This window comes from Actinia tenebrosa, unplaced genomic scaffold (genome assembly GCF_029948245.1).
Source record: "Actinia tenebrosa isolate PJP-AT-01 unplaced genomic scaffold, QUT_ActTen_1.0 PGA_scaffold3__52_contigs__length_22856419, whole genome shotgun sequence".
In the NCBI taxonomy this organism is placed as follows: domain Eukaryota; kingdom Metazoa; phylum Cnidaria; class Anthozoa; order Actiniaria; family Actiniidae; genus Actinia; species Actinia tenebrosa.
The window spans coordinates 21,315,615-21,458,464 of record NW_028292580.1 but is presented as its reverse complement, the minus strand read 5'-3'; the positions used below and the strand labels follow the sequence as shown (position 1 = coordinate 21,458,464).

Here is a 142,850-nt window from a genome sequence, read left to right as displayed (position 1 = left end):
ATATAAACGTTGTTTTCAAAATATTCCCAAATTCTTTTGTGTTTTGTTCTCTTGCTCGAGTGAAATTCTGGTATATTCAGCCATTAAAAAACGTTGATGTCATACAGAACTATATACCTAGTGTTTGGCAAGCACGTAGGTAATCCCTTTGGTTCCTATAATAAACATATATATAATAGAAACATATGATAGAAAAATAGAGGATTTTGGACAGTTTAGTGCCGTTAAGCTTCGTACTTTTTATGGGTTTGTTTTGTGCAATTTATTTGGTTTAGATTTAGTTAATGTGCAATTCCGCCAAAGCAGAGAGGCGTGAAATTCTTTGCGTTTAAGACTGAACAGCATTTTTAGTTGTTATCGAGTTGAATCTTATACTATGTCATTTGAAAACAGCAAAAATATCAGCTAAGGCCAAGCAATTTAGTTTGATTAATCTTCATAGTTTGATTAATTTTGATAGATGAGGCGGTAAGCCTTAAGTTAAGTTTACTTTTTCGGATGGTTCGAAGGCTTCGTTTTTCTCATGATCTTTTTCTTTCTTCTTTTCCTTTCTTTTCCTTTCTTTTCTTTTCCTTTCTTTTCTTTTCTTTTCTTTTCTTTTCTTTTCTTTTCTTTTCTTTTCTTTTCTTTTCTTTTCTTTTCTTTTCTTTTCTTTTCTTTTCTTTTCTTTCTTTTTTTTTCTTTTTTTGTTCGTTCCCTTTGAGATGTTCTTTATAATGATTATATATAATTTTCATTTTTAACAATAAACGTATCAAACTTTTTATGTATTACATGAGATTTTAGTCGTATATTCAATCAATAATCGTTATTCTAGAATTATGTATATATGTACGAAAAAGATATTCCTACCTTTCTGAATTAGTTCGAACAGTCGTATGCTTTCCCCCAAATTACAACTGAAATTTTTCTTTTAGTTAGACGTTCTTGTTTTCCTTATTCGTCTTCAGTTTTAACGACGGCAATTTAGAACTAATTCGAAGTTAATTCGTGCGATTCTTGCAATAATTGTTCTATTCCGTTCTGGATCATATCCAATCCTTACTCGGTGCAATATATCTAAGCCCCACGTACATGTATGATCCCAAATAACGTCATACCTTTTTGTAATATATACAGTATGAGTGGACGTGTTGTATCCGATATACGAACTCGAGGCGTAGCCGGGAGTTTGTATATCGGATACAACACGGACACGAATACTGTAGATTACTTATCAAACGTCTAGGTTAGTTCCTTTGTGTTTCGCTAAAATTTTCAAGATAAAAGTGAATCTGTATAAAAATACATACAAATATCCAATAACTTGAAGAAGAACAAGAGCAAGAAGAATTAGAACTCTTAGTACAGTACACACAGAGATAACTCTGTCTAAATTTTAACCTCTTAAATAAAGAACAAGAAAACCAAGAATAACAACAAGATTACAGAAGACTTAAGGAAGAAAAAGGAGAAGAAGGAAGAAGAAGAAGAAGAAGAAGAAGAAGAAGAAGAAGAAGAAGAAGTTGAAAAAGGAGGAGGAGGAAAAAGGCGAGACTACGGGCCTCGTCTCATTTTAGCGTTTCGTATAGAAACAAAAAACTTTTTTATGAAACCTCATACCACAGTTTAGTAAACCCGATCGCGACGACTAGATTTATGTGGCTATGAAGCCGTTGAACTAACCAGTCGAGTTTACAAAACTTTTGAAATGGCCTTCTTTTTATCACTTCAAGGAAAGAACCTTCACAAGTCTAGAGAAAAAAACAGGAACCAAAAACAAAGGCTCGAGTGAGTTTTTGATTACATCGTAATAAAACATCGAGAAATACGTGCAGGTAATGAAAGAAAAAAGTTTTATGATAAAGATTCCGATATCCAGCAAGAAAAGTGAAATTTAAATTACTTTTGAAATTTTGTCATCAAGATTTATTTTTTTCTTTCCATCCAGTAATATAAACGTTGTTTTCAAAATATTCCCAAATTCTTTTGTGTTTTGTTCTCTTGCTCGAGTGAAATTCTGGTATATTCAGCCATTAAAAAACGTTGATGTCATACAGAACTATGTACCTAGTGTTTGGCAAGCACGTAGGTAATCCCTTTGGTTCCTATAATAAACATATATAAAATAGAAACATATGATTTTGGACAGTTTAGTGCCGTTAAGCTTCGTACTTTTTATGGGTTTGTTTTGTGCAATTTATTTGGTTTTAGTTAATGTGAAATTCCACCAAAGCAGAAAGGCGTGAAATTCTTTGCGTTTAAGACTGAACAGCATTTTTAGTTGTTATCGAGTTGAATCTTATACTATGTCATTTGAAAACAGCTAAAATATCAGCTAAGGCCAAGCAATTTAGTTTGATTAATCTTCATAGTTTGATTAATTTTGATAGATGAGGCGGTAAGCCTTAAGTTAAGCTTACTTTTTCGGATGGTTCGAAGGCTTCGTTTTTCTTATGATTTTTTTTTCCTTCTTCTTTTCTTTTCTTTTCTTTTCTTTTTTTTTCTTTTTTTTTCTTTTTTTTTTGTTGTTTTGTTTTGTTTTGTTTCTTTTTTTGTTCGTTCCCTTTGAGATATTCTTCATAATGATTATATATAATTTTCATTTTTAACAATAAACGTATCAAACTTTTTATGTATTACAAGAGATTTTAGTCGTATATTCAATCAATAATCGTTATTCTAGAATTATGTATATATGTACGAAAAAGATATTCCTACCTTTCTGAATTAGTTCGAACAGTCGTATGCTTTCCCCCGAATTACAACTGAATTTTTCTTTTAGTTAGACGTTCTTGTTTTGCTTGTTCGTGGGTTCGCACCCTCTTCAGTCTAACGACGGCAATTTAGAACTAATTCGAAGTTAATTCGTGCGATTCTTGCGATAATTGTTCTATTCCGTTCCTGGAACTTATCCAATCCCTTTTCGGTCCAATATATCTAAGCCTCACGTACATGTGTATAATCCCAAATAACGTCATATCTTTTTATCATTTTAAAGACTACTTCAATACTTTCAGACCAAGAAATGTTACCGAGCTGTCGACCAAGTGATGAGGCGGGAGGGATATGTGCATTTTTGTTTTATTTTGATATGGATTCTTTTACAGTGGTATTACACCTTATTTGTGCCAATAGTTGTATCAATAACGTGTAATGTACTTTCATCAACACCACAAGTAACCTCATTAGTGGGGATCAACTTTCAATAACGATAATTGAATATGCGTGTACATTCATTGTCATTAATGGACAATCAATAACGCGTTTGTACATTCATATGCGCGGAACGTATTTTCCTGTGCACGCAATTTAACTTCAGTAACACGAATTGACAAATAATTGCATTTATGGACCATCATTTACCTAAAAGTGAAAATTCATTAGTGCTATTAGCATAACCATTGACAATCTATAACGCGTTTGGACAATCATGAGCATCAATGTAGCATTCTTTAACGTGGTTCGACAAACATTTGCATAATTGCCGACCTTAATCCGAAAAAATTCCAAGAAGTTGACGAATACGATACGGAAATTTGTTCATTAACTGCATCTCAGTTCCTCGCCCAAGAAGTAGCAGAAACTTTTGATTTCTGCAGGCAATGCATTTATCAACCATATTCTGAAACTCAAAAGTTTTCAACACTCCTCAATTCACTGAACTCTGAGCCATATCGGAATAAAAGTATTCGTGAAATGCTTGAACATTTTATTGACAAAAGCCCGCAAACAAAAAAAGAACGGTAAATTATACGATCTGTAAAAATATATATATTCTTTTGAAATTTTACTCTAAACGTGTATCTTATTTGATTTATTTATATTTTCTGTTTTATTTTTCTTGCGAAAAATTATTACCAGGACCATACTTCCAGACATCGAATGCTGAACCGTCGTATGGACTTACGGCTACGCCGGAGATTTCGACCCCGACACCGCTATCCCGGGAGGAATTACAGACTGATCAGGAAGCTCGGCCGAAGCCTAAGGGAGAGGTTAGTCGGCCCCTAGACCATAAATGATTAACCCCTTGCTATGACCAGCATACCCAGTTTCTGACATGTGTCGCTGATGACAAAACTCCCAATATCACTCTTTTCGATGTGGGATGCTTTTGGAAAACCTAGCCATACCTTTATCCAGTTTGACGCTCTTAGAAAAAGTTGCGAACTAATATACCATTCTTATACTCGCGCGGCGTTAGAGTTTGGAGAAAATGTATAAGTTGCATATTGTTCATATTTTTTGTTTTTTAACTCGCGCATGTCGCAAACGCGTCGCCGCTGGCATGCATGTGAGGCAGTACGTTACAGAAGGATTATTGAAAATGCAACGCCATTCTATCTTGCTCGGAACATCAATGAGTTTTACTTGTGCATGTTAACGTTTGCCAATTCAAACCGAAAAAATCTAAAAAGTGCTCTAGAACTCAGCGTGAAAATTTCTTCAGTGGATCAGGCGTGCGTTGGACGGTAATTTCAGTCGGTGGCGAAATTCTGTTGCCTAACCTAACGACCGTTACATTATTTAGTAACAGGTATGAGTGATTTAATTCTTCTTATTTCTTTAGATCTCAGAACTTTCACACAATGGTAGAAGTAAGTTTGAAAGTAACACACACACTGAATCAGTTCACTTCAAGACTTTTACCGGTTCAAAGTAAACCGAGCCGCCATTTTGAAATGGCACCAGGCCTACACACGCTGAGTGGGCTGGTAAGGAATTTCAACTTTGGAATCTAATATGAAGCAAATAGTCGCGTGACATGGACTACGACCTGTTAAAGTGCTTATGAGCCTTTACACAATATTTTCAGATTGAGTCTTTAAATAGTTAATAGTTGATTGTGAAAATAATTCGTCATTTGAATGTCGGGTCTTTGAGATACGAAGGTTTATATTCCCAATATGTTAATGACTATGAAGTAATATAAGGGATTTGAGTTATTTTGTGGCAACTTTTAATATTGAACGCTGGACATTTTTTGAAAACAAATTTGTAAGAACCTTTACGTGAGTCACGAGTAAAAGGGTGATGCTTTTAAAATACTGTATTCCAGAACGATTGCAGAGTTGTATATTAAATGATCCCTTATGTTACGTCATAGTCATTAACATATTGGGAATATAAACCCTCGTATCTCAAAGACCCGACATGCAAATGACGAAATATTTTTACAATCAACTATCCACTATCCAAAGAATCCACTACTATCTAAAGAATAGATTCTGAAAATATTGTGCAAAGGCTTACAAGCACTTTAATATTATCACTGTGATGTTTGTATAATTTTGAATTATTATTAATTATTGATAAATTATAAATGAGGATGAACGAACGAACGATCGAACGAAAAAAGAAATAATTATTCAAATATCAATGAAGTAAACATTAAATTTAAAACTTGTGTGTACAGATATAAAAATGAAATATAATGATTCGCAAAAATACGTAAATAAAATCATTTATAAAATTTAAGTTTACGAAATAAAATACATCATATTATAATGCATTTTAATTGTGGCGGATTAATATTCATCTGATTTCAAACTTAATTTGCATCTTTCATGATCATTTCTTTATCGTTCCAACGAGCCAGTGACGTGCTGTCGACCCAATATGTTTCTGATGACAATGAGGATGACGATGTGCTTGTTAGGGTGCCGTTGTTATTCCACAATCATAGGTAGGTACATAAGACTTATTCAAGGGCGGATCCAGCCAAAATTTTAGGGGGGGGGGGGGGGGGCTTATTGAGTTTCTTCCGTCAACACAACCGAAAACAATATAAAAAAGCATCGTTTTTTTCTGCTGAAAGGGGGGGGGGGGGCTTCAGCCCCCCTTTGCCCCCCCCCCCCGGATTCGCCCTTGTTATTCCGATACTGTATATCAGGTCTTGATTTATTACATTGATTCTCACTTTTATATCACGCAAATACTAGTCTTCAAAAGCACGCGTGCCTATTAGACATTTCGAGGTTGAGGAAAGTACTGGGTCGAGCTGGCATTGCATATAAAAAATTATGAGATATGATCTCTGATATATTTTTCGATTTATAGATCGTCATAATTCTTCCACACATCCCACATTGCACTGCAATGCCAATTTGAACCAGTGTTATGTGAGTCTTTCTTTTCATTACTAATAGTTCCCCCGAATGTCAAGAATGACACGAGATCTCTCATTGGCTACACAAATGGATCGATCGAAATCGGCTGTGACGTAAACGCATCTGATTGGTTCACTTGGACAAAAGACAGTGACGTACTTGGACGAGGAGAAAGAATTATGATGTCACGTGACGGAAGATTGATATTTAATACTCTTTACAAGAATGACTCCGGTGTATATACTTGTATTGCTGGACTAAACATGACGAGAGGAAAAAATATTACCTTACTGGTTGTCGGTAAGTTAGTTATTGCTAATATATATATATATATATTTTCCAATTTGGAATTAACAAATATTGAGACCAGTAATGATAAAAGGGTAAATTATACACCGTGAAAAGATGAAAAAACTCAGTACTGACGTTTCGGACGCTAGTCCTTCGTAGGAGTAAAAGAGAAAGAGGTGGTAGAAAGGAGTGTTTATATGATAGAATAAGACAAAAGAAACCAATGAGAACAGGGTAAGCAAGGAAACAAAAACAAACAATCAAAAGACAAAAGAAAGGGTTAGTTGAAAGTAAAGCGTTCATTAATCCCGTTGGGACTAAGAGAGTGCCCAATAGGTGAATAAGCCGCATTTCTTTGGTCTTGCGACAATCATTGTTGCCGTTAATCAAATTTTTTGTATAAACTACCTTTTTATCATTACTGTTTCATTAGAAACACTTACGCAGCTCAACTATTTTTTAGCTAGTTATATCTAAATATTGACACCATTTTGCTGTTAAAGCCATTAAGAACTTTAAGTATAATTTTAGACCTGAATATAGAGTTTCGCGCGCTGTGATTGGTCGAGCGAGCAGGGATTATGAGACGATATTCACTGCTCGAGTGGTGATAATGAGGTTTCCCAAAATTTGCCAAGGAGGAAGTAATACTAAGACGTTTTCTTTAAATCCTGAATTTCGTCTTCTCTGATATTTAAGTCCAAAATTACATTAAAACAATTATTAGTCACCTCAGTAAATATGGCGAAAACTTACCTCAAGGCTTGGAATATGTAGAGGTTATTTTACTGCATGCTAGTTGTGCATTACAGCCGGATAATTTTACGAGTGAAAGCGGCCTTATTTTTCGAGCCCCCTAGGCGAATAATCATTAAAAAAAATTTTTTTTTAACTTACTCCAAAATATTTCCGAATCCTGGAACAAACCCGAACTAATTCTTGTCTTCATTTTTCATTGTTCTTCCATTCAGTCTTTCTCTTTCTCTAGCCTCCATGACTTTTTCAGAAAAGTCCACAGGGGATTGATTGGTTTCAAGGATTCTGAAGGCCTCTCCATTAAACCCCACACCCCTCTACTATTGAAGTATCTTGAATAACCTTCCTTTTCTCTTTTGTCTGGCAACTGGTCAATCCTTTTATGATATTTCTCTCAGATAAAACAAGGTTGCCAGTCGTAAAAGTCCTTGCTTCTTCAGTAAGTAAAAATAAAATTACCTGATAATATATACGATGATTATAATCATGGTGGTGGTGATAGTGATGGTGGTTGTGGTGGTGGATTGATGATGATGATGATGATGATGATGATGATGCATTGTGATATAAAGTGGTAATAATGATTATCATGGTAGTGGTGGTGTTTGTGGTGGTGGATTGTATATGTACGTGATGATGATGATGATGATGCATTGTGATATAAAGTGGTAATTATTATCATGGTAGTCCCATAAAGTGAGAATTGACTAATGATATACAATGAAGAACCAAACACCGATGTTGACCTCCACGTTGTGTTTAATCTTTACTGCAGTCTCAGCTTCCAGTTACCTCGTACACGCTGCCAGAATGGATGATTAGTGTTGCCTGTGTTGTAGTGATCGCTTTAGTTACAATCATCATTATCATCACCTATGTCAATATGTCCAGGCCAAAAAGGGGTAAGCTACTGTGTGAAATCAGTGAGAAAAAACATTACGCCATATAGAGCATGTGCATGTTATGTTATAGCCGCCATGTTTTGATGATAAAAAGCTTTCCTCATTAGCTTCTCTTGTTAGATCAACCAACATGGCGGTTGTTTCATTATTATATATTCATATCAAGGGAGTTTAAATCACATGCTTACAGTACACACTGTTTTGAGTTAAGGGTCAGTATTTTAATGAGGTTTTTGTTATTCTGGAAGATATTAGCAGCCACGCAAATGTCGAAATGTCAGATGTTACTGAAGAAACCATCGAAGTGGTTACTTTTAAGAAAAGTGCAGAGAAAAGCCACGATGAAGATTGCAAGATTTCAAATCATGGCAAAGTGCGGCAGAGGAAGTCCTCCTCCTCTCCCACTCAAGACTCATGCTCCATAGAAAACGAATGGCTACAAGAAAAAAGTGCGTCAAAAAAGAAAAGAGAAGAAAAGAAAAAAGAAAGTGAAGGGAAAGGATGGTTATGTACGGTGGAGTACGTTGAAGAAATCCCGGTGAAATTGCGGTTAAGCGAAGGCAATAAAACAGGTCAAAATGTGAAGATCAAATCTGAATACCGTCGAAGTGCTGAGAAAAGCTTTGCTGCATCAGATGTCCGTTCTTCACTAGAGAAGACGACGATGAAAGAAGATGTTAGGCGCGATGAGGAACAGTCAAATTGTGGACAGGAAAGACTATCTGGTTCGGGAAATGCACATGTAAAAAAGCAATTGAACAGCGCGTTTCTTCCGACAAAGTTCCCGCCAAAGAAACCCGAGGTGGCAGAGCCGATGAAGAAGATAGATTCCAAACCGGGACAAGCGCTTAGAAAGATCATCTCTGATCCATGCCTTATGAGCAGGCCTCCTTTCCTTGCCGCTCACACCAGAATCAATAACATAGGACAAGACAGCGCGACGACCGCTCAGGGTCAAGGCTTAAGGAGAATAACATCCGAACCAATACGCATGGATGATACCATCTATAGTGCACCAATCATAAAAGGAAGCCTAAAACTCGATAAGAAGTCGTTAAAAGAACTAAAGTCGAAGATACAAAAATCTAAATCTCCTGCTGAAATTCATAGACACAAACTTGAATCAAAGAGAGAAAAAAATAGAGATAAAAAGCTTAGTCCGGCAACAATATCTTTTACCAATGAAATTTACGGAAGCATTGAAGAGCTACGAGCTCCCGAAAATGAACAACCAAAAACTACGGTTTTTGAGGAAACAGAAACGGAGCCCATCTATGAAGTAATACAAGAAAGAATAGAAAAGGATGTCGGAGAGGGTAAAAAATGTAAAAACAAAAAAGCAGGGATAAAAGAAGTAAAAGATAGTCTTCAAAATACAAAGGGAAATAGCAGTAGAACGAAGAATACCAAGAAAGGCTGTTCAAAAATATCGAAACAGGAATACGAACCAAGGAAGCTTGATTTTGCTCAAGGTTTATCAGATGATGGCGCACGGTTACGCCAGTTTTCCGTTTCTACAAAAGACGAAGAAAGCCATGAAGAACACGAGAAATGTTTTGAAATTTTGAGCTTTTCAATTCTGGAAGATTTGGAGGAGTTTGATGAAGATTTTGATGAGGAGCCCAATAAAGTCGTTGATGGGATCTATCAGGATGTCGAAGACGAGGTAGGGTATATGTTATGTATGCCAAATGTGGAATGACTTGATCGTTTGCTCGTTAATATTACTCGTCTTCTGTGTCTTGTTTTGTTTTGCCGTCAAAAGTTAATTTACACTCAATTCTATTCTCAGTCGTCCAAACTTACAGAAACACTCAACCAAACCACAGAGAGCCTATATGAGGAAATTCATTTCAGCAGTACAGTTTCGTGTCAAGATGAATACGAAGAACTTAACGAATTGTCGTAAAAAGCCGAGCTATGTACTATACTACTAGTCGCTTTGTTTTTGTCTTTGCCATTTGTAATGAATCATGTAAACTTTCTAAAAAAATATTTATTTTTGTTTCATTAAATTTATGTCTCGATTGATAAAATCGATAAATCATTGAAAATAGAATATAATATAATGTATGAATATAAAGGAATGTTTTTCCTGATTAAATCTAGCTTTTCCTTGACGACTGTGCGCATGAACCGTGAGGAGGATTTCTTGACTGATGTCATAAGAAGCGGGGCCCATTACTAGGAGCATCCATCTCCCATACTGGGTCTGTGAGCCAGTATGTTCCAAGATCATACGTTTCAGAGACGAGGCTAAATTTTCTAAAATACTTCGCCGTCCCTGTTTTTGGAAAATATTCTGACGCACCGACCCACGACTGGGCATATATACAGTGCACTAAATCACGTAGAATAGTCACGTCCAATGAATGACCTTCTATTAATAAAGGTTATGTTATGTAAAGGTTATGTTATGTATGTACATATGTATATATTTAAGCAATAGAAAACTTTTTCCGTGTTTACATAGCCTGATAGCAACACGAGGGGAGGTTGGGAGAATTCGAGACGGTTATACAAACCCGAGACGTAGTCGAGGGTTTGCATAACTGTCGAGAATTCTCCCAACCCCCCGAGTGTTGCTATCAGGCTATGTAAACACAGAGAAAAAAGTTTTCTATTGCTTTTATAAAATAAATACTAACGGAAAACATTACCACTTGCAAGAAAATAAATCTTTATTTGAATTTGATTCTCATTTCAAAATACAAATTCTCCATACATCACGAACTTCGATCGTTAGCCAATCAAATTTTGTGTAATAAACGACGAGGAGGCAAATGTGAAGCGAGAAAGAATCGCTAGCTATTTTAAACATTTATCATTCTAAAACTTTAAAACAAATACAAAGAAATGTCCAAAGATTGAATAGAAATCTTAATAAAAGATTTCAGAATTGATTATCTTTACGAAAGTGATCAAAAGTGGATAACAAGTGTCACTGTGAATGGAATTCTCGGTTGAAAGAAACGTGGTTTTGCTCAATTTGACAGCGAGAAAACATGGCAGCGAAGTTGATTGTTTCGTCTTGCCTCGAGAAGATATTTTGTGGAGCTGAAGAGCTATCGCTGGAAAACGTTTGAAGCTGCTGACTGTTTCCTTGAAATACTTGTATTCTTTGTCGGGCGGTGCATTTAAATCATGAGAAAGCACGTCGCTGAACAACCGAAGCTGTCCTGACGGAGGACGTGTGTTGTAGCTCCTGAGGGAATTCTCTTTGCGGTGACCAACGAGAGATTGTCATGATATTACGATCAGAAAGACCTGCATGAGACCATAGGGTTATGCCTGTGGCCCTGACACAAGTCAAAATTTGGAACTTCGTCTTCAAAATACATTTTTGGGGGCGTTTTTTTCCTCGAAAGAAACTGTAAATTTTTAATTTTTGAACTTGTACCGGGAAAACACGAAAGTTGTGACGTCACAACTGTGTTTACATACCCTCATGCAAACATGGCTATCAACCAATCACAGCGTGCGTACTATTTAATTTATTTTATAAATATATATATATACATATGTATGTACATATGTATGTACATATGTATATATATATATATACATATGTATGTACATATGTATGTACATATATATACATAGATATGTACATACATATATATATATATATATACGAGGACGGGTAAGCCTATATATATATATACGAGGACGGGTAAGCCTAAGCACTAGTAACTCGATAAACTCTGAATCGTTCAGAAGATATATATTCTTCAAGTCAAAATTTTCAAAAAAATGACATTAGGAAGCCAAGAATCTCTCCAGGACGAGACTCCAGACACTGAGAATCTCATAATACACGAAGAGGTTTGTATTTAAGCTTTTAATATTCTGTTTTGAGTTGTATTTAAGCTTATTTTGATTTTTTTGAAGTCTGCTTTATTTGTATACGTGGGTATCTTGTGCTGTAGGATTTGCTTTCGTGCAAATATAAGCTATTTTTATCTAGGAATAAGGTTTTATTTGGTTCTTTTAACGTTGGAAATCTTTATAGTTTGTTGTTGGAGGTATTATTTTTGTGTTTTGCTTTAGTTTAGTGAATATTTAACTGGCTCTCTTGACCGAGAATATCATTGTGCTAGGTCTTACATATAATTTGAATCGCTCTGTCATCAGAATATCTAAAATAATCAAATTTTATTCGTTTGAATGTTCAGATACATATGTATTTCCCATTTTTACTACTTCTTAAAAATGTTTTATCCAAAATAAGCGGATTAAACAGACGAAGAATATTAGAGGCCATTTTGGAGAGGGGGGACTGGTGCGGCATATCGAATTCACGGAATCAACGGAATCTCTTTGAAACATATGGAAGTCAAACATCATTAAAATAAAGACAAATCAAATTAAAAGAAAAAGTTAAGAACTTCGTGCTCGGTCGTCCTCTAAGAAAAAAATTATATAAAACAACTCGATCGGAAACCCTATTATTAATATTATTATGATTTATCTACATAGAATGATTAACCAGGAAACAATGACATGTCAAAAACATAACTTTAGTCCAAATCATAGCTAACCTTGAAAGAATCTGTTCATGGATCCAGCAAAACATTGCACATTTTTCCATCGTTTTATGACAAGTTGGACGCCATGTTGTAAGCACAGGTAGCCCAATTTTCAAACACAGGAAGCCCAGTTTTTCTAAGGTTGACTTCGATTAGGCAGCTTTGTCTTTACCTTCGACCTCGTGGTGTGAACATGGAGACTTCTGTAATTTATTTCCAACATATTTCTTTATTTCTGCATTCCTATCTCTTCTTCTTTATGTCTATGGGCTTCCTGTGTTTGAAAATTGGGCTACCTGTGCTTACAAAATGGCGTCCAACTTGTCATAAAACGATGGAAAAATGTGCAATGTTTTGCTGGATCCATGAACAGATTCTTTCAAGGTTAGCTATGATTTGGACTAAAGTTATGTTTTTGACATGTCATTGTTTCCTGGTTAATCATTCTATGTAGATAAATCATAATAATATTAATAATAGGGTTTCCGATCGAGTTGTTTTATATAATTTTTTTCTTAGAGGACGACCGAGCACGAAGTTCTTAACTTTTTCTTTTAATTTGATTTGTCTTTATTTTAATGATGTTTGACTTCCATATGTTTCAAAGAGATTCCGTTGATTCCGTTGATTCCGTTGATTCCGTGAATTCGATGTGCCGGGACTGGTGTGTGTAAATTCTTCTTATCAAATTAACTCAAGGTAGTGCTTAAAAGTTTTGCAGACTTTTGTAGCAAATAGTTTCGGTATATATTCTTAGTTTAAATGACAGCCACATTTAAGTGTCTTATAAAAATTCACATTACCAAAATATAGTTTTTATTAATCAACTTAAAGAACTTTTTTTTTGTAACTTCAGAATACTGGCAATACGACAAACCAGAAGAAGAAATCTAAATGGAATCGGCTGAAAGGCATCCGAGTAATCATTGTATCATGTATAGTGTTTGCCATAGCAGTAACTGTAGCCCTTATAGTGGACATATACATTGGTGATCATCATACAGGGCATGCCGCAATAGCGACAGATGTCCAGAAATGCTCTGATATTGGTTTAGAACTTATGAAGAAGGGAGGTTCGGCAGTGGATGCGGCTGTAGGGGCACTGATATGTGTTAGCGTTATGAATCCTGAGAGCTCTGGAATTGGAGGGTATGTACATATTCTTCGTTTGCAAGTTACGTCATCGCTGCCATGTTGGTACCATTTAACAAAAGATTTCTCATTAGCATTCATTGTTTAGGTACCACAATGGCCGCCATATATTTGTCTTTTAGCTCTCTTGGGAATGCTTGCAAACCATGAATTGTAATATTGCTTCTAGATTTGTCACGATTTATGCTTGTGCTTCATTATTTTTGACCTTCAGCTATTTTCAACAAATCTGATATATAAAAAAAACCAAAATCAATGCTTTGTGTTGTTACATGATGGCAGCCATGATAGAGCGGTCATTAGAAAGTGGTCATAAAGTAAGGGGAAAGGGTGGAGGGACTGGTCATAAAGTCAATGGGAGCCCGGGGGGGGGGGGGGGGGGGGGGGAAGGGGTAAAAACAGGATGTGGGTCACACCATTTTGAAATTCTTAAAAGGAGTGGACTGTCTATAAAACTACACATAGGGCTGGATCATTTTTCATTTCCTGCATGGGAACTTAGAGAGGGCATCATTTATCATTCTCGTTATTATACTCGGCCAGCAAAAGAAAGACCTCCATCAAATGCAGTTTTATCCCCACCCCTCCCACCTTTACTTTTTGAGCAGATAAATTAAGATACTGTAGTTCTGTTAGAATGGAAACTTATAAAAAGGACTTACTCTTTTCCAGAGGTGGATTTATGTTGATTGCTGCACCACACCATTCAGGCGAGGTGATAGACTTCCGTGAAGTTGCACCACAGTCGGCAACAGTGGATATGTTCAACAAGAGTGCTAACATGGCTCAACAGGTAAGGCAGCATAATTTACTGCGAGCAGCTGTTACTGAAACATCCTTTCCAGGGCACGAATTTAGCAAAAATTTCAAAGTAACTAGCAATTGAGCGCGACAAATAACAAACATTATTTGATACAGGTTCCAAAGCCTTCCTTTGATTTCTGGAAGTGCTCGTACTCAAAACTTAGCTAGTTAAATTTTTGTTACTCGCTAAATACAAAATTTCACTCTCATATGTGAGTTTGTGAGCATTAATTTGTGTCCTTCAGTTTCTTTATTTTCTTTTCATGTAACTCATACTTTGAAAAAAGTTACCTAAGTTTACCATGGTAGTTAATGTATATTGGGTCACAACTGCTATATTAGATACCACTGCTTTATTAGATGTGAATATTGTCAATGTCAGGGCTTGAAATAACAGCCAGTCATTGGACAATGTCTGGCCAGAACTGGGTCAAATCTTTGCCTTGCTGGTCATTTTGACCAGTAACAGAGAGCCAGTAATGAGGTTTGACTAAGCTTTGGCTGGTGATCATGACTTGTGATTGACCGGCCATTTTTTTACAGCCCATTTTTCAAGTTTCTGCCACATAACTGACTTCAGACAGTTGGAACCATTTGGTGTTTTGACTACTGCAAAATCAAACTTACCACTGGCAGAGTGCATTCTGATCGCTAGTGATAAATATTCCTTCGACTCAACAGCCATTTTCCCCTGGGAAAATATTTATCATTCATTATTGGGAAGCACTTGGACAGTGGTAAATTTGATTTCCGTAAGCGAAAATGTCAAACGGCTCCAAAAGTCTCGAGGAGAGATTTACATCGCAGAAACATGAAACATGCTCTAAGCCCTGAATGTGTTCTTTCCCTTGCCTCAAAAGAATTTGTCTCTGGTACTGCTCATAATCATATAAGTAATACTTTTTCATTAGGGAGGTCTTTCTGTAGCTGTACCAGGTGAACTTAGAGGAATGGAGTTGGCACACAAAAAATATGGAAAGTAAGAAATATGTTGCATAGAAAATACTTTGATACGATGGCTATCATAAAAAATATTAAGGGCCAAAAAAATACAGTTCGCTATCTCATAAGAAGATGGTAGCTTATGAGAGTAGTCATTAAAAGATATTCGACTGTAGTGCTCTTTAATAGAATGGAACAGAATGAAGAATACTATTCCAAATAGATTTGATATTAGAAAATATTATGCTCAAAGTAAAAAGGATTTGTACCTAATTCATAACACTTAAAGACAGAGATTAAACTTAGAGGCAAAGCTTTTTGCATTGTTGAAGACAAAGGATAATCAAAAATACAGAATAAAAGATCTTGGAATGAACTTAGTTGGTACAGTATTTATTAATAAGCTTTTTATGGACTATTTTATAATTGTATGATGATTTCTTTTAAAGGCTGAAATGGTCAGAGTTGATAGAACCTTCAATCAAGCTTGCAAGAGATGGCTATACTCTCTCTAATCACACAGGTAAGAATTATAAACTATGGGGTGAAGGGCATAACGCAGCCTAAAAGTGTGTAACAAAGCTTAAGAGGGAGAGGGAGAGGGAGAGGGAGAGGGAGAGGGAGAGGGAGAGGGAGAGGGATGGCTAAATGCTGTGCAGGGAGCACAAAACGGGAAAATAGAATGTATGGTATAGTAGGTGTGGGTTGGTATAGAACGAGACTATACAGGCACATTATTACTATGCCTACGGGATGTTGGAGTGACAACTGTAGATTATGCTTGCTGTTTTTATTTTCACAGCCAAAGTTCTTGGCATACCTCATGTACAGCGTAAAATAAAGAAGAGTAAACAAATGATGGATATGTTGATGCCAAATGGAGAATATTTAAAGGTAGATATTTCATCACACTACAGAGTTTTTATGATATCATTTATTAATTCGTTTGGTTGTGTATTTGTTCTTTTATTTGTATATTTATTCATTCAATCATTTGTGCTCTCATTTCTTTATTCTGTCATTCACTAATGACTTTTAAGGCTGAATGACTTCACTAATGAATTCACTTATTACTTAATTCATTCTTTATTAATGTTTGTTTGTCCTCCCATTCATTCATTCATTTACTCATTTATTTTTTCACTTGTCACTTGCTATGCTGTTAGGGTATAAATCGTTTATTCATTCATTCCTTATTCTCTTTGATTGATTTGTCGTTTTTTTCTTTCACTCTAACATTCATTTATTCATCCATCCATCCATCCATTTATTTATTTGATCATCAATTCATTCAATTATTCATTCATCCATTCATTCATCCATTCATTCATCCATTAAACATTCATCCATTCATTCCTTCATTCAACTTTACATACTTTTAATATTCCAGGAAGGAGATATAATAAGAAACCCCAAGCTGGCAGACACTTTAGCCATCATTGCCAAAGAAGGAGCCAAAGCCTTGTATGAAGGGAAAATAGCAGAAAGCATTGTCAAAGCGGTTAGTATTGATTATATATTAAATACAATTCTGTTATTGGGAAGCATGGGTGGCGTAGGGTTGAGAGCGCTTGCCTCTAACCAATGCGACCCGGGTTCAATTCTTGACCTTGTCATACATTATGTAGTAGAGTTGGTTTGTTGGTTCTCTCCTGTGCTTCGCAAAAATCAACTCCTAAATTCTAATTCATTCTAGAAAGGGCCTAGATTTACTCTGTGTAATTCTAGTTACCCTACCAAATTTTGTAGTTTTTTATTTAATTTTTTATATATTTTTAAATTAATATATGCAAATTCATGTACGATGTACAGTAGGAAGCATCAGGAAAAAAAACACTCTGATATTTTTTACAAGACTATTTTTCTCTATTCTCCGGTTTACTCATCCTGGGATTTTGTGGGACATTCACTTGCTTATCCAATTCATTCCCATTTGAAAAGAGTGTAAAATAATGTGCATAACATGAGTACAATATGTCACATGCTCTAATTGGCTGAATAATGTACAGTGTACATGTATGCAAAAAGATGTTTCACTGACAAGACACTACTGATAAAAACTAATAAAAAGAAAAAAGAAATTTTCAAAGTAAAAAAAAAAACTAAGTAAAAAAACTTTTTTTCAATAGGATTAGCTTTTATAAAAAGAAAAGTTAAGCATATGTTATTCATGAAAACTTTGATTTTTTAGGTTAAAGAAAGAAATGGAATTCTTTCACTTGCCGATCTGAAGAAATACACAGCTATACTTAAACCAGGATTAAACTCAACATATCAAGGTACGAGCAGCAGCATCAGGCACCCCTGGGGTCTCAGGTTTGATACCTGGCATCGGCATCACATTTGGGGGATTGAAGAAGGTGTAGTGGTAGTGTGCTAAACTTTCACCGCTGAGGTACCGGGTTTCATTCCTGGACTCTGCATCATGTGAGGGGATTGAAGATGGTGTAGTGGTAGTGTGCTAAACTTTCACACCTGAGGTACCAGGTTTTATTCCTGGACTCTGCATCACATGAGAGGATTGAAGATGGCGTAGTGGTAGTGTGCTAAACTTTCACATCTGAGGTACCAGGTTTGATTCCTGGACTCTGCATCATGTGAGGGGATTGAAGATAGTGTAGTGCACACTTACTTTCACCTCTGGCAATCTTGGACAAAACCTGTAGAGAAAATCACTAGTAAAGAAAATCAACATTTTTTTGCTTTTGTCATGAAGAATAATGTACATCCATCTTTCCCCAAAGCAATGTTGTAGGGAAAGAGGCTAATGACTCCTTTGCTTGACCAACCAACATTGCTTCAGGGGGGGAAGGGGGGTTTATTGATCAAAATATACAAAAGCTGGGGACGGTGAAAGTTTTTTTCGTTATTCTCTACCCTTTTGTCTAAGATTGGGGGTTTAGGTCTTGATTCCTGGACTTGGCATCATGTCATTTAGGAGTAGAGTTTACAGGTTATTGACCATTATTAATTTGTTTTTTTTAGGCTATCAGATTTTGACAGTACCTCTTCCAGCTAGTGGACCTGTGCTCATCTCTGCACTAAACATTTTAGAAAGGTTTAATCTTACTAAGAAGGACCAAGGAAAGAACACTACTTATCAGTATTTGATAGAGGTGAGAGACTGTTGGCGAATCTCATATCTGTCCATCTATGGATCTTTATCACAAGGCAGCCATGTTTATTCTCATGATGAGAAAAAAAAACCTTTGTTTCACCCGCATAATTTCCCCCCCTAGCACTTGGATGTGAGGCCACTCCTAGTCAAATCTAATGTTCAAACATGGTTGCCACATGAAAGAGGTTGCTATATCCATTCATTCATCCATTCATCAATCCATCCATCTGTTTATTCCTATCTCTCTTTTTCTCTTGCTATATCAATTCATCAATCAATCTATCTTTCTATCTGTTTTTCCATATATCAATCCATTCGCTCACGACATATCTTTATCCAGTCATCTCAGTGGTGGATCTAGGGGTGGGTTTTGGGGGTTGCAACCATCATAAGACCTACTTCCATTTGGGAACCCTGTGCTACTTTCACGCCAAATAAGTACCTCAACCAATGCTACAACCCCCCCTTTGAAAAAATCCTGGATCCGCCCCTGCATCTATCCATCTGTCGATCATGTGATCAATCTCTCCCTCCTCCCTTCTCTCGCTTCATGGATCAATCCCATTTATCCATCCATCCATTCACACCATCTAAAGTCCAAATAATTCAGCCCCCAAGTGCACAGTGCCGGTAGATGAACGTTTCTTCCTTTCCTTCCCCAGGCCTTTAAGTTTGCCTATGCACAAAGAACCCATCTTGGAGATCCTTCAGATCCTCATAATGCTGATGTACTTAAATTTGTTGATAAAATGACGAGGTATGTAAAGGTACACTAATAGTACTGGTTCGTTTCTATTCATGAATTACTTTATTTAAGATACTCCAGTTGCAGTGTTGACCTGGAGAGACTGCATGAATATTATTTGAATGATTAACATAGGTGTATCTAGGTTATGTGTTATAAAATGTTTAAACCAACCAGGTAATTCCAACATAAAAGAGGTCTCCAGCAACCTTTTTAGAAATAGGTATATATCAGACATTGTTCAAGCTGTTCTTCACCTTCATTTCAGCAAAAAGAATGCAGAGACAATCTACAGGAAGATATTTGCAAACAAGACATTCCCTCCATCTTATTACTCACCTGCTTCTGATGAGGTGAAGGACAACGGAACAGTGCACGTGTCTGTTGTGGGCCCTGATGGAGAAATAGTCTCTGTTACAAGGTATAGTGCAATATTAGAATCTTTATTTTTTGATGATACAGTCGCTCTTTTCATCAATCCATCTGTCCATCCCATCCATATATCTATCCATCTATCCCATCCATATATCTATCCCATCCATATATCTATCCAATCCATCCCATCCATATATCTATCCCATCCATATATCTATCCATCTATCCCATCCATATATCTATCCCATCCATATATCTATCCAATCCATCCCATCCATATATCTATCCCATCCATCCCATCCATATATTTATCCCATCCATCCCATCCATAGTAATCATCCCATCCTCCCATCCATATATATATCCCATTCATCCTATCCATATATCTATCCCATCCATATATCTATACCATCCATCCTATCCATATATCTATCCCATCCATCCCATCCATATATCTATACCATCCATCTGTCCATCCCATCCATATATCTATCCCATTCATTCCATCCATATATCTATCCTATCCATCCCATCCATCTACCCATTTATCCCTTCCATCTATCTTTCCCATAAATCCATCTGTTCATCCCATCCATCCATCCTTCCATCTGTCCTTTCATCCTATCCATCTATCCATCCATCCATTCATTTTCCCTTCCCCATACACTTGAGATTCAGAGTCTTAGAAGGGTCTATTTATTAACAATGTATTAGTATCTTATGGCACCAATCAGAGCTCACTTTATATCTTTGAAATCAGGTATATTACTGGTATTTTAAACCAGTCAAAACATTTATATTTTCTGTTTTTCAGTTCTGTGAATGGGTACTTCGGTTCGTATGTCATGACTGATACAGGAATCATCCTCAACAATGATATGGATGACTTTTCTTCTCCTGGCATTGATAATCAGTTTGGAATCCCCCCATCAAAGGTGTGGTTTTATCCCTTAACTACCCTATGAATGCCTTCAAGAGCCTTGCTCGCTTCTACAAAAAAGAAGCACTGGAGCGAGAGAACTCTCTGGAGACGGAATTTTTTCTTGTGTTTCTCTTTTTTTGTGGGTAAAGGTGATCGATGTCATGTGCCGATCTTTTGTTTTATCCTCTTGTGGTGAGCTGTTAATATCAATAGACATCATTACAGTAACAGAGCTCTTTTGCCCACTTGATGTACCATAATGCCTTGCGATCCAAGATGGCCGCCTTAGTATTCAAAGTAGTACTTCGTCAAAGTAGTCCATTGCGAATGCATTTTTTGGCCCTATATTGCGTAAAAGTGCACGATACCTGCGTTAGTGGGATTCCTTGAGTTAACAATTCTTGGTGCTGTGGCTGATTTGATGAATGATATGACGGGCATTGGATGATCTAAAGTCCCTTGTGTTGTATGTTTTATTCGCAGGCAAATTTCATCAGGCCAGGCAAGAGGCCTCAGTCGTCAACTGTACCAGTCATAGTCAGACACAAGCAAGTAAGTAACAGTGAGTTATTCATTCATCCATTCATCCATCCATTCCACCTTCACTTCTCACTTTAATCTCAATTGGACTCTCTGTGATTTTTGTAGGTTCCTGCTCGAGTTAATAAAAATAATCTGAGAGTGGACCAAAAAAAATTAAAAAATTTACAACCACCACTCCCCATACGGGGCTCTTCCGTGAGGTTCCACACTCACTACCACTACATTCTATATTCACAACATACAACACTCAACTCACATGTTGAATTTTACGGAGGGATGAAACCGGAGAACCCGGAGAACCCGGAGAACCCGGAGAAAAACCCTCGTGGCAAGGGAGAGAACAACACATCAAACAAACTCAACTCACATAAGATCCATTCTGAGGCGGGACTCGAACCCGGACCACAGCGATGAGAGGCGAGCGGTAAACCACTATGCCACTCGTTGACAACAAAACTGATGTATGTTTTTTCCATTTTTATTCCAGGACCCTTGTGCTTTTCGACTGGCTGTGGGTGGGTCTGGTGGCTCTCATATCCCAAGCGCTGTCATACAAACGTTAATTAATATATTATCATTCGATGACACACTCAAGGATGCTGTGGAAAGACCACGAGTACATCATCAGCTTATACCCAATGAAGTTGAAGCAGAAGGTGAGATTTTGATAGAGAAATTGGATGGATTATTAAAGTGAACGGGAAAGTGGGAATGGAAGAAATAAAAAAAAAGGAAAAATAGAGAAAGAAAAGGAAAGGGGAATCGAAAAGATGCCAAAATCAAGCGAAAGAAAAGTAAAAACGAGAGAAAATGAGAGAATGAATGGAAAAGCAGAAAAACACTAAGAAAGAAAAGAACAATATCATTGAAGTTAGGACAATTGAATGGAAAGCAAGAAAAAAAGAAAGAAAGCAAGCGAAAGTATGAAAGGAAGGAAGGAGGGAAGGAAGAAAAAACAGAAGGAAAGTAGGAAGGTAAGAAGGGAAAGGGAAAGGGGGAAGGGGGGGGGGGGGGGAGAGAGAAAGAAAGAAAAGGAAAGAAAATAAAACGAGAAAGAAAAACGCTTTAAAATCTCCTTTAAGTTTGAATCATTTATTTTCTACTTTCAGGAGATAAATTTAAGTCTTGGAATCAAGAAGGTGTCCTTGAATATCTAAAACAAGTTGGTCATGTGGTCAACACGTTAGACAAATCTCGAAGTGATGTAAATGTAGCTCAAAATTACCACAACATACTACGAGCCCACAGTGACAGCCGAAGAGGAGGCAGCGGTAGTGCGATGTACTAATGAATTGCTGACTACAATTGGTATTATTGGGACCATCAGGCCCAAAACCTACTGCTTTAGTTATTAGCCAATCACATTCAGACTTGGAAAAGACCCCGCGAGTTTGTCATCACACTAACCAATCAGATTTCGCTATTCTCATTGTTGCACCAGAAAAATCAACTCGGAATCTTGGGCCTGCGTAGCGGCTCTTTGTTTGGGGATTTGGGGCGAACGAAGTAGGGATTGGGTCCCTTGCCTTAAACCCCCAAACAGGGTCGCTACACAGGCTATAGGATAGAATATGTAGATATTGGTATCAATTTTGGAATAGCTGAGAGTTTAAACATTTTTAAGTTTTAAAAACTTTCAAAGATAATGTTTTTCTTAACTTAGGCACTCTTAAACAAGCAAGTCATAATTAATCCTCTGCAATTTTTATAACCATGATATCTAACTAAATGTAATATATATTTATCCTAATTTAAAAGAATATTATAACACCAATGGTTATCCTGTGGCGCCTGTTGACGGGAGGGTCTGAGACGATGTAATTTATCTTTGCCACAAGGAACCCGCCATAATATTTCAATGTTATATACCGATCTTTATTTAAAAAGCGTTACACTTACGTAAGTAAATTCTATATTCAAATAACACAGCTGTTTTTATTTTCTGACAAACGCTAGAGGTACTGATTCTACACTTTTCTATAATGTTTTTTTTAATAGATATATGAGGGCGAGACATCCCTCATGTCCGATAGGTAATCCCTGGGGAGCGCGAATAGAGTACGCTAATTATTCGTTGGTTCGATTCCCGGACCAGCCATCACTTGTGAGTGGAGTTGCCTTTTCGTTCTCACATGTGCTCCAACATTTTCTCCGAGCTCTCCGGTTTTTTCCCTAAACAAAAACCAGCTTCAAATTTCAAAAATTTCATTGGACCATAGAGATAGACCTTATCAAAACCATTGGATAACTAGTGTGTTTTTAACATTCAAGGAAAGCTACTCCAGGGATCGGAGGATCGGCAGGGGAATGGAAAATAAGATTCCAGCACTTTGGATCGTGACGTATTTTCGGATCCGACAACTGTTGGCAAAAACCGCTAAAATCAAACAAAAATCTCCCAATAACCTCCACCCTCGCTCATTAAACAAAAGAACTTTAGAAAAAAACTCATTTTATCAAGAAAAAATAGAAAAAACTGTAGAACTGCCTTTCCTTTTTTTTTAATTGTGACGTAATCCCAACGAAAAACGACTTCCGGTTCCAAATAAAACTGATATATTAAATTTTGGATTTTAATTCAGTTGTTTGTGAATCAGAGCCGTTTTCTTTACGAGCTCAAACGACTGAAAGATTCCTTAATAAGTCCAGGTGAAGGAGGGAAATAGCCATCGTATCAATAAGATTCAATTTCAGAACGGTTGAAGTCAGTAAACAAGTGATAAAAGCCCTGACGACAACAAGGCTACGCAATTCTCTTGGTATTTTCGCTATTTCGGGTCACGTCCTATTCTTGCTGACAATTTTTTTTAGAGGATAGGTGCATTCCTAAAACTGGAAACGACTCTTTTTAGGGTCGCTGTTTTGTTAACAGACTGATCGGAGTACTTGTAACTAAAAGATAAATTTAATTTTCAGGCATGCAGTGACGTTACCCTGATCATGGTCTATATCTCAGGAGACGAGACCGGTTGAGGAGGATGTCCTGGAAGTAAAATCAGGATTTGAGGTCTGATCTGAAAGTATTAATATAGGTTGTGACCTATTTCCGGAACCAATCACACAAAAAATCGCTAAAATCTTTCCACAACTTATTCCCAGGATTTATTCACCTCCAACAATTAGATATGTAAACAGAATATCCTGCTATGAAGAAAAAACACAGAAAAATATCTGTAGAAGTAATTTTGGATTCTAAGAAAAGTTTTGCAGCCCTTTTCAACACAAAACCAACGACTGAGCCACATTGACACGTTAACGGCTAGTTTTTCAGTTTGAACTGTTGCCAAAACATGCCGCGTAGCTCGCGATAAAACACTCGACGAAAAAATGGATTTGTCATGTAGGCAAACATATAGACAAATATATGGGCAAATATCATATTTGACTAATAGTAGACAATATTTGCCCAATGACTGTATATGATATGTACCTACACATTTATCCCATGGGCACAGATGGCAAAGTCCGTATGGCCCAGTAAAATCCCAAACGGCAAATATATAGCAGATATCATATCATCCATACATTTACCCGGTAGTAAATGTGAATGCTCATTTGATATGTGCACGTATTTGCCCAGCCCGTATATGTGATTCATGCCTTACATATACCCTGTATTTTCCCAGGCCGTATATGTGATTAATGCCTTACATTTACCCTGTCTTTGCCCAGGCCGTATATGTGATTTATGCCTTACATATACCCTGTATTTTCCCAGGCCGTATATGTGATTTATGCCTTACATATACCCTGTCTTTGCCCAGGCCGTATATGTGATTTATGCCTTACATATACCCTGTGTTTTCCCAGGCCGTATATGTGATTTATGCCTTACATATACCCTGTATTTTCCAAGGTCGTATATGTGATTTATGCCTTACATATAACCTGTGTTTGCCCAGGCCGTATATGTGATTAATGCCTTACGTATACCCTGTCTTTGCCCAGGTCGTATATGTGATTAATGCCTTACATATACCCTGTATTTTTCCAGGCCGTATATGTGATTTATGCCTTATATATACCATGCGATATGCTCTGACCGTATATGTGATTAATGCCCCCTTAATGCCTTAGATGTACCAGCGCGTCTTAGCCATATTTGCTCAGTTGAATTATGCTCATCATATTTGCTAAATTTAACTATATTATCAGTCTTCAGCTATTGTCACTTATGGCAGGCCAAAAAAAATAGAAACGATATATGTCGTGACAACCACCTCATACTTTAAACATAGCTAACCTATACTAAGAAGCAGGAAAAAAGACATAAATCATACTGAAACATTTTTATTGTGAATTTCCTTTTCTTGACGACTGATTAACTATGAACAATTTGTTAACTACAACTAATTGAAAATGCTAGTTCTGTAAATTAATTATAGGTGTTTGTTTCATCTTGTGACAGAATTTGTGAAAGGAGATCATAATATATTTAGTTGTCAATCGATCTGTGGCTTATGTACGATTCTTTTTAGATATTCTGTAGTAGTACACTTCATTTATAACTGCAAAAACTTAATTAAGGACACCGAACGTGGTTGGGTTTCTACGAGTTTTATGAATTAAATCTTGTGTCACTGTTCCTCCGTTCCTTTGGCCTGATTTCTAGGGTTTTCCTTCTTCTTTCGATTATTTGAACATTATACTTGTTTACTTTAAGAAATCCAAAGGTCAATAGGCTTAGATAGCCGCTGCTATACCGTTTGACCTTTGGATTTCTTCAAGTAAACGAGTATAACGTTCAAGTAATCGAAAGAAGAACGAAAACCCTAGAAATCAGGCCAAAGGAACGGAGGAACAGTGACACAAGATTTAATTCATAAAACTCGTAGAAACCCCAACCACGTTCGGTGTCCCAGTGCCCTTGATTTGATAAAAACCTTTAGGCTCTCAATGCCCATTCGGGACCTCCAGATGGCCTTGGGCGTCTTGACGGCTCCCCGATTTTCCGCTTCAAAAGCATGGTGAGACTGCGCTCTGACAGCCTCCTTTTTGCCTTTCGGTCCATGCTTTCCATGAACTGATTAGCTAGGGGGCTTCTCCATGGCAGAGGGTGTTTTATTAAAACTTTACTCTGCTTAGTAGGGCCCCCTTCGTTATCAGAGCCACTGTCCGCTGTATCGTCATCAGCCTGGTCATCCGCCTCTGACATCGACTCCTCTGATGACATATACTCCAGTTTCATAATTGCCTTGACTTTCTCTTTGTCCCCTGGTGATAGCGAGGTTGACAAGTCCGCTGCCTTGGATCTGGATTTTAGGAGCTAAAAGAAAAAAGAAAAAAAAAAAAAACACCGTCAGTCAAAGTTTCTTATTAAACAAAGTCATAATCGTTGCAAATTCAGTTTACTTACATTTTGTTTTCTTTGTGTTTTCCGCTGCATCTTTTGATGCCTTCCAAGGGCCCCTGAACGCTCTCTTTTGTTTCTCTTTCTTCTCGTCAGAAAGTGACTTTTAAGGGCAGCTGAAATTATATCAAGTACCCATATATTAAAACTTGAGACAAAATTTGTTAGAAATTTTGGCATTTGGCCGACAATTACTCCTTTAGCATCCATTTGTTTTTGCTTTGTTTTGTTTTGTTTTTTTGTTTTTGTTTTTTTTTTCTTTTCCGTGTTATTTTATTTCAAACTGCTTCCCCTCCCTTCGGCATTTGAATATTTCTAAAAGGATTTCGTTACCCCCTCCCCCCCCCCCCCCGACCACCACCACCCTTTGTCCTCACCCCTCCCCCCCGGGTTAACTTTGATAGGTGCATAAGGCCTTTCGCACTTCGTAATATAAAATACATAAATACCTTCTAACTCGACGGCAGAGACATCCTTATGAACATTCAGAACTCTATCCCTTATTGCGTTATTAATCTGTTCGTTGACGTCATCTCTGAAACTAATTAGGAAATGCCATATTTGAGTGGTAAGTGGAAACTTAATATGGAAAGAAACTATGGATGATTCAGACAAGATCATTTTTATTAAATTTTTATACTTACGCTTTAGTAAAATCCCATATAAGAGGGTTTTCTTCCCTGTCCCGTAATTTCTTTGCTACCAAGCGTACTTCAGACTGTAATAACATAATATAATTCATTAAAATCATAAGATGTACCTTAAGTTATTCTTAGACATAGTAATAATGTTTTCATTATTTTTATGGCTGTGATTGTATAATATTGGGAAAAAAATCGAAATCAAATCAATTCCTTTACAAAAAAGGAAATTATCATTATCATTCAGTGTCTTGTTATTGGAAATCAATAGTAAAGTTTGGTAGCATTAACCACTGCCATGGCGGGTTTCCCGCCAATTTTAGCATTGCATAAATTATACCGCTGCATAATTATACCAACTACTCTTCGCGCCAAGAATTCCCAGTAAAATTATCAATAAAAATAGCTTGCTTTTTTAAATATTGCCACTTTACTTACTGCAACAGCCTTTGAGACAGTAATCTTGGTCTTGCTGTTGTCCTTGTTCTGCTGGCTTTCTTTTAAGGCGGCTAGTATTTGGCGGTTTTGTTCTTGCAGTTCTTTAAACTGTTTTACAATCGTTTCGAAATTTGAAGAAATTTCTTCTTTTTCGCTGTCGGGGTCAACGTTCTCATTCTCGCTTGTTGCTTGCAATAGGCGATTTCTGTGTTCTCTTAGCACATCCTCGTTACCACCAGGGACAGAGGGAATAAGTATATTAAGCCTTTGAGAATTGGCGCCATTTTCAGTATGTCTACTCGTACTGCTTGTACTGGTAGTTGCAGTAACAGAATGGATTGGCATTGGGCGTCCTGGTAAAGGTGTAGATGTTCTTCCCATTTTTTGATCGCGACGAATGAACGCAATTTATAAGCAAAGATATAGAATGTGCGAGAAACTAGATGACCGACAGAGTTTGTTACCTGTTTGTGACCAAAAGGCGAATGAACGAATAAGCACATCCACCGAACAAATCTACCCCCTATCTATCACGGCGTATCACGTGACTTGTGATGACATATACGTTCATATAATGAAGTCTAATAATAAAAAAAGGAATAACTGTCTTATAAAAATGCTGAAGTTGTATCCAGGATTCATGTTAAGTAATATATCTATTATCTTAAAGCTATTTGCTCCATTTTATAAAGTTATGAAATTTTTTCTAAAGCCTAGATTCACGAAATATCATTGCAATAAACTTGATTAGCTTCTAGCTCTAAAACCATCGTACCATTATCTGCCGCCAACAGTGACAGCTCTAAGGAAAAGGGCGCGGTAATAAAGATCCGGCGTGCTTTCGTCCAATGGCATGTGGTTGATGGACGTGGAACTTTATTACGCTGGAATATGGCTGTTAGCCATTCAAAATGCTTGGATTTTGAGTAATTATCCCAATGATACACAACGTCTTTTTAATTATATAGTTCTGGAAAACAAAATGTCTTCTGCGATGTCAAAGCGTTATCATTGCTTTCATTGTAACGAAGATTTACATTACAGAGTATTTTGCCGTCACAAAGAAGAATTTTATGATCCTTTAACAAATCAATGGCAATTACAGCGGAATGACGACGAAGACTCAAATGATAGTATTTTCACTCACGAGATTGACGGCCAGAACGACACTTCTTCTAATGACTACAGCGAGATAAACGTTTTGGACCAAACTGATCAAGACTCCTCTGATGTGCCAAATACAAACCAACCATCAAGTGACGAATTCTTACCAGCTACTTCACAAAAAGGTATTGATGTTATACGTTTATTTGATGATTAGATTATATAATCTTTAAATGATAAAGTCAAACTGCATAGATAAAAGACTGAATCTTTAACAAGCGGCTGATTTGCACATGATCTAGCTCCCCTATTGGATTTACTACCAAGCATTAGTGTTATTGAAGCGAGATTAAGTTAGAGGTACAAATGATTCTTTTCTATTTCTATCTTAGCCTCGTTTTCACCGTTACTTTTAAGAAGGGTGCATTATTAAGTAATCGGCTTATGGTTGCCATTAAAACCTCAGTGTTCATTCAGAAAGGTTCATTCAAAGAGTTTATAAAATCATAGCTAGAGATAACTCATTTAAAACGCCAAAAAGAATTTACTATGTTCAAATGGATATTGCTGTACATTTTCGTCTCCAAATCAATTCATGACTGTGGTCATCCTGAGATAGCATGGTATCCGGCAAAACATGTTTGTCAAGTTAGAGAAATACAATTATAAGTAATTTATTTAATATGTCTCTTGGGTTTTTTATTTTCGATTTATCATTTTTCTTTCACGAATTATAAATTGTTGTTTTGCTGACTTAGAAATTTATATTTTATTTTCAATGGAAATCATTTATTTTCAGAGCAAAATTTGGGTCAAAATTATACATTTAGGGACCGGTCATTATTTAAGTTGTCGGTAGGGGGGGGGTGGAGGAGAAATTGTCAGTGACGCAAAAAAATTTCAAGGCCCCCCCTTTGAAGGCATCCAAGTTTATCGAAAACCCCCCATGGATTGTAGTAAAAAATTTAAAAATTTTCCCTAAAAGTCATTTTTAAATTTCAAGACTTTCACTAGCAAAAATTTCAGGCCCCCCCCCCCCCCCCCAATTTTTTCTCCCCCCCCCCCCCCCCCAACTTAAATAATGACCGGTCCCTTAGCCCATGAGGTTTTTTTTACTGACATTTTTTTTTTCTAGTATTATAATGGTTTCAGACTTTATCTTATACTATGTTGCAGTTATACAATGCCGAATGAATAAAATACATCGTATTTGCTTATGTTTAAAGGAGACGGAATAAATAACTTTGAGGAAGAAGATCAAGTGTTTTTGGATGACAAGTTGGACAGTGAATCTGACCATGAAGAGATAAGAGGAAATGAAAGAAGGAGATTGGTTGAAACTTGGGATATTGATATCGAAGACGTAGAAAGAGATTTTGAACAATCTAGTGCAGAAATAAGCGTTGCCGTCGAAGCAAGTTCCCGAGTGACCCTTATTAACTGGATTGCCTTGTTTGTGTGCTTTTGGTCTGCATACTTTTCTGTACCAGACCGAGGCATTGATATTCTCCTCGCCTTTTTTAAAGCGATTTTTCAGGTTTTGTGTGAGCTTTCGCCAATCATTTTCCCAACCGCAGTATTGGTTTTCCCGAGCTCCTTCAAACTCTTGAAAAATTATCTTTCTTTTAAAGATAAGCATTCAAAGTATGTTGTTTGTCCGAAATGCGACACCCTATACCGTTTTCAAGACTGCATAACAACAAGATTCGGGCGTGTCATTGCTAAACCATGTTCTCACATTGCTTTTCCGAATCACCGTCAATTGTTTCGCCGCACACCTTGTGGAGCGGAATTGCTTAAGGAAATTCGTTTGAAAAATGGACAGACGAAATTGTACCCACATAAAGTTTATTGTTATAAAAGCATCAGAGACACTCTAACTCACTTTATTAAGCGACCAGACTTTGTACAAAAATGTGAGATTTGGAGAAATCGGAATGTACCGGACGATATTTTAGTTGATATTTACGATGGCCAAGTGTGGAAAGATTGGCAATATTTTAACGGCACTCCTTTCCTTGCCCAGCCTAATAATTATGCTTTTATGCTGAATGTTGACTGGTTTCAGCCTTTTAAGCACAGTGTCTATAGCGTTGGAGTCATATATATGGTCCTCCTAAATCTTCCGAGAAAAGAAAGGTACAAAGAGGAAAACGTAATAATAGTTGGGGTAATACCTGGTCCACACGAGTCCAAATTGAATATCAATACGTACTTACAACCACTTGTAGCCGAATTGAACTTATTGTGGCACGAAGGCATCCAAGTTCGGCCTCATGGGAGTAGAACAGCAAGATGTTTTCGAGCTGCCCTCCTTTGTATTGCTTGTGACATTCCTGCACTAAGAAAAGTTTGCGGTTTCTTAGGATGTACTGCTCACCGAGGGTGCTCAAAGTGCATAAGATTTTTTCCCGGAGATTTTAGTAGCATGGATTTTTCAGGTTTCGAAGATGACGATACACCAAGGACAAATGAAGAGCACCGAAGAGAGGCTCAGAAAATACTCAATGCAACAACCGCTGATGAACGAAACCAAATTGAAACTTCCACTGGAACAAGATATTCTGAACTCTTACAGTTGCCTTACTTCGATTGTACTCGTTACCATGTTGTTGATCCTATGCACAATTTGTTTTTAGGGACAGCAAAACATTTAATGAAAAATGTATGGCTAAATGCTGAAACGCCAATTATTTCTAAAGAAAATTTGAATAAAATCCAGGAAAAGGTAGATGACGTCAAAGCACCATCATTTATTGGGCGTCTCCCGAAAAAGATATCAACATCGTTTGGAGGATTTACTGCTGATCAGTGGAAAACATGGACTCTCTTGTATTCTGTATTCTGCATTTGGAATATCGTTCCAACAGATGATTTGGAGCTGTGGAGGTTATTCGTATTGTCCTGCTTTCACCTTTGCTCTCCACTTATTACAACTGAAGAGCTACAAGAAGGACATGATTACCTAGTGGAATTTTGTAAATCGTTTGAAAAACGATATGGAAAGGAACGTGTTACGCCAAACATGCATCTACACCTGCACCTCAAACAATGTATTTTAGATTACGGGCCTGTATATTCATTTTGGCTTTTCAGCTTCGAACGTTTCAATGGGATTTTAGGAGCGTTTCGAACTAACAATAGATCTGTTGAAATACAAATCATGAGAAAATTTCTCCAAAAGCATGAACTAAGAGATATCCCTTTACCAGAGAGATTTCGAGAAACTTTCCAACCAGTATTTCAACTTCTTCAGGAGGCACAACAAGTAGGAACACTTGGCGAAAGCATCCCATCAATACCATCAACACTTAATCTTTCAGTTGGTCAAGTACTACGTTGCTTAGAGTGGAGCAATATGAATGCATACTCATGTTTTTCACCTCGATCCATTGATGTTCTTGATGATGACTATACAGAATATCTCTTTAAAGCTTATGAAACAATTTTACCTCAACACTCGGTCATTGAATGTGTTACCGATACGTTTGAGAGAATTAGTACCATTGGATATTCGGGGACAAAGCTAGGGTCCTCTGACTCTAGACTGGAACGTTCTTCCTTCATTCTTGCAAGTTGGTGTGGCCAATATAGTGGCAGTATTGAGACCGATTCATTTGACTTGCGCCCCGGTGTTGTCGATTTCTTTCTTAAACAAACCATTATAATTGATGGCAAGCAGGAATCATTGTGTATGGCAAAGGTTTGATGGTATCAGCGACATCCAGAAAGACACAGGATTGGCAGACCACATGAAATTTGGTGCAGAAACTTGTTTGAAATGGAAGGGCCCTCTACATTCATTCCCATACAAAGGATACACAGCCAGTTTGTTGCTGCTTACGATGTTATTGACAAAGAAAGAGTATTAATTGTTTGTCCTTTACTACGTAAATTGTACGGATGATGGAGATGACAGTAAAGTATCATCCAGGAAAAATATTCAAAGCTATCAAAAATAAACTGTTTGAACTGTGCATCAGTAACTAGATAGTCAAAATGAAAATTGAATGAATTCTTTGATGAGTTTAAAATTAGATGAATTAAAATAATTATGAATGAAATTGCATATATTGCCAATAAAAAAGATGAATTCATATGTTTAGACTAAACAAAATTGATGCTTCAAATAATATTACAGATGTTAGCGGTTTGAAATGCAGCTGAGGTTAATGGGTTAATGAGTTTTCTTATTGTCACTGGAAAAAACGCATGTACGACTTACGCATATTAAAAATACATCGTCCGCGTTTTTTCCTGTGTGTATCAACGCATATAACCTCACTTTCATGACATCAAAGCAAAGCAATGATTGAATTAATGTGGTCGCAACATTGATGTCATGCGTTAGGAGAAAAAATTGACACATATGACTGAGATGGACCTGCATGCACTCCCCCCTCGTAAGTCGTAAAAACAAGCCAACATCCATCATAATTCAGTTGAAAAATTATTGATTTGTTTTGAAAAGTTTTGATTGCAATAAATTGAAACGGAAACCTCACATCGGATATACTCAGTTTGGGGTATTGTATTTGCTCCCCAGGTAAATATGGGGCAAAGCCTAGTGCAAAGTTGATTTCATATGTGCCCTTCATTTGACAATAGGGCAAATATAGGGCAAAAACGGTTATCATATATCCCCACTGGGTAAATGCGTCTAAACTAAGGGCAAATATATAACATATTTACCCATGTGTTCAGATGTATGGCAAAGCAATGGCAAATTTATTAGAAATTTACCCCGACCTTTGCCTGCATAGGCAAATGTATGGGCAAATATAGAGCACCATATTTGCCCAACATTTGCCAAGCGGACATATGATGACCAAATCCATTATTTCGTCGAGTGAAAGTTACAGGCGCATGATCGAGTTGAAAGTACTTTTACTTTTTCGTCAACTTTCGTCTCGCGTTTCACAAGGATTTAGCTTTGAAAATTTGAATTGCAAGGCCATTGCAAAGAAGTTAACTAACATTTTCACCGGATATAATATAAACTCAGTCGCTTCACTTGATTATAAATGTTGCTAGCGACGGGTTCTTTGTATTGTTCTATATATGAAACCTAGCGCTATATTTAGGTGACCTTCGTTGTTTGGGAACTACTTCATGTCTTCGTTTCATAAAGTCGCGTTGAAACCCCTGTTGAAACGGATGAACAAAGATCGAAATAATCTTACTTAGAAAAAAAGAGTCAAAAAAGGATTGATAACTGTTGTAGTATTTTTCTTCTTTTCAATAACACATAGGTTGCTGTTGAGATATCTAGTTTTGTTTTTAGTCAAAGCCAATTAATGACACAAACCTTGATTATTCCCGTTAAGATATATGCCCATAGTTCCTTTCGGTCGTGCAATCGCAAACCTGATCGCTTATATAAGGTGGGGAATAGGCAATTGGTCGCTAAAGGATTTCTTTTTTTTAGTAGAATCAGGAAGTGACTGTGACAGTCAGTCAAGGTAAGCCTGTTTTATGAAAATAATCATAACTTTTTAAAATCGGAATTTTGTGTTGGGATTGACATTTCAGCGAAGGTTTTCTTACAAAATTCTGAAGTTATTTCCTTGAAACCGTCACAGTTTCGCTGATTTCAGCCACGGTTAACATTTGTCTGTTTATTTTTTCTGTTTACTAATATTCAGAATAAAATATTTTAGGTATTAAAAGAGTACATAAAGTTGTATGTTGACGACTTGGGTCAGTGAACTAGTAAAAATCAACTTATATCATGAATGCAAAAATGTATCTCGTTTCTCAGCTCCCTTTTATAATTGCTAGTCAATCCTAAAGTTCACTAGTCTCCCCCACAGCCGCTTTCAGTGTCGTCACGCAAAGTTATTTCTAAATGTTTGTTTCATTACTATTTTTCTTGTTTGTCAGTTGAACATGTGCATGTAAACATGTCAATCCTCAGTAGTCAGAGCTCAAGGCGAAGCCAGACTAATAATTGACTTTAAATCATCTCTCTTTCACAATATCTATGGCAATGAATTTAACTTAGACTTGTTTGCTCCAGTTGGTCGTTATATATTAGTCTAGCATGTCGAGAAAACGAAGCCTTTTAGAAAGCTTACATGCAAGTTTATAAATTAATAAATTAAAAGATGTATCCTGACTGCAATCGGCATCTTTTCACTATATGCAAGGTCTTTTTTATTTTTGATATTTGATTTTTTTTTTTTTTTTTGGACAAATGATGTAAAAGCCTGTTCAACTTAAAAAGTCACTGGTATATTGGTTGTGTTTTAATTTTTTTCCTGTTATGTAGAAAACACTCAGGAAAGCAAACAGGGGGGAAAAAACACTCATTTTGCCTGTTTTTTAAGAGTTCAACTTGATGAAAATTTCTCCATATTGAGCGAGTTTGATTTTGCTCACACTATTTTCTATCATTTCTGGAAATGCAGAAAACTCTAGTTAAAGAAACAGGAAAAACGTTCTTTGGTATTACGTCATTTGGCCCGTCTGTTTTCACAGAGTATAAGGTAAGAATTAAATTATTTACTTTATTTCCTGCTGCTCTTTGCTGTTTCAGCGCGTTTTTCAATGCGACACGTTAAACCCTGCTAGTGAAAAAGTACATTCCGGTTAGGAGGGAATTTCCGCTCTTTACAATTTACTAAGCTCTAGCCTTTTAGAATGATAAACATCCTTGATTGAGAGTACTGTAATATTGGCACTTTTGATAAAAATTCGAAACGTTGGAAATATAATTAATTGCTGTGTTATCTATTGATTACATTTTCGAATCTAGAGGCAAATATTTTGAAGTTTGTAAGCAACGAAACATGTTACAGGCGAATGAATTTTTTCAAGAAACTTCTATAATAACTACATATAGAGACTCTAATATTTTTTCAATTATTGCTATCATATATTACCATAGTTTTTATCATCATTTAAGAAATGTAATAGCATTTGTTACTTCAAGAAATTTTGAACATTTTGAACAATTTTGAACATTTTGTAGATGCATGTTTATATAACTTAAAGTAGAGTTTAAGTTTCTGTGAAACCCAGGTACTCTGTCTGAATCGGCTTTGCGAGCACTAGCAGTAGCCACGGTTTGGGGCTCTGATGGGTCGGCTTGGACAGAGTGCGAGGGTTTCTATATATATATAATTATTTCTATATTTTAGGTTTGAAAATTCATTGTAAAGCGTTATAGAGTGTAATATATAACGCTATAGAAATTCATTGAATTATTATTTTTATTTATTATTATTAAAGCACAACATGTTTGTTATGATATAAGTAAAAAGTTTGGGGCAAAATTTGAAATTTCGGACGAAGTGCAAACGCACCACTTTTAGTTCCTGTCAACTGGCTTTCGTGCCTCATTAACCAATCAAAAAGCTCTAAGAATCAGCCATCCAATCACAGTACAACGGGAGGAAAAACACAGACATTTGATTTCTGTTATTTGCACTTGAAAACTTTTTTAAGCATCGTTTAAGTTAATGCGCTTGGGTGATTCAATATTATGACCAAATCGAGTCTACGAGTTTACCTATGCCTGACTGTGACAAGGAACTAATGTCTTATCAAATCCAATCAAAATGAATGATCACCATTCTGCAATGTTTAAACGAGAAATCTTTAAAAACAGGAAGAAAAGGAAAGAAAAACAACGGATGTCATTGAAACGTTTATGAAACAGGAAAATCAACAAAGCTGAACTGAGCAGAAGTCACAACACCACCGGAAATGACGTCAAGACATTTCTGTTCTTGTTCTTATATTCTCTCTTTTGCTAAGGTTTTCTGATTAAATACAAAAAATGCTTGCCAAACAGGAATACTATTTATGTACTATTTATATCAAACTTTTTATTCGTACATGCAAGACAAGAACTGATGGTGATCTAAATGATCGATGCAATCGTTAATCAGAAAAACCAAGATTCCCCTTGAATCCCGCGAGAGCACAATAACTTGTGCTTATATCTTGCGATCTTCATGTTAAAGGTCTCTATCGACTTTATAAGTGCCCGATGCGAGCTCAATTGCAAAGATTTTGCAAACTTGTCAGTCACTAGACCAGCCGGTTAGTCCAGATAAACGAATCCGAGCGTTCAATTTTGATTGGATGGCAAAGGCTGACGCATGATCCAAACTCTAGGCATAAGTCATTTTACCATAATCTGAATTTTCCCCTTTATTTGCGTTAAATGCTTCAGCAGAATTTATTCACTACATCACAAAATATCGAACGTTTTTGATATTCAGGTTTCCTAACAAAAACTACTAACTGCATCCACCTCCTTAGAATGATATCATTGATCCGATAAGACATGTTTTATTTTTCTCAGAAGATGGCATTTGACTTTGCACCCCGTTACGATGTCTTTAGGATGATTTCAATGTCTGTGTTGACTGTTCAATCATGCGCGTCTTCATGACCTCTTGACGTCATGTCCATTTTAGAATTGATTGCCCCACTCGGCGCATCAGTCTTCCTTGCTACACTGATCCTTAACATGATCGACGTTTTTACTCTTAACATTATATTCTTTGGGAAACTTCCTCCGATTTACCAACGGCCTTGAAATTCTGGTAAGTGCGGGGTTATAGACTTTAATCAGTCAAGGGCATTGAGAAGGTTTTAGATGCACTGGCCGCAAGGATACTGCCAACTATAGGTAGTTTATGCTAGAGATTTTATGTCTCACTCGAAAGGACTGAATGTTCGACAAAAGTTTTTCTAGAGTTCTCAACTTTAGTGGGTTTCGGTTTGAGTTTGATCCAAGAAAAGGTTTCACACTTTCTTTAGCTTAGGAATAGATTCAATATAAAGAAGAAAACAACCCGCGCTGAGCTGGAAGTCTTGGGACAAATTTTATATATGCATTACTAAATTGCGAGGTCAAACGACAAAAAGACAAAAAAGAAATCCTAAAAACGATAACCTTTGGATATAAAAGAGCTCAAAAACTACAGAAACGCTACAGAAGCCAAAGCAACAGTTTGTATCAAAAGATTTCTTATCATACCAAAAGAATATTTGTAGAAATAACAGCACGATCGCGACTGATCACATCAAAGTTTTTTCGGACTTCATGGAATGGCCACGTAGGACTTGGAATTTTAAGAGTGGATTTGATTTTTCAGACGATCTAGAGCTTGTTTTTGTGTGCACTTACGAATTACTGAAGAAAAGAATGGAAATCTGGCTCAAAAATAGACGAGCTAAACGAGAAAATCGATAACGTATTCCGCGTGATTATTCCTGTTGAATTCAATAACATACTTACAAAAACATGTCCATCAGAGTGGATCCGACTAGACCAGTTTTAATCGGTCTGCTGAGCTCAAAATTATCAGCTCTTTTTTTTTTTTTTTTTTTTTTTTTTTATTTTTCTTTCCCACCCCCCCCCCCCCCCCCCCCCTTTTTTACAGTGCGACAAATACAGAAACTCTCTTGACAACGAATTCAATTTTTGATTTTAATGTGTGTTTTTTTTTTAAACTGCCATAGAAAAATATTTACTTTATTTTATTTTAGCTTTTGATACTTTTTGTGTCATTTTTCTTTAAACATTGTTTTATTGCTTACATATATTTTAATATTGATATATTTTTCGTTTGTCGTTTCTTTTGTTAATTTATTTTCCAATATTTTCGTTTGGATCTTCATGCAGTCTTAACTAAGTCCGTCCGTCAGTTTGATCTCATTTTTCAAATCTTCGACCAAATTACGACATTTTGGACTTTAAAATATAGCTTCGTAATTACCCAAGGTTGACTGATCTGTTAGTCCCCTAATGATTACATCGGTAATCAAAACACTAGCGGCTCTCTCAAACACAATTTATCTTTAAATCAAAAGATTATTTCCCTACTGACGATCAATGTTTATCACCAAGCTTGCCGGTCTGTCTGTGGAAACATGCCTCCAGTTATTTACTAATATTCTTATTAGAGAGTTTTAGATTGACTTTTTTTCTCCCCGCAAACGGCGAACGTGACCACGTTTTCATCGTTTTCCTGTATTTTACTTTACCTTTTGCAAACCTTCTCACCAAAGACCAATATTCTTTTTTTTTTTTTTTTTTTACTACTTGTACTTTTTTGCGATTCTTTTTAAGCTATTTAAAATAATTTTTTAAATGGTCAACTGACGTTTCACGTTTGCCGTGAACGTAAATCTAAAACTCTCTATTAGTCTTGCATTTGCCGCGGTTCCTTTGACTCTGCGTCTCTTTCCGCTTTGTGGGATATTTTCAAAATAAAGCGCTCTTAGCCGGATTAGACGTACAAAATAGTGGGATCTTGGATGATTAATGGGTTTTTGTACACGTGTAGAGTCACCTGACATGGCTTGAGTATTGTGTGATGAGGCACACACTGCACTAGCTAATGGTACGCTACAAAGCTACACTACAGAAAAGAAAACACACAACCACAACCAGTTTCTGCCACAACACACTACACCACACCACACCACACCACACCACACCACACCACACCACGCCACACCACGCCACACCACACCACACCACACCACGCCACACCACACCACACCACACCACACCACACCACACCACACCACACCACACCACGCCACGCCACGCCACGCCACGCCACACCACGCCACACCACACCACGCCACACCACACCACGCCACGCCACACCACACCACACCACACCACACCACACCACACCACACCACACCATACCACACCAACACCACGCCACACCACACCACACCACTCCACCGATAACTTATCTTCTGTTTTTTTTAAATTTCATAGGGCGATGTCCATACTTCTTGTTTATCTGGTTATCTCAAGTTTTGCTTTAGTCGTGACCGAAGTTCCACCTCAAAAATGTGTCACGCAATACTGTCAATGTATAGATAATCCTGACGGATTCGTCACGGCTAAATGTAAAATACAGAAGCCTGAAGATTTGAAATTGTATATAAGAACTCCAAGAAATGTCTCAAGTCTGTAAGTATTTGTTTTAAATGCATTTGTTGTCATAATAATAATAATAATAATAATAATAATAATAATAATTTTATTGACAATAATAATTAACTAATAATTCATTATAATATGAGACGTGATAAGAATATTGCTATAATTATTAAAAAAAGGAGAGATTATGAATATAAAATAACAAATATATATAATATTTACTTATTTATCTATGAAAACATATTAATAGTAATAATAATAATAATAATAATAATATATTTCCACATTTTTCGTTGCTTCGCAAATACCAAAAACTCCGCATGCGCATTGAGGTTGCATTTCATTGGAAGCGCAAAAATACCTTGTTCATCGAAAAAAATTCCGACAACATTGTCCTTTATATTTCTAAACGAAAAACGTTTTCTCCCTAATTGTTTTGCCAAATGAGCGAAAACAATTTTCGGATCCGAGAATACGATGTACTGAATTAAAATGTAACAATAGACCTATCCCGAATTGGAATGGTTTCAAGTCGAGGTTGAACTTGATGAATAAAAGAATCAAGTTCAATCTCGACTTCAAACCATTGTTTCGTGGTCAGTCAAGCGAATTCGGGATAGGTCTATTGTGTCGTTCCGTGTTTTCGCAGAAGAGAGTCAGGTTGAATGACCACATGATTTGACAAAAAACTTCCGATTCATTCGCATGATCACATGATCATGAATGTAAATTACTCACCCATAGTTCCTTTGGGGGGGGGGTTAAGTCAAATCAAAAACACTTCATTCATCGATATGAATGCTGTATTCTGAAAACGATTTCTGTCAGTTTTTTAAACCTTCTTTCTTAGTTCGATAAACAGAACGCATTTTGGTATAGCTTGGGTAGCCAAAAAAGAACACCATATTAGGCATGATGAAAAAAAAGATGTTTGTACCCAAGCTAGACCACAATGCACTTTTATAGAAAGATCATTTACGAAGTAATAAAACTCCTAATCGATGTTTTTGTTTATGACATTAATTACAGTTTTGTCGTGTTTCTAGGGATTTATCGTCCAATCAAATCAGCCGAATACCAAACGGTGCCTTTGTTGGGTTTGATAGTCTGGTTAACTTGTAAGTATCAACATTAGATAACATGGTAGAGACATTATATAATGCATAATGACATCTTGTTGATGAGAATGGTGATGGTGATGGCGACGATGATGATTCATGATAATGATGACTACGGTGATGATAATGGTGATGATGATATAATGATGATAAAGCATGGTGGTGGTGATGATGATGATCCATGACGATGATGATATTGCATTATGTTGATGAAGATGTGATGATGATTGTAATGCATGATGGTGGTGATAATGATGATCCATGATGATGATGATATTGCATTATGTTGATGAAGATGTGATGGTGATGGTAATGCATGATGGTAGTGATGATGATGATCCATGACGATGATGATATTGCATTATGTTGATGAAGATGTGATGATGATTGTAATGCATGATGGTGGTGATGATGATGATCCATGACGATGATGATATTGCATTATGTTGATGAAGATGTGATGATGATTGTAATGCATGATGGTAGTGATGATGATGATCCATGACGATGATGATATTGCATGATGTTGGTGAAGATGTGATGATGATGAATAATGATGATGGTGCTACACGATGGTGATGATGATGATGATGATGGTGATGATGATGGTGATGGTGATGATGATGATGATGGAGATGATGATGTCACTTCCTAACCAATATCTTTTCGTAATCTTCCAGGTCCATTGCAAACAATGCAATCGAACAAATTAGCAATCAAAGTTTCGAGGGACTCACAAGTCTACTAAAACTGTAAGAAATATATATTAAACTGTTTGATACTTACCGCTAACGCGTAGATTGGGGTGGGGGGGTGGGGGGGGGGGGGTGGGACGTAGTCTTGTTTGTGAGAGGGGAATAGAAATTGCATTGACCTCTTCATCCCCTCCACTCCCTCCCCCCGCAAAATCGCTACCTTATTTTCCTTCCCTCCCCTCCCCTGTGAAATACTAGTAAATTAAAAATCTACGACGGCGACGTCAACAGGAAGGGGAAATAATTTATCTTTGGAGTTCTGTTCGTTGGAAATTTCGTTGGAGAAGACAGACTTTGAAGGCGCGAAACCCTAAAGTGAAGTTACTCACGCTTCCAGTTGACGTCACCGTCGTAGGTTTATTTAGTAGTAAGTGTGTCGTGTTCTTTTATGGTAGTAAGTGTTTCCTGTTTACAAATTAAGTTCCCAACATTTTCATCGACTAACGGAGCTCATCACTAAGGAGTGTCTTTTGTTATGCTTCAGAGACTTGAATTACAACAAGCTAAAAATATGGCATGGAGATTTCAAGAATCAATTGCCACTCCTTGAATCCGTTGACGTCACAGGAAACGTCACTTGGTTACCAAGCCACAATCTACTTGAGCTACCAAGCCTTCAAATAATCCGAGGCGTGGGCTGGAGTGAGGCTTGTAGCAATTGTGTGTTGGTGAGAAACAACAGCCAACAAGAAAAAGAAGTGATTGAAAACTTCAAAAAGGGAGAACTGCTCGAAGGACGTAAAGGAGACTGCCGCGCGATAAAACACAGGTTCTCCGATCATCTCAAACACTTTGCAACTTATGGGTTTTTTTCTTCATGTTTCGAGGTGAATACCAAGTGTTATAGCACGATGGTTGAGACGATACCAATCCACAGATGTTGGAATATGGATAATTACGTACTAAACTTGGAATTCATTATCGGGCCGATCGCTCTTGTTCTGAACTTGATAGTCGTCATCATCACACTGACCACGCCCAAGCTGTTCAAAAATGTCGCCATGTTGTTGGTTTGTAACATTGCCTTCAGTGATCTTTGCCTGGCACTTTACTCTATACTTATCACAAGTATTCGAAGAATTCCCTACGCCCAGTTCTACTCCATTATCGACTCCGTCTGTCCTTGTTTGGGTTTCCTGTGGACAATATCTCAGGCAAATACTGTCTTAACACTAGTCTTTCTCACTATCGAACGCTATCTCGCTATTATTTACTGCATGGCGCCTGACATACGCATGCGCAGAACAGTAGCATTGAGGTGTATCTTTGTCACGTGGGTGGTTGCCATGGTAACAGCGATACTTCCTGCAGTTGGTATAGGAGTATATACAGGGAATACGTACTGTGTACCTTTGAATCCGAGAAAAGATATTCCATATATGTACGAGTTCAGCATTGGTGCTACATCGGCTTGCATTATATTGTATCTCATTACGATCCCACTATATTTACATATATACCGATTTGTTAAGCGGAGTAGTTTAACGGGAGTTAAAAGAGAGACAAGCGTCGCCAGGAGAATCGCTATAATGGTGTTTTGTAACATTATGTTTTTCTGCTTACCAGTCCTTATCGGTCTTCTTTGGGTGTCGTGTAATTTCACCAAGGGAATGGACCCGATTATTAAGGAAATCATCACGGGTGTGGTGCCGACCATCTGTTTTACGTTGAACTCGATGATCAACCCACTTCTATATGCGTATAGGAATGAAACTTTCATGTACACTTTGAAAGGATGGTTAAAAGATGTGAGGGATATTGTACGAAGAAGAGCAAGAAGCTTGTCGCACTCAACCACCCTTCCCTCGCCGCAACAGACATCAGGTATAGAAGAGTAATCCACAGTACCGGTCAAACGCTGGATTTTCATTGCTCCCTAAGTACAGTACCGCTTTTGTGGGGTTAGGTTTAGTGCTATTGTTTAGATGACCAATCTATTGGTTTTTAATCCAATCATGTAACTCCTTCCGAGCGGTACAGGCTGGCTCGTATATATAGAAGAGCTAAATATAACTAAAAATGTCAAATAATCCATATCAAGTTTTGTTCCATACATTACTGTCAAAGTTGGAGTTGAGAAAGGTCACTCCACATATGGAATCATATAGTTCCATAATTGGATTGCGGGTCTTTACCCCGAGGTCAAAGAAGGCGGACAAGCGTGTTCGTCGGCTGGCGAAACGGCTGAGAGACATTTGCGAGCTTGGCGAAGACAAAAAAAAAGAAAAAACTACAAAAAATACGAAAAAAACTGGCAACAGCCTTCTCCCCAGTCCCTTTTTTTAAGACCGGGAAAGAGAGCTTTGACACTATGTCGAGACCAGATTGAGAGCTTTGATATAATAGTTTAATAATATATACATATGACTACACAACTACGGACATGACTCTTCAATTATCTGAGTGGTCAAACGCATGCGCATTGCAAATACGTATTCTAGTATCACGTTTCGCCCAGTGCCCTTATTTCTTACAGCGCATGCTCGAGGAGATAATTCTATTTTCGTCGAGCATGCGCAAAAAGAAAAAAGGGTCTGGGTACAAGATTGAGTCTAGCCCAGTTTACCTCCGTCTTAAGTGTGCGCTCGGGAACTGGACATGCAGAGAAAAATTAAAATATGAAATTCGAATTAGAAAGAGGTTTATCGTACACATAGACTGCGTCACATCCGGATAAATACTCGGTAAAGTGGGACGTGATGCAGGCTAATATATATTATACACAGCGAGTGAGCGTAATGTTATACCAAAACACATCAAGAGAGCATAATACTTATGCTCTCTTGAAAACATACAATAAGCCTGAAGCGAGATGACGTTTTACCTCCGACTCTATACCATAATAGTTTTTAAAATTCTTTCATATCAAAATTTTTTGATTCCTTATAGCAGCAGTAAGGGGGACTCGCGGTCACCATTCGGAATCGCCCGGGAATTACACGTGTTTACGCACTAGCGTCCCCCGCGGGAATTACCCGTGTTCTGTTATATGTTGCGCGAATGTTAGGAATATTTGTCTTATATATGCACGAATGTAAAGAGTTTGTTTATGACTTCTGTATAATTTGTCTAAGATCCAAAGTTAACATACCCAAGCCCAAGGGTTTCTGGTGTTGTGGTAAGAAAATGCAAATAGAAGACGACACGTCAGCACAGTGGTACGAGTGTGGTAAGAATATTCGTAATGCCGTACCAAATGCTACCAGAGAGCAATATTACGCCAATGGAGGTCGTAAGAAGACCCCATACAAAAGAATAAAATACTTTAGGGACTGGATGAGTCATATCCAGGGTTTACGACCGGTATATTTAGACAACGAAGTAAAGAAGAAAATCATAGACCACTTAGAAGAGACAACCCCGCAAAGTCTACGGAAAACGTTGAAAAAATTAAGACTAGGGAAATATTACAAAGCTATTCCCTATCTTTTGTCTGAAATTACCGGTAAGTCTATTCCCGAGGTTTCTGATATGACAAAAGCCGAGTGGATGTTTTGTCGGCTGAATAAGGATATTCCTTATTACCCTGACGTAATTTACGAAATATTTTACAAAATAGACCCCAACCACCCCCTGTTAGGATGGATTCCGAGAAGATAGTGGAATTAGTATAAATATTACGCGTAATTTCCAGACTGTCGTTCGATATGTAAACGAAATCCCGTCACGCTTTTTTCAAAGTAGATGTTTACTGAGCAAGCTTTCTTTGAAGCTCTTCTTTCGCTTCTTGGTAGATCTTTTTGCGAGATTCCTCGGAAAGATCTTTTACGACTGTTTTTTTATTCCTTATGTCCGACTTTAATTTCTCGTATTTGTCTTCTTCGGCCAGAATAAGCGAAAATTCAACGTCGTCTATTTTACGGTCACGCAAAGCCTTTGAGACAAGATCGGTAATTGTATTTACTTTAGCCCTTGACAGGGCTATTGTCGTGTCATGCTTGGATATTTTGCTTGACAACTGTTTCATAATGCCCGTAGCAACGGCTGAAATAATACCACAGGCTGCCCCAACGCCGGCCAAAGGAACTCCAACAATCATTCCCGGCCCAGTAAGCGAAGTAGCAACGCCGGAGCCCGTTAACACAACAGAAATGGATCCTGAAGTTATCGCAATCTTATGTAGCGTACTCCGGGCTCTGACGTACTTTTTTCGGACTTTTTCGTAGTGTTTTGTCTGCCCTTCCAAGTAAGCCAGGATTAAGTTCGCTTTATTAAGCCTGAAATTCTCCGCGTTTAGTTCGTTAGGTGTAGTATAGGGAACATCTGGGTACAACTTAGGTGCTGATGGTATAACATCCATTATATACTAATGTACGACGCTTTTGGGAATGATATTGAGGAGCAGCCACATCACGACAACCGGGATTATGCCAACTGGAGGGCCTTTAGGAAGATGTTTCCACATGCAGACCCTAGTATGTTCGAAAGAAGATCCGACGGGATTTACTTTAACGGCTCCAGAATGTACAGTAATGCGGACTTGGAACATTCAAAGCTGGAGCAAGTAGGTGATCAGGTGCAGCAATTGACGATTGTACACCTCCCAGCACCAAAGCCCGTTCGTAAAGAAAGGCCACCAAAACCCGAGCATAAAGAAGTACCACCCAATTTCCCAAGGGATTTATTAATGACCAAGGAGGATTACCCATTTTACGATGCTGAAGGTGGTGTAAACAACTTTGAAAAATTGGTAACGCATTTGAAGATTCCAGTGGGTAAGCAATCGTTTGAGGTAGTAGTAAGGGATATCTTTAAAGAGACGATGTTGAAGCATACGTCGGGTAAAGAGGCCAGGGAATGGTTAGCAGGGCCCAACATGCGGTATTGGCCGCAGCAGTTAAACTTTGCTATTTGGGCTGCCACTAAAGGTTGTGGTGTTGCCGCGGACATGTTTCATATTTCATTTATGCGGTTTCACGTCGCCTTTACGGTGAGGAGGTTGTTGAAGGAGCTTAACGTACCCCTACCAGGAGATGAGGTGTTTAATTCGATGAATAACCGCTACGACTCCGCTGCCCTAGAAAGGTTAATTAACGAGTTTAAGCCACAGCAAAGAGACTTTCGTTATAAGGAGGGTAAGACGCATGGGTTGGGCATTGTTTACGTTTGGGGTATTAATGCTGCGCGTCCGGCAGACATGGATCACCAAGAATACCCCGGGAAGGAATTAGAGTTTTACGATATGGGCGGTCGCAAGGATAATAACACGCTAATTGATAGGATTCAAATGATTTTTCCTAGCACTTGGGATCCGTTTGTGTTAATGAAAGGAAAAGGTTTAAGGAATTTCGCTAGGATTAACCGCAGCATAGAGGCATTCGTGTACTGTATCTTAGGAGCGCAGGTAAATACCCGCAGCCCCATTGTTGGATCCCAAGGCGCTTCACAGGAAACGCAACAGGAATTCCTAACCCTGTTTGAGTCCGCAATAATAGAAAATGACATATCTAAATCGGTGCAGAGATATCAGTTAGCGGTGCAGCAATCTAAAGCGCGGCTGGATTACGCTTTATCACCTGGTTGTTGGTTGATGCCAAGTAATTTGGTTATCAACACTAATTCCGTTGTGGGTTATAACAACAAACTTCAACGAGCTACTAAGGATATGAAGTTTGGGGTGAATGACGTGAACTCTGACATGACCAAGGGCATTCCTCACTTCGTAGAGAAACCAAAAAAGGAACACGCAGAAAAACCCGAACCAAAGAAGAAACCATCAAAGCATATTCCCGCAACCATACCTGAGGAATATGACCATAACCTACTAAAGGCCGGCGTAGCAGTTGCAAGCATTGGTCTGAGCTATTATATATGGCGATGAACAACCCCTACGTAGCTGGAGTAGATTGTGTTTATACGACTTACACAGGCGAGAAAAAATACACCCAGGCATCTTGGGTTGATGTCACGGGCATGTCCGTGAATTTGAACTACTCGGGAAAGAAGTTAATCCTTTGTAGTATTTGCATTGGCACGAGCAGCCATGCCAACGTCGGCTTTAGGTTCCTGGATGAGAATGGCGTACTGCAGCCTATGAGAAATAAGACAAACAACAGGGAGCCTGCGCATTTCTCCGTAGAGCCCAACCCAGCCAGCGCCGAAAATCTATCGGTTTGGACTTTCCACATGGTCGCCGATTGCCATGGGAAGGTAAAGCTGCAAATGCGCGTAGATGACACCGGGAGCGTTTGCATAAATAGTATAGAAAATCAGAGAGATACGGTTTATAATCACAAGACCATTAGCACTCTTACGGTGGTGAGCCTTTAGGAGGATCTTTGATTCTTGAAATATATGAACCCACACGTGAAGGAAGATTGGTTTCTACATTTTTTGGAGGAGAAGGACTACTTAGAACAGCATTGGCATGACACCGGGCTGTGGGTGAAGGTTGGGGGCCTGGGATTGATCATGTGTACCATTAGCATTTCGACGGGGTATTCGTGTAATGTCGGGTTTAGGATTGTCGATGAGGATAACCACCCATTACTACCCTACAGAAAAAAAGATAATAATAGGAACCCAGCTCATTTCTCGTCGGAGCCCCCACCGTTAAGCACAGAAGACTTAACGCCGGTAACTTTTCACATGATAGCCAATTGTCAATATGCGAAGCTTCAGGTTCTTCCCAACGACGTTGCCTACCTTCGGATAAATGCCGCCCCGTCAAAAGATCCTCCAACGAATGCTGTTTGGAATCATAAGCCCATTAGCACCATGAGCGTGCTGCCGCTAGTTCCGCATTATCAAGGCGGCGCGAATACTATCTTTACTTATCCCCAGTCGAGGATGCCTCGGATGCCTGACGACGATAAGCCCCCAGTAATACACAAGGATAAGATTAACCCTTCATCCTCTTCAGGAGTACCACTCCAATAGCGACGACCAAGATCCAAATGTTATTCCCCACAAACTTTAGCAGTTCTCCGCCGGCCCTAAGTGCCAAGGAAACAACCGAACCCAGCAGCCCAGGAAGACCGGCTGCCATCTTTTTCCCCAAGTCCGTTAGTCCACTGCCTAATTTCTTTACGCCTGCGCCTGTAGTCTTAAGTGTGGATAGGATAACCCCTACTACGCTCGAAATAGCGACCGCAAATGCCAGCGGAACGCCATACTTCAAAAGGGCTCTTTTTACCTTTTCCTTGGTGGTAAGCCCCAACTCCTTTTCCAGGTTTTCCTTTTGAGCCCGTAATTCCGCAAGGCGTATTTCGAGCGTATCTACTTCCTTTTGGGCTGCCTCCCTTTCCTCTTCGGGGCGAGCTTGGTCCGCAATTACTTCTTGCTGCCGCTCTATTTGCCCCTCCAGGTCTTCGATGGCTTGATCTCTTTGCCGGATTTGTTCTTCCTTAGTATTAATTTCAGCCATTAACCGTCGCCGTTCCACTAAAGAGCCGGCTATGGTAGTTTGTAGGTCCTTAGCGTCGTCTTTTGTTAAGTCCAACTCCTGCAGGGCAAGGTTAAGAGCCCTTTGTGCTTGGTTTCTTTCGCGCCGAATTTGGGTTACATACATACATACATTTATTGAGGCTCCTTTTTACAAGGCTTTTCAGCAACAATATAGATAAATATAATATAACACTAATATAAATGATACTATTATAAGAATATAAAATAAGAATATAAATATAAGTATATACAATTATAATCAATATGTAAATTAAACTACTTTATTGAAACTAAATAATTAAAAAGTCGTTTTCTAAAAATTTTAGAGTCATTTATACATTTTAAGTCTTTCTGGAGACCGTTCCAAATTTTAGCTCCGCGGAACGCGAAAGAACGTTGGCCCGTAGCTAGTCTACATTTGGGCAGATTCAGATCCCCATTGAATCTGGTCGATCTAGTGTGGATTTGAGATCTATATATAAACTTCTGAGTGAGGTAATTAGGTGTTTGATTGTGAAGGCATTTATGTACCATTACACAATCATTGAAAAATAACTTATCTTCTATATTAAGCCACTTAAGAGACTTAATCCCTTTGGATATGTGATCATATTTCCTGAGGCCAAGGACTATCCTTGCCGCGTAATTTTGCACCAGTTGCAGTTTGGCTTTATTTGCCCTAGTGGTATTGCTCCATATTGTAGAGCAATAGAATAACTTAGTAAATATAAATGAGTTCATGAGTAATAATATTGTCTTTCTGTCTAATAAGTGTTTAATTCTATTGATTCTATTTAGTTTAAAAAAACAGTTTGAAACAGTTTTTGTTGTATGTTCGTTGTAACTTAGGCAACTATCGATAATAACTCCCAAGTCTTTAGCGACAGGAACGGCTTCGATCTCTTTTCCTAACAGTGTTGCTTTGAGTGATGGTAAAGTTTTTGTGAGCTGCGGTACACCAATAGTTAGTATTTTTGTCTTATCTGGGTTGATGAGAAGCGAGTTCATGCAGCACCACTTTGCAATTTCTTTCAGATCTTCATTTAGAGCAGGGATAGCTTTGTCGATTTCTTTCGAGGGTAAGGCAAGAAAAAGCTTCGTATCGTCGACATAACTCATTACTTGACAATGCTTTGGGATAGATAGAAGCTCATTGACATATAGAGTAAACAGAACTGGTGAGAGAATTGTCCCTTGAGGTACGCCAAAGATAAGAGAGCGAGCGTCAGATAAAGTATTGTCTATCCTCACCACTTGTTTCCGATGGGACAAGTAGCTCTCAAACCATGCCATAGCAGTGTTAGAAGTTCCCATACTTTGAAGCTTTGACAGGAGAATGTCGTGTCGAATACTATCAAAGGCTTTTGACATGTCTAGTAGTGCAATGATTGACACCTTTTTATCATCCATGTTTTTTAAAATTTCATCTGTAAAGTAGAGGAGGGCAGTTTCAGTGGAATGGTGTTTTCTGTTGCCACTCTGAAGATGGGATATTATTTGGTTTTCTTCTAAGAACTCGGTGAGTTGTGAGTGTGCGGCTCTTTCACAGACTTTAGACATGATTGGTAGTAAAGATATTGGGCGCGTTTTGGATGGATCATCTGAGTCTTCAGATTTTGGACAAGGAATAACTTCGGCTAGTTTCCACGACTGTGGAAAAGTACTTGTATTGAACGAATTGTTGATTAAGGTGGTAATTACTGGAAGCATCGCTGGTAAGCTGTCTTTCAGGACTCTTGTGGATATTCTGTCTATTCCTGGAGCTTTATTTGAGGGCATAGCGGTGATGATATTCAAAACGTCTTCTTCTTTAACTGGTCTGAAGTCAAACTGTGAAGTAAGGTTGATACTGAAGTTTAAAGCAGGTATAGGCAGTGTATCGGGGACACCGAGATTATGTTCTTTTGAGAGAGCTTTCGCTTTGGCAGCTGTAGACTGGCCAACAGTGGTGTAGTACTCGTTGAACTTGTTAGCCTGGATGGCAGGGTCTTCAGTTGAAGCCAAAAGGGGTCTTTCTCTGGGAAGGCAGCGATTTATAACCTTCCAAATTGAGTTTGTATTTCCTTTACTCTTTTGAAGTTCGGAACGTACATGTTGTTTTTCGGCGATACGGATTTCCCGCTTGACTTCCTGTCTAAAGAAGCGGTATGCATTCCAGTGTAGTTTATCCTTTGTCTTGATTGCACTTTTGTGCCATTGATTGCGTGTTTTCATGAGCTGACGTATTTCAGGTGTAATGTAGGGGTTTGGTCTTGATTTTATTTTTGTCACCTTAATAGGTGCATGTTCATTGAGAACCCCAGAGAATAAGCAATTGAATGAATCAATTTGGTCATCAAAATCGTCGAAAATATTAACAACATGAAAAGGAACCTTAGCCAAGTCTTGGACGAATTTATGTGGATTGTAATTTTTGTAGCTTCTTGTCGTGATATATGAAGCCCGTGGTTTTGGTGCCTTCAATGTGAGAGTCAACAATATTAAGTTATGATCGCTAATTGTTGAGGTTTTGACTTCGCAAACATCAATAATGTTCTTGTTAGTTGTCAGGGCTACATCTATTAAAGTTTGTGATGTGTCAGTGATTCTTGTGGGTTCCTTTACAAGTTGAAGTAAATTGAAAGTAGAACAGAAGTTAGTTAAAGCACGGCCATCGGGGCAGTCTCCCAGCATGTTCGTATTTGTATCTCCAATTATTATTGTGTCAAGTCCCAGTAGTTGGGAGTCTATGAAAGTTGTGGTCAAGTCTTCGAGGAAGCTGATCGGTGTACTAGGAGGCCTGTAGACTGTGCATAGCACAAATGATTTAAGTTTCTTGCATTGTAATTTTAGCCAGAGTTGTTGGAAGTTCGTTTCGGATACTGTTGATATATGCTCTATGGTGGAAGCTTTGTAGTTATCTTTGACATAAACGACTAGTCCACCGCCGATTTTATGCGCTCCACGGTCCTGTCTAAACAGCAGATATCCAGGGATGTTGATGTCTGCATTGCACGTAGAGGGGTCCAGCCAGGATTCGGATATCGTAAATATGTCATATTTACTTTCTGTGATTGTTTGGGCGACCAAGTGAAAGTTTTCGCGCGACTTCAGGGAGCGTACATTCAAGTGGGCTATGGTGACATTAGTTTTCTTCCTCCGTCGTTTGGCACATGAAGACTGTGGACCTGGATTCACTTCTATGTCATGTATCAGTTTTAGTACCTGATGAAAGCTTGAAACGGAGTTACTGTAAAAGGGGGTTGATGATTTCGACCTTTTCACCTTCGATATAACACGTGTGTTGATCCGCCATATTGCTTGGCTAGCAGCGTGGAGCTGATTTTCCGGATCCAGAAAGCCAATCACTATTTCATTTTCTCCAATAATATTTGATCCTGGAAGAGTCCCGGTAGTATTATTTAATCTTTGGTTGCTTCTAGCGTTGTATAGAACAACGTAGGGGTAGAAAAAGCTTGAAATCCAGAGAGCAATTAGAAACGTGCCTTTGCCTTTCATGGTCCACATGCAGTTCCCCAAGTGCTTTATGACTGCTCTTTTATGACTGTTCTTTGGTCTACCAGCTCACTTATTTCTTGATTTTTAAATTCGACTTCCCTCCTATGTGCGTCGAGAAGCAGTCGGTTTTGCTTCATGTATTCCTCCTCCCTTTCTTCCAACGTTTCTCGCAGCGCCTCAATGGAGGCGCCTGAGCCTTTAGCCTCCTCCAAGTCCCTTTGTGCTTTATCCCTTTCGCGCAAAGCTTTATCCAACTGGTTCCTCATTTCTACCATTCTTTCGTTACCAAACTTTTTTTCAGCATTGACAATTAGTTGAGTTTGCTTTGCGTATTCTTTCTCCCTTTCTTTCAACGTTTTTTGCAGCTCCTCAGCGCGTTTTTCTAGCGCGACCCTTTCATTTAAGGTCTCCAGCCGCTCTAAAGCGCTTCGGGTGGCCTCTTGAAAGCCCCTTAGTCTTGCCACGTTGACCTTAACTGAGCCATTTTCGTCGAAAAGGAGCTGTGGTTTCGTCCAGCGGTCTTTGTCGGGATACCTCAGGTCTCTAACGCTTACGAGGACTTTGTTTCCGTGTTCTGTGAGTCTTATGCCGTCGGCATCGAGGTGGGAATAGCGCTGCGCTAGCTCTTGCTTTGCCCACTCTACGGTCTCCCGCGCGGTTGCCTCCTCCGGCTGGTCCACGTTTTGAAGTTCCAAGTACTCGGGGATGGGTTCATTAGGCTTCTTAGATATCCACTTATCTCTTAAGGCAGCTTTGAAGCGTTCCCATCTACTACCATACTTGTTTTCTAAGGCTGCGTCGTAAACTAGGGGATCGGTTTCCGCGCCTTTAGTCCATGCGTCGAATTCGTCGTCGTTAATGTCTACTTGACCTTCTTCAGTAAGGGGATCAAAGTCCATTCCTTCTACTTCCATTATATATGATAAGCTCAAAGTTAAATCCCAACGTATTACCTAAGCAGGTTGGCGGACTGAAAGCAGAACGCACCTTTCACCGGGTCACATTCACGCCATCCAGCGCAAAGCCAGGAGAAACCTTGTACGTAGGCGTACCCCGCCTAACGGATAACCTAGTCCTAGTACCCGGTACCTTGGCTTTAAGGTTCGACCTAGCGGTACAGTCAAGCCCCACAGATGAAAGGATTATCGTTAACAACGTGGGTCGCAACTTGGTCTCTAAGATGCGCGTAAAGTTCGCTGGGGAATCCTTGCTGGATTTAAATAGATATGATCTGTATACCACGTACAAAGACTTATGGTTGACAGCCTTTGACCGCGCGCAAAGGATAGAACAAGGAATTGGTAGTGTCATTCTACGTAAGGTCCGCACACCTACGAAAACACAACCTACTGACGGCAGCGGAGAAACTGCAGTGGCAGACGCAAAGCGAATAAAGACCGCCTATGGTAGCAAGTATGTCATACCACTGGACTTTGAAGTGATTACGAATCACGGTGTGTATTACCCAAGACAGTTATCCGAGCTACAGTTTGAAGTAACTTTAGCAGATGCTAATAACATTATTGGTGGGCTAAGCACTGCACTTACCACAACAACCCCATACTCTATTACCAACTTAGAGCTGCAGTACGAGAACGTGTACAGCGAAGAGCTGGCCCGTAGCGCCGGTATGGAATACAGCTCCGGGAAGGCATTCCTTTACGACCACGTAGTGATGTATAAGACATTTAGCTTCTTGGATAAGACGGATGAGGTTATCAACCAAAGCATTAACCTCCCCCGAAGAAGTCTCACGGGGCTGATGCTGGTGTTTGCCAAGCCCTATGAGGCCGGTAAGCGCGACTCCGAAGCCTTTCACAACCCCAACATTACTAACGTCGACGTGAATATCAACGGCGTTCCAAACAAGGTTTACTCCCAGGGAATAAAGCCCGCAGACATCTATAGGGAGGCAAAGCGTAAGTTTGGCGACCAAATTAGCCCTGAGGAATTCTTCAAGGATAAATATGCGCTGTGGATTGATATGCGCACCATTAACGACGAAGACCTACATGGCCAGGGTTTACGTCTAGTGAATACGCAGGATGGCATAACATTGGAAATCAAGCGCACCAAGGACGCCAGTGCGAGCGACGGCGACAAAATAAACTGCTACGTCTTCGTGGTGTCTGACGCGCAACTAAGCGTGGAAATGAATCAGCTAAAGAGCGTTGCTTATTAAAATATTTGTCTAATATACCATGTTGCGCGTATTTGAAAATAACGACACCAAACTGCAATGCATAGTGCAAGGCGACAAGCCTTACTTTAAAGCAAAGGAAGTGGCGGCTGCGTTGAATTACGAGAACACCAAGAAGGCTATTAGAGACCACGTTTCTGAGAAGTACCAGAAAAGATGGGCTGACGTGCAAGGGGTCCCAAACCGTTCCCCTTCTACTATTCACCCACATTCCGTGTTTATCTCCGAGCCTGGGTTGTACGAACTGATATTTAGCTCTAAGCTACCCAAAGCTGTGGAGTTTCGTGGTTGGGTCTTCGAGGAAGTCCTTCCTACGCTAAGGAAAACAGGTAAATATGCAATAGAAAAGCGGTTTGACGGTCCAAACAAGTTGGTATTCAAAATAGAAAATGAGTTTGACCTGCATAAAAAGGTGGTGGACTACATCCGCAGGTTTTACCCCCAAATGCTCGTGACCCCTGGTCTAGGCGAACTGCAGGATTCGGACGGCAAACGTATAAAGTGCTGGCAGAAGGGCTACCAACGCGGTCAACCCGACCTGCTCATCTTGAATGCACACGTGCGATACCGTGGATTCTGCGTAGAGCTGAAGGCCCCTAAAGGCAACGGGGTATTATCTGAGGACCAGCGACTACTCTTACAGAGGTATGAAGAAAACGGTTATAAGGTAATAATTGGCAACGACTACGATGTCATTTGCAGGGAGATCGCGGAGTATGCACAAGGAATTCGCCTGCCATGTAGGTGGTGCTGCAAGCGCTTTAAAAGCGCGCAAACTCTGGCAACGCATTTGAGAATATTCCATAGGTATAATGGACAAGGATAAATTCGCCGAGTTAAAGTTCATACAAACGCACTGGCGCGATTTGGTGGTGGGGGAGATTTACGAGATAAAGAATTACGTAGTCTTCGAAGACATTGACCGCCTGCGCTTGGTCTTAAAGGATAAAAAAAGAACATACACCCTTTGGGCGCCCGATAGGATAAGGTACGCCATCGAAGGGCAGGACGTTACCCATGTTATGAGTCATGGTAAAAAGGATGGCAGGTGGGTATTTGACGTAGTCAAGTATGAGCCTGAGAGTCCTCTGCATAGCTAAGCTTCGTTCCTCAGCTTACTAGCGCGTCTGCTAAAGTCCGCTGCGCCTTCGGGTCGGCAGGGCACCAATGACCAACGAAGGATCCTTCGGGGAATACCTTGCCGCAATGAAGGCAGGTGTATTTTTTACGCGGTTTGGGTATCGGCGGCTTACGAGGGATTATGCAGTCTGCAGGTAGTTCGCACGTAATACAGTCCATATATTGAAAGGGCGATTAGGGATCCCCCAAGAAATGCGGCTGCGTAGGCTAGCATATACCTTTAAAAGGGGTCCTTATTTTTATTGTTGTTTTGTTAAATGTTGATGATACTTAACAAACAACAAGAAAAATAAGATCAGGATTTGAGACTCTTTGCACAAACCCTGCTTTACTATTAAAGGCCCCAAGAAATGCTATTGCGTATCATATATTTCAAAAGTGTCTCAGAATGTTGACAATAAGGTTAAATCTTTGTTAAGACACCCCGGAAACTATTTCAAAAGTGTCTCAGAATGTTGACAATAAGGTTAAATCTTTGTTAAGACACCCCGGAAACTATTTCAAAGAGTGTCTCAGAATGTTGACGTTTAGGTTAAATCTTTGTTAAGACAGTTGAAGATATGTTCCTCTTCTCTAACACAACCACAACGATCGCACTCCTGCCTCCAATACTCCCTTTTAGTCCACGGAACGCCTTCGGCGCGTTCAAAAGAGGGGAAAGTACGGACTATCTTCTTATGGTAATCTATGCGATTCCTTAAGTAATCCTCTTTATGCGGGCAGCGACACATCAAATCCGCACATTGGTACCAATCCACGCCTTCCAAGTCGTAAGCGCGGGAGAGAAACCTATAATTCACTTCATGCGTTCTCCGGTGCGTCTTTAAACGTTGACGACTACTAAGTATCTTATTACAGAAACTACACTGTCTGGTTCGATTACAGACGCCCCTTTTCAGATGCTGCTGCATTTCGAAGGGGTTGTGGAATTCCTTATTACAGTCCTTACAAAGCCCACAAATGCGTTTATCCTGATGTTGTTGCATCTTTTGAACGGTGGTGAATTCCTTACCGCAATCCTTACAAGCGCGGCTAAGGGGTTTCTTTGTACAAACGCCGCGACGAACGTGGTATTGAAGTCTTTGTTTGGTGCTGAACACCTTCTTACACAACAAGCAGTCCATATATACTTAACAATATCTTAGCCTCCATTTAACATCCTTAACAAAGATTTAACCTAAACGTCAACATTCTGAGACACTCTTTGAAATAGTTTCCAGGCATCCTTAACAAAGATTTAACCTAAACGTCAACATTCTACAGGGGATACCGAATGAAGTCCTTAACGGACTCCTTAGCCCAGCCCGCCATAGTTATCAGCGCACCAAACCTCTCCGCGCGCTTCAGACCGCACATTTCATCGTACAACTCCTGCACGCGCTCTTTTAACCGGTCTATCTCCTCCCTTTGCATTTCTATGGTGTCTCTTTTATCTTTTGCGTCGGCGACAATTCTTTGCACTGCTTCCACTGGCTCCATATATATCAGGGAACAAGTTCCCTTCGAGAGAAGGGATATAAATGAACCCAGATCACATGCCTTGTAACGCTCTGATAGTAGGACCCACCGGCTGCGGAAAGACCCAGTTCGTGGTAGAGCAGCTATTAGGACCCTTTAGATACCGTTTCGACTACATCGTGCTGCTTTGCCCCACCTACGTGAATAACCGCACCTGGACGGGCATAGGAGTGAAAGACGACGACTTCTTCGTAGATATCTTAGACCCTAACGAGTTATCCAGCCATCTTAAGTTCTGGCACAAGCAATTCCCTAAAGATACACAGACACTCCTCACATTGGATGACATCGCCTGCGGGGACGACGTAAAAAAGCGCACCTCCGAATTAGTGAAGCTTGCCTTTAGCGGCAGACACGACAATATTAGCGTTTGGTTGCTTTCCCAGCAGCTTACCAGTGTCTCCAAGCCTTTTAGGGAAAACATAGGTTCACTTGTCGTATTTTATACTCCGAGCAAGTCTGATCTGGAAACCATCTTAAGCGACTATGGCGGCGAGATAAGCAAGGAACAGTTGCATGAATACATGCGGCATTTAAAAACGCACCAACATTCCAAAATGATCTTCTCTTTGAGGTTTCCGTATTCCATTAACATATATGGAGATTGAGCAGCTCTTAAATGAAGTCCCCACACAGTTAGATGAAAGTAACCTTAAGGAACAACTTAACATCCTGGTGTCTTCTGGGAAGTGCAAAGAAATGATAGGCAAGGAACTTACCCATGAGCAAGTTAATAAGTTGTCAGAAGAGGAGGTTAAGAAGTTCCATAAGAGGTACGAGGCTGCCCTTGCAAGTAAGACCACGGACGCCGTAGCAGACTCCGCTATCCGACTTGTGACTAAATTGCTTGGACTTGCGCTGCCCATAGACGACGTGGAGCAACTGCGGAAGGACATAAGCGAGGACTATGTCATCGCCCAAGAACTTAAGATAACCTGCGGGTGGTTGTCTTTGAAGTGCGGTAAGTTAATGGCAGTTGCCTCTGCGGCACTTCACGTAGCTCAGCATGTCGACTTGAAGGAACTTACGACGTCTTGGAAGGACTTCAAGAAGGACAGAGAAGTCGAAAAGGTCTTCCAGGCAGCACTTGCTGAGGTACCTGATCAAGTCGCCTCAAGTACTTAGTCAAGTCGTCCTCAGGAATTACCCAGGTCGCCTCAAGTACTTAGTCAAGTCCTATTAAGTTACTTATCAAGTCCTATTAAGTTACTTATCAAGTCCTTCAAGTCCTTAGATATAAATGAGTGAAGCTGAATCAAAGGTGGAGGAACCCGAGCAAAAGATTACCAAGGCTAAATCTCCAGGCAGAGTGGCGGCGGGGAAGAAGCTCGCGGAGATGAATAAGAAGAACAAAGCAAAGAAAGAGGAAAAGGTGGAGGAAAGAGAAGAGGAATCCTTTATCAATCCGGGATACGTCATTGGCGCGTTAGGAGTTGCTATAGCAGCAGGCAGCCTCTACTTACAATGGCGGGCTACGAAGCCAAAAGTAGAACCCGTGCATGTACCGCCAACATATCACGCACCCGTGCAGGAGCCCCCTAAGAGTAGGATCCCCGTAATGGAGTGATAACCTTCTCGCTTTGTAATATAATGTCAACCGCGTTATTGAAAACTGTCGAAGAAGCAGCTATCATTACTTCCATCGTTGCGGGTATTGGTTGGGTAGGTAAGAAAGTGCTCAAAGAAGACTTTACTGAAGACCCAAGCTAGAGCTTCGCTAATTTTGCTAAGATGACCGCTGCCGTGGGCGGGGCTATCATGGTAAAGGATTACCTACGGAAGGAAAAGTACCTGCCTAATGTATAAATGGCTAGCGTGGTCGTAGGCGGAGTCATTGCAGCTTTAGCATTCACTGGAGCTAATTATGGTGGTCAGTATTTGGATAGATTAGTTAGAGGCGACAAAAGCGGAGAATTAGCCGCTGAGAGGAAAAGGCATGATTTAGCGCTGGAGAAATATCAAAGGGACGTGGCGGCTTGGAATGAAAAAAGACAAGCTTACAGGGATTGGTTGGACAAGAACTACCAAGACAAAATGCAGGCGGATAAGAACTTCGAAAACACAGACTACGCCTTTAAGCTCTATGCACAGGCGCACCCCGCGGCATCGACGGGGTTAAAAAGGCCTCAGTTCAGGAATTACTACCAGCCTTCTAAGAAACAAAAAGACAATGAGCTGGTATTTGTAGGAGTCGCAGGGCTGGCGGGAGGCGTAGCTTTGGCGTATTTTGCTTGACGCGAAGCATGAGCGTCTAATATATAATGATCGTCTTTTTGGAAAGCGACAAAAATAACTTTACCACTTATTTGAATCCCCCCATCAAAGCACATAAGGTTCGGCTGGTTAGTTGCTCTTTGTACAATTCTTGGTATAATTTAGTCAATGGTATGGTCACCGTGCATAAGGGATCTAACAATTATCAAGGCGTAATGCTACCCGATGGACATTACACACCAATCACCCTTGCTAAGGAGCTCGCCAAGCGCGGTTATACTCTCACCACAGGGCTGCCGCACGAAATGACCTTCAAACGTAATCTTCCTAACGATTTCTCGGTAACCCTAGGAAAAGCTGATGCATTAGGATCTTTACTAGGTGTCTCAGGCAAGGAAATTACCAACACGGCCATACCCGTGAAATGGAAAGTCGCATCCTCTTACGAAGTCTATTGCGATTTGGTCCATAGTTACAACAATGGAGAAAAGTCTTCTCTTATGTCCAAGTTTCCGCCCAAAGGTAATCCATTTGACCTGGTAGAATACACCCCCTTTTCTTTAAGCTATGACTTGTCTAATTTGGTAGAAAGCATAAACATCACCATTAAAGTGGACGGAGAGACGGTGGATTTCAACGGACGCAAGATCAATCTTGTTTTGGAATTCATATAATGGGCCGCGTAGAGGACAAACTCAAAAGGATTTACTATGGGCCTGAAGGCTATTGGAGAGGAGCGTCAGCTATCAAGAAACTCGCGACCGCGGCCAGGGTATCAGAAGAAACGGCTAAGAACTGGCTAAGAAAACAAACCCTCTGGCAGGTCTATCTTCCCGTGCCTAAGTACATTCCCAGGCCCAGCTTTACCGTAAATGCCCCCAATGAAGTCCATCAGGCAGATTTGCTTTTCTTACCGCACGACAAGGCGAGAAGAAAGACCTATAGGTACGCTTTGACCGTAGTTGATATCGCAAGCAGATACAAGGACGCCGAACCCATAACCAGCAAGGATTCTGGGGAAGTCGCAGAAGCCCTAGGTAGGATTTATAAGCGCGTCTTGAAATGGCCTAAGCTGCTGCAGGTGGATGCGGGAACAGAGTTCATGGGCGTGGTTACCAAGACCCTGAAAGACCACGACACTAAGATTAGGAGAGCCGAAGCAGAGTACCACAAGGGTCAGAGCATCGTCGAAAGATTCAATAAGACCCTGGCTGAGCGTCTCTTTGGGTACCAGTATTGGAAAGAGCTGGAAGATCCCTCCAAACGCAACAGGGAATGGACTCAGAGGCTCCCCCAGGTCGTCGCGGCTTTAAACAACGAGGCGGCCAGGGCTACGGGAATGAAACCCAGGGATGCCATAAAAAAGAAACACGTGGAACACAAGTCCTACGTCAGAAGTTCGAGGGCGGTCGGACTGAAGGAAAAAAAGCTCCCCCGCGACATAGTGGTCAGATACCTCTATCAGCCGGGGGAACTCGAAGGCGGCAGTAAGAGAGCCACGGATCCTAACTGGTCCCTGGAAACGTATGAGATTTCGAAGTCCGTCACCAAGGAAGGGCAGCCCGTGTTGTATTACCTAGATGGCCCAAGTCGTGGATTTGTCAAGGAAGAGCTGCTCATAGTCCCCAAAGACTCAGAGTAGTGCTGCTCCACGCGCCCGATTACACTCTAGGCATGTCAGTCTTACGTTACCTCTGCAATGCCCGCGTTTGTTGTTGATACGATCCACGGAGAACTGTTGATCATCATTCGGATCAAACCTCCATAGTAGAGGTATGTTACATTTGGCACACCTTGCCCCTTTCTTATAGACGTCGTCCACGCATAGGTCGAACGTCATATTTTTTTCTTCGTCGTGCCGCTTGTAGCGAAGGAGTTTCTTAGCAATGTTCTCCTTTGCTATGTCTTCTGGCGTCTTATCGTAACGCAGTTGCGGCCCCCAGGCTCTTTTTAACTGTTTGGCATACTCCACGCGGCTTACGGCGGTGTAGATAAGGTTGCTCCAACACAGCCGCTGGTCTATGATCCATAAGGTTTCTTTTATGGTAAGCCCTTGCGCGCTGTGGACTGTCATGCAATAGCCTAAGCGCCAATCTGGATGGGAGGTAATTCTTTCCACCTTTTCTATGGGCACCCAGGCTTTGTCGTGCGTTACTGCGTTCTGCAGTTGGATGTCGGTACCAGGTACCCAGACGTCGCGGCGCTGCATGCGGGTGTCGTGGGGTTTGTAACAAACGGGCACGGGATGTGTAGGGAAGCGCTCTTGGTGTATTTTGAAGAGGTCTTTCTGTATGCGAGATTGTGCCGCGCGCTTACTACTTAGCACCAGATCTTTAGGATGCCAGGCGTATAGAAAGTCCTCGTAGGACTTCGCTCGTACGCGTTTGCGCAGTGTTTTGCATTGCTCGGCGTCACTGAGGCCCCTCAATTCCGCTTTCAGGTTTCTTATTTGATCCTTGCTGCGGTAGTCGGTGTTAATTTCCTCCGCATGGTCTACGAAATCTTTCAGCCATTCGTGGGGCATCTCTCCGGCTATTGGAGGAGGCTGGCAGGGATCTCCGGCAAATATTACTTGACATTTCCCACGGAGAAAGTCTACGAACTCCTGCAGGATTTCTAAAGGAACGGTGCAAATCTCATCCCAAAGTATTACCGGTGGTATGTCGTGGATAGCTTCCGGTACCCACTTTTGGCCATTCCAACGAAAGAAGCTGTGGTACGTTTGAGCGTCGTGGCCCATTTCGCAGAGTTCTCTTTCCAAACGGTGCGTTGGCGTTAGCACCTTTATCTTAGGAAAGAGTTCTAACACGCGCGTCGTCTTACCGCTGCCTCCCGTACCGTACAGATAGGAAAAGCGTTGGTAGGAAATAGGATCGGCAACTGAAGGTAGAGGCTCCTCGGTGGGCACAACGGCGCCCCTCGTATGCTCGCCGTGGTATTCCACGCGCGCCCTCCAGGCTTTTATTTCTTCATCTTTGACGCGCCATTGGCCACTTTCTGCGAGTTCATCGGCAGTGTAGAATTCCTTCATCTTTTCCAACACGTGCGGTTTCACGTATAGGGAATCCGTGGCTACGCGTGGAATGTCTTCTTTGTCAAACCGCAGGAGCATCGCGAGGAGGTTAATATGCGCGTAGGCTAACATGCTGGCACGCAGATGGTAATACTGCGGTCGATGGTCCTGGTAATAACACAGCGCATTCCATTCGTGCAGTTTATCGTCGACAAGGTAGTCCCATTTCTCTACAGACACCATCGTTCCTTTGTCATGCGCGCGCTTGATGAGGAAGCTTAACTCGCCGGCGTCCGTTATTAGGCGCCGCTGCATATGTTTTTCACCTTCCTTAGCGCCCTGCGTGAATTTACCTATGACCACACGCGCTGTGGGGTTATGCTCCGGTAGCCATTGCGTGAAGGCGCTGTGACAAAGTATGGCTTCATGCGCTGTGTATTTTAAAAGTTTGCGCTCTTCAAAGAACTTCAATAGGGGCACCGGTATCCATTCTTTCTCCTGCAGGTGCTTCCCATACCACGCATAGATTATGGGGTGCAGACCCGCTGCTAATTTCCAGGTGGTCAACCGTACAAACCCCGTTGCCGGGGCGTCGTAATGACCATCCAACGCAACACGAAAGAACTGCGAATCTGGATGTCCGTAACGGTCGTAATATTCCTTACAATCTCCCAGGCCTTTGAAGCTTGCGGGGTAACAATGTTTCATATCCAGCGACACGTATTCGTCTTCGTCGTACTCCATGTTCCACAGACCACCGTGGCCGTGTTCTACACAAGCTTTAGCTATATTTTTGAACTCCTCCGGTGTGGATTTCCACCCGTTTCTTTTCTTTGCGGCTAAGAAGTCCAAACTGCGACTGCTAAGCACTTCGTCAGAGAAGTCTTCTCCCAGACTCTCACAAGCGCTTTGAATGCGCAGCTGTTCCACTTCAGGACGATACAAAGTACCATCTTGGGTCATAAATTGACTTCCCTCCGCGTTCATTAACCAAATGGAATTCTCGTGCATTAGTTCTGCAAGCGGTGACTCTTTGTAAACGCGCGTTTCTTTCTTTTTGGGGAACCGCAGCTCTCGCCACGCATGCCCGTTGTGCTGGTAAATCACTATAGGCGCACCACGGCCCCCATACTTGTGCGTCCCGGAGTAGATGAAGCCGTCGGTGATGTCTTTCACGTGTATGCGCCTTTCTAAAGCAACCTCTAACTTCTTGATGTTTTCAATGGTGGCTCCTGCCCTACGAGTAGCATGCTCCCATTTCCTGATGGCTTCTCTTCTCTTCAACGTAAGCTTACCTCCCCTAGAGGAATCCTCAAAGAACTCTCTAACTAACTTACCCACGCAGTTACCCGGATGCCGCATTGGTTTGAGCTTCTTAACGTCCGGGTTCTTAATTTCATACGCACCGTAAATAACCACGGTGACCGGGTAAGCAACTTCGTAGAACAACATGTCGATGCCCACCAGCGCCCCAAGACGCGTGTCCTTGCTTAAAACGAACAGGTCCTTCCTGCCAGACGCCCGTATTGGATTACGCCCCTTTTCTATTATCCACTCGCCGTCTAAATACTTTATAAACGTCAACTCCAGGCGGTAATTACCTTTGGGCATCAAGCCAATTATCCTTTCTGCTCTTTCCTCGTCCATCGTCTCGTCTGTATCTCCCTCCATAAATGTCGTGAAGGCAAAGTCGGCGTCTAAGCGGTTCAGCACCTGAGTTCGCAGTCGGCGCACAGTCTTGTTACTAATGCTTTTGATGGTGTCCATCTATATCTAAGGAATATTTTATCCTCCGTTTGCGACCTTGCCCATCGTTTCGGCTACCTTTAATCCCCAACACAGCAGCAGTAAGGGAATCTTCGCGCAACATATAACAGAACACGGGTAATTCCCGCGGGGAACGCTAGTGCGTAAACACGGGTAATTCCCGGGCGATTCCGAATGGTGACCGCGAGTCCCCCTTACTGCTGCTCTTATAGAGTACAGGAACAATAGTCATAATTAAAGAACAAAAGCAGTGTGAAAAGGATTATGGTCTAGAGACAGGGGTAAAACGTCATCTCGCTTCAGGCTTATTCTTTATCCAAAAGTTCAAAATATAAAATTGTCACCGAAACACAAAAAATGTAAATACAGAAAATGGACATGCACATATAATAAATATTCATCAACATTTTTATTATTACCATTGGTTACTTTATTTCCTTCATTTTTTTAATCTTAGGTTTACATTTTCCACCCTTTGTATTTTTTACTTCGTTCCTCGAGCCTGCGTTACTAATGGTCAGCTCACTTTTTACTGACAACAAGGCACGCAGGCTCAGAACGAGATTTACAATGATGCGTACGATACCAATCCCCGGGTCCTGCCGGGACAATTAACATTTAGTATACATATGCTTTAACTACATCTCTTTATTTCCCCCCCTAGTTGGCTAGGCTATGATACAACATTATTTCCTAATATTTCCACTTTAATGACAAAATAAAATTTTCTGAAAACCTTTCGACGGGAAAAAACGTTTTTGTCCATTTAAAGGTATATTCTCATCATGCTTCAAATTAATTATTTATGTCCCTTTTTCCCCAAGAGTAGCCACTTTGAAAGGTAACCAATCCTGTGGCACGGCACAGAGTCATTGGGAACTAGTTTTATCCAAATTTTCATGTCGAACGTCTTGGGGTCATTCAAAATGACTATAGAACGACTCTTAACTTACACACTGCCACATCATTGAATGAATTGGTTCTACTAGTCTTGTTATACATTTTAACTTATTATATTTTCTTAGTATTGTAAAGCGCCTAGAGCAATTATTGATATAGATGCTATATAAATAAAGTTTATCATCATCATCATCATTATTATTATTATTATCATTATAATTATACAGCTTCTCATTAATCCCATATAGGTAACTGTCCAATTATTTTCTTAATTGGACGGGTATTGTTGATATGGGATTAAGTAGGCAGCTATATAACTAATAGGTAATGGGATTTCATGCTCCCCAATCAAGAAATAATTAGACTCGAAAAATTCCTCTGACTCCCAAATTGGACTCGGCCTATGGCCTCATCCAATTTTGTCAGTCCTCGGAATTTTCCTTGTCCAATTATTTCTTAATTAAACAGCATGGAGTCCTATTACATATACTTATTAAATTCCTATTAACTCGATTGGTATACGTACGTTAAACCATAAATACGACATCATATTATGTAACATATCTTTTGCATTATGAAAAATAAATTATCTAATTTTAGAATAATTCCTTAATTACCAGTCTTATACTTTGCTTACCATTTACTCTTAAATACTCTTATTTGTACCCCATTACCCTGGTTTAGCATTTGTATACATCTTAATTTTCTTTCTTTCTTAGGTTTAAATATGTTTTAAATATATCTTTATAGTTTTTCTTGTCACGTGACCGCAGCCATAATGGAGATGGCTGGCCCGCACTCACGATTGGAATACGATGGTATTCCTGCAATTCTTGGGCGTAAAAACCCAACAAAATTTTTCTAGCTATCCCTTAAACAAGTATTCTCATTTGTTTTATTTTTAATTAAAATCAAAAATCGTTCTCTTGGCCAAAGTTTGTAAATAATGGCGTTTTTCTTTGTTCGAGCACTAAGTCGGCACTTCTATCAGGCCTTTGAAAATTTATTTTTTTCCCAGAGATTTAAAATTAATGCTGTTTTTCCTTTATTCCAATTCTCCTGAAGTTTTCTATCAAAATAAGACTATTCATTAGTCATTAGCAGAATTGCTAAATCAGACGGATGCCCCAAGCTATGTTTAGTGGAAGGTTTTTTCTGTACGCACGAAAACCGAGTATCTTTAGTTTTTCGAACTCTAATATGAGGGTTTCGATGGGGATCGAGTCCAGATGTCAGTTAAAATTTCGCTTATTTGTCAGTTAAATTTAATGGCATTTGTCAGTTGTCAAGAAAATTCCGATCCAGACCTTCTAATTAGGAAAAACCTTTGTGCTGTTTGAGTCAGGACTCGTTCGAAGTCTGCTCAGTTTTATATCTCCTATGGTTTCTATCTTTTCCATAAAATATTTCGTGTTTTTACAGGAAAGGTGAAGACACATTGTCATGACAGCTGTCGACTAAAATAACAATGTCTTGGTTCTAATAGAGGTCCCCTAAAAGCGAAATCTTACATGGAATTAAAGAAAGAAATAATACTAATAACAAACGGAAATTTGTGCCTACCTCGGATACTATGTATTTTGAATTCGACACCAAGATTTTCGTTTTTGATCTGAGAAGCTTTGGAAATGAATTCCGAATAAGAAATCTTAGCACAATAAGCTTTTTTTTGCCATTAGATTTTTTTTGTTGTTGCTTATTTTCGATATATCATGCAAATTCCGTCCACGAAGTTCAGCTTTGGAGATCCACCTAAATTGGTTTAAAAAAATGAGCGACTTGAAAAGTATGTGCGATGAATGCTGAATCAATATCGCCAATTTTCTTTAAAAATACCTTATGTTATCGATATTCTGACCAAAACAGTGGCTTTTCCTCGCAAACAATGTTCCATATGTTGTACAAATATTATCTAATCATTTCACAAACAATTATAAAATAAATATGACAAAATAACGAAGAAAATATGAGTATAAAAAAAACCAATCACTTGGACTTGGACTGAAAACTTTCAGGCAACATTGAGATTCGCAAGAGTGCTGAGCCGATGAAATTATGAACTTAGTTTAACTTATTATTATTTTCTCTGAGAAATAAAACTCTTATTTAAAATCTCAAATAAAATTATATATAAAAATTATATGTAGAAGGAATGTTTTAATTTTAGACCATTAAAAATGAACAGTTATGAGTCTAAGGCTCTGGCTAAACGAGGAAACATGTTTCCAGAAACATGTTTACCGCGCGGCGCATGTTTCCTCGATGTTTCCCAGTCTAGCCAAATGCGAAACATTGCTGTGTGCAACAAATTTTGCTTCCAAGACTCAAAAAATGTTTTTGCTGTGCGGCAGAAACATTTTATGTTTCCAAGACGCATGGAAACATTGTTTCCCGATGTTTCCTGACAGTTTTGCCACCTTAGGGAACATTTAGGGAAACATGTTTCCTCGTTTAGCCAGGGCCTAACAGAATACTCCAATATCTAGTTCGCCTTTGCTCAGTCTTCTCCTCGATTGTCTACAAGTGTGGTCTTTTCTTTCATTATAAGGTCCATTGCAGAGAAAAAAAATGTATGAACTACGGAACAATACGAGTCGATTAAAATGTGACGGGTTTTGGTTGAATAGCTGAATATTATCACACACAACCGAGACTAAGGCTGAGCAAAGAGAACTCAAAACTGAAGTATTGATCTAGTAATACTTATGTGGCGCTTGTAGATTAGCAGTGTAAATTCGAGGTCCATCCTGTAGCGTTCCTTTGCCTTGTAAAACAGAACTCTTTCTGAGAAGCGAAGTGCAACACGCACTCTTTCCTCAAGTACGGTTCTACAGCTAAGCCCACGAGTCCTGCAATGAATCCACCAACAGCGTTACCAACCGTTAGAAGACCAAACCCGAACTCTAGTTCTTCGGGGGCTAGAACTGAGGCGACAGAATGAGGCGAGTGAAGGACGATGAGGCCAGACACAAGGCCAACAGTAGAGCACAAGACAATGGCCAGCCAAAGGCCAGGAAGGAAGTGGTACCATGACTCGAACAGGAACAACATGAGCTGCAAGAGGTTGATCAGAGCGAAGATCCAGGTATGTCTACATTTTAGGAGGGAGGACACATCGACCAGAAAAGAAAAGAGGAAGAGATAGGACCTTCCAACGAATTTGCCAATTCTGTAGGCCAGGCTGTAGTACTGGTAATGGTCTCTGGGTGCAATGCCGCTTTTGGGAAATGAAATGGTGGTCACCACAGACGAGTTAACAAGATATTCGGCGAAGAAGCTAAGGGCCAGAGGAACGATGAAGGGCACTAGTTTCCACGACACATTCATTTTCTCGTTGCATCCTAGAGACGTTGATTTCTTCTTGATGGCGCGATCTTTTGAGAAATGTTCGACCTCATCCTCATCGCTGTTCTCGCCGTCAGACTCTTTAATCTTCTCGTAGGATACACGAGTGTTTAGGTTCTGTAGGGATGCAGCAGCTTCATGGACAGGCTCCTTGTCCAGCATGGCATAAAAGATCAAGTACAATATAGACCATGGGGCTGTAATCAAGATGGCTGTTCTTGGCGAGACACAGTTCCAAGTCGTCACACCTGGGGATATTTTTTTCCTTATATTAATGTTTTTTATTAAGGGAGGCAAGGGTAGTATTCACTGTGTGGATAGCGGTTCGATTCTCTGGACCCGCCATTTTGCACTAGCCAATTGAAATTCCCCTACCAACAGGACAGGGCGGGGAATACGACGCCGGCGCATCTTAAAGCTTCAGTGTACGGTAAAGTGCTAAATTTGACACTACATGAATGCAAATTTCCCCGCCCTGTCCTGGGGAGAGGGGGGTTCGATACAGCATTACATGGAAAAAAGGTTGGTTGTTGATATTCTCTACCTCGCTCCATAAGTTTTTTCTGGGTGCCCCCGTCCATTTTCCAGCCATCCGCAAAAAAAACAGAAAACAAACAAAAAAAACAACAACAACAACAAACAAACAAACAAAACAAAAGAAAACAAAAGAAAAAAAAACAAAAACAAAAACACACACACACACACACACACAAACACAATTTTCGAATTTCAGATCTAGTATCTGGCTCGGGATATCTGAGTCATCACCCCTTGCTCTTTGATAAGATTCCTTAAGATTGTACAGCGTCAGCCACGGACAAATCATGGCGCGCCTCCGAGCGAGCATGCGCAAAATTTGAAATAGCAGCTTGTGAAATTTTGTGCCTACTGTCTCCTAATAGAGCCTATACTCACTACTGATGTCATCGTGTTGTGAATGTCCGTGCAAGGTCGTGCTAGTTCACGTAATTAAACTTTCGCAATTCATCAATACTATTTGTAATGTTAGTTTTATTTGGTCCTTCTAAACGGTGGAATGAAAGATTGTAAGATCTTTAAAAATCCTTTTCCCATCTGCAAAGTGTAGCATTATAACTATTGCTCACCCATTAATGGATTTTTTTCTTTCTTCGTTTCTGAAAATTTCTAGGTTGGTAATGAATCGATCATTCAACTTTTTATTTTATTTATTTTATTTTTAATTTTTTAATTTTTTTTGTTTTTGGTACTGCAAATCCTTTGAATGTTTTACCACTTCTCAAGACGGCTGTATGTTAGTTAGACATACTCCATATCCATTCCCTGTCGACCCAACCTGCAAGACCCATGCAGGCCACTGCTCTGATCGATCTATTTTAAAATTAATTTACTAAGGAAACATGGTTTTAGGATGTTTGCTTTTTGTTTTATTAAACAAGGACCATACTTCCAGACATCGAGTGCTGAACCGTCGTATGGCAGCGCGAAGTATTTACGGCTACGCCAGAGATTTCGACCCCGACAACCGCTATCCGAAGAATTACAGACTGATCAGGAAGCTCGGCCGGAAGCCTAAGGGAGAGGTTAGTCGGCCCCTAGACCGTAGATGATTAACCCCTTGCTATGACCAGCAAACTCAAAATTTTGATTTCGACGCTGATGGCTTTGAACGCATACTCACTCCTTTTCCATGTAGGATGCGTTTAATAAAACTAAACGGAATGTACATCATGGTAAATTCGATCTGATTGTTTTCATCTGTCTAGAATTTTTTGAAATGGAAAAAATGGCCTTCAGTATTTTTGACGCTAGCGTTGCTATGCTACCATTATTACGTAATACGTTCCTAAGAAAATTTTAAATCTTAGATTCATGGTCTTTGACGATGTGACTGGCGTATTGAATATTAGTGTATCAGTCATCAAATTTCATTTCGATTACCCATTGATTCATGGGCCTTTCAAAGCCTATACAACCACCTTAAGTTAAAGAACAAATCAGTATAAATTAAAGAGCGAGCGCGTGTGCAACACGACGCCCAATGGACGCCGGGCGAAGGGAAAAAAAATAAGTCCAAAAATGTAAAAATAAATCATTCCTTTCCTGTCATATAAAACGCAGACGTTTTCTTCACACTTGGTTAGTGAACTGAAAAAGTTCAAGAATACTTTTTATAGAGTTTTAAATATATTCCACATTTTTTGTCAAGTGAGTGGAATTCGAAAATTTGTCGAAGGAATTTGGACATTTCAAAATTATTGTATTCATTATATATAATTATTATAGTTATATTTGTGGTTTAAAAATTTTTGTTAGTAGTTTGAAATTTCATTGTCAATCGAATTTAAGAAATAAGCGATTGTATCGACAAAAGATATACAGGAAAATTGTACTGTATTTTGTCGAATCATTATAATTTTCAATCGTATCAAAAAACATTATTATTATATCAAATCCGCAAGAATAAGCATTGAAATTAAAACCTACTATAAAATTAATGTGAACAGGTTTTCATTTATATATTTTTGTAAACACAGGTGTAGTAATGTTTGCAGTATTGGTTTTACTTAACTGACTTGGTCGAAGACGACTAGATCAAGCACAGCCCGATACAAAAGAGCAGTGAGTTGACCAAAAACACTGGACAACAAGCTGAGCTGTGCTCACCAACCCGGCCCCAAAACAACATTCTTCGTTGCACAAAATACTCCGTTTATGAATAAAATACAAGTTTAAGCATACCTGTGTAGTATAAGGGCGCAACAAGAGAAGATATACCGGTACCAGCAACGTAGGAACTGATACAAATTTGTGGATAGAACGCTGTTAGTGACAGCAGTACTAGTTCACTTGCTCCGGTAGCCATCGCATTCAGCGCGATCCCAAACATCTTTAAACGGATATCATCCGCGTAGGCGATGATCAAGATCCCTGACATCATGAAAAGCATAATCACCAGGATTTTAAACCAATATGGAATTTTTTGGATGAACCAGGGAAAGAAAATCTTGACGGCCATCAGCGGAGTGACGAAAGTGACAAGAACCGCAGCCGTTGGAACCTTGTTACCGCTCAATATATCCTCAGCAGCGGTCAGTAACATTTCTTGGTTGAAAAAAGACAACGTCCCGAAAACCAGAAAGCAAACAATGTTAAGAGCAGAAGTTGTCTCTTTATCTGGCTTCTCGTCGTCGTATTTTCGTGGCACAAAATTACAAAGAGCTCGTTTGAGTTTTTGCCACATCGTGGGTTGATCTCGAAGACCCTTATATTTCAAACTCATGAACTATATCTCTGAAAACTAAGGTCAAAAACCTCGTCGTTACTCACGAATAGATCTTTAAGAAAAGGTTTTTATGGCCGCCATCCATGAAGCTCTCTCCTTCAGTGCTTTTATCAAAGATTAGGCGAAGAAATTTCCGCTTTGGTTCGCACTCTAATTAGAATTTTAAATTTACAGCTGGTTTAGTCGGCCGGTAAACAAAGAAATACGTACTGTGTAAATATATGCGTAATAGATGATTTATGAATGAATTTGTACAATAACGTATATTTTTTCACGAAAAGAGCGGTCATTTGAGTTATATCAAACACCTAAAATGAAAAGACTGATTCATATTTTAGTTTTGTATTTTATTCTTATAATTTTATTCATACTTCATATGTAGTTTTATATCCTAGAAACCGGCTTATGACTCTGAAAGACAAGTAGAATTAAGATTAACCATTCCATCAACAATAAATTATTTTTCTTTGATATTTTCTTCAGTCTAATTTTCTTCTTCTTCTTTTTTTTTCTTTTTTTCATCATGTTGTCGTCTGAACAGAGACAAAATAGTTTTTTCTGTATAAAAATATATTCGTAACTCGATCAGATCGTCACTTTGACATATCAAAACATCCCTTCACTTTCAAAATCTTATCACATATCTTTTCGACTCAGGAAATTGCGGCGTTGCCCTGACTACCCTGCTGGTACAGAGTCTCCTCGCGTGGTATTGTGGAAGTCAAATATTTTTCTAAAGCTAAAGTTTTCTAGAGAATATAGTTCCTACAAGTATCCCTTTTCAGTATATTTGTGTCTGTCGTTTATCTGGAATGCGAAGAACAAATAAATCATGGTTTGAGTGTAGGCGACGACCCACGCTCGTCACCATGGTGGCTGGTCTTTATGACCTGTAGAGCAATTAAAAAGATAGAAGACTTGTTTTTAAAGATTAAATTCAACATTTAAATAAACTATTAACAGGTTTGTCGAGAAGAAAGTCATAAGTACGGAAGACTTTTCCATGGTTCAGATTTAGTTTAAAAACGGACTTGAAAATTACTGTAAGTGAACTTACTACGAATGTTTTGCTTATTGAGGGGTTTTCCAGTCAAGAGTGACGTCATAACAACCAATAGAAGGCATTGACATTGGGTTTTACTACCCTGCGAGCAGAGTCTCCTTTTAGCTCCTCCACGGACAAGAGGAGCCAAACGAAGACTCTTCTCGCCGGGAAGGGTTTGACATTATGATATAAACGAAACTTTAATCGCTACGTACCACGATGCAGCATGTTCGCTATCTCACAAGAGGTCTGTACTGGTCATCCAAAAAAGGCTGTTTGTGCAACTTTCTTGAAACTCGCTCATTTTTAAAGTTATATTTTCGTCCGTTAGAAAAATTAGCTTTAAAGATTTGACGTAGAAATATTTGAGGGTCAAAACGTGTATAGTTATTCGATAAAAGGTTATTCAACGGTTTTGGTGCGCGTTCGCATCGTGGGCTCAAATCGAACGTTCAAAAGTAGGCAGTCACTTAGGACTTTCGCGGGAAAATGCGAGGTAAATGACAAATATTTCTGGGAAACTTTGCCAGTTGATAAGACAACATGCGCACTCTATTTCGTAAATGTTCAATTTTCTTTTACGATATGGCGGACCACGAAATGTCGGCGGTTGGTGTGTCGGTTGAGTCAACGACTATAGCTTTCCCAGTTGAATAATAGATGAAGTGGAGGCGGAGTATGTGGGTATCTTGGATGTAGTTTATAATTATTTTACTTCAAAAAAGACCACAATTCTTTCTATTTTACATATGCCCACTCGATCACGTACGTACGCGGCTCTATGTGAGTAGTTTTTGCCCGCAACATGGCCGAAACTAAAGAAATAAAAGGTTTTTGTAGAGGGTACTAATCGGTACCCATTTGTCAGTTAAATACTATTTCTTTGACCAAATTTCAGTGAATTACTAACCCCATTGGTACCCTCTGTAGGAATTTCTATTCGACTTTATGATAGCACGGAAATAAGGACGAAATATATGGCAAATCAATGTCTTTCTTTAATAAATGTAGCATTTTAGAATGATTCACTAGCTGGCAGTTCATGCGATTATATATATAGTCTGCACAGAACTCATTACTTAAGAGTTTTAATTTTTTTCTGATCACTTCCGTTGTAGGAATTTTGGCGTCAAAAACTCGAACATAGGCAGCCATTAAATTTCACTTTTAAGAGTCATCCATATGGCGATTGTGACGTCACACACAACCCACCAAAATACTTTACTAAATCAAAACACCACAAATAATATGTCAATTTTTTTATCTTCTTTTCGATAACGTTAAATTAATTAAATAAAGTCCAATTACGATGTCAAATTCTGGTTTTCTCCGTCAATTAAGGAGATATAAGGTAATATATTAGGAACTGATGACGCTCTGCTGACGTCATCTTCTGTAGCACAGTGCGCATGACGGGGTGTCACTACATTCTTCTATTCCTCGTGCGAATATCTTGATCAGCTGACAGTGAACTCTAGAAAAAGTAAATAGAATTGGTAAGTTAGAAGTGGCGAGGAATGTATATGTGGTTAATGAGTAATTTCTCTGCAATATTGTGCGATCAAGTCTCCGATTGAGCTAAATCTGTCGATACAAGCTGCAATTTTTTCTCGCGCTGACAATGCAATCTCAATTTTTGCATTGCCAGCGCGAGACACAATTTCAGCGCGTATCATGCCCCGTGACTTTGACGGCAACGATGTCACGCAACGCAAAAATAAAAAATAGATAGATAGCGAAGATAGCGAAAACTAAAATTGCAGCGTCTATCACCCATGTTTACTCGCAATGCAATAATCCTATTCAGACTAGCCAATCAGGATTTAATACTGATTTTTACTGATTTTTACCTTTTTGATATGGTAGACGTTGCAATTTTTCGCTGCAACAAAAATGTGAATTTGCGTTGCCAGCGCGAGAAAATATTGCAGCGTGTATCGACAGCTTAACATTCGGTTCTAGCAAAGGACGGACCACAAAACTGAGAAAGGTAAATGAAAAAAAAAAATTTTCGACACCATTACCATTCTTGGGTAATTTATTCACTGCCAGGTTAAGGAAAAAAACTGTGTCGAGTTGACATTGCAGTGCATTGGACCGTCGTAGGGGACATACTTCAAGCTCCTATTTTGCTCCCTAAAACAGTCCCACAATGCACGATAATGCGAACTCGACCCAGTTTTCTCCTCAACCTCGGAAAGGCCAACAGCTTGCCAATAGCAACTTTGATCTTCAACGCTCTGCTCAGTCTCCTCGCGACAAATTAGTACTTAATTTCTCAATTCACCTGACGTGAACACCAGGCTCCTCCACAGGTTCACCATCAACATTCCACGTGCTTTTTGAAGCATTTCCTCGTGATTTTTTGGCGGGACCTGCTAGGATTTCCTGGTCATTATCTCTTGCTGGAATGCCAGCTTCGTCCGTCTCATCATCGTTGGGTTCGGCGGATTGTGAAGGCTTGAAGTGAAACTCCTTGACGCGAAACACTTCCACGAAATTAAAATTAAACTGCAAAGTAAATAGGAAATCTTGTTTGACAAAATTAAAAACTTATTAGATGAAGTATGTTAATTCCTCTTTTACTCCGACGAAGGACTAGCGTCCGAAACGTCAGATTTTTCATCTTTTCACGGTGTAAAATTTACCCTTTTATCATTTATGTTAATTGCTTACATGATTTGATCTGTTAGCAAGACTCAACATGTGCCTCAAGTACTGCAGTCTAGATGTATGTTTGACCAGGATCAAATCCATATATCCATCGGCAAGGTGAGCACTAGGGGACAGGCCTTCGGGGCTTTTGGCGCATGCGCATGACATGTTGACTCCAATGACACTGATGAACCGGCCATCGATTGTTTTCCATTGAAGACCTAAAATAGAATAATTAATATGTAACGAGGAAAAATGAAAAATGACAGAACTGAAAAATGTATTACGGCCAAGCAGTCCAAGAGATAGTTCTGTCCTCGGGGCGATTTCTCCATCAGCTTTAACATCACCAACATAACAGCTTCTGTCCGTTGTGAATATGATAACAGCTTCTCTTTACCTTCATTTTATTTCATGGTTTAAAAGATGTACCATTATAGAACCTCCCCAAAGTCCCAAAGAGGGATTCTGCATTAATTTATACCTCTATTAGCCCCTCCGAGGTTGAGGAAAAACCTGGGTCGAGTTGCAATTGCAGTGCATTTTGGGGCTGTAGAGACATGTTTCCAAGATGGCGTCTTTTTCTTCAACGTTGGAATGGCATTTTCGAGTTCCAAATTACCGCTGTGTTTCTTGACTACAGACTCATACACTCAGGCTTAGCCTCGTATCAGTGCTTAAATATTCACAAATATCAACGCTAAAGTAAAGAATGCACAACTTCAACAATACGAAACACCTTGAAATTCCACGGACCTTCACTGGAACACATCGATATTAAAATAAAATCGAGGCTAACCCTGAGCAACAGAGAACTCGAAGCTTTTAGACCCTAGTTTAGCTTGGGCGTAATGTTTCCCGCCATTTCCGGCAGACCGCGTGTCATTCTCTTGAGAATAAGATTCTTCGTATCCAAATTTCTGTGTCTTCTCTTTGGCAGCCGTTAAACAAAGAAATGATACTCTAGTGAATGACACGTGGTCTGAAATGAGAAATCATTACGCCCAAGGTTAAGGTATCTATACGATGCAAAAGAGACCTAAAACGCTTAAAAGCGCAATAATTGTTATAAGATAGAGTTAAACATGGATGCCTTACTTGATGAGTCACTTTCTGTTTGTTTATCGGTTTCGTCAGGTGTTTCCTGAAGAAACGGATCCTTATTCACCGGGTTACATATATAACACCTAGAAAGAAAATAAAGAATACCTAAGTAAATCAGGCTTGCGGACGCTACTTGAGTGCAATTTCTAATTCACACCACTCGATTATTGTATTCCTTTTTTCAATCGAGCCCATCCCATAATGGCACGCGTAGGAAGAGAGGAGAGAAATTGTGAAGATTCTGTTTCGGTTGCCGTTTTAAAATCGAATAATTTTAACAAGAAAAGTCTAAATGCTTTAAAAAGTGTCTATACATAGTTAATATAATTAATTTTCTGTGTTATCCGTTCCTGTGGATTACACTAGCAATTTTGTCGCGCAACTTTTATATAACGATATTTGAATTCGAATGGCTGCGATTAGCCTCTTGTTCCTAGTTATTCTCTGTCATGGGATTTAGCACAGGGATCCCAACGGAGAACATAAAGGGTAGCCTGCTGAGGAGGCTAGGCTGCGATCTGCCGTCGCAAAATACGCGCTGGGCGTTTACATGTGCGACTTGGGGTTGCGAAAAAATCAGTCAACACTTAAATCATCACCGCTCGAGTCGCGCGACAAAGTTGCTAGTAAACAGGCCTTAAAACAAGGTCAAAATAAAATAAACCTACCCTGTCCTACAGCGGCTTTTGTCTAAGGGATGTGCCTCTAGACTGTCATCTTGAAGGAAACTAACGCTACCATCGTAGCCCCTTTGAAAGATACAAATATAAGAACTTTAATATCAAGAGATGAGATGGGTCAAAATACAGGTAAACGCAATGGCTCTATCAAACCTTCACATTTTATCGTAACCTAACTGACAACCTCTGGGCTGATCAAAGTCAGGGCACGGCTACTGACATATGAAATAGGAATTTAGCTTGCTAGGCTTAGTGGAGAGGGGAAAAACGGCGAAACTGGAGAAAAATCCTCGAATAAAAGGAGAGACCTAACAAACTTTACTCACATATGATGTTGTGTCAAGGAATCTAACCCGAGACTCCATGGTAAGTGCAGTAACTACTACATGTACTACTCTACCCTTGATTCCCTAAATAATAGACCCTTCCGCACGCTATTCTCAAGTAAGTTAGCAAAAATCGATCAACATCATTGGACAGAGAACCTCAAATTTAGCAAATTTGCTAAGTTCAGTAAAGGGTGATCTAGCTCCGTAAAGTTGTCCCTCCCCCCCCCCCCCCCCCAACATACAGGAATCGTCGTCAAAATTTTGTGATTTGCATGGCTTATCTTCGCCTGTTTCCAATATATCACTCTCAAGCCTGGTAAATTTACTTATTTTGAGGTGCTTTTTCCAGCATTAACGATGAATTTTTGCTAATTAGTCCAAGTAAAAAGTTGAAAAAAACATAGAAAGGTCTTTTTTTCCAAATAAATAAGTTTGTTTACTTGTTTATGAAGAACTTTTTGAACCCAGAGTAGTCATAACGCTTTGGTCCCATCCAGCGGAGCTTTTCACTGTCCTGCAGTACATCTCCAAAGAAACCATACGCTGCCATGGAAACAGAATACCTTTGAACTTCCGTCTTGTGTTTGACTGAGCAGACATCCAGAGGGTGAACATCGCCTGAAATGTTTAAAAGAAACATATATATGAAGGAACGAAAAAGAAATATGGAATGGAATGCATGGATTCTTGGATCGTTGATCTGAGAACATGGATTGGGTTAATGGAACCACAAAAACAGGGACTGCAGAGCGAGTTTTGGATTTGATAATTCAGAACTCTCTTCCGAATAATTAATGGTATACCAAATAGAAATTAATAAGGAAATACATAAAAAATGGGAGCAAAATTATTGGGGAAAGAGGAGCTTAATGCCACTCAGCCCCCTAGCTCTGCAGTCCCTGAAAGAGATTGGTTGAGATTGATTCAGGTTCAAAATAAATTATTTAGGAGTTATGATTTTAAGATTGTGAATTAAAGATTTGAAATTATAGACCTGGAATAATGGAATGGGGATTGCAGACAAGAATTTGTGGACCAAGAGTAAGGGGTGTTGGGATTGTTGGAGAGTTAAGGCCGGTTTAGATGGTATGATTTTCGCCTACAACCATTGTATACAACATGCTCGCGTCTGTCATAGGCGAGTTGTAGGCTTGATTTACACTCTACGACTCGAGTTGTAGGATGGCACAAGTGTGTCGTATACGATAGTTGTAGGCGAAAATCGTATTGTCTAAACCGGCCTTTAGGGAAACACACTCACCAATGATTATATGAAGTGCTGATGTTACTGGGTCATTAATACCATTGGTACAGTATGCTATTGCATCTGTGGAGCCTAGAGAGCAAAAAGACAATGTATTGAAGGTAAGATATGGAAGGTAAGATATGGTGTAAATAGGAAGAATGTAAAAATACATTTAATGTGCTGGTTTTAGGTGATAAAAATAAGTATGATTGATGATGGTGATGATGATGGTAGTGGTGATGATGATGGTGATGCTGGTGATGATGATGATGGTGATGATGATGGTGGTGGTGGTGATGATGATGATGGTGGTTGTGGTGGTGATGGTGCTAATGATGGTGATGATGATGGTGGTGATGATAATGATGATGATGATGGTGATGATGATGGTGGTTGTGGTGGTGGTGATGATGATGGTTGTGGTGGTGATGGTGTTAATGATGGTGATGATGATGATGATAATGATGGTTGTGGTGCTGATGGTGCTGCTGCTGATGATGATGATGATGATGGTTTTGGTGGTGGTAGTGACAGTCTTGGTGATGACTGATCAAGATGGTGAATAAAAGTGATGAAAATGATTAACCATAATAGTGAAGGATGATGGTGGTAGTGACAGTGATTATAATACTAATAAAGGTGATGATTGACCATGATGGTGTAATGTATGATGGTGGTAATGATGATAATGGCAACAATGGAAGTGACAGTGATGGTAACAATAATAATTCAAGATGATTGTGATGATTGACCATGATGGTGATGGATCATGATTATGATTATGATGATGATGATGACAATGTCAATGGTGGGAATAATAGTGATGGTAATGATGAGATGACCGTTATGATTGGATCATGATTTTGATGAATGAGATTGTGAGGGTAATGGTGAAGAACATTGGCAAGAGTCAAGCGATCTCAACTTACTTCACAGTAAGACTCCCTCACCTGCTGGTATAACACCAACTGTTAATGATGGTTGGACTGGTTCAAAATCTAGTTTGGTTGTGTCAACATTATTGTCTGTTTGGGTTCTTCTTATTAAGCCATTGAGTATCTCATGGAACATCCCATCTCCTCCTACAGTGATGATTCTGGAAACACACAAAACATCACCTTAATAAAACAGAAAGTATTTTTGAGATGCAACTAGAAATGGAATTTACAAACAAGAATGGATTAGGATAGATAAGATGGATAAAAAAGAATAACTAGATGAATTAATATACAAAAAGAAATGGAATCAAGGATGGATGGATGGAGGGAGGGAGGGAGGGAGGGAGGGAGGGACGGATGGACAGAGAGAGGGATGGATGGAGGGAAGGAGGGATGGATGGAGGGATGGATGGAGGGAGGGAGGGGGGACGGAGAAAGGGATGGAGGGATGGACTAATTGATGGATTTTAGTGTGGCAGCTCACAACTTACCCATCTAATTTATCAAGGGACTCCAACTCCAGGTAGTCTTTTGCATGATTAGCTCTCTCAGTAACTGAGGCATAAGCAAATAGTATATTAGTCCCATGCGGACAACAATTCTAGCAATTCAATTCTATTAATTTATTTATCATAAGATTTGCCAAAAGCAGGTAATTTCCAAAAAAAAAAAAAACCTGAGACCCCTAAGTGGTAAATCACAAAAATCCTAGCACCGAGGTTTGCGATAGCACTTTAATAGCTCCTAGACTTTACCACATCAGGGCCCAGTTGTAGGAAGCCTGGAAAGCACTATCCTGTGGATAAATCCTATTCCAGTGGATAAGTCAATGCTGTTATCCAATAAATTTATCCTCTGAATAAGATCTATCCATCGGATAGCGCTATTCACCCTTCCTACAACTGGGCCCAGCAACATACTTTTGTAATATTTATAATCATGTGTTAGACTTAATGCACTCATACCTATAATTTCAGTTTTAATATTTGCAAGATCAAACAGTGGTTGTACTTTTTCTTTGTAGATTTTCCCAGCAAGTTTTTTCCCACCAACTGGATTGATAAAAATTAGAAGCCTCCTTGGACGTTGCATACCTACAAGAAATAATAAAATAATATAAATACTTCAGAGACTTTTACCCTGTGGTTTATTATCAGTCGAGCTTTGAGTTGAACCTACAACAAGAACTGTACGAGAGGAGCTCAGAATTTGTTCTTACATTTGGGATCAATATGAATATTGAAATAGGTTCTTCCTTTTGTGCACCAGTTGTCCTCACAAACAACACTCACACAATTCCAAAGACAAACTATTTTTATTGTTACTCAATTTTTTAAAACCCCTGATATTTTGTTTTGTTTGTTTTATCTTTATGCAACAATTCCTCCACAAATGTAAACATTGTAGATTGACCCTGAGACAGAATGATATCAAAGTATATTCATATTTGACCATAAGTTAAATAAATATCTCACCATCCAGTAACTCTTGTATTCTTTGAATCCATTCATAGCATTCGGAGCTCGACTGACAATCAAAGAGCAGTCTTTTTGTCTTCCATTTATGATGTTTCATTCTCTTAATTGCATGAATGATAAATGACGTGCTCTTCAGCATAGACATCTCGATATCTCCATCCTTATTTTGAGAGGTGACTTGTTTGTTTGGTGAAACAGCAAATATTTCTGTCAGAGGGATTGAGTGTCTGGGTGGAACATTTCCTAGTGAGATAAATACATAAATTTTTGAGTATATGAATAAATTTAAAAAATATGAACCGATCGATAAATGAATAAACAAAATAGAGAATAAAGAAATGAATGTTATACTATAATGGGGAAAAAAAAGAATTGATAAATGAATGAATGAATAAAAGAGAGATTAAAGAAATTAATGAATATAACAATGAAAAAGAATAAGAATAAATGGATCAATAAACGAAAGAAAGTATAAAAGAGTGAATAAAGGAATGAATGAATGAATGACTAATTGAATGGACAAATGAATAAGGTGCATGAAAAATAAATAAAGACTAAAAATATCTTATCTTATATTATGTATGCATATGTGAATTAATTAGTCTAGCTTCCATTTTATATTGGAGAACAATAGTTGTTTCTGATTGGCTGATGCTTGAGTTTTTCCTTATAAAATGTTGATGAAAATTACCAGCTTGTGCATGCAACACATGTACAGTCATGCTCACAAATTATCACACGGTTGATATATCTAGAATTATACTTGTACTTTCCCTGAACCTCTTAAAATATATACCTTGGGCATGGCTTATCTGTTTTCCCATTTTAAAACTTTTTTTTTTTGAGAATAAGATTTTTTTTAGTTGTATCCATATTCATGTGTCTTCTCATGTGTAATACCCTGGTTCCAGAGGTGCTTAGCTCTTCTCCCCGCCACTAAACGCATCTGGAAGCAGGGTACATGTGCAACTGTTAAGCAAAGAAATGATATTCTAGGGAATGACAAGTGGTCTGAAATGGGAAAACAATATGCACAAGGAAAAGATCAAAGGCCTCTCTTCATTCTCAATTCCTCTTAAATTAAAAATTGGTTTTGCGAGTAAAATTTTTACAAGTCACTTCGATACTCGGAAGGAAGAACTAAAAGCTTTCAAATATTAAATAACACATTTAAACAAGTATTCTTGCTGAAATTTAAGTCGATTGTGAATTCAAATTGTAAATATTTTAGTTTGAAGTCTGGACTCTGAAAATGACTTCTCAGGTTGTCAAAATGTCAGTCCCATCAAACAGTCCTTCTCGGGACTACATCCACCCAGATGATCATAATACAAAGTATTGTTACTTCGATAAAACATTCATTCTCCTGGGTTCAGACCATTCTATACAATATTGAATAAACTATATTCCACACACACAATACATTGAAACATTTTGTTTTTGAACTCCTAATGAAAAAATACAATGTTGCACTTATGTCCTTTACTCTGCATTTGACATGCTATTTATCATCTATTAAAGTGAAACAATAGAAAAACTGCAAGGCATTATAAAACCCACTTATAGAAGCACCAAAAATATTAAACTTTAATTCAAACACTGCTGCACGAGCTCTTAAATTTTTATTTACCATTTTTTCTCATTCATTTTTCAATGTATAATTTTATTTGTAATTTGAATATGCTTTCAAGTTTATTTAGAATAATGAGCTTAAGTTTATATGAGTTTGATTCAAATTTAAGATTATAAAATATTTTTATTGCCTAAACTAAAATTCTGGAGTAAAAACTTTATTATGAATCTGGCTTACTTTTAGACACTTTTTTTATGAAGAAATTTTGAACAACCACACAGGCTGGAAATTAGAAAATCTTTATAAGCTTTATGACAAATATCCTGCAGGATGTTCGATCGTGTTAGCACTTTGTTTGTAAAAAGTTAAAACATTTTTATACGTTTTATAATAATCAGTAAGATCTCAAATACGGTTAATGTGTTAATTGATAATATCGATTCATAGGAAGCTATATCATCTGGTTTATATGATGAAAGCCGACAGTGTCGTATTAAGGGGAAATCTTAATACAGAAAGTGCGTTTTTTTAAATACAAAACTGAATGTGGAATTTGTTTAATATGTCGCTGTTTATATGTACTGACTATCTTATGTTGGATTTGTAAAAGATCTACCCAAAAACTTACCGTAAGGATGTTCTTCAGAACCTTCTGAACACCAATAGAAGGTCTTAGGTGTAATAAAAACATTAACAGACTTGCTATTATGATGCAAAACTGAATGAAAGAGGGAACTTCCTTCTCCTCCTGTCGCCATCTTTGCTTCGTTTGTTGACTACCAACATGTACACAGGGATCCCAAAAGTGGTCAATACTTTGAATCATTTACATAATTATATGAATACAAGCCATACAAGCTAACCTCGAGTTAAATAAATAATGCCTTAAATGTTTGCATTCTGTGTAGTACTGTATGATCATCTCCCGATTTTTCGCTGTAGGTCAAATTAGTTTGAACTCACGCCTTATGTAAGTATTTGCCCATCCATTTATTCGGCCTCTATCTCATTTTCATCAATTTTGCATAGCAATTTCATCGACAAAATCGATTAACACCAACCCAAGATTCAAATGAATTTTAACACGTTAAAAAATAAAAACCAAGCGGTTATTTATTACACCAAATGTGTCAGGAAGGCGAAAATTAAAATTCACTAGCTCCCTATGTTTTTGAATTCTCATTTGCCCAGGCCGGCCGAATATTGAACTCATAATAAGAAAAAAAAATCCTTTGTGGAATCTATTTTTAATAAAGGAAGTTTTGTACTTGAATTTCATTTAAAGTTATAATGTAATGTATGTAATGAGATGTTTCTTTGTCCAGACATGACTTAAAGTAGATATAAAGTATAGTGCGTTGATTGGACATGTTGGTGTTGTTTAGGTGACCATCTATCAATCAGACAGCCTTTGCACGGTCCTGTGGGTAACATTCAAAATGGCGTTCCTGTGCCGTCTTTGGAATAGCGTCCTCAGATGACCAGATAAACAATACAATATTCGACTCTATCCTGCAAAGAAAGGAAGAACGAGCCCTTAGGTACCTTGCTTGAGTATTTTTATTTTTGTTCGAGATTCTGCAATCGCCTGAAGGGGTTTAGAATTTGGTCCGTGAGTCTATTATCAGCGCTGTTGTGTTTTGAGTTCTCGTCTACCAACATTAACACAAGAACACAAGGAAATTCCAAACGCCAACGCTTTCCTCTCGAGAGAATGGTCGCATTTTTATGTCAGGTAATACTTGTATTAACTAACCTATTGTCAGAGGAATAAAGACATTTGATAATAAGAAAACTCAGACTGTATTAACAACAGACTCAACACCAGATCTGGACGTCAGGCAGCTTGTTCTTCATAATTTACTTCGAAAAGTCTAGAATTTTTTGCAGAAATCTTTGATAAATACATCAGGCTCTTGTATTGATCGTCTTGAATGTTGTTTCTATGTTTTCTTCTCTACAGAAACAAGACTAAAGTGTCCAGATATGATTTGAATAATTGCGAGAAAGATTTGAGTCTAGTGTGACAGTGATGAGGAGAATTAAGCGAGCCTTATCGCTTCGAGGCTTAAAAAGCGAAGATGTTCTCTCAGAATTAGAAGAACAAATTGCTACAGACGGTAATGGTCGAAATAATGGTAAGATATCCTTATTGTGTGGTTAAATTTGTCTTGGCTTGAATATATTATCTTCTCTAGAACCTAAAAATAATATTTGTCGTGCGAGCGCTGGACAATTGCAATCTGCCTGATGTACAGTGTTTTTTCAATAAATAGTTTTTATAATTTCGTGAAAGTTCTGTCACTTTGCCGAAAATCTCAATGGCGTCCAATAAAATATTTTATTTTTTAGCTCTGGATACTTATTATATTTAGTATAAAGGGGGAAAACCGGCTTTAAATCGATGCTTTGTGTTGGTGTTTGAGGAGTTTGACAGCTCTTCGCTACAAATAGTTGTTTATTCAACACAATCCTGACATTATTAAGCGGTTTTTGTACGATAATGGTTTTAGTTCTAGCCTCAGTGGTTTAAGTTTTCATGAACTGACAAAACAGCTCTGACAAAATTAAATAAAGTCGTAAAATCCTATGAGCATAAAAATCCTTCGAAAATTTAGCGCAGCGTTCCAGAAAAACTCAGAATCTTTAACGATCGACGGAGCTTTCTTTTCCCTACATTCCGTAAAGTCACATAAGTATTTCAAAGTTCTAGCTATTAAATTACCTATTTTGAAAATTTAGGGGATTATCGGGAAAAAAATCGGTGATATTGCTGTGATGCGTTTTTGAGGCCGTCTCTCGATAAGAGAATTGTTTACGATTTTAAAGGTTATGTATGTTCAAAACAAGAATATCGTAGTGCTGCCCCTAATGATTAGGATACTATTAACATAGACATATAGAGGTCGGGTCATGCAGAGAAGAGGGTTTAGAATACCATTCGGTTAGTTAAAGATACGTGGATTATGTGGTTTAAATATTTCAAGTTGATACACAACATATGGCAAACATTTTACCCTCAAGAATCCACTTCAAGAAATTTAAGAATTTCACCACTTCAAGTTAAACAAGATAAAAGTGTTTGTAGCACAAAATATTTCGTAAAGAAATGATTCTCAAATCTAAAAAAACGCTAATGGAAATAAATTATATTTGAAATTGTCTTCATTGCAATTTAATTGTCTTCTTGGTGTTATGGGTCACCAAAAGGTTCCGACATTTTCATTGAATTGTTTTCCAAATATACTGTTCATTAATTTGATTTATAATAGTAATTATTCAGCTTTCTTGAGGATGGTTTGAAACATCATTTTAAAGAGTGAAATAACAAGGAAAGCAAAGGAAGTCGATAAACTATGGGAAAGTTTTAGTACATTTGTATGGCAATTTAATGATGATTTTTGATTGTTTACGGGGCAAATTGAGGAATTGAGTGAATGTAAATGAATGCTCAAATGAGCAAAACGTTTTTATCTATTGTTTATGATTATTCACTTCAATGATTTCCTTTAAAAACATTTTTTTCTCGCAAAAGAAAAAAATCAATGCTATATGTTTTATGGTGCAGGGTAAATTTATATTCTATTCAATTTGTTTGTTTATTGTCTTTTTTCCTGTGTAGGATTTGATTCAAATGACAGTGCATTTACAGATGAAAAAGTATCCCAGGGTGACACCACCTACAGTAGGCCAGTTATGAGAATTAAACCACGATCCAAATCGGTAAGATGTCTATCAATATTAATTATATATGAGTAAACTGAAGGCTGTCTGAAGGCTGTCTGAAGGCTGTCTGAAGGCTCTAGAAATTTCCATGGGAACCGACTCAAAAATAAATCTATTGCCCAATTTCACTACAATGTCACATAATTTTTTTTTCAACAATGAGGATCATAGTTCTGGGCAGGAGACAAAGCAGTAATATCAAAAAGAAAACTAAGAAAATTTGTATTTATTAGAGCTTAGAAATGAAATTTGTTACTAAGCTTGTTTAGTTCTATAGCTATTCGAAGTAACCTTTACCAATTATGGTAATAATATTATAGTAATAAAATTGTTGTTACGATAATAATAGTCACCAAATACCATATATATCATAGGATTAAACACTATTTTATCAAATGTTTAAGACACAAGACATATTCAAGCTATAAATTCAGCTGCAGAATAAAATTATTTCAATTTTTTCTCTTTCTTCTCCATTCTGTCCCCCTTATAAAGTGTGGCCATAGTGAAATATAGCAATTAACTTTATGTGACCTGGCAGACCAATTACATGTGAGCAAACTTTGTCAGCTTGTCACAATAGGTTGCTATATTTTCTAGAAAAAAACTTTACTACTTATCTCACCGAACTGTAGCGACACGTCAAAAAATTGTCTCACTACCACACCCTAATGCGTCTACTGACACGCCTACTTTTGTCACTGTCTTGGATCTAGCACATTGCCAGTAAGGCATTCACTGTAAAACATGTAACAAAAGTAGGCATGTCAGTAGACGAATTAGGGTGTGGTAGCGAGACAAATTTTTGGTGTGTCGCCAGAGTTCGGTGAGATCCGTAGCATCATATTCCCATCCATGCCAAAAAATTTTGGTTGTTGATATTTCCTTTGTCTTTACAGAAACCATTTCAGATAATATTTACAAATGTTTCATTAACCAATTTGTATAATATATGTATTTTGTTTCAGACTCTCTCTTCTTCTGGAGGACCAAGCAAGCGGTTCTCTCTACCAGTCCTCCATTATGGTGCATCTTTGAATGATCTCTCATTGAGCAGAAGTCCCAAATCTGCACAGAAAAGTGCTAGTTTTGATCAATATCCCTCCATAGACAATCAAACTAACAACGTTAGTAGGACATCAAGACGTCTATCCTTGGTAAGACTTTTATTAATAATTTCAACTCAGATATAGAGGCTTTGCACAATCACGTGATGGCAGCCATGACAGGAGGCACATAAATAGAGTCTTTTCCCCTTGGGAAACTAAATTCTTTCTTATGTAAATCAGATTAGAGCAGATTCAATTGCTCCTGCCTCCTGTCATGGCTGCCATCATGTGATGGTGCAAAGCCTCTATTTGAAGTTAAGTTATTGTTCACCTCAATAGTCATATCATAATTTTGGCATATTTGTGAACAATCTTTGACTGTGGTGTAGCCTGAATGACTCCATCAAAAAGCAGGGATCAGTCATGGCTTTGGTCTCTCTAGTCAGAGGCTGGAGCAGTTACAGTAAGGATTTAGGAGTTTATCTTCATCCCAAAGGGAAAAAATGTAACTGACTATGCTACCCATGCTTATTTATGATTAATAATTTTGATTGCTGCGCAAATCTAGGAGTCATATATTCCTGGATCTCATGTATACAATCTTCCCTTTCTTTCTTTCTTTTTTACAGTCTGAATTAGGTTATGGAAAAATGGAAACTTACACCAAGCTAGACAAACTAGGAGAGGTATAGTAACAGATCACTAATATTAATAAGCTAACATGAATATTAATTTTATCCCACATTTTATGTTTGATCAATTGGCAAAAAGTAAAAACAAAATTATTTATAGATACAATTTTGATTTTTTGAAATCTTTTATCTATGATATTCAGGGTTTTCATTAAGGGTTGGAGAGCTCACAGAATGCTCCACTAAAAGAGCAAAATTCTCCATCTTAAACTACCATTAAGAGCTTAGTAATTCATATAATGTTTACCTATTCTCCAGGACGTTCCTGCAGTTCATGACCTTCTCCTAGTATTTCAAGACTTAATTAAAAACCCAGAATATTAATAGAATGCCTAATCCAATTTTCGCATTTCCTTTCCATATTCTTATGAATTTCATTAATTGACACCCTCAGTAAACAAAATTACTTTTCAATAACATATTTCTCTTTTCTTAGGGAACATATGCTACAGTATTTAAAGGCAAAAGCAAGTGAGTTGATATAGATTTTTCACTTTAATATACTTAGAATATTTGAAAATTCAATATTTATTTTTAAATGTTTAAAATAGAATCATTCATAAATTACAAACTTAAGAGTTCTCTTTACCTCAGCTGTTTTTCATTCTGAAGTTATTGTAATGATTGTTTTTCTTTATCTTTAATAGCAAAATATAAATGACCAGTGTCTATATTAAGCATAATAACCCTTAGGATTTGATAATCATTTTAAAATTATCATTGAATTTTTTTTTTCATAGAGCTTTATCAGAACAGGTGTATTTGTTTTAAGGGAGCTCAGCACCATATCACCATAGTTACCAAGACATTTTATAGTTGATATATTTCTAACAAAATCATAGATTTTAAATCTAAAAAAGCTTTTTCTTGTCATAATAAATGAAGGTTGAAACTTACTTAAATTCTTTTTCATAAGTTTGATTAAAGTTTAAGTTAAATTTGTAAGTCGCCATTCCTGATGACTGGCCAAATTAGTTTTAGCTTGGTCATACTTTGTTTCTGGCTAAACGTTACTGTTCAAAATGATTGGTAAGGCAAAGATTTGATTGAACAAGTTCAAAGATATGATGTTTGGCCATTATTTTAAGCCCTGATATCGAAATATGAAAAAGTTTTTCTGATTAGTTTTTAGCAAAGAAGAGGCAGTTTTTTTTGTTTTTTGTTTTTGTTTTGTTTTTGTTTTTGTTTTTTTTTTTGCTGTTTACCCCTCAAAACTACAAAATGTTGTAAGAAATATGTGAAAATTATTCAAATCAAAGTAGTTCATCTACCACTTACTTTATCAGTCAACATTGTTTTAAGCATTTTGATAATTAAACTGTGTTTGTCTTGAGGGTAAAAAAAAAGTTAATTGCTTTCCTCTTTTTGATGTAAGAATAATTTTAGATTATCAGTTTACACAGCATGAAATGTCGGCATTTGAAAATACTATTTTCTATAAACAATTTTTTTTCTTTCTTGAACCCTCCTGTGAATAATTTTCTTCAAAGCGAGTAATATTTAAACATGAATATTGACAAATTTTCACAGTACTTACATGTATGAATTCAAAGTGCACTTCTTGTGAAGTGCCTGAGGCTGCAAGCTTGAATGTTTATCATAACAATATGGTGTCTCTCGGCACGACATATGCATAACAGATGGTTAACCATACATTTTTTTTATTCCAGAATAACAGATAACTTAGTTGCACTCAAAGAGATTAGGCTGGAACATGAAGAGGGGGCTCCCTGTACTGCTATCAGAGAAGGTGAGTGTTACCCCCCTGAAATGATAGATGCATTTGTCAGGGGGGTAAAGACAATGATTGTGAGGTCCAGCATTTGCAAGTCCTGGAGGGAACTTACTGTAAATTGTCTTCTCTTTCTGCCTCTCGCATGTACAGCTATTTCAAAAAAAGATTGAAAGAGCAAACAGTGATAGATAAAAAGATTATTGTTGAGATGTTTAGTGTTGTTTGTAGTTGACTAAACCATTTGAAATACCTTGATTATCTGTGTTTAGATACATACAAACATACATGAACTTTATTTTTTCTCAAATTTTCAGAGTAGCTACAGATAACTAATATCTTTTAGGAAATCAGTAAATAAACAAATTATAAATAAAGAAAACTAAGATACCATTCAAAAAATATGATTTGCATTCACTTGGTTGAGGTCCAATTTGTTTATGGCGTTCTTGAATTGTGATGTATGCACACAGTTCACCATAAACAGAATATGTGCGCTATATAAATAAAGTTCCTTTCAGCTGGGCAGTTGCTAATCACCTATCGCTGTCCACTCCTTCAATCTATTTTGAAATAGTCATATTAAATATTCAATTTGTTTTGTTATTTAGTTTCACTACTGAAGGATCTCAAACATGCTAATATCGTAACACTCCATGACACAGTGCACACTCATAAAGCACTGACTTTGGTTTTTGAATATCTGGTAAGTGATCTCTAAATCAACGGTCAAATACACAGTATTCAATCAATGCTGATATACTTGATAATATCTTGATAATTGCAGGAGAAAGACCTGAAGCAGTACATGGATAATTGTGGATCAATAATGAGTATGAATAATGTTAGGGTAAGAAATATGTGACATACTACTTACTAGCAGGGTAGGGTATATCTAAGAATTACACCGTACTAAATCACTTTCTTTAAATAGTAGGATACAAATTCAGTATTTATATACTGGTTTCCAATAGACCTCTTCAGCTCTGACGTAACGTTTTCCCATTTCAGACCACATGTCATTCCCTAGAGTATTATTTCTTTGTTTAAGGTTTGCGCTCAGTTGTACAACTCAAACAAAGAATCTTATTCTCAAGGGAATGACATGTGTCTGAAATGGGAAAACATTACTCCCAAGCCGAAGAGGTCTATTAGACTCACTGTATATCACAGATACACACACACTACCACTAGATTAAAATTCAATATTCTATGCATACGTGATGGACGTCGCTCCCCACTCACCCCCAAAAACCCATGTACAAATTAGAATTAGACTCCCAATGGCAAAGGGGACTGCAGGGACTCTAGGACACCCCGGATATATTCCTGTTTGTTTTTTACTTGACTTCAGTCTAATGAACAATCTTGAAAAATCATTTCTTTTGTCATGGAGTTAAATGATTTTAAACACATTCAAGAAAAACTTGATGAAACACTCTGTTATCAAACGAAAATGTCTCAAATCTTGAACTGCAGTTCATTCCACTTTCTATCTTTTCCAGGTATTTTTATTTCAACTTTTAAGAGGACTTGACTACTGTCACAAAAGAAAGGTGTTACACAGGTAAGATGGTGACACCCAGTAGATTGTTGGGGTGATATTGGTGTACTATTAGATGACACCCAGTAGATTGTTGGGATGATATTGGTGTACTATTAGATGACACCCAGTAGATTGTTGGGGTGATATTGGTGTACTATTAGATGACACCCAGTAGATTGTTGGGATGATATTGGTGTACTATTAGATGACACCCAGTAGATTGTTGGGATGATATTGGTTCACTATTAGATGATTACCCAGGAGAAGAGAGATCCTAAATACTTGAGATCTGCATTGTATAGAATATAATAAGTCTCATTATCTTAGTTTTTACCATATGATGGGTTTATGTGAATGTTTGTGTGTGTTTTTCATTTTCTTTTCTTAAATGTGTGTGTTTTTGTGTGCATACATAGGATTTAGATTACGTAAATAGTAATACAGTACATATAAATATCAAGGGCGGATCCAGGGGGGAGGCAAAAGGGGGCTGAAGCCCCCCCCCTTCAGCAGAAAAAACAATGCTTTTTATATTTTTTTCCGTTGTGTTGACGGAAGAAACTCAATTAGCCCCCCCCCCCCCCTCCCAAACTCAATTCGCCCCCCCCCTAAAATTTTGGCTGGATCTGCCCTTAAATATGAATAAATAAACACAAATATATATAATCATGTATATATATAGATACTTATCGATATTGTACCCTTTATATTATAGTCTTCTTTTCCATGCCGTGACCATTACAGTGTCATGTCTGAGCATTTACATTAGCAGTTACCTCAGGCACAAGGATTAGTTGGAAGAAAGCCATCTATTTTGTTCTGTGACTGTGTCGTGTGATTTTTTCCCTCATCTATATGCTTTCTACAAATGTATTTATTTTTATATTATTTACAATTTTTTATTTTATATTGATATTCTATTACAGAGACCTCAAGCCCCAAAATTTGTTAATCAATGATAGAGGAGAGCTAAAACTGGCTGATTTTGGTAAGTGTATATATATAGAAAGCCTGCCTCAGCTTTATCCCTTCTTCTCTATTCCACTATTCTCTGTGAATGGTCATTGTTGACAGCTTCTTCTCTTGCTTTCCTTCAAGGCTTGGCAAGAGCAAAATCCGTCCCAACCAAAACTTATTCAAACGAAGTCGTAACTTTATGGTGAGTATATTAAACTGGAGGCAAACAAACAGAAACAGACCAGCAGAGAGGAAGAAAATAGAGTCAGAAGTATAAACGAAGTCTTCATTTTGTCATCCCTCCTATTCAGATACCGCGTCTTTTCATCTACACGCTTTCAGCTTGCAATTCTTGTCAGTAACTTTAAGTTACTAGTGTTACTAAATTCATTACGAATGAGCAATGACATTTAGCAATTTAATTTTAAAAGGCTTTACTATTAGGCTGCTTTCATAATGTATGGCAGAGGGGGGGGGGGGGCAGGTGAAATCTTTAAATGACAAAAATTTCTTAAGACCCCCCCTTGAAGTCCCCCAAAAAATAACTTTTCCCCCGGGCATTCTCTAGTACCTTCTTCTAAAAATTTTGCATCCCCCCCCGATTCTCTGATAAAATTTTTCAAACCCCCCATTTTACTGGAATTTTTCCGATCCCCTTAAATTTCACCTGCCCCCCCCCCCCCCCCTCCCTCTGCCATACATTATGAACGCAGCCCTAGAATAAAACCTAAAAAATAGTAATTAATGTTAATCATACATGTTTTGACTATCCATTAGGTATAGACCGCCAGATGTGCTACTTGGTTCGACAGCTTATTCAACACAAATAGACATGTGGTGAGATTGTAGTTACGGCGTTTTACTTTGTTAGTTCTTCCTGTTTACCGTTGCTATGTAACCATATGCGTCTAGTCTTTTCTATTAATCCATATGGACAGCCATATATTTAGATTTTAACTGGTTTAACAAATTGTCTCTTCAAGGGGCGTTGGATGTATATTTTATGAAATGGCTACTGGCCGACCTCTGTTTCCCGGTTCAACAGTTGAGGACGAACTTCATTTAATTTTCAAGGTAAGACATTCACGTAGACTTCAGCGTTTTAACGTTTACCGAAATGATTTTTTAAAATTCATAATCTTTCAGTTGCTCGGAACTCCCACGGAGGAATTCTGGCCAGGAATCTCAACTAATGAAATATTTTTAGCTGGTAAGACATTTAAGACATTTTTCTGAGATCGATAAAAGTGATGCATTCTGGTCTAGCTTGGGTAAAAACACCAACATATAAGGCATGATATAACGATGTTTACCCATGCTAGACCACAATGCACCAAGTCTTCAGATTGGCCTCGCTTACATGGAAATTGCTTAAGCGCAGCATTATTATTGGAAGTAAATGGAAAATATTAATATATATTACTATTTTCGTCAGGAACATTTCCTATCTATCCGAGAGAACATTTAATAAACCATGCTCCAAGGTAAGATAACTATGTGCTTTATGGAGATTTATTCTTTCAAGGGGTGGGGTGGTGGGGGGCATTGATACCTTCATGCAACCTCGTACCCAGAACCCACGTTCCTCTTGGTCAGCACTTGTTTCTTGTAGACTCTTCCACAGTCTCTCGCTCGTCCGTTCCGTCTCCACGCTTAGAGACTGTAACGGTACAATGACCGAAAGAACTTATGGGTCCCGAAAACTTGGACCCAGCGTGCTTTGGGGACCAAAATACTCGTCCACATTCTCTCTCGTTTCAATATTTTCAAGATGGCGGCGAAAACGAGAGAGACTGTGGACGAGTATTTTGGTTCCCAAATCACGCTGGGTCCAAGTTTTCGGGACCCATAAGTCCTTTCGGTCATTGTACCGTTACAGTCTCTAAGCGTGGAGACGGAACGGACGAGCGAGAGACTGTGGAAGAGTCTATTGTTTCTTGGTGCTGGCCAAGAGGAACGCGGGCTCTAGATACGAGATTGACCTTCATTGACCTACACAAAAATATTTCGAGGATATGATTCGAAAATAATCACAATGCAGTAAATTAACTGGCAGATAAAGGGGCTTTATAGTAACGCTGATAATAATTTATTTATCTATTTTTTTTAATGAACTAATTGTTTTACGCTTCGCTCCTTTACAGACTGGACAATTCTGGTCTAGAATTGCTGGAAATGTTTTTAGAGGTAATTGAATAATTTGCTAAATTTAAGGAAATGTTCCTTGCAAATGGTCATACAATTTTGTTAAAAAAACAAGTTGCAAAAGAAATATCCAATGTTAATATGCCAAAAATCTGTCTCGCAATTTCGTTTCAGCGTAACCGCACTATTTGTAAGTACAGACCTCCTTGGCTCGGGCGTAAATGTTTTCCCATTTCAGACAACGTGTCATTCCCTTGAGTATCATTTCTTTACTAAGGATGATATTTTCAAGATAATGACACGTGGTCTGAAATGGGAAAACATTTACGCAAAAGATAGAGGTTTATTAGGCTCTCATGTAAAACGTCGAATTTTACATGAGTCGAACCTAGTTGAAACGATGGATAACAATGCGGTCCTCTTTCATGTTATTAGGTTCGGCTCATGTGAATCTCGAAGTTTGACATGAGCCTTAGAAATCTAAAATACAAAGAATTGTTAGAATTAGAATCGAATTCTACGTTTTCGTAATTTACGCTTTCTATTTATAAAAATAAATAAATAAAAAATAAATGAGATTTAACAGTGGCATTTCTACAGAGTACCTATTCACCCACTGTAATTCCAATTGGAATTGAGGAGTTGATTTTTGCGGAGGGAGGAAAGCAGGGTAACCCGGAAACCTCGAAGCACAGGAGAGAACCAAACAAACAACTCTACTCACATACGACACCGAGCTCAGCGGGACTCGAACCCGGGTCGCATTTGGTGAGAGGCGAGCGCTCTCACCTCTACGCCACCCATGCTTCCATATTTTCTAACAAGAAATTTATGTCATGGTTTATATTTCTCGTACAACAGTATAGCGTCAAATCAAGAATATCAGCCCATGATGCCATGAGACACGAATACTTTTATAGTTTTGGTCCGAAAGTTCTCGAACTGGACGATCGTAAGTTGACTTTATTATTAATAGCAGTACTATTTAAGGGTTTGGACCTTGTAAATCATATTATTGCGTAGGCATGGGAACATAGCACTGAGCACTTTTAAGGTTGCTGTTCATCCGTTTTCTTGTTAGAAAAGCGACGAGGAGGGGGGTAGCATAGGGTTGCGTACATTGTCTTATAACTTCCTGGCCTCTGTTGCCTCATCACTCTCAAATACCTTTTTTCTTCTACAGTTCAGTCAATTTTTACGATAGAAGAAATTCGATTAACCAAAGATCCTGGATATAGAACCACCGCTAAAGGCACAGGGGGTAAGTACTGCTTCGCTTTCACCCTATTTCATGATGACGTCACATCAAAACAAACTATTGTTTTAACGCTAGGGATCATGGTCGCTGGAGGGGGATGGAATGACAACAAAACATCTTAAATCACAATGAAATTTGGTTTATGAGCTGGTGAAGACAAGATAACTAAATATTACGCTAAATATGTCGAAAGAAGAGAATTAAGCTTAAATTTCTGTCATTTTAGCCGATGTAAACAAAACGTGACGTCATTATGGAATTGGGCAATTTGTCATTATTGGTCCTGAGCGCTTGCATACTCCTAAATTCAAAATGGCGCACGGCCAGTTGAAAACGAGGCATCCAGGGCCAAATTTACAAATTTACAGTATTTTCTTATAATTGGATTGCGCAAAATTGTCGCGTTCCTGAATGTAAGAAGAAAAGGGAGACTGAACAAGTGTATACTTTGCATTGACAACATATTATTTCTTTGCATTTGGCCCTGGATGCCTCGTTCTCATGTAACACACTCGGTCGTGCGCCATTTTTGACTTCTCCATTGGGCTTAAGATTCTTTTAAGCCATTGTTGCGTAAAAAAAGTACTTAGAATAATTAGGCGTTAAATGGAAGAGCATTGGGAAGATGTGAGCTTTTTATATTCCGCCTCTGTTTTATAAACATTAGACGCTCTAAGAGCGTTTGCTACTTGTGACGCTGATGATCCTGCGACTATGATCCTGGCCAAAAAGCTATATGAGTGAAAATCATTTGAAAAAATTGAAGCAAGAGAATATGAAGTATCTTACTTCATATTCTCTTGATTGAAGCCATTTTACAACTGGTCAACAACAGGCGGCCCAGTAAAACCAAGCAATTTATTATTTTTTTAATTTGATCCGCCACAGGGATCCCAACTGACTATGTCTTTAATTGCTTGTTCCTATAGGTCCCACCAAAAGACGTCAAAGTATGCTGTTTTAGAAAATATACAATACTATATGGTTCACATTACGAATATCGGCAAAATATTTACACTATTCAGAATGGAAGGCATTTCCTGCTACCTAAATACAAGTATAGCTGTGGAGACCATCCTTGAATCCAGGCCAGCACGTTTTGAATCGTTGGTAAGAGGTACAAAGGCACTAGCAAAGAGTCATATTTGTCCGCAAATGATGCTGACAACGCGAAGTAATCAAAAAGGAATTTATAATATGATTTTGTTGATTTGGAGATCACACAATCTCAGGCTGGACCGTGACAAGCTGATGTCACGCAACATGCATTTACGGCATATTTTATAGTCACTCTTTATCGGGAATCAAGTATCGCGTTCCTATTTTTCCACGAAGAAATCGTTCTTAATTTTTTTAATTAGAGATTTTCGTTGTCGTTTTGAAATTCGAAAATATTTTAATTGGAATAATCGCTGTTTTTTAATATTAATTTATTTGCTCGAATTTCTTATTTGATAATCTAAATGTAGAAATGCCCAACGAAAATGAAACAAATTATGTAAAAATAATTGCTGAATATATTTGAATTTAAATTTTACAATTTTTTCGTCAAACTTAAGATAGTTGTTGATTTGATGGCCATTTTGGACTGCAATCAAGTCAGAAATTGATTGTTAGACTATAATTATCAACTTAGCAAGAGTGGTTTTCATTCAAATGAGAAACGTTAGGTACTAACCCTATTCTTCGTTTGCAATAGACGTCATAGCCGCCATGTTGGAAGAATTTGACAAAAGATTTTTAAATGAATTCTTTTGTTATATCTTCCAACATGGCGGACATCCCTTTTGTTATCGTGCTCTCTTGGGATTGATTGCAAACCAAGAATTACGTACAAGTCATGGAATGCCATTACAGTGAAATGGCTTCCCATTGTTTTCGTGTGAATCACCCAATCAAAATGGGCGTCATTGTTACAATTAGATATGACATGGCTACAGTGTAGTTACGCCTATCGTTTCCATCCCTTATGAAAACTGCTCCAAACTTACTGAAAAAATATTTTCATAGGGTTTCAAAACTATTGCTAATTATACGACAAAATGAAAAATCAATCAGGATTAAAAACCTGTCACGCTCTTAGAATAAAATTGCAATTTGGGGGATAGGGTACATTAGTTATAATACTTATCAAAAAATTAAATATCGTATATGATTTTTAATTTCATTTTCTGGGCCTTTCTGCATTAGGCGATATGGCCTAGCAGGTCACGTGATTTCTTCCGCCATGTTTGCAAATATGGAGTTCATATTCGCTGTAAACCCTTCCGATTTTCAGAGAAGGCTAGTGTAATAGATTAGGAATACATTAGAAATAGATTATGCATATTAAGTTGATGGACGCATTTTGCGTCCAACAAGACGGAAGGCAGTCACGTGACTAAATGGTATACATATGGCTTATAAGCTAAGGTAATAATAAGCAAATGGTTTGATCTTATCTCAAGGCATATTATCAAAATTTGAATTGTTAATACTTCATGTGGACGTACCACTAATAAGGCTGTAAAGTCACTGAAGGTCTTATTTCAAATATGTGAAATATCGTACTGAGAGAAAATATGGCCATAACGTAAGTGTCCCCACTAGTTCTAATTGTCAAGATGTTGAATTCGTTGATATTACCTCAATGTTATCGTAGTATAGGAATCAGAGGGGAAATCTGATCTGTACAAATCTTACACGTACTTCTTCTTTTTTGTAAACAAGATTTTGGCTTGGGGTACCTGTGCTCTGTTTTAGACAGGGATACCATGCAAAGAAAAAAGTTGGATGTATATTTCATTCCTCGATGACACAAAAAATTTGCTGGGCAGTAACGTTAAATACTGTTGCAGCACGAGAAACGCAAAAAAGAAAATGTTGACCACATTTATGAACAAAAAAGTAGTATGAGGGGTAGAGAATATATATTGATTACTAGAATGTAATGGGCCCATTCGGGATCATTCTCAGTCTTGTACCCAAAGTCCTCCAGCGCCTTCCTGCTGTTTAGTCAGTGCTTGGTAAGGCAGCCCGCTGACCAAATACCGAAAGACTCTGGGCTCGAGATTGGATCACTTTAGTACCCAGACCCTTCTCAGCAAAGATGAAGGGTCTGGGTACCAGAATTATTCGGGATCGAAGTATTATCAAGAAAACTAGTTGACAACAGACATGACAGCCATGTTGGAGGATAGAGGCATCAATAATCCATCCAACATGGCATTAAGAGCAACGCAAATAAGTCTCTTTTCTTGAGCAGAAAAACTTCCCGCAAGACTCGAGGTGCCTTTCATACGTGTTATTTTTCAAAAGCAAGTTGATCTTGTAAAATGAAATGCAAGAAAGCACGAAATGTTTGAAAGAGTCTTTCTAGTTTTTTAAAAGCTTTTTATCAATATCCTTTGAGACCATGTTAACTAAAAGGTTTTGACCAAGGTATTCGTTTGCTGATGTTGACATGACTACACGAAAAGAACGATTACGGTACGCAGATTGTGTGGCACATGTTGAACTATTAACAGCGAGCGAGCTTACCTACTGGTTTTACAGTTAAAATATTGGTACACGTAATTTGTTGATTTGAGCGGTTTTGAATGAGTGGGGAATTGACGGTACTAACGTACGCCACATAGTCTACACGGTACGAAATGCCGTAACATTAAACTGGCTTCTCGTAGTCTTGCTTTAATCCATCCAAGTACAACGCCTGGTAACAGGTACTGTAAGATACGGCTACGCATATGGGTCGTATCGTTTTCCACCCATTTGAAAACCGTACCGCTTTATAGAACGGTGCTCCTTCAGGCACACAAAAAAGATCCAAACTCTTTCATCTCCTACGCGCCATCTACGCATCATCGCGCAGTCTACGCGCCATCTTGTGTCTCCAAATTCTGCCGCACCCTATATTTCTCACTATTGTAATCAGCGAATTGCTTTAAAATCATAGTGCATATGTAAGACCTATTGTAAGACCTATTCCACATTACAAATAAAGTGAATGTTATAAAACATTATTCTGAAATCTTGTAGGATGTATCCAGGGTGTTTATTACTTGCCGCTAGGAAGAATATATTGGGGTTGGGTTTGTGATCATGTGCGGTACATTTTCTCGAGCCATGAAACTGCCAATTCTCGACTTTCACATCCCATAATCCTTTGCGTCTTTGGGGGGTAACCAGAGGGTAAAAACCCACTTATTTTGCTGAAGGCTGATCAGACAATGTTGAAAATACCTTGTTTGGTATCCAAAGATAAAATGAAGAAGTAAAAAACAGAAAAAGATAGAAGCTTGAAGACGTTTAAGGTAAATTTTTCGTAAGTCAATACATTTTCTGTAAGACCAAAACTCTTCATGATCTGATGTACACGCAAAAATAACTTGGAATAAACTGATAATCAGTATTGTACAGATAAAAGCAGGCATAGTATAAATTCAATTAAGAAACCTTTCAATTTGGGACAGTTTTTTGATTGGTTACCCCCCAAAAACGCAAGGCATTATGGGGATGTGAAAGTAGAGAATACGAATAAAATTAAATCGAACCGGAAGCTGCATACTTGATCAAATTATATTAACTAGTACTGTTCAGGAGGTCAGCTCGGTAATAACCCGCCATTCTTTTTTAGATGAGTTGGAATAACGGAGGCTTGGACGTAAAGCAATTTGAGCTTCTCTCAGGGTGCCCCGAGAAGTTTTCTTTTCTGATACCTCTGGTTTTTAATCGGCAAATAAACAAAACCAATTTTCTCCAGTTTTCCGTGGTATGTCCTCTTATTTACCACGATTTTCGTCATCTAGCCGTCAAAGTGTTGTGGACTCACGAGGCGTAGCCGATGGAGTGCACAACATTTTGACGGCCAGATGACGAAAATATCGGTAAACAAGAGGACATAACAAGGAAAACTGGAGGAAATTGGTTTTTTTTTGTTTGTTTGTTTTTTGTCTACTACAAAAAATTAGAAATTTCACTACGAAAACAAGGGTAAAATTTGGAATAAAAACGGTTTCAAGTTAAGCGCGCGCGTGATTTGCTGACGTAATTTATTGGTATGTCCTCCTATATACTCCGGCTCTAGACTAATCAGAAGGCGAGAAAATTCACGAATGTGGTAAAATGGCCCTTAGCCTCTTGCCCTATCCAAATTCACCTCTGGAAGCCCATGCATCTGACAATAAGACAGATATTTTGGGGATAATATAGTTTTGATTATGTTTTGATTAAAAATAACCAGGACCATACTTCCAGACATCGAATGCTGAACCGTCGTATGGACTTACGGCTACGCCGGAGATTTCGACCCCGACACCGCTATCCCGGGAGGAATTACAGACTGACCAGGAAGCTCGGCCGAAGCCTAAGGGAGAGGTTAGTCGGCCCCTAGACCATAAATGATTAACCTCTTGCTATGACCAGCAGACCCAATGTATCTTTTGTGTAGCTGATGAGTAAACCCCCAAATTTACTCTTTTCCATGTGGGACACTTCTTTAAAACTAGCCGTGACGTACTGATATATTTACACGCAAACTCGGGGTGAAAATCAACCAAATGCGCCGAATATAACGAACTCGTGGATATTACTAGGCATTTTTTTCGGTTACTGCTTTATGCGAGACCTCATGAAATGGCACTATTATATTAGGTTTTATTTGTGTTTTATATTCTTTTTGATATAATTATTTATGCTTGTCTTACTTCAGGTGCTTGACTTATACTTCACGTGCTTCACTTACTTCAGTTGCTTACTTACTTGAGGTGCTTGACTTACTTCAATTGCTTCACTTACCGGAGGTGCTTGACTTACTTTAGGTGCTTGACTTACTTGATTTGCTTGACTTACTTGAGGTGCTTCACTTACTGGAGGTGCTTGACTTACTTTAGGTGCTTGACTTGCCTGAGGTGCTTCACTTACTTCAAGTGCTTCATTTACTTGAGGTGCTTCATTTACTTGAGGTGCTTCACTTACTTGAGGTGCTTCACTTACTTGAGGTGCTTCACTTACTTCAGTTGCTTCACTTACCGGAGGTGCTTGACTTACTTTAGGTGCTTGACTTGCCTGAGGTGCTTCACTTACTCCAAGTGCTTCATTTACTTGAGGTGCTTCATTTACTTGAGGTGCTTCATTTACTTGAGGTGCTTCACTTACTTGAGGTGCTTCACTTACTTGAGGTGCTTCACTTACTTCAGTTGCTTCACTTACCGGAGGTGCTTCACTTACTTTAGGTGCTTGACTTACTTGATTTGCTTGACTTGCTTACGGTGCTTCACTTACTTGATTTGCTTGACTTACTTGTGGTGCTTGACTTGCCTGAGGTGCTTCACTTACTTCAAGTGCTTCTTTTACTTGAGGTGCTTCACTTACTTGTGGTGCTTGACTTGCCTGAGGTGCTTCACTTACCTCAAGTGCTTCATTAACTTGAGGTGCTTCACTTACTTGTGGTGCTTGACTTGCCTGAGGTGCTTCACTTACTTCAAGTGCTTCATTTACTTGAGGTGCTTGACTTACTTGTGGTGCTTGACTTGCCTGAGGTGCTTCACTTACTTCAAGTGCTTCATTAACTTGAGGTGCTTGACTTACTTGTGGTGCTTGACTTGCCTGAGGTGCTTCACTTACTTCAAGTGCTTCATTTACTTGAGGTGCTTTACTTACTTTAGATGCTTGACTTGCTTGAGGTGCTTCACTTACTTGAGGTGCTTGACTTAGTTTAGGTGCTTGACTTGCTTGAGGTACTTCACTTACTTCAAGTGCTTCATTTACTTGAGGTGCTTCACTTACTTGAGGTGCTTGGCTCACGACTTTTACAGCGTCATAGTTATTTTCTTTTCGTCTTGTTTTGGTTTTAAGTAAGTAAGTAAGTAAGTAAGTAAGTAAGTAAGTAAGTAAGTAAGTAAGTAAGTAAGTAAGTAAGTAAGTAAGTAAGTAAGTAATTTATTTATTCACGTAGACACACAGGAGCTTACAATAAAGTCTCGTTAGAACGTGCACGTGCTAAACTTAAATCTAAATAATGATTGGTTTTGGCGCCTATATTGACCAAAGACCTGCGCACGAGTGAAATTTCGAGGAATATGATTGGTTATGCGGTATATACTATCGAAAAATAGGTCACTCCCAAAAACACATCCGACACGCCTTCCTAATACCAGGCTAGATAGACACCCATGATTTCACCTATGGGAATTAATTGAAGCACCTCAAGTAAGTCAAGCACCTCAAGTAAGCCAAGCACCTCCGGTAAGTGAAGCAACTAAAGTAAGTGAAGCACCTCAAGTAAGTCAAGCACCTCAAGTAAGCCAAGCACCTCAAGTAAGTCAAGCACCTCAAGTAAGTCAAGCACCTCAAGTAAGTGAAGCACCTCAAAAGTCAAGCACCTCAAGTAAGTGAAGCAACCGAAGTAAGTGAAGCGTGCACAGCAATAGCCCACTTCCGAGATATGCTTCGCTTGTCACGCACAAAGGTTTCAATATTTTCAAGACCGAGGACACAGTTTTTCCCTATCCGGACCGACTATAGGACGGTAAATAACTTATTTATTTTTTTCCCGTTTTTTTTTTTTTTTTTTTTTTACTTGTTTTTGTAATCGTTTTGTGTTGTCTTTAGTGGCAAAGGATACCGGATCGCGCGCGCGGGCAGATACTACTGACAAAATACCGCCCGCTCAAACAGCCAATCAGAACGCACGATTTTTTAGGATACCGGACCGGAAAAAATATATATATAATAGTGCCACTTCACGAGGTCTTGCATGAAGTAGTAACCTTTTTTTTTGTGCCGAGGAATAACCGAGAGCGATTTTTCTTACATTTGGGCTTCCTGTGTACAATTTCCCATGATGCTCAGGGTTATGCTGACATCAAGAAAGTTCAAAGCAAATTCACAAAAGAAAATGGCTGCGAAAATAGCGATAAATTACTGAAAAATAACCCATAAAACCTAAGCTATGCGGGCGGAATAGGGCCCTTGGAGACTCCTGCATGAGTAAGGTAAAAGCAAACAATCACCATGGAGCAGAAATGGGAGAAAATTCTAGCTGTAGCGAGGAAACACAGGGAAAAACAAGTGAAAGCGAAGAGAACTCGATAAACAAACGAGAATGTGAAGATAACAGTTGCGAGAAAGAAGAAAAACCGCCGGCTACGATGGCAGAAGAAAGGTAATAACCCTTCTCTGTACCTCTAAAAGTTTTAATAATGGTATTTTGATAATTACTTGGATAGAGCATTTTTCATAAACTATTACCGGGTTACAGTTGCTTGCAAAAACGTATAAGCTCACCGTTCTCTGTACTGATCGCGTGATAATTTTCGATATTTAAATTTTATGTTTGCAATCTATTCACATTTAATACTATGAACCGTAATTATATTCTGGAAAAACGTAGTGGTAAATATACAAAGCGTAACTAGGTGCATTGTACATTTATTATATTTTGTTTTATTTTGAACAAATAAGCTTATGCTTAATTGTCTTTCCTTAATAATCCATGAATGTACAGTATTTGATTTATTTACCTTATTTTCGCAGGCAAGAGTGCAGCAAAGAGGAAAAAGAAGAGACAGGACAGGAGAATAAGAAAGAAGAAGTATGTAAAAATTATATTAAATCTTTCTAAAATTAGTTTGAACCGTGATGAAAGAAAGATTGAGGTTGAAACTGATAGAAAAAAGTCCAACCTCAACCTGATATTATTGTTTCTTGGTCTTTGGAGCAAATTTTGGCTTTAAAATTCTGTTCCGTTTATGAAATATTAATCATACTACTATCCAGAATCCTTAACACGATTTGTCCAACCTATTAACTATGTCCGATTCCTAGTCAAGATACTAATATTATTGGTATCAGGATGTCGTATGGGAATGTACATGTAAAAGTCAGCCGTTCTCAAAAGTCCTCTGGGCTTGGGTGTATGGGTGTATGGGTTAAGAATGAAGGCTCAGAGCCCTGAATAACAAGGCAAATATTATTACTGCCATTCTCAATCACACGCACTGCTCTAGCGATTGTTTCTGTCGTGACGAAGAAGCTTTTGGTGGACGTCAATCAAAGTGTTTCCATGACATTCTGTACACGTAGGCACATGCCCTTATAGCTTTGTGTTTCTGACAATGTTATGGAAACGCCTTGTGATTGACATCCGCCAAAGCCTTCTTCGTTGTGACAGAAACTATTGCTAGAGGGCGTATGTGATTGAGAATGGCTGTAACTACATGAAATTATCTAACGATTAGTTAACAGTAAGAATATGATAGACTTTGCAAGACAAGCAATACATGTGTCTCTGTCGTGAGACGTGTGTCTCTGTCGTGAGACGTGTGTCTCTGTCGTGAGACATGTGGGTGTCTATTATCGTGAGACATGTACAATCATGTAATCTCTATTGTGAGACATGTATGTTTCTATCACAGGGCTTAAAATAATGTTCAGACATAGGACAATGTCCACCCCAGGGCTCGAAATAGCGGCCTGCCAATGGCCAAATGACAGGCCAAATTTCAGGTTTGGCAGGCTAAAATAACGATGCACTGCCAAATGAATAATAAAATGGCATGCAAAATTCCTATTTCGAGCTCTGCACCCACAATTAGAATTTGTCTGGTCAAATCTCTGCCTTGCCAGTCATTTTAACCAGTAACGAGGTACATTAACCGAACTAAAACTAATTTGGCCAGTCATCATGATAGGCAACTTACTGGTCGTTATTTTAAGCCCTGTATCGTGAGATATACATGCATTGCTTGTCTTGATAGTCTTTGTTGAAAGATTTCCTAGGGGAAAATCCCTGTCTTCCACAGTACTTGGCTTAGATTTTATTCTGGCAAGTGTGAGTGTGAACATAAATAATATCTTTAGTAATAACAGGAATATAGAAGTGTTGGGCTTCCTGTGGTAAAAATTTTCACAGACATCCCAAACAAATGTTATGATTATTGAATTTTTATTACAGCTGTATCAACTACAGCTGGGCCCAGTTGTACGAAGGGTTGATACTGCAAACAGGAATATAGAAGTGTTGGGCTTCCTGTGGTAAAAATTTTCACAGATATCCCAAACAAATGTTATGAATATTTATTATCAACTGCAGCTGGGCCTGGTCGTACGAAGGGTGTTACTGCTATCGGATCCATAAATCTTTGTAAAGTGGATAAATCTATTAGATACATGTAATAGCATCACTTTATTCAATGGATAACAATAGCGCTAACCACCCTTCATACGACCAGACCCTGGGCATCTTCTATTTTTATTCAATTACCATTTCTTTAAACAGTTTTCATATGGATTTGTGTTAGTTGCATGATATACGAATTTCTAGTCTTTTTCATGAATATCACTCTTTAGGAAAATGAAAAAGAGAAAGAAGAAAGGGAGAGAAATGATGTGGTAAGATTTAACATTAGCATAATTATACAGCATTTGTTGAGCATTTACATACTAATTACCTTTTTCTTCTGCACGCATTGAGCCATAATGAAGGTTCCAGTACTGTAAATGACCACTCGTCATGAGTCTTTCTTGTAGTTCAGTGGTCTGAGCTACTGGCTGGTATCTGGAAGGGCATGGGTCCTATTCCTAAAGGGACTCAGATTTTTTTTTTTTGAGTTCATTTCAGCAAGTAACAAATGATCAATTCCAATTCTATATTTCTCCAGTTTAATGGAGAATGGCTAATACAAGTAATATAAAGATATTTATCTACTTGGTATAGAGGCTTTGCACTTTGGGAAGGAGGCACAACAATACAGCCTTTTACCCCTGCTAAGTTGATTTTTTTCTCATGTAAATCAGATTAGATCAGATTCAATTGTCCCTGCCTCCTATCATGATGGCCATCATGTGATGGTGCAAAGCCTTTATTAATGACAGATGTAAATATATACTCTATCTGAAAAAAATTTTTTTAATGTGAGGTTTCTTAATAAAATGTTTGCCATGGTATTTCAGTAATTTTTGAATGTGCACATGCATGCTAGTGGGGTGAAATCAAATGATCAGTTGTAAGCAATTACCATTAGATAAAATTGAATATTATTTAATTGTAGATGAAGATAGTGAATGAAGCTCAAGAGCAGATCAATACCAAGCTGCTTTTAAGAAGCAAGAATTTAGCAGCTGCAGGTTAGAAGTACATCATTCTTGAAATTATCTCACACATGAAAAAATACAACCAATCAGAATGCAGGAAAGCAGTTGTAAATTTGGCAGTGTGTCATGGCTCCTTTTTATCACTGAAAAAAAAATACAACCAATCAGAATGCAGGAAAGATGTAATATTAGTAGTATTCCCCTGTTCTTTTTCATCAGAGATGTTTAGGATTGTCACACCAGACCTTAAAATAATGGCCGATCAGTCGCCGTTCATGATCCACAGACCAAACTAGTTTTAGCTCAGTCATACCTCATTTCTGGCAAAACATTACTGGTCAAAATGACTGGCAAGGCAAAGATTTGACCAGACAAGTTCTAGTTCTGACCAGACAATGTCTGATGTTCACTTGGAGCCATTGAGTTGCATGTTGACCCTACAAACCTCTGTGTAGTAGGTTATGCTGAATGACTGAATGACCTACTTTCTAACACAAATAAAAAGATCAGACACAGATATTTTTCTTCCACAGGTTCTTCCTCAGACACTTCCTTGAAAGGACTAGATTCCTCTGTCAAGAAAAACTCTGCTTTCATAAAGAAGTTGGTAAGAGAAAATCAAACTACTGTAGTCTTTTATGAGTACAAAATAATATCATAACAGAACTTATGACTAGATTTATTGGCTTCTTTTATTAGCGCACTGTCACTGAACAACAGCGAGAATCTCTTACTAATGAGTTCAATGGATTGAATCTGTCTAGATACATCCAAGAAGCTGTGAGTATTAAAGTTTGTTTCTTCAGGTTTTCTTTTGATTTCTATAAACTCAGAGTAATTATTAATAATCTTATTTGATTATGCATCAACAGGTTACCTCAATCATTGAAGGGTTAGGGAAGCTGAAGGTAGGTCTATACATCATGTATATTTTGTGTGTCACACTTGGTACAAAGAAGCAGAACATTTACAATGGTATAGTCCTTTTTTGAGCTCCAAACTACTGCCGAGTTCCAGAGTCATTTACTCAAGCTTAGCCTCATATCAGTGTCTAAATATTCACAGATACCAACAGTAAAGTAAAGAATGCACAACTTCGACGATACAAACAATTTGAAATTCACAGACCTTTACTGGAACATGTGAATATTCAGAGAACAACTGAGAACTTGAAACTGGAGCATTTCATTTTGTAGGGATAGGGATTCATCCAATTCATTGTCATGCGTACCATATCTTACCTTCTACATGTTTTAAATGGATAAACTAATAAAGACAACGATAAGCCATTTACAGTACTGTGTTGAACCATGTCATACCCATTGGATCTAGGATTTTGAGAATTGAAGGCGAGGGGGATATTTTTGTTCAATAAGCATAAAAAATCGTTTACGCCTAGTAAATAATCACAAGGGCATACCACCTACAAACTTTGATACAATGAATGAAGAAATAGAAAACTGCATGTGCGTGCTGTGTGCAGTTATAAAGCACACAGGGGTTGGCAGAATGCAAGAGAAGTGTTCGGAGAAGCACAGTGCTTTATAACTCCACACAGCACAGCAAGCAAGTTTTTTATTTCTTTTATAAAATACAAATTGCAAAAACTGTTATTTTAGATAGGAAAGATGCAACTGAAAGTGCGCCACATACTGTGTGCTCTCATGAAGCACACGCTCTCAACCAATCAGAACGCAACATTTATAACAGTTTTTTTATAATGTGCTGTAGTCAGTAATAGACAATAAACGGCTTCAATTGTTTAATATACTTTTTAATGTTTGTATGTTTGGTACCAAAGCAAGCAGATGTCAACTGTGTGGCACATGTTTGCAGTATCATCCATCAACGATATTCAGAGTTCTCAGATCTCCTTCGAAAAGAACTTTTCAAAATGTTTGAAAAATGTGGTGGGAAAGATGAAGAGCGTGCAGCAAATGTGTCACGCTTTAGAGTAACACTACGGCTTCTTGGCGAACTTATACTCGATGGTGTATTCTCTCTGGAAGATAGCGTCAAGTCGATAAGAGATATCCTCAGCAATGTCATCAACTGTGACAAGGACAGCCATGTATATGTGCAGGTGGTTATTAGTTTTGCTCGGCACTGTGGAGAACATTTTGCTGGTGTGTTACCAAGACGACAGAGACAGTTTGTAGAGAAGCACAATGTTATCTGGCCAAGTACTGGAGTCATTCCTGCTGAGGCCCAGAGTGCTTTTTGCACACTTCTTCGAAATTATTACTCATCACTTGCTAAACACTTGTTGAAAGCACACAAGGATTTGCAGAATAGGGAGAGACAGAATCGGGAAATTCTTCATGTATGTATAATTTTTCTCTTCTCTTTTCTTCTCTTCTCTTCCCTTCCCTTCCCTTCCCTTCCCTTCTCCTCTCCTCTCCTCTCCTCTCCTCTCCTCTCCTCTCCTCTCCTCTCCTCTCCTCTCCTCTCCTCTCCTCTCCTCTCCTCTCCTCTCCTCTCCTCTCCTCTATTCTCCTCTCTTCTCTTCTCTTCTCTTCTCTTCTCTTCTTCTCTTCTCTTCTCTTCTCTTACCTTCTTGTTTAAAAATATTAACATTTAAAAATGAATGGTTACAAATTAATTAAAGGTCTGAGGTGTCTCTTGATTTCAGACAAAAGGAGAGCTTCATGTTGAAAGGAAAGAAGCCCTGGAAAGAGCTCAAAAAGCTTACGATAAATTGCTAAACAGCACTTCTACTTTAGCTGTAAGTTTTTTTTCTTTCAAACAATTCAATAATAGGTATATTACAAGTCTGCAATAATCTTATCATAATCACCATCCTTACCTTTGTCCTTATCGAAATTCAATTTTTTTATAACTCATTATCATCATTATCATCATGACATCTACCAGCATCATCAGCAAAATCATCACCATCAACATTATCTCAATCAACATCCTCACCACCATCATCTTCATAATCAATATCATTATTCTCACTACAATCATCATCATCATCACCTTCGTCACCATATCAATTAAATCATCATCCTCAAGTACATGTATTACCAGTAATCAATATCATCACCACCATAATCAGTCATTATCAACACCAATACCACCACCACCACCTCCACCATCATCAACATCGTTATCATCAACATCATTAATAATCATCATTAATAATTATCCCTATCAGCATTAATTCTCATTTATATCTCATTACTCTGTATTGATAAGTTTCATGTTTTAATACTGCAAATAACAAACCGATCCATCTGTCAAACAGTTAACTGTTACATATATAGTGCTTTAAATAACTGCTAATGGGCGTTATTTTATTGAACTCACAGGATGTTCTTGATGAGGAAATGCCTGAACTTCCTGCAGATGGTAAGGGCACAAATAGAGTCATGATTTTATAAAGGAAATGGAAGTTCCAAATTAAATTTTTTATTTATCTCTTTAGAGTATTCCCAACAAGGTGAAAGTGGAAGCACCATTGATATCTTTAATCCTTTTAAGAATATGGAGGTTAGTACATGTAGATCCCGGGGGGGGGGGGGGGGGGGGGTGGGGGTACTCCGCCAGGATTTGGGTGGGGGTGTTCTGCTGGGATTCTGAAAGGGGTACCCTGTTTATGACAAAAAAAACCTCTAATTTGTAGACCCTGTTTATGACAAAAGATATAATTAATTGCACTGAGTTCCTGTTTCAATTATCATGTCATCTCGTGTATCGCTTTTTGAAGACCATAATAACCAGTTTTGGTTAATATGAAAGTAGAAACCCTGAATATGACAGGAAACTCAGGAAAAAAATTGGAACTTGCGTGAAATTGCATACCCTGTTTATGACAAGAAGCTTGAAAAACCATACCCTGTTCAGCGGATCATCCCCGTATAGTCCATGTATGGGAGTACCCCCCCCCCCCCCCCCGGGATGTAAATTGGGGCAGTTGTAGTTGTAAAAATATTTTTGCAGCCAAACCAAACCAGATTTTGTCAAACAATGAAACAACCTTTCAAAGCCAGGGCACAGTTATCTTACAGGTTGAACCCTGAAACAACCTCTGGGCTGATCTAAGTCAGGGCATGGCTAACTCACAGATCAAACCCTGAAACAACCTCTGGGCTGATCTATGATTTATTATTCATTCTAATGATTGTGTATTTGTTTTTACGTCACAGTATGATGGTGAAAGTGGTATATGGGAGGATGAAGATACTAGAGTGTTTTATGAAAACCTTAAAGATTTGAAGGCATCTCTGCCTGGGGTGAGTACTCTTCTCCTCTCCTTTTCTTACTGTGTTTTGCCCTGCCCTGCCCTGCCCTGCCCTGCCCTGCTTTGTTTGATTTGATTTTGATATTGCTTATTTAATGTTATGCTATTTTTTTGTGCCTGTTTTTGTTGCTTTTTAGATCTTGTACAAAGATGAAAGCAAAAATTCTAGCAGTGAAAGTTTAAATGAAGAAAAAAATACTAAGGAGACCAACAAAGGTAAAAAGCACACCGCCCCCATTGAATAAATGTTCTCCCTGTGTTTTATCCATTTTCCTATCTCTACATTATAAAACACCTATGCACCTTTATTATACACCTTGTCAGTTGGAGATCTGAAATGGGCAATCTGAGATTAAGTGGGATGTGTTTGCTTTTATGTTTTCTGGCTTAAATACAAAAAATCACAATTCTACTACTTCATAGTCTAATCTAAAAGGAAACTAAGTAGATAGTTTGATTGTGAATAAATTACAATTTGCAAAGTGCTACTCATTCTCAGTTTTCAGATTTAAGATCTCTGATAGACAACGTTTTTTGAAATAGTCGTATGTACAGGTACCTGACTATAGTATTTATTCCAATCTTGATCTCCAAGTGAATAAGTTTATTTATTTTATTCCAAAGGACAAGATGAAATTCTTGATGATTTAGAAGAGACTCTTGATATTGATGAAGACTTTGAAGACAAGGACAATGAAGACAGTAAGTAAGCTAGAAAATCAACCTGAAATCCCAGATGGGAGGGTATTAGGAGGAGAAATAGTCCAGTATTTGATTGACAGTTGATGATGCCAGGATTCCCAAGGTGGGGGGTGCTGTATCAGGAGGAGAAATATTCCAATATTCAATTGACAGGTGATTATGTGAGGATTCCCAATGTGGGGGAAGGGGGGGGGGGGGGGTGTGCTGTATCAGGAGGAGAAATATTCCAATATTTAATTGATAAGTTATTGATGATGTGATTTGTTAGGTTCAGATGAGTCCACGCCTGAAGGTGGTACTGTCATTACCAGTAGTACTGCTGCACTAGAAGCCTTGATCCTGAAACTGCCGACCTGTGTTAACAAGGACATGATAGATGAGGTAACATGTAGTGCTTATCAAAAAGTGAGAAAATAAAATGAAGGGAAATGAACTAGAAATATTGAATGAGATTGAGTTGAATAGAACAGGCATTAAATATAGTGGGATAAAATAGAATGAAAGAATGAAGAAATATGAAGTTGAATAGAACAGGCATTAAATATAGTGGGATAAAATCAAATGTAAGAGTGAAGAAATATTGAAATGATTGAACAAGCATTAATAGTGAAAACAGCTTGAACTTTATCAAATGAGAAATGAATAAATTTCTTTAGCTTGGGGGTGTATCATACCCTAGAGTATTATTTCTTTGTTTAATGGTCTCACATGAGAAGACACATGAATATGGATACAACTCAAACAAAGAATCTTATTTTCAAGAGAATGGCATGTAATCTGAAATTTGAAAACATTACGCCAAAGCAAATGAGGTCTTTTACTAAACAACACGAACTCCTAATGTTTCAGATGCTTACAATTTTTGTCCTGTTTCCTATTTTGGTAGATTGCTATGGATTTCATGCTGTCATGCAACACCAAAAAGAATCGTAAGAAACTTTGCCGATCACTGTTTAATGTTCAGAGGACAAGGTGAATGTACCATTTTGCTAGCTTTAATTTCAGATTATTGCATTTTAGTTTTCTCACTGAATTCCATACTGAATCTTTGCACAATATGAAGAACATGTTACGTAGTTAGAAATTCTTAGAGATGTACCTTACAAATTCTAAAAAGCCGCCATTTTGATGCCACGAAGTGCGAAACATGGCCCCGCCCCTTGCCAATGCTCCTGCCAGCGGACTACTATAACTGTTATATAACCATCGTTTCCCAATGTGCACCGGTGGCGTGCACTGCTATGTGTGTAGAGTTGTTTGTTGGTTCTCTCCTGTGCTTCGAGGTTTTTTTTCCGGGTTCTCCTGTTTTCCTCCCTCCTCAAAAATCAACTTCTAAATTCTAATTTGATGTCTCAGGGCTTTTACCTAGTTTGGAGCCTAGCTCTATTGTGATTGTCCCACGCTGTGATATAACAGTGAAAAGCTTTGTAGATTTTTGTAGATTTTTTATTTGTTGATGTTATTTATTTTATGGTTTTAGACTTGATCTTCTCCCCATGTACAGTCGTCTGGTAGCTACGCTTGACCAGTGTGTTAATGATATTACACCTGAATTAGTGAGACTACTGAAAGGAGAGTTCAAACATCATGTAAGTATTAACACCAGAAGAAGGAGAGGTGGTGGTGCTTTAAAAATCTTGTCACTTTTGACGTGTTATTAACTTCTGCCTAAATATCATGTCTTTTGCAGTTAAAGAAGAAAGATCAGATTAACTTGGAGTCCAAAATCAAGACCGTGCGGTTCATTGGTATCTGAAGAAGTTCCTATCATTTTATTTATTTGTTCATTTGTCCATTTATTTACTCATCTGTTCCTACATCTGTTCGTTCATTCATTCATTTATTCCATCCATCCATCCAACTATTCATTCATTCATCCATCCATTTAACTTTTCATCTTTCTATCCATTCATTCATTCATTCATTCACTCAGTAACAGACATTTATCTATCATCATTATAAACATGTTATCATTATTGCCATCATTTATCATTATGACCATCATCTAAAGGAGATTAACTGAACCCCCACCCCCTCTCCCCTCAGACATCATCATCGCCATCAGTCATCACTAACATGACTGCCTCCTTATATTTTCCAGGAGAGATGACAAAGTTCAAGATATTCCCAGTAGCGGACACCTTATTTTTCTTAAAGGCAAGTCTTTACCTTGCTACATACATGACACCTAACATATACATATTCTCACACTGTCTACTCTATCACCAGCTGTTACTAGAGGATTTCACACATCATTACATACGCGACACCTAACATATACATATTCTCACACTGTCTACTCTATCACCAGCTGTTACTAGAAGATTTCACACATCATTACATACACAACACCTAACATATACATATTCTCATACTGTCTACTCTATCACCAGCTGTTACTAGAAGATTTCACACATCATTACATACACAACACCTAACATATACATATTCTCATACTGTCTACTCTATCACCAGCTGTTACTAGAAGATTTCACACATCATTACATACACAACACCTAACATATACATATTCTCACACTGTCTACTCTATCACCAGCTGTTACTAGAGGATTTCACACATCATTACATCGAGATGGCTTGTAACCTACTGGAGGTGTGTGGTAGATTCTTGTACCGCTCTCCTGACACGCATATCAGGACCAAGAACTTTCTGGTAAGGAAATCATTTCTCTCCTATATACTACATAGTTTATCACATTCCTTAGTAAGTTGTCAAGAGGTTATCGGCTTGCCAAAAGTGGGCATCCCTTATTTTACCGAGACTATGGTTATAGCAAGTCTTTGTCCCTCTAATTAGAATAAGCTAAAACGTTGGTTGGTACGTCTGCTAAGCAATTATATATTAACCCATACATGTATGATCTCGCAAACAATTCAATTTTTGGAGGTAGTTTGTAACCATTTCTTCAAGGATGGGACAATATGTTGGAACATATAACATTTCATGAGGTGGTCACCTCGCATGGGTCTCGTGTCCCGTTCGTGACTTTCCTTCCTGGGTAACTAATTTCTTTCTATTCAATACATTGTAATATTAGTTTCCCAATAAATCTGTTAAAAAAAATCAAAGGAAAATCTGGCAGCTTTAAAAAATAGCAAGTTCGTATTCGTATAGTTTTTCGGTGCTTTAAGTGCATTAAAACAGAGTGATAAGGTGATAAAGTACATTCCATACCTGCTACGCCATTGACCAGTAGAACGTCATCTGAAGGATGTACAGGCGTTACGTAATGTTCATTTGTCTTAATAGAGAGTTTTAGATTTACGTTCACGGCAAACGTGAAACGTCAGTTGACCGTTAAAAAAATATTTTAAATATCTTAAAAAGAATCGCAAAAAAGTCCAAGTAGTAGAAAAACAAAATAATATTTTTTTTTGGTGAGAAGATTTGTAAAAGGTAAAATGAAATGTAGGGAAAAGATGAAAACGTGGTCACGTTTGCCGTTTGCGGGGAGAAAAAAAGTCAATCTAAAACTCTCTAATCTTTCATGTACTACAGGAGTTAATGATGAGGAAGAAAACGGTTCAGAATCTTGACAGTCGTTACCTATCGCTTGTGGATAATGCCTTCTACTACTGCAATCCTCCTGACAGGCAAAAGGTAAAAACGTAAAACCAGACTTGCTTGTTTTACCATATGTACATACCATGACTGTGCCGTGCCGGCTGTTGCCATAACAATGTCATGACTGAGCATGCTGATTCTAATATTTTGTTCATTATTTAATCATTGTTCATTCTGTTGTGTAGTACGTAATGAAGGAGCGTCCTCCAATGCATGAGTATATCCGTAAATTGCTGTACATGGACCTTTCAAAGACAACCACTGAAAAGGTAAGGAAAGAAGGACAAAGAGGGTTTTTTGTTTGTTTTGTTTTTTTGTGTTTTTTTTGTTGTTGTTTTTTTTTTTTTTTTTGTTTTTTTTTTTGTTTGTTTTTGTTTTTTGTTTTTTGTTTGGTTTTTTGTTTGGTTTTTTGTTTTTTGTTTGGTTTTTTGTTTTGTTTTTGTTTTTTGTTTTTTTGTTTTTGGCAGCCATGTTGGAAGGCAGGGATAAACCAATCATTGTCATACACGAACATAAATTTTCTAAAAAAAAGAAAATACTTTTTACAAGTGTTGCCCCTCAGCTATTGGTGTCATGAAACTCTTTCTTAATCTCCTTTTTACGCTAGCTGTCCTTCTAATTCACCGCCTCTCGTCAATGTGACCCATGCTCGATTCTTGGGCTCGGATTCTTTTCTCCACGAGGTTTTTCTCCCTCTTTGGGGCTTCCAGGAGTGAGATAAAACTTCGTTACAGTAATGGCGTCGATTGATATTAACACTTCACCACGAGAGAATACAACAAAAGATGAATCAAGACGGCACATTGATTACCTTTACCCATATAAGAAAGACAAACACATGAAACTCTATATATTTTCCATCATCTTTGTTTTGTTTTGCCGGGCCCCCTGGCAAGATGGCCGCTGTATTCTCGAAGTAGTCCATTCGATCTGGTGTCGTATTAATCTTATCTTGCATGTTCGACGTAAAATAAAATGACGTTTTTTTTACATCGATAATTTTATTATGGTATTTCTGTAGGTATATAGATCTAAATTTCGTTTGTTTATTGACTTTGTAGGTTTTTCGTCAAATGAGAAAGTTGCCCTGGGAAAATACTCAGGTATGTTAGAATGTCCATTATGAGGGCTTGGAAAAAAGGGAGAAGTATAAGGGGAGACGAAAAGGGGAGCAGAAAAGGGAACAGAAAAGGGGAGCAGAAAAGAGGAGCAGAAAAAGGGAGCAGAAGAGGGGAGTAGAAAAAGGGAGCAGGAAAGGGGAGCAGGAAACGGAACAAAAAAAATGGAGCAGAAAAGAGGAGTAGAAAAGGGGAGCAGAAAAGGGGAGCAGAAAAGGGGAGCAGAAAAAGGGGAGTAAAAAGAAGAGAAATGGGTGGTAATAATGGCATGTAGAATGTAGAAATTTCCAGTCCTACAAAGATTTGCTTTAATTAACAAGTTTGGCTGGGATACTCCTTCCCACCGACTGCATTATGAGTTTGTCAGGCAGTTTTTCCTTGAACTACATAAGGATGAGTCCTGATTTTTCTTGTCAGATTGCACTGTATGCCATCAAGTGCCTGATTCGTATTTGGAATGTCAAGTACAACAGCATACACTGTGCCGCCAACCTGCTAGCTGGATTAGCAATATATCACGTGAGTACATCTGCCAATCATTTAGTAACAGTCTGTGACGTAATAGGCGAGAGTACATCTCATCAACGAATCGAAAAATTGACAGTATATGATGTAAGAGGTGACAAAATACCTAGAAAATAAATCAGGTAATCATGAAGCAATATGTGACGTGACGTGGAGATGACGTTAAATCACGTGTGTAATTTAACCAATCACAAAAAATTAATTTTTTATTTTTAGGAAGAAGTAGGACTCTTTGTTGTCGATGGAATATTGGAGGAAATTCGTCTAGGAATGGAGGTAAGCTGGCGAGAGAGCATGTGCGAGCTCCCCTTCCTTGTACCCTACCCCTTCTTCCTGCCTAGAATTAACTCGAAAATTAAAGACGTAACAAAAGTACCTTAGATCCGCCCATGGAGAATGTAGCAAATTTACCCACTTTGTTTTTTGTTTTTTGTTTTTTGTTTTTTCATCACACGCACAGCTAAATCACCCAAAGCTAAACCAACGTCGGTTGTGCTGCGTCAAGTACCTTGGTGAGATGTTCAACTATCGATTAGTGGAGGCCAACGTCATCTTTAACACTCTCTACTCCTTTATCACGTTTGGCAACACAGAAGATGGTAAATAGTTCAATTTGTGTATTACAGTGCAACTACTATAACCGGGCCCACTTAGACAGCGAGAACCAATCAAATTATGGAATGAAAACAATACATTCCATTTTTGGGTTGTGGAGCCAATCAGAAACCGGTAGAAAACGATAGAAGTGCTGTGCAACGTCGAGGCGATTTTATCGCGCTGAAAATCGCCGACTTTTTACACGCTCAATTTGTGTTTGAAACAAAATCGCAGATGGAATCGCTGTTCAAGTCGCGCGACAAAATTGCAAGTGTAAATCGGCCTTAAGCCCCGTTTACACTATTGATTTTGCGGCGATTTTTGCTGCAATTTTTTTTTATTTTTTATTTTTTTTGCGATTTTGTCCATAATAAATAATGGTAAAGAATTTACTTGTAAAGTTTCTTTCAGGATACCAAGATTTTCCTAGACGAATGTCTCTTTTGAAAGATGAGACAAAAGATTTCATATTTCCGAAAATTGCCTCAAAAATCGCCGCAAAAATCGCCGCAAAAATCGCCAGTGTAAACGGGGCTTTAAGTATTCTCTGACGAATTACGGTACTTTTGCTACCATGTACTCTACCAAAGGAATTCCAAACCAATAACACAGAAAAACTTACTGACTGTAGTGAAGCTTTATGAAAAACATTTTTTGAACAGGTTCTCCGTCTGAGCTTGATTCTGCAACACATCTGTTCCGTATTCGTATGGTATGCACACTCCTCGATACCTGTGGCGAGTATTTCGACCACGGCAGTTCTAAGCGCAAGCTGGATTACTTCTTGGTCTACTTTCAGGTAAGTCTTAAATCACTATAAAAACAAACAACAAGCTAAATTCCAATTCTATGTGTGAGTTATCCATGCCCTGACTTAGATCAGCCCAGAGGTTGTTTCAGGGTTCTATCTGTGAGTTATCCATGCCCTGACTTAGATCAGCCCAGAGGTTGTTTCAGGGTTCAATCTGTGAGTTAGCCATGCCCTGACTTAGATCAGCCCAGAGGTTGTTTCAGGGTTCAATCTGTGAGTTAGCCATGCCCTGACTTAGATCAGCCCAGAGGTTGTTTCAGGGTTCAATCTGTGAGTTAGCCATGCCCTGACTTAGATCAGCCCAGAATTTGTTTCAGGGTTCCATCTGTGAGTTACCCGTGTCTTGACTTTGATCAGCCTAGAGGTTGTTACAGGGTTCCATCTGTGAGTTAGCCATGCCCTGACTTAGATCATCGAAGAGGTTGTTTCAGGGCTAGATCTGTGAGTTAGCCATGTCCTGACTTAGATCAGCTCAGAGGTTGTTACAGGGTTCCATCTGTGAGTTAGCCATGCTCTGACGTAGATCAATTCAGAGGTTGTTTCAGGATATCGATAAAATGTGAATAACTTGTTGATCATTGTTGTTTCACAGTTGTACATACTCCGGAAAAGAGCAAACCCAGAATGGAACGAGTATCATCCATTCCCAAGAGACTTGGATTATATGGTTGCTGATACGCTGGAGCTACTTCCACCTAAGCTACGTCCCTTGTCCACGCTAGAGGAGGCAATGGAGAAAGTCGAACAGATTCAGAAAGATCATCAAGAACAACTCGGTAAAGCTAGAGTATGACAACTAGATGGAAAAAGAAGGGAAGAGAAAAGAAACAGGAGTGGGAAAAAAAGGAAAGGAAAGGAAAGGAAAGCGAAGTGAAGGGAAGGAAGGGAAAGGAAAGGAAAGAAAAGGAAAGAAAGGGAAAGGAAAGGGAAGGAAAGGAAGGGAGGACCATGAAAGAAAAAGATAGGAAAAGAATGGCAAAAGAAAGGAAGGGGAAAAGGAAGGAACTCTTAGCTATCAGCATTCTAAATTTTCCATTTTTGAACGTTCTATCTCAATGTTTATCTTTGTCCTTTGCTCTTCAGTATTCAACAATAGGGATTGCACAAATATAATAAAACAACTGTTAAATACTTTGTGTAAAACTAAGCTTCTGTATATTTACACAGAGAAAGTTTTAGTAAGTGACAACCAAGAAACAGAAAGTGATAACCCAGATAGCCTTCGAACCAACCCCATTGCCGTTCCTGGGGTAGCAAAAGTTGCATCAACATCAAACTCTTTGAGCAACTCACCATGTCAGTCCCCGAGGCTACGTGAAGAATATGAACCGAGTGAATCTGGAGAGAGCGAACAAGATGTGGAAGAACGTGACAACATGGAGGAAGGAGATGATCTTGATGAATATGAAGTTATAGAGATGGATGATGATGATGATGACGATGACGATGATGACAATATGTCCAAGGTAAGATTTTTAGGTTCCTTGGTGATAGAGGCAACATGATGATGAGATGATGTTGATGAGTATAGAGATCATGGTGATTGTAATGATGATGATGATGACGATGACAATATGTCCAAGGTAAGATTTTTAGGTTCCTTGGTGATAGATGCAACATGTTGATGAGATGATGTTGATGAGTATAAAGATGACGGTGATTGTAATGATGATGATGGCAACAATATGTCCAAGGTAAGATTTTTAGGTTCCTTGGTGATAGAGGCAACATGATGATGAGATGATGTTGATGAGTATAGAGATCATGGTGATTGTAATGATGATGATGATGACGATGACAATATGTCCAAGGTAAGATTTTTAGGTTCCTTGGTGATAGATGCAACATGTTGATGAGATGATGTTGATGAGTATAAAGATGACGGTGATTGTAATGATGATGATGGCAACAATATGTCCAAGGTAAGATTTTTAGGTTCCTTGGCGATCGAGGCAACATGATGATGAGATGATGTTGATGAGTATAAAGATCATGGTGATTGTAATTATGATGATGATGGTAACAATATGTCCAAGGTAAGATTTTTAGGTTCCTTGGTGATAGAGGCAACATGATGAGATGATGTTGATGAGTATAAAGATGACGGTGATTGTAATGATGATGATGGCAACAATATGTCCAAGGTAAGATTTTTAGGTTCCTTGGTGATAGAGGCAATATGATGATGAGATGATGTTGATGAGTATAAAGATGACGGTGATTGTAATGATGATGATGGCAACAATATGTCCAAGGTAAGATTTTTAGGTTCCTTGGTGATAGATGCAACATGTTGATGAGATGATGTTGATGAGTATAAAGATGATGGTGATTGTAATGATGATGATGACAATATGTGCAAGGTAAAGTTTGTTAGTTTCGTGGATTGGAGGAAGGAGATGTTAATGGATGATGATGTTGATGACGATTACGATGAAGACAAGAATATGATCAAGATAAGTTTTCGTTAGATTCATTCAGTTTAGTTTTTTGCTGTATTTCTGCTGGCATGTCTAGTTATAATGTTGCTATCTTTATTCTATTCCGACTCTTTAGGTCAAGGTTCTCAGCCCACCTAAAAGTGAGCCCACTGCGGAAGACCTGGACTTCGAGAACAAGTTTGAACGGCTGATGATTGATGATCTTCAGTACCGACGGGGCGAAAGTCTTAAGGTAAATCAAGCACCCTTTCTTTCACGTGAACTACACGTGAAACACTCCAGTTTCAATGAAGGTCCTTGTAATTTTAAAGTATTTGTATTGTTCAAGTTGTGCATTCTTTACTTTACCGTTGGTATTTGTGAATATTTAGACACTGATTCGAGGCTAACCCTGTGTAAATGAGTCTGTAATCAAGGAGCAGAGCAGTAATTTGGAACTCCAAAAGGGTTTATTACAGCAAAATGAATGGAGAGGAGGGAGAGAGGGAGGGAGAGAAATAGATGAAGAATACAAGAATATGTGGCGTATTCTTGTTCACAATTCGAGGGTAAAGAAATAATAATAGATATAGCATAGAGTACCCATATAATAACCATATAATGCAATCTCTATACTTTATCTTATACATGTATTACGTCAAAGCTACCCAACCTAGATATGGCATACAGTACCCATATAATAACCATATAATGCAATCTCTATACCTTATCTTATACATGTATTACGTCATAGCTACTCAACCTAGATATTGCATGCAGTACCCATATAATAACCATATAATACAATCTCTATACTTTACCTTATACATGTATTACGTCATAGCTACCCAACCTAGATATGGCATGCAGTACCCATATAATAACCATATGATGCAATCTCTATACCTTATCTTATACATGTATTACGTCATAGCTACCCAACCTAGATATAGCATAGAGTACCCATATAATAACCATATAATGCAATCTCTATACTTTATCTTATACATGTGTTACGTCACAGCTACCCAACTAGATATCGCATGCAGTACCCATATAATAACCATATGATGCAATTTCTATACTTTATCTTATACGTACGTGTATTACGTCATAGCTACCCAACCTAGATATGGCATACAGTACCCATATAATAACCATATAATGCAATCTCTATACCTTATCTTATACATGTATTACGTCATAGCTACTCAACCTAGATATTGCATGCAGTACCCATATAATAACCATATAATACAATCTCTATACTTTACCTTATACATGTATTACGTCATAGCTACCCAACCTAGATATGGCATGCAGTACCCATATAATAACCATATGATGCAATCTCTATACCTTATCTTATACATGTATTACGTCATAGCTACCCAACCTAGATATAGCATAGAGTACCCATATAATAACCATATAATGCAATCTCTATACTTTATCTTATACATGTGTTACGTCACAGCTACCCAACTAGATATTGCATGCAGTACCCATATAATAACCATATGATGCAATTTCTATACTTTATCTTATACGTACGTGTATTACGTCATAGCTACCCAACCTAGATATGGCATACAGTACCCATATAATAACCATATAATGCAATCTCTATACTTTATCTTATACGTACGTGTATTACGTCATAGCTACCCAACCTAGATATAGCATACAGTACCCATATAATAACCATATAATGCATTGTCTATACTTTATCTTATACATGTATTACGTCACAGCTACCCTATCTAGATATGGCATGCAGTACCCATATGAAACCCATAACCATGTAATGCAATTTCTACGCAATCTTATACCCCTATAACGACACAGGTACCCAATCTAGATATAGCAGTACCCATGCACCTCAAAGGCCAAGGACGAAAAAGCGCGCCCTCGCCCAAAGAAGACGAGAGCGTTAACTTCGTACTGATGTTACGTAAAGGAAACAAGCAACAGTTCAAGGACTTTGAGGTACCCATCTCGTCCAACCTGGCATCTACTGTCAGGCAGAAGCAAGTAGCAGAACAGGCTGAACAAGAGGAGCTGAAGCGGTTGGTGTTAGATTACAACCAAAGACAAGAAGAGGAGACGTACAATGGTAGAGGAAACCTTTCTAATTTCCTTGTACTTTGCTTTTCTTTCGTTTTCTTTACTTTACTCTTTTTTCTTAACTTTCGTTTTTCGTTTTTCTTTTCTTTATATTATAGTTTCTTCACTTCCTTTCCTTTTTTCTATTTTCCCTTTGTTTTATTCATCTTCTTCGGTTTCAAGAGATATCTTTTTCATGCTTTCATTCCCATTCATTTCTCATTCAATCTCTGCCTTTCTACTTCACCTTGTTGACCTCTCCTTTCCTTTCCCGTTTTTATATTCTTATATTATAGTTGTATTTAGTCATCTTTTCCCACTCGACAGAAATCATGTCTCAGCAACGTCAAGGGAGCGATTTTGTTGGGCGTGGTCAATACCATCGCCAAAAGAAGCGCCCCCCTCCCCCCTACAATGGTAGCACGGACACCGCTGGAGGGATGTTCCCTAACATGACAAGGTAAATATCCTTTCTTGCTTATATATCTTGTTTATATGCTACATCAGGGCAATAGCCACAAGTACGGTTGGCCGGTTTTATACGCACCACTTTTTACCTTCAGCACCGTTTTTCCTCCTCGTAAAAAATATTTATTACACAATCAAAAAATACTAGGACCACCTTTTTTAAAAACTGCATGGACCACGGTCCAAGTGGTGGCTACGGCGTTGATGTTAATGGAAATAGTACGTGTTTAAAGTGCTTATAAGCCTTTGCACAATATTTTCAGAATTGATTCTTTATATAGTGGATAGTTGATTGTGAAAATATTTCGTCATTTGAACGTCGGGTCTTTAAGATACGAAGGTTTATATTCCCAATATGTTAATGACTATGACGTAACATAAGGGATCATTTAATATACAACACTGCAATCGTTCTGGAATACAGTATTTTAAAAGCATCACCCTTTTACTCGTGACTCACGTAAAGGTTTTTACAAATTTGTTTTCAAAAAATGTCCAGCATTCAATATTAAAAGTTGCCACAAAACAACTCAAATCCCTTATGTTACGTCATATTCATTAACATATTGGAAATATAAACCTTCGTATCTCGAAGACCCGACATTCAAATGACGAATTACATTGTATTTTTATCTTCTATAATTTCTTTCTTTTATCTATCTACCTCTCTTCCCAAGCCTTTCCTTTATAAACTCTTCCTTCGCTCCTATTCTTAAAGACATTAAATATCGTTCTTATAATTCCCAAAGGAAACGTTGATGTGCCGGTAATCTTGGTGTACCTCCGCTACACCTAAAACTTCACAGATTACTCTACTCCTCAAGCTCCAAGCTGGTCATGACCCATGGTTATCTAATCGCAGAGGGCAACTCTCGAGCTGACCCTGTCACGCCCAACATCTGAGACGTTTTGAAGGAACGTTTTTAAACCGTAGTTTGTTTACGTTGCGATCAAACTAGGGATGGTTTTAAAGGCTGATGGCCTAGATTGTTTAAAGATATATTAGTACGATGCAGTGGGTATTCTCCATGCTCTTTTATTCTTTCATCATTATTATTAATAATCTCTTTGCTATTCTTGTTGTATTTCCACTGCCAGCGAGTTTGCTTAATCAACTAATATTAACATCAGGAAACTAATTTAACTGATCTCCATTGTTTTGGATCTGGTTAACTTTGACCATCTTTTCCCATGTCTTCCCATTCTGTTCGTTTCTTTCCCTTTTATGGTTTTCTTTCCTTCCTATTCTTCTTCAAAGATTTGTTTCGAATTCTTTTTCTTTTTTCTTTCTTTTTTTTTTTTTTTTTTTTTTTTCCTTTTTTTTTTTCATTCCCTTGTATTTTACTTTTACTTTTTTTCATTTTTTAAGTACTCTAATCAAAAGTATTAATGCATGACAGAATGTTTGTTAGTCTATTATCCATCTATAATAGCCATTGTACTGGATTGATGTTGCTCTCCCCCTCAACCTATACTTCCATTCGAATCAGTTCTAATAATGCCCGCTATGTTACGCTTAGACGCTTTATGATATTATAGTTATATCAGTTACCTTAGTTGTTAATGTTGGTTTTGACACCATTTTACGTTAATATTAAACAACACAGTTTCAACCAAATGTAGCTAGAATACTGGCCGTGTATTGCATTGTATTGTATTTTGGACATCATTCAAAGAAAGATTATTCAGTAGAGCACGTGCATGTTACATCATAGCCACCATGTTGGTTGACAGTAATAAAGCATTCCTCATCTCTTGTTAGATCAACCAACATAGCGGTTGTTTCATTGTTTTTATATCTCAAGGGGGTTTAAGTCATAGGGTTGCACACACTGTATACACCTATTTCAAAAAAGGTTGTCATCGCCAAAGGCGAAAAGCGAAATGTCATTCCACATGGAAATGATTTCGTTGAATACAAAGAACATTAAATCAGTCTCAACATTAAGGTCCATACTCTTGACGAGAATAAGAAGCAGAAACACAAGTCATTCCAGCTATTCTTGGACCTCGGAATGAACCTATCTATTGCTTTTCGCTTATTGCCTATCGCCTTTGGCGATGACTACTATATTTGAAATAGATATATACGTAAGTCTTTACGGAATTTTGACGCAGAATTTTGAACTTCAATCAGTCTAACATAGAACCTTTGTTGGAAAGAACTTAGCCTCCCAATGAAATAACGGTTTATTAAGTTGACACATCTTGTTTTCACACATACTAGGGAGGCTTAGTACTTTTCTGTATAACATTTGTACATTATTTATTTCAAGGGGTCAGAGTAGCCCGAGTAAAGCGCAACTCCAATTTCACCTATGACATCATGTTTTTCAAAAATCCCAAAAATAACGATTTTAAATTTTAGTCTGGCATGAGGAACCCAAATAATGCTTCTCAGTTTATTTTCACCAGATCAAATGTTGATACTCTAATGAATGAGATCTACAGTGTTTGCTTCTAGATTTGTCTACAATACGCAGGAAGCAATTTCACTGTCACTTGGAAAAATCTTTTCTCCAAGAATATGGCAAAAGCAAAAAAACAGCCGGGTTTAATCTGAATAATGTATATTCCTAAGACAGCTTTCAGCTTTCTATTTTCGTGTTTGTTATTGGTCGAACCTTTATTAAGTTTTACTGAGCTAGATTAAATAAATCGGATGATTCAAACAATTTATATCAGTCGAACTAAGTAAAAATAAAATTTAGTGTCAAATTGATTTTTTCATGTCACAACCTCAATTGGAAAACACCAAGGAAATTTGGATAATTTTTAATGGTTTAGCACACAAATTGCATGTCCGATTTCACCACGAATAGATTTTTTCTCTTAATAATATTACAATTATTTTCGCTTGTCATTAGAATTAATTTCCCTTGGACCAACTTTTTTCATTAGGTATAAATATAGAATTCAAATTTGCTCGGAACAATTTTTTTGTTTTTTTTTTGTTTTTTTGTATATGTGTAATTGGCCAGCAATCGGTAGAAGCGAATCCGTTTTTCAATCTTCGATAAAGCGTTTAACCAATCTTGCCTTGTTTTTGATTTCTTAAATTTGTGTAAAAATAAATAAGCTATTTTTTCCTCGGCGATTTTTGACCTGTTATTTCCTCGAAAGACTATTTCATTTTTAGAAATTTTTTTCCATCGTAGATGCTCAATTCCTGAGTTCTAGGAGGCCTAGGCATTGTTACATTAATGTCAACAATTTGTTTTGACGAACTATATAATTCTAACACGAAGAGAGGACTTTCGCTCATAGCGCTGGACATTACTGTAAAAACTAGTTCGACTTTCAGAAGAATCTTTACTCTTCAAATTCAATTCTTAACCAAGAAAGTTTTTTAATTTTTCAGTGTCATTTGTGGTCGTTAGTTAATTTTTCAAAAAGTTGTTTTAAAACGAAGGGCAAAAACCTCAGCTGTCTCAGTTTCCTATTCACTATGACTGACTAAACAAACAGCCACTTCTGTTTTCTTGCTTTCCTTGTAAACACTCCTACATGAAAAACAAATTAACAATCATTCCGTAGAATTACACAATTTGGCCGGGAAATGGCTGAAACTGGAGATACCATTAATAACTCTAAGATATAATAAACAACTGTAAAAAATGGATACGAGGTTGAAATTAGAAAACGTACTGTGTTGAATGATTCGTCGTAATTATCAGACAAAGTGATTTCTTTCCTTCCGACCTTTACTGTCAGAGATACAAGAGAACAGCTGCTCAAGTTCAATCAAAACTTTCTTTTTTAACGAAAATTGTTGACTTGTTGAGCAAACAGCGGCTTGTGTCGGCAAGACGGACTCATTTTACAAAAAAAACTGCTTTATTTTACACCGAGAGAAAAAGAAAAACAAGTTATACGATTACTGGTACAAGTGGTAACATCTTTGACAGGATTTCAATGCTGGCTTACTAAAGGCGTTGAGTTCTAAGTTGGAGTTTCGCTAAAATAAGTATTGCATTAAGCGACACAAATTTGGTCAGTTTAACTTCAACAGCATCAAATATGACCAACGCAGAGACACAGTACAAAAGTTGGATGGAAAAGCAACTACACTACAGTCATCTCTATACCATTCTTCTCGTTACAACTGCCGTTCTAACTGTCGTGCCGAACTTTTTCGTCATCCTCGCAGTAATCAAGGACCCCAATCGCAACTTACGCAATTCATCCAATCTTCTCATCGCCAGTCAATCCGTGGCGGATTTCTTCGTTGGTGCTGTACAAGAAATGCTTTGCATCTGGTGGTTCTGGACGTTTGATCATAACGCGCTCCGTGTCATTGAGATGACGAGCTCAGTGTTCATGGTCGCATCAATACTACATGTGTTGGCGTTAAGCTATGATCGTTATGTCGCTGTAGTTACACCCTTATTGTACACAGCTCGCATGACAGTGAAGCGCACCTATATCAGTAGTGCTGTTATCTGGAGCTACAGTGTGCTCTACATGGCCATCCGAACTGTCCTTCAAGAAGTCTTCCGGAAAAAACGAGCAGTGACTATCCTGACGGGTTTAAACACTGTTTTCCCTGCCTTTCTTGGTCTAATCATCTACGCAATGTTGTACCACTTTATTCGTATGTACAAAAAGAAAGCTCACAAGTTAGACGCGTCGGGACGCGCGGTCATGCAGGCTTACCTAAGACACCGAAAAATGACCTATGTACTAATGACAGCTTTCTTTTTGTTTTTATTCTGCCTGACGCCTTGGTTCGTGTTTTACCAGGTCATTGATTCTTGCCCTAACTGTGAACATAATAAAGACGTAGAGATGTATCTGTTCGTATGGTTTTTTTACCTTTTCATGTTCAAATCTCTACTCAATCCATTCCTCTACGCCTGGAGATTGACCAAGTACAGAAATGCTATCAGCCGTATTGTGCCATGTTGTAGGATACCACGAAGGGTAGCTTCTGCAAGCGAAGGTTCTTCTGCAGCACGGAATGCAAGCTTCATGCGCAGTGTACATAGAAGTCATAGAGATATGCAAAACAATGCGTAGTTGAACAAGACGTTATTTACTTCAACATACAACGTTCAAAGGCTAGTTGTTAATAGCGGCCACAAACTACAGCATAGCTTATTGAAGATAATAATAATATGATATATATAAACGTAATAAATGATAAGCATCAAATGATTTGAAGACAATTAATATCAAATTAAGATGAAGCGTACATATCTAGAAGACAGACTCTCACCGCTAAGTGTAGATAGACAGGTTGAGTAATAGGTGATGTAACTAAAAATACTGCTGGTGACCAGATACCATGGTAGATCTAGCACCAAAATATATGTATAAATAAATGTTGTTCCATAAATTAATGAATATGAAAACACACAGTTTTTCGACTAAATCAAAAAATCCTATCTCTAAAACGGTAATTCTGGGCGTTCTTTTTGGTCAAAAAGCATGGAATATAGCCAATGGTTTTCATCGATTTTGAGTGTTTTTCATACTTTTTTCTACCCTATGAATAAATTGTCCCATTTTCAAAAATGATCATTTTTGACCCAAAAGATGGATTATAGCCCATGCTTTTCATCGATTTTGAGTGTTTTTCACACCTTTTTCTACCCAATGAATAAATTGTCCCATTTAGAAAAATCATCATTTTTGACCCAAAAGCATGGACTATAGCCCATAGTTTTCATCGATTTTGAGTGTTTTTCACACCTTTTTCTACCCAATGAATAAATTGTCCCATTTAGAAAAATCATCATTTTTGACCCAAAAGCATGGACTATAGCCCATAGTTTTCATCGATTTTAAGTGTTTTTCACACCTTTTTCTACCCTATGGATAAATTGTCCCATTTTCAAAAATGATCATTTTTGACCCAAAAGATGGATTATAGCCCATGCTTTTCATCGATTTTGAGTGTTTTTCACACCTTTTTCTACCCTATGAATAAATTGTCCCATTTAGAAAAATCATCATTTTTGACCCAAAAGCATCGACTATAGCCCATAGTTTTCATCCATTTTGAGTGTTTTTCACACCTTTTTCTACCCAATGAATAAATTGTCCCATTTAGAAAAATCATCATTTTTGACCCAAAAGCATGGACTATAGCCCATAGTTTTCATTGATTTTGAGTGTTTTTCACACCTTTTTCTACCCAATAAATAAATTGTCCCATTTTCAAAAATGATCATTTTTGACCCAAAAGCATCGACTATAGCCCATGGTTTTAATCGATTTTCAGTGTTTTTCACACCTTTCTCTACCCAATGAATAAATTGTCCCATTTAGAAAAATGATCATTTTTGACCCAAAAGCATGGACTATAGCCCATAGTTTTCATCCATTTTGAGTGTTTTTCACACCTTTTTCTACCCAATAAATAAATTGTCCCATTTTCAAAAATAATCATTTTTGACCCAAAAGCATGGACTATAGCCCATGGTTTTCATTGATTTTGAGTGTTCTTCACACCTTTTTCTACCCTATGAATAAATTGTCCCATTTAGAAAAATCATCATTTTTGACCCAAAAGCATGGACTATAGCCCATAGTTTTCATTGATTTTGAGTGTTTTTCACACCTTTTTCTACCTTATGAATAAATTGTCCCATTTTCAAAAATCATCATTTTTGACCAAAAAGCATGGACTATAGCCCATGGTTTTCATCAATTTTGAGTGTTTTTCACACCTTTCTCTACCCTATGAAGAAATTGTCCCATTTAGAAAAATCATCATTTTTGACCCAAAAGCATGGACTATAGCCCATAGTTTTCATTGATTTTGAGTGTTTTTCACACCTTTTTCTACCCAATAAATAAATTGTCCCATTTTCAAAAATGATCATTTTTGACCCAAAAGCATAGACTATAGCCCATGGCTTTTCATCGATTTTGAGTGTTTTTCACACCTTTTTCTACCCAATGAATAAATTGTCCCATTTAGAAAAATCATCATTTTTGACCCAAAAGCATGGACTATAGCCCATAGTTTTCATCGATTTTGAGTGTTTTTCACACCTTTTTCTACCCAATGAATAAATTGTCCCATTTAGAAAATCATCATTTTTGACCCAAAAGCATGGACTATAGCCCATTGTTTTCATCTATTTTGAGTGTTTTTCACACCTTTTTCTACCCTATGGATAAATTGTCCCATTTTCAAAAATGATCATTTTTGACCCAAAAGCATGGATTATAGCCCATGCTTTTCATCGATTTTGAGTGTTTTTCACACCTTTTTCTACCCTATGAATAAATTGTCCCATTTAGAAAAATCATCATTTTTGACCCAAAAGCATCGACTATAGCCCATAGTTTTCATCCATTTTGAGTGTTTTTCACACCTTTTTCTACCCAATGAATAAATTGTCCCATTTAGAAAAATCATCATTTTTGACCCAAAAGCATGGACTATAGCCCATAGTTTCCATTGATTTTGAGTGTTTTTCACACCTTTTTCTACCCAATAAATAAATTGTCCCATTTTCAAAAATGATCATTTTTGACCCAAAAGCATCGACTATAGCCCATGGTTTTAATCGATTTTCAGTGTTTTTCACACCTTTCTCTACCCAATGAATAAATTGTCCCATTTAGAAAAATGATCATTTTTGACCCAAAAGCATGGACTATAGCCCATAGTTTTCATCCATTTTGAGTGTTTTTCACACCTTTTTCTACCCAATAAATAAATTGTCCCATTTTCAAAAATAATCATTTTTGACCCAAAAGCATGGACTATAGCCCATGGTTTTCATTGATTTTGAGTGTTATTCACACCTTTTTCTACCCAATGAATAAATTGTCCCATTTAGAAAAATCATCATTTTTGACCCAAAAGCATGGACTATAGCCCATAGTTTTCATTGATTTTGAGTGTTTTTCACACCTTTTTCTACCTTATGAATAAATTGTCCCATTTTCAAAAATCATCATTTTTGACCAAAAAGCATGGACTATAGCCCATGGTTTTCATCAATTTTGAGTGTTTTTCACACCTTTCTCTACCCTATGAAGAAATTGTCCCATTTAGAAAAATCATCATTTTTGACCCAAAAGCATGGACTATAGCCCATAGTTTTCATTGATTTTGAGTGTTTTTCACACCTTTTTCTACCCAATAAATAAATTGTCCCATTTTCAAAAATGATCATTTTTGACCCAAAAGCATCGACTATAGCCCATGGTTTTAATCGATTTTCAGTGTTTTTCACACCTTTCTCTACCCAATGAATAAATTGTCCCATTTAGAAAAATGATCATTTTTGACCCAAAAGCATGGACTATAGCCCATAGTTTTCATCCATTTTGAGTGTTTTTCACACCTTTTTCTACCCAATAAATAAATTGTCCCATTTTCAAAAATAATCATTTTTGACCCAAAAGCATGGACTATAGCCCATGGTTTTCATTGATTTTGAGTGTTCTTCACACCTTTTTCTACCCAATGAATAAATTGTCCCATTTAGAAAAATCATCATTTTTGACCCAAAAGCATGGACTATAGCTCATAGTTTTCATTGATTTTGAGTGTTTTTCACACCTTTTTCTACCTTATGAATAAATTGTCCCATTTTCAAAAATCATCATTTTTGACCAAAAAGCATGGACTATAGCCCATGGTTTTCATCAATTTTGAGTGTTTTTCACACCTTTATCTACCCTATGAAGAAATTGTCCCATTTAGAAAAATCATCATTTTTGACCCAAAAGCATGGACTATAGCCCATAGTTTTCATTGATTTTGAGTGTTTTTCACACCTTTTTCTACCCAATGAATAAATTCTCCCAATTTCAAAAATGATCATTTTTGACCCAAAAGCATGGACTATAGCCCATGGTTTTCATCAATTTTGAGTGTTTTTCACACCTTTTTCTACCCTATGAAGAAATTTTCCCATTTTCAAAAATGATCATTTTTGACCCAAAAGCATGGACTATAGCCCATGGTTTTCATCGATTTTGAGTGTTTTTCACACCTTTTTCTACCCTATGAATAAATTGTCCCAATTTCAAAAATCATCATTTTTGACCCAAAAGCATGGACTATAGCCCATGGTTTTCATCGATTTTGAGTGTTTTTCACACCTTTTTCTACCCTATGAAGAAATTTTCCCATTTTCAAAAATGATGATTTTTGACCCAAAAGCATGGACTATACCCCATGGCTTTAATCAATTTTGAGTGTTTTTGACACCTTTTTCTACCCAATAAATAAATTGTCCCATTTAGAAAAATCATCATTTTTGACCCAAAAGCATGGACTATAGCCCATAGTTTTCATTGATTTTGAGTGTTTTTCACACCTTTTTCTACTCAATGAATAAATTCTCCCAATTTCAAAAATCATCATTTTTGACCAAAAAGCATGGACTATAGCCCATGGTTTTCATCGATTTTGAGTGTTTTTCACACCTTTTTCTACCCTATGAAGAAATTTTCCCATTTTCAAAAATGATGATTTTTGACCCAAAAGCATGGACTATACCCCATGGCTTTAATCAATTTTGAGTGTTTTTCACACCTTTTTCTACCCAATAAATAAATTGTCCCATTTAGAAAAATCATCATTTTTGACCCAAAAGCATGGACTATAGCCCATAGTTTTCAGCCATTTTGAGTGTTTTTCACACCTTTTTCTACTCAATGAATAAATTCTCCCAATTTCAAAAATGATCATTTTTGACCCAAAAGCATGGACTATAGCCAATGGTTTTCATCGATTTTGAGTGTTTTTCACACCTTTTTCTACCCTATGAATAAATTGTCCCATTTAGAAAAATCATCATTTTTGACCCAAAAGCATGGACTATAGCCCATGGTTTTCATCGATTTTGAGTGTTTTTCACACCTTTTTCTACCCTATGAATAAATTGTCCCATTTTCAAAAATGATGATTTTTGACCCAAAAGCATGGACTATAGCCCATGGTTTTCATCGATTTTGAGTGTTTTTGACACCTTTTTCTACCCAATAAATAAATTGTCCCATTTAGAAAAATCATCATTTTTGACCCAAAAGCATGGACTATAGCCCATGGTTTTCATCGATTTTGAGTGTTTTTCACACCTTTTTCTACCCTATGAATAAATTGTCCCATTTAGAAAAATCATCATTTTTGACCCAAAAGCATGGACTATAGCCCATGGTTTTCATCGATTTTGAGTGTTTTTCACACCTTTTTCTACCCTATGAAGAAATTTTCCCATTTTCAAAAATGATGATTTTGACCCAAAAGCATGGACTATACCCCATGGCTTTAATCAATTTTGAGTGTTTTCGACACCTTTTTCTACCCAATAAGTAAATTGTCCCATTTAGAAAAATCATCATTTTTGACCCAAAAGCATGGACTATAGCCCATAGTTTTCATTGATTTTGAGTGTTTTTCACACCTTTTTCTACTCAATGAATAAATTCTCCCAATTTCAAAAATGATCATTTTTGACCCAAAAGCATGGACTATAGCCCATGGTTTTCATCGATTTTGAGTGTTTTTCACACCTTTTTCTACCCTATGAATAAATTGTCCCATTTAGAAAAATCATCATTTTTGACCCAAAAGCATGGACTATAGCCCATAGTTTTCATCGATTTTGAGTGTTTTTCACACCTTTTTCTACCCAATGAATAAATTGTCCCATTTAGAAAAATCATCATTTTTGACCCAAAAGCATGGACTATACCCCATAGTTTTCATCGATTTTGAGTGTTTTTCACACCTTTTTCTACCCTATGAATAAATTGTCCCATTTAGAAAAATCATCATTTTTGACCCAAAAGCATGGACTATAGCCCATAGTTTTCATCCATTTTGAGTGTTTTTCACACCTTTTTCTACCCAATAAATAAATTGTCCCATTTTCAAAAATGATCATTTTTGACCCAAAAGCATCGACTATAGCCCATGGTTTTCATCGATTTTGAGTGTTTTTCACACCTTTTTCTACCCTATGAATAAATTGTCCCATTTAGAAAAATCATCATTTTTGACCCAAAAGCATGGACTATAGCCCATGGTTTTCATCGATTTTGAGTGTTTTTCACACCTTTTTCTACCCTATGAAGAAATTTTCCCATTTTCAAAAATGATGATTTTGACCCAAAAGCATGGACTATACCCCATGGCTTTAATCAATTTTGAGTGTTTTCGACACCTTTTTCTACCCAATAAGTAAATTGTCCCATTTAGAAAAATCATCATTTTTGACCCAAAAGCATGGACTATAGCCCATAGTTTTCATTGATTTTGAGTGTTTTTCACACCTTTTTCTACTCAATGAATAAATTCTCCCAATTTCAAAAATGATCATTTTTGACCCAAAAGCATGGACTATAGCCCATGGTTTTCATCGATTTTGAGTGTTTTTCACACCTTTTTCTACCCTATGAATAAATTGTCCCATTTAGAAAAATCATCATTTTTGACCCAAAAGCATGGACTATAGCCCATAGTTTTCATCCGATTTTGAGTGTTTTTCACACCTTTTTCTACCCAATGAATAAATTGTCCCATTTAGAAAAATCATCATTTTTGACCCAAAAGCATGGACTATACCCCATAGTTTTCATCGATTTTGAGTGTTTTTCACACCTTTTTCTACCCTATGAATAAATTGTCCCATTTAGAAAAATCATCATTTTTGACCCAAAAGCATGGACTATAGCCCATAGTTTTCATCCATTTTGAGTGTTTTTCACACCTTTTTCTACCCAATAAATAAATTGTCCCATTTTCAAAAATCATCATTTTTGACCCAAAAGCATCGACTATAGCCCATGGTTTTCATCGATTTTGAGTGTTTTTCACACCTTTTTCTACCTTATGAATAAATTGTCCCATTTAGAAAAATGATCATTTTTGACCCAAAAGCATGGACTATAGCCCAAGTTTTCATCCATTTTGAGTGTTTTTCACACCTTTTTCTACCCAATAAATAAATTGTCCCATTTTCAAAAATAATCATTTTTGACCCAAAAGCATGGACTATAGCCCATGGTTTTCATTGATTTTGAGTGTTCTTCACACCTTTTTCTACCCAATGAATAAATTGTCCCATTTAGAAAAATCATCATTTTTGACCCAAAAGCATGGACTATAGCCCATGGTTTTCATCGATTTTGAGTGTTTTTCACACCTTTTTCTACCCTATAAAGAAATTGTCCCATTTTCAAAAATCATCATTTTTGACCCAAAAGCATGGACTATACCCCATGGCTTTAATCAATTTTGAGTGTTTTTGACACCTTTTTCTACCCAATAAATAAATTGTCCCATTTAGAAAAATCATCATTTTTGACCCAAAAGCATGGACTATAGCCCATAGTTTTCATTGATTTTGAGTGTTTTTCACACCTTTTTCTACCCTATGAATAAATTCTCCCAATTTCAAAAATGATCATTTTTGACCCAAAAGCATGGAATATAGCCCATGGTTTTCATCGATTTTGAGTGTTTTTCACACCTTTTTCTACCCAATAAATAAATTGTCCCATTTAGAAAAATCATCATTTTTGACCCAAAAGCATGGACTATAGCCCATGGTTTTCATCGATTTTGAGTGTTTTTCACACCTTTTTCTACCCTATGAATAAATTGTCCCATTTAGAAAAATCATCATTTTTGACCCAAAAGCATGGACTATAGCCCATGGTTTTCATCGATTTTGAGTGTTTTTCACACCTTTTTCTACCCTATGAAGAAATTTTCCCATTTTCAAAAATGATGATTTTTGACCCAAAAGCATGGACTATACCCCATGGCTTTAATCAATTTTGAGTGTTTTCGACACCTTTTTCTACCCAATAAGTAAATTGTCCCATTTAGAAAAATCATCATTTTTGACCCAAAAGCATGGACTATAGCCCATAGTTTTCAGCCATTTTGAGTGTTTTTCACACCTTTTTCTACTCAATGAATAAATTCTCCCAATTTCAAAAATGATCATTTTTGACCCAAAAGCATGGACTATAGCCCATGGTTTTCATCGATTTTGAGTGTTTTTCACACCTTTTTCTACCCTATGAATAAATTGTCCCATTTAGAAAAATCATCATTTTTGACCCAAAAGCATGGACTATAGCCCATAGTTTTCATCGATTTTGAGTGTTTTTCACACCTTTTTCTACCCAATGAATAAATTGTCCCATTTAGAAAAATCATCATTTTTGACCCAAAAGCATGGACTATACCCCATAGTTTTCATCGATTTTGAGTGTTTTTCACACCTTTTTCTACCCAATGAATAAATTGTCCCATTTAGAAAAATCATCATTTTTGACCCAAAAGCATGGACTATAGCCCATAGTTTTCATCATTTTGAGTGTTTTTCACACCTTTTTCTACCCAATAAATAAATTGTCCCATTTTCAAAAATGATCATTTTTGACCCAAAAGCATCGACTATAGCCCATGGTTTTCATCGATTTTGAGTGTTTTTCACACCTTTTTCTACCTTATGAATAAATTGTCCCATTTTCAAAAATCATCATTTTTGACCCAAAAGCATGGACTATAGCCCAAGTTTTCATCCATTTTGAGTGTTTTTCACACCTTTTTCTACCCAATAAATAAATTGTCCCATTTTCAAAAATAATCATTTTTGACCCAAAAGCATGGACTATAGCCCATGGTTTTCATTGATTTTGAGTGTTCTTCACACCTTTTTCTACCCAATGAATAAATTGTCCCATTTAGAAAAATCATCATTTTTGACCCAAAAGCATGGACTATAGCCCATGGTTTTCATCGATTTTGAGTGTTTTTCACACCTTTTTCTACCCTATAAAGAAATTGTCCCATTTTCAAAAATCATCATTTTTGACCCAAAAGCATGGACTATACCCCATGGCTTTAATCAATTTTGAGTGTTTTTGACACCTTTTTCTACCCAATAAATAAATTGTCCCATTTAGAAAAATCATCATTTTTGACCCAAAAGCATGGACTATAGCCCATAGTTTTCATTGATTTTGAGTGTTTTTCACACCTTTTTCTACTCAATGAATAAATTCTCCCAATTTCAAAAATGATCATTTTTGACCCAAAAGCATGGACTATAGCCCATGGTTTTCATCAATTTTGAGTGTTTTTCACACCTTTCTCTACCCTATGAAGAAATTGTCCCATTTAGAAAAATGATCATTTTTGACCCAAAAGCATGGACTATAGCCCATAGTTTTCATTGATTTTGAGTGTTTTTCACACCTTTTTCTACCCAATGAATAAATTCTCCCAATTTCAAAAATGATCATTTTTGACCCAAAAGCATGGACTAAATCCCATGGTTTTCATCGATTTTGAGTGTTTTTCACAACTTTTTCTACCCTATGAAGAAATTTTCCCATTTTCAAAAATAATCATTTTTGACCCAAAAGCATGGACTATAGCCCATGGTTTTCATCGATTTTGAGTGTTTTTCACACCTTTTTCTACCCTATGAATAAATTGTCCCAATTTCAAAAATCATCATTTTTGACCCAAAAGCATGGACTATAGCCCATGCTTTTCATCGATTTTGAGTGTTTTTCACACCTTTTTCTACCCTATGAAGAAATTTTCCCATTTTCAAAAATGATGATTTTTGACCCAAAAGCATGGACTATAGCCCATGGCTTTAATCAACTTTGAGTGTTTTTGACACCTTTTTCTACCCAATAAATAAATATTCCCAATTTAAAAAATGATCATTTTTGACCCAAAAGCATGGACTATAGCCCATGGTTTTCATCGATTTTGAGTGTTTTTCAGACCTTTTTCTACCCTATGAATAAATTGTCCCATTTTCAAAAATGATTATTTTTGACCCAAAAGCATGGACTATAGCCCATGGTTTTGATCAATTTTGAGTGTTTTTCACACCTTTTTCTACCCTATGAATAAATTGTCACAATTTCAAAAATCATCATTTTTGACCCAAAAGCATGGACTATAGCCCATGGTTTTCATCGATTTTGAGTGTTTTTCACACCTTTTTCTACCCTATGAAGAAATTTTCCCATTTTCAAAAATGATCATTTTTGACCCAAAAGCATGGACTATAGCCCATGGCTTTGATCAATTTTGAGTGTTTTTCACACCTTTTTCTACCCTATGAAGAAATTTTCCCATTTTCAAAAATGATGATTTTTGACCCAAAAGCATGGACTATAGCCCATGGTTTTCATCGATTTTGAGTGTTTTTCACACCTTTTTCTACCCTATGAATAAATTGTCCCAATTTCAAAAATCATCATTTTTGACCCAAAAGCATGGACTATAGCCCATGCTTTTCATCGATTTTGAGTGTTTTTCACACCTTTTTCTACCCTATGAAGAAATTTTCCCATTTTCAAAAATGATGATTTTTGACCCAAAAGCATGGACTATAGCCCATGGCTTTAATCAACTTTGAGTGTTTTTGACACCTTTTTCTACCCAATAAATAAATATTCCCAATTTAAAAAATGATCATTTTTGACCCAAAAGCATGGACTATAGCCCATGGTTTTCATCGATTTTGAGTGTTTTTCACACCTTTTTCTACCCTATGAATAAATTGTCCCATTTTCAAAAATGATTATTTTTGACCCAAAAGCATGGACTATAGCCCATGGTTTTGATCAATTTTGAGTGTTTTTCACACCTTTTTCTACCCTATGAATAAATTGTCACAATTTCAAAAATCATCATTTTTGACCCAAAAGCATGGACTATAGCCCATGCTTTTCATCGATTTTGAGTGTTTTTCACACCTTTTTCTACCCTATGAAGAAATTTTCCCATTTTCAAAAATGATCATTTTTGACCCAAAAGCATGGACTATAGCCCAAGGGTTTGATCAATTTTGAGTGTTTTTGACACCTTTTTCTACCCAATAAATAAATATTCCCAATTTAAAAAATGATCATTTTTGACCCAAGAGCACTGACTAAAGCCCATGGTTTTCATCGATTTTGAGTGTTTTTGACACCTTTTTCTACCCTATGAAAAAATTGTCCCATTTAGAAAAATTATCATTTTTGACCCAAAAGCATGGACTATAGCCCATGGTTTTCATCGATTTTGAGTGTTTTTCACACCTTTTTCTATCCCTCAGCATCATTAAGGCATGGCTCTCAGATGAAAAACTGATTAGCTATATCATAGCCAGTTTTCTACGAATCTTCCCCAAACTTGGCAAGTTAATGTCCTTTGTGAAAAGAAGGAACCTTAGAGCCTTGGTTACCATGGAAACTAAGTCACGTGACCACAAGGCCGCCATCTTGGATTTTTAAACAAGCCGTTTGTAAACGTACCAAAACATCTTTAAAAGTCTTGAAAATGCAAATTCATATTCATATTCACAATGCCTATATGGATCTAATTGGATATCTTGGAATTTATTTTAAGTTTAATTTTTAGAATATTTTCTATTTTTTCCAAAAAATTAAAAATATAATAAAAATTAAACTTAATATAATTTCCAAGATATCCAATTAGATCCATATAGGTATTGCAAATATCAAAAGGAGTATGGATTTTCAGGACTTTTGAAGTAGTTTCAATACGACTACTGTTGCATTATGTAATCTTATATGTACACATATGACGTATGCATATATCCGGTTATCAATGTAACCTTAGTTAGTCATTACTGAGTCTTGATTAAAGCTCGTGTACTGCTATACACATGTGTGATTACTCCTGCTAGAAGTAACCAACCAACACGATATTGGAACATGGTGGCAGCCTAAGGAAAAGAACATGGGAAAAGACGATCAACCTTCGACTTCTTCGACATCAAGTCTGCCTGGAATACCGAATATTCATGGCATTCACCCGCCAGCACAATTAGACACAAAGCAAAACATCGCCGAGAACTGGAAGACGTTTAAACAATCATGGGAGAACTACTCAGTGATAATGAACATCGACAAGCAGCCTGAAGCTTACAAAGTCGCTCTGTTCCTCCACTGCATTGGAACAGAAGCAGTGAAGATCTATAATGGCCTACCGTTCGAGACTCCGGAAGAGAAGGGTACGTTAACTAATATTATTGCGAAGTTCAACCAGTTCACGATCGGAGAGATGAACGAAACATACGAACGCTATGTATTTAATAGTCGAAATCAAAAGCCTAATGAATCGATCGACGCGTACGTAACGCATCTACGCACATTAGCTCAGTCATGTAACTTCTGCGAATGCATGAGAGACACGCTGATACGCGACCGCATCGTGTTCGGCGTAAACAACACAGCAACGAGAAAAAAGCTCCTTCAGCAACGAAAGTTAACTTTGAACGCTTGCATAGACATATGTCGCAGCACAGAGTCAACTTCTACACAACTTAAAGCTATGGCAGATAGAAAAGTAGAAGAAGTTCATGTTTTGAGTCACGAATCCAAGCCAAGGCAACGTGCTGTGCGGAAACCAAAGAATGATCGGAATGTCCCTACCCAACATGTACTAACATCAAAATGTAAATTCTGCGCTGGAAATCATCCATTACAGAAGGAGAAGTGTCCGGCCTGGGGACAGAACTGCCGAAAATGCGGAGGTCGAAACCACTACGCAAAATGCTGTAAAAAGACAGAGAAAGTCAACAGCGTAAACAACCATAGCGACTCAGATAGCGAGATCGAGATGATCGGAAATGTGTGTGTAAATATTTGTACAGTGGATGACACAGAATACCCACGAGAGATCCACGCTAAAATGATGGTCAACAAGAAACCGGTAAAGTTTCAGATAGACTGTGGTGCGTCGATTAATATTCTACCCGAAATATTTATTGACGGCCATGAAGTGAAGCCATCTAACAAGACCCTGGTTATGTGGAACAAAACCGAGGTAAAACCGCGTGGAACTGCGAGAGTCGTCATAAAGAATCCAAAGACCGGAAAGAAGTTTTCAGTAGAGTTCATCATAGTGCGAGAAAACCTCACTCCACTGCTAGGCGCTAAAGCAGCACAACAAATGCGCCTGATAACTATCAACAAGGAAAACTTTGAACCGACCACACGTCAGTCAACACCTGGTGAAAGCATCAATCAGCTTCTGACAGTTGAGAGGATTGTGGAAGATTTCCCTAAAGTCTTCAAAACGGAACTTGGAAGTTTTCCCGGCGAAGTACACCTAGAAGTAGACGAAAACTTCACGCCAGTGGTAGCTCCTACAAGAAGAATACCAGTAGCACTCAAAGAGAAGTTCAAAGAGGAACTCGACCGACTCGAGAATCTTGGAGTGATAGCGAAAGTCGACGAGCCAACACCATGGGTCAGCAGCGTTGTCGTGGCTACAAAGAAATCCGGAGCATTGAGAATATGCATCGACCCAAAACCACTGAATGAAGCACTCAAGAGAGAACGATATCAGCTACCTGTGCTTGATGATCTACTACCAGAACTCTCGAAAGCGAAGGTTTTCTCGACTGTAGACTTCCGTTCAGGATACTGGCACTGTATTCTAGACGAACAGTCCAGCCTGCTGACGACGTTCTCTACCCCACACGGAAGATACCGGTGGCGCAGACTTCCCTTTGGCCTTACTGTCTCGTCGGAGATATTCCAGAAGCGAGTTGACCAAGTCCTTGACCGACTAGACGGAATCCTCGACATCACAGACGACGTACTCATATACGGCGTAGGAACAACCGACAAAGAGGCAAACGAGGACCACGACCGTAAACTGTTAAACCTGCTGAACAGATGTAAAAAGTACGGCGTTGCACTCAACCCAGACAAAGTAAAGCTGAGGCGAGATGAAGTGAAGTACATGGGACATGTATTCTCCAACGAAGGGTTAAAGATCGACCCAGACAAAGTAACCGCAGTACAAGAAATGCCGAGACCTACCGACGTCGAGGCTGTACAGCGTCTGAATGGCTTTGTCAACTACCTGGCAAAGTTTCTACCAAAGATTGCCGACTGCATGGAGCCCATCCGTAAGCTAACCCGTAGCGACACGCCGTGGGAGTGGACTCAACAACAGGAGAACGCCTTTCAAGAGGTAAAGCGACTAGTGACTGTTGCACCTGTATTGAGCTACTACAACCCGGAAGATGAGCTTGAGGTGCAATGTGATGCAAGCAACAAAGGCTTAGGAGCAGCTCTACTACAGAAAGGAAAGCCCATAGCGTACGCAAGTCGAGCCCTAACAGAGACGGAACAACGCTATGCTACGATAGAGAAAGAGATGCTCGCAGTCATCTTTGCATTAGAAAAGTTTAACCATTACACCTACGGTCGACACGTCACAGTACGCAGCGACCACAAGCCACTGGAAAGCATCCTTAAAAAGTCCATAACCTGTGCATCACCACGACTACAACGTATGATGATGAGACTGCAGA

At 38.0% G+C, this 142,850-nt stretch overlaps 12 protein-coding genes and 1 long non-coding RNA gene across 15 annotated transcripts in view; 8 read left to right on the top strand and 5 right to left on the bottom strand.

Moving 5' to 3' along the window:
• The window catches only part of LOC148908893 (uncharacterized), a 4,830-nt gene extending 3,781 nt beyond the window's left edge, over positions 1-1,049 (bottom strand). The window contains exon 1 of the mRNA XM_089035996.1: positions 853-1,049. The gene's annotated coding sequence lies outside the window, so the exon portion shown is untranslated. The remainder of the gene's footprint in view (positions 1-852) is intronic.
• Positions 1,050-5,581: 4,532 nt separating this feature from the next.
• On the top strand, positions 5,582-10,442 carry LOC116288341 (uncharacterized). The gene is made up of 6 exons (XM_089035499.1): positions 5,582-5,668; positions 6,132-6,392; positions 7,538-7,578; positions 7,915-8,041; positions 8,290-9,707; positions 9,834-10,442. Exons 1-6 carry the CDS (start codon positions 5,602-5,604, stop codon positions 9,948-9,950), a joined length of 2,031 nt encoding a protein of 676 aa, XP_088891625.1. The 5' UTR covers positions 5,582-5,601; the 3' UTR covers positions 9,951-10,442.
• A 1,230-nt stretch (positions 10,443-11,672) lies between these two features.
• On the top strand, positions 11,673-23,095 carry LOC116288343 (glutathione hydrolase 1 proenzyme). Its single transcript, XM_031695111.2, has 15 exons — positions 11,673-11,866; positions 13,427-13,719; positions 14,395-14,515; positions 15,438-15,505; positions 15,918-15,991; positions 16,271-16,362; positions 16,859-16,969; positions 17,660-17,747; positions 18,454-18,584; positions 19,249-19,343; positions 19,600-19,752; positions 20,521-20,641; positions 21,112-21,180; positions 21,659-21,827; positions 22,281-23,095. The coding sequence occupies exons 1-15, from the start codon at positions 11,795-11,797 to the stop codon at positions 22,457-22,459; spliced, it is 1,836 nt and encodes a 611-aa protein (XP_031550971.2). The 5' UTR covers positions 11,673-11,794; the 3' UTR covers positions 22,460-23,095.
• Positions 23,096-25,824: 2,729 nt separating this feature from the next.
• Positions 25,825-26,682, bottom strand: LOC148908892 (uncharacterized). Its single transcript, XM_089035652.1, has 2 exons — positions 26,528-26,682; positions 25,825-26,437 (listed from the first exon to the last, which is right to left on the bottom strand). Exons 1-2 carry the CDS (start codon positions 26,555-26,557, stop codon positions 26,057-26,059), a joined length of 411 nt encoding a protein of 136 aa, XP_088891778.1. The 5' UTR covers positions 26,558-26,682; the 3' UTR covers positions 25,825-26,056.
• Positions 26,683-28,582: 1,900 nt separating this feature from the next.
• Positions 28,583-33,881, top strand: LOC148908891 (uncharacterized). Its single transcript, XM_089035995.1, has 3 exons — positions 28,583-28,889; positions 29,931-30,348; positions 33,836-33,881. The coding sequence occupies exons 1-3, from the start codon at positions 28,583-28,585 to the stop codon at positions 33,879-33,881; spliced, it is 771 nt and encodes a 256-aa protein (XP_088892121.1).
• Positions 33,882-34,081: 200 nt separating this feature from the next.
• LOC116288344 (putative glycoprotein hormone G protein-coupled receptor) lies at positions 34,082-44,565 on the top strand. 2 transcript variants are annotated; one of them, XM_089035540.1, is made up of 6 exons: positions 34,082-34,166; positions 35,115-35,192; positions 39,461-39,658; positions 40,675-40,746; positions 41,427-41,498; positions 41,986-44,565. In XM_089035540.1, exons 3-6 carry the CDS (start codon positions 39,465-39,467, stop codon positions 43,337-43,339), a joined length of 1,692 nt encoding a protein of 563 aa, XP_088891666.1. In that variant the 5' UTR covers positions 34,082-34,166; positions 35,115-35,192; positions 39,461-39,464; the 3' UTR covers positions 43,340-44,565. The 2 variants fall into 2 exon arrangements, with proteins under 2 accessions (XP_088891666.1, XP_088891665.1); XM_089035539.1 differs by lacking the exons at positions 34,082-34,166; positions 35,115-35,192 and adding an exon at positions 37,154-37,262.
• Positions 44,566-64,643: 20,078 nt separating this feature from the next.
• LOC116288016 (uncharacterized) lies at positions 64,644-71,922 on the bottom strand. The gene is made up of 2 exons (XM_031694737.2): positions 71,204-71,922; positions 64,644-68,730 (listed from the first exon to the last, which is right to left on the bottom strand). The coding sequence occupies exons 1-2, from the start codon at positions 71,742-71,744 to the stop codon at positions 67,859-67,861; spliced, it is 1,413 nt and encodes a 470-aa protein (XP_031550597.1). The 5' UTR covers positions 71,745-71,922; the 3' UTR covers positions 64,644-67,858.
• Positions 71,923-73,772: 1,850 nt separating this feature from the next.
• Positions 73,773-83,580, bottom strand: LOC116288028 (ceramide kinase). The gene is made up of 12 exons (XM_031694748.2): positions 83,424-83,580; positions 81,220-81,465; positions 80,710-80,838; positions 80,236-80,299; positions 79,757-79,902; positions 78,822-78,896; positions 78,001-78,178; positions 77,220-77,300; positions 76,546-76,634; positions 75,469-75,668; positions 75,080-75,303; positions 73,773-74,266 (listed from the first exon to the last, which is right to left on the bottom strand). Exons 1-12 carry the CDS (start codon positions 83,551-83,553, stop codon positions 74,179-74,181), a joined length of 1,650 nt encoding a protein of 549 aa, XP_031550608.2. The 5' UTR covers positions 83,554-83,580; the 3' UTR covers positions 73,773-74,178.
• A 614-nt stretch (positions 83,581-84,194) lies between these two features.
• LOC116287989 (cyclin-dependent kinase 18) lies at positions 84,195-99,901 on the top strand. Its single transcript, XM_089035301.1, has 20 exons — positions 84,195-84,530; positions 84,759-84,933; positions 86,418-86,518; positions 87,490-87,678; positions 88,200-88,256; positions 88,699-88,733; positions 89,933-90,012; positions 90,606-90,700; positions 90,782-90,844; positions 91,500-91,561; positions 92,467-92,528; positions 92,639-92,699; positions 93,275-93,334; positions 93,481-93,571; positions 93,644-93,707; positions 93,933-93,981; positions 94,642-94,684; positions 95,504-95,594; positions 95,826-95,903; positions 96,830-99,901. The coding sequence occupies exons 2-20, from the start codon at positions 84,828-84,830 to the stop codon at positions 96,862-96,864; spliced, it is 1,422 nt and encodes a 473-aa protein (XP_088891427.1). The 5' UTR covers positions 84,195-84,530; positions 84,759-84,827; the 3' UTR covers positions 96,865-99,901.
• An 849-nt stretch (positions 99,902-100,750) lies between these two features.
• LOC148908890 (uncharacterized) lies at positions 100,751-102,593 on the top strand. The gene is made up of 3 exons (XM_089035994.1): positions 100,751-100,765; positions 101,628-101,734; positions 102,491-102,593. The coding sequence occupies exons 1-3, from the start codon at positions 100,751-100,753 to the stop codon at positions 102,591-102,593; spliced, it is 225 nt and encodes a 74-aa protein (XP_088892120.1).
• A 1,150-nt stretch (positions 102,594-103,743) lies between these two features.
• Positions 103,744-125,323, top strand: LOC116288000 (regulator of nonsense transcripts 2). Of its 2 annotated transcripts, XM_089035258.1 has the most exons (34): positions 103,744-104,043; positions 104,415-104,472; positions 106,230-106,271; positions 106,931-107,006; positions 107,507-107,580; positions 107,673-107,753; positions 107,846-107,881; positions 108,775-109,296; positions 109,606-109,698; positions 110,288-110,327; positions 110,404-110,468; positions 111,125-111,211; positions 111,357-111,435; positions 111,844-111,921; positions 112,190-112,302; positions 112,808-112,893; positions 113,402-113,510; positions 113,612-113,669; positions 114,023-114,078; positions 114,479-114,595; positions 115,442-115,543; positions 115,693-115,776; positions 116,569-116,610; positions 117,043-117,144; positions 117,367-117,426; positions 117,611-117,749; positions 118,410-118,546; positions 119,151-119,334; positions 119,726-120,002; positions 120,354-120,369; positions 121,115-121,231; positions 122,827-123,094; positions 123,412-123,544; positions 124,302-125,323. In XM_089035258.1, exons 1-34 carry the CDS (start codon positions 103,865-103,867, stop codon positions 124,309-124,311), a joined length of 3,720 nt encoding a protein of 1,239 aa, XP_088891384.1. In that variant the 5' UTR covers positions 103,744-103,864; the 3' UTR covers positions 124,312-125,323. The 2 variants fall into 2 exon arrangements, with proteins under 2 accessions (XP_088891384.1, XP_031550575.2); XM_031694715.2 differs by lacking the exon at positions 120,354-120,369 and having other exon boundaries at positions 119,726-120,024.
• On the bottom strand, positions 116,910-119,126 carry LOC148908889 (uncharacterized). The gene is made up of 3 exons (XR_016120715.1): positions 118,895-119,126; positions 118,370-118,561; positions 116,910-117,256 (listed from the first exon to the last, which is right to left on the bottom strand). It is a non-coding gene; the product is annotated as an uncharacterized LOC148908889 (long non-coding RNA).
• A 1,916-nt stretch (positions 125,324-127,239) lies between the features above and the next one.
• On the top strand, positions 127,240-128,849 carry LOC116288009 (adrenocorticotropic hormone receptor-like). The gene has a single exon (XM_031694727.2). It carries the CDS (start codon positions 127,573-127,575, stop codon positions 128,569-128,571), a length of 999 nt encoding a protein of 332 aa, XP_031550587.2. The 5' UTR covers positions 127,240-127,572; the 3' UTR covers positions 128,572-128,849.
• The last annotated feature ends 14,001 nt before the right edge of the window (positions 128,850-142,850 follow it).

Coding starts and splice junctions, on each gene's coding strand:
- LOC116288341 (XM_089035499.1), top strand. CDS start 5,602: ATGTTTCTGATGACAATGAGGATGACGATGTGCTTGTTAGGGTGCCGT. Junction 6,393..7,537: donor TATTACCTTACTGGTTGTCG/GTAAGTTAGTTA, acceptor TATTTCTCTCAG/ATAAAACAAGGTTGCCAGTC. Junction 7,579..7,914: donor TAAAAGTCCTTGCTTCTTCA/GTAAGTAAAAAT, acceptor TCTTTACTGCAG/TCTCAGCTTCCAGTTACCTC.
- LOC116288343 (XM_031695111.2), top strand. CDS start 11,795: ATGACATTAGGAAGCCAAGAATCTCTCCAGGACGAGACTCCAGACACT. Junction 18,585..19,248: donor CTTATCAGTATTTGATAGAG/GTGAGAGACTGT, acceptor TTCCTTCCCCAG/GCCTTTAAGTTTGCCTATGC. Junction 20,642..21,111: donor TTGGAATCCCCCCATCAAAG/GTGTGGTTTTAT, acceptor TTTTATTCGCAG/GCAAATTTCATCAGGCCAGG.
- LOC148908892 (XM_089035652.1), bottom strand. CDS start 26,557: ATGCAGCGGAAAACACAAAGAAAACAAAAT. Junction 26,438..26,527: donor AAACACAAAGAAAACAAAAT/GTAAGTAAACTG, acceptor TTTTTCTTTTAG/CTCCTAAAATCCAGATCCAA.
- LOC148908891 (XM_089035995.1), top strand. CDS start 28,583: ATGTCTTCTGCGATGTCAAAGCGTTATCATTGCTTTCATTGTAACGAA. Junction 28,890..29,930: donor ACCAGCTACTTCACAAAAAG/GTATTGATGTTA, acceptor TTATGTTTAAAG/GAGACGGAATAAATAACTTT. Junction 30,349..33,835: donor TTTAAAGATAAGCATTCAAA/GTATGTTGTTTG, acceptor CGTTTCATAAAG/TCGCGTTGAAACCCCTGTTG.
- LOC116288344 (XM_089035540.1), top strand. CDS start 39,465: ATGTCCATACTTCTTGTTTATCTGGTTATCTCAAGTTTTGCTTTAGTC. Junction 39,659..40,674: donor CCAAGAAATGTCTCAAGTCT/GTAAGTATTTGT, acceptor TCGTGTTTCTAG/GGATTTATCGTCCAATCAAA. Junction 41,499..41,985: donor CTCACAAGTCTACTAAAACT/GTAAGAAATATA, acceptor GTTATGCTTCAG/AGACTTGAATTACAACAAGC.
- LOC116288016 (XM_031694737.2), bottom strand. CDS start 71,744: ATGAGTTTGAAATATAAGGGTCTTCGAGATCAACCCACGATGTGGCAA. Junction 68,731..71,203: donor TGCGCCCTTATACTACACAG/GTATGCTTAAAC, acceptor AAATATCCCCAG/GTGTGACGACTTGGAACTGT.
- LOC116288028 (XM_031694748.2), bottom strand. CDS start 83,553: ATGGCGACAGGAGGAGAAGGAAGTTCCCTCTTTCATTCAGTTTTGCAT. Junction 80,839..81,219: donor AATACAAGAGTTACTGGATG/GTGAGATATTTA, acceptor TATTTCTTGTAG/GTATGCAACGTCCAAGGAGG. Junction 78,179..78,821: donor AGCACTTCATATAATCATTG/GTGAGTGTGTTT, acceptor TAAACATTTCAG/GCGATGTTCACCCTCTGGAT.
- LOC116287989 (XM_089035301.1), top strand. CDS start 84,828: ATGAGGAGAATTAAGCGAGCCTTATCGCTTCGAGGCTTAAAAAGCGAA. Junction 90,701..90,781: donor CTTTGGTTTTTGAATATCTG/GTAAGTGATCTC, acceptor TGATAATTGCAG/GAGAAAGACCTGAAGCAGTA. Junction 95,904..96,829: donor CACCGCTAAAGGCACAGGGG/GTAAGTACTGCT, acceptor TTGTTCCTATAG/GTCCCACCAAAAGACGTCAA.
- LOC148908890 (XM_089035994.1), top strand. Junction 101,735..102,490: donor ATTTGCTTGACTTACTTGAG/GTGCTTCACTTA, acceptor GACTTGCCTGAG/GTGCTTCACTTACTTCAAGT.
- LOC116288000 (XM_031694715.2), top strand. CDS start 103,865: ATGAGTAAGGTAAAAGCAAACAATCACCATGGAGCAGAAATGGGAGAA. Junction 114,596..115,441: donor TCAGGACCAAGAACTTTCTG/GTAAGGAAATCA, acceptor CATGTACTACAG/GAGTTAATGATGAGGAAGAA. Junction 116,611..117,042: donor TGCCCTGGGAAAATACTCAG/GTATGTTAGAAT, acceptor TTTTCTTGTCAG/ATTGCACTGTATGCCATCAA.
- LOC116288009 (XM_031694727.2), top strand. CDS start 127,573: ATGACCAACGCAGAGACACAGTACAAAAGTTGGATGGAAAAGCAACTA.